The 136,773-nt window shown below is 44.2% G+C and overlaps 1 protein-coding gene across 1 annotated transcript; it reads left to right on the top strand.

Annotated features, from left to right (window-relative positions):
• Positions 1-15,237: 15,237 nt before the first annotated feature.
• Positions 15,238-81,092, top strand: EPDR1 (ependymin related 1). The gene is made up of 3 exons (XM_056520468.1): positions 15,238-15,528; positions 71,741-71,949; positions 80,351-81,092. Exons 1-3 carry the CDS (start codon positions 15,263-15,265, stop codon positions 80,548-80,550), a joined length of 675 nt encoding a protein of 224 aa, XP_056376443.1. The 5' UTR covers positions 15,238-15,262; the 3' UTR covers positions 80,551-81,092.
• The last annotated feature ends 55,681 nt before the right edge of the window (positions 81,093-136,773 follow it).

Raw genomic sequence — 136,773 nt, 5'->3', positions numbered from 1 at the left:
GACAATAATATATGCATATATGAAACCATATACAGACTATTTTCCTTTTGTATGTCAAGACATATTTAAACAACATTGACTTCCACTTAACCCCGGGCTTTTTCCGTTTTTTTATTTTAAATTTTTCCTCCATAACTTTAAAAAATCATAACTCTTAGAAATTTTCACCTAAAATTATATATAATGGCTTAATTTTTGCGTCACTAATTCTAATTTGTAATGACATTAGTCATTTTACCCAAAAATCTACGGTGAAACGGGAAAAAAAATCAATGTGCGACAAAATTGATGAAAAAACACTATTTTGTAAGTTTTGGGGGCTTCTGTTTTTACGCAGTACATTTTTTGTCATAAATGATACCTTATCTTTATTCTGTAGGTCCATACGGTTAAAATGATACCCTACTTGTATAGGTTTGAATTTGTATCACTTCCGAAAAAAATCATGAATACATGCAGGAAAATTTATATGCTTAAAATGTTCATCTTTTGACCCCTATAACTTTTTATTTTTCCGTGTTCAGGGTGCTTTGAGGACTCATTTTTTGCGCCGTCATCTGAAGTTTTTAGCGGTACCCTTTTTGTTCTGATCAGACTTTTTGATCACTTTTTATTCACTTTTTTGTGGTATAAAAAGTGATCAAAAATGCGCTATTTTGGACTTTGGAATTTTTTTGCGCATACGCCATTGAACGAGCGGTTTAAAAAGTGGTATATTTTTATAATTCGGACATTTCCACACGCGACAATACCACATATGTTTATTTTTATTATTATTTACATAATATTTTTTTTTATTTTTGGAAATGCCGGGTGATTCAAACTTTTATTAGGGGAAGGGATAATTGAAAGGGTTAATGATTTTTTTACACTTTTCTTATGCAATATTATAGCTCCTATAGGGGGCTATAACATTGCATGTACTGATCTTTTACACTGACTGATCCATCTCCATAGAAATGGATCAATCAGTGTTTTTGGCGATTGAATGCTCAAGCCTGGATCTCAGGCTTGAAGCATTCATTCGGCGATCGGACAGCACAGGAGAAGGTAAGAAGACCTCCTCCTGTGCTACAGCTGTTCGGGATGCCGCGATCCCGAACAGCTCCCTGAGCTAACCGGCACATTTTACTTTCGTTTTTAGCCACGCGGCTCAGCTTTGAGCGCGCGGCTAAAGGGTTAATAGCGCGCGGCACAGCGATCAGTACCGCGCGCTATTAGAGGCGGGTCCCGGCTTCACTATGACGCCGGGCCCGCCGCGTTATGATGCGGGGTCACCGTGTGACCCCGCGTTATATCGCAGGACCGGGACCCAGGACGTATCCGTACGTCCTGGGTCCTTAAGAGGTTAAGGTGCTATTTTAACTTACCAGGTGCTCTCTCTGGCCACAAGAGAACCATGTGCACAGTGGACAGGAAAAACTATTAGTATAGACAATACACATGTCAGTATTGATATGGACTGGAGCATAAATATACTGACTATGAGATAATAGTCCTGACCTAAAACATTTTCAATACTGTACACAATTTGTAATACATACATTTCTGACCATTATACATTTTTACTTACCGTATTTATCAGCGTATAACGCGCACTTTTAAAACTTAAATTCATGGCAAAAACCGCGGCTGCTTGTTAAAGATCAGCGCCGGCTGCTTGTTAAAGATCAGCAGCCCGGCCGCGGCCACTTTAAAACAGTGACCAGTGGCGGATCCTGCGGGAAAACACTTATCCCCTGCTCTGCACTTGATATTTTTTATTTTCCATTACCTGGCCACGCTCCGGCAGGCTCAGGTCAGGCGGCGGGTCTTGAGGGCTGTGCGGCCAGTAAAGAATGACGAGTGATGTCCCCTGCCGGCTCCTCTACACGGTGTCAGGGACGTCACTCCTCGTTCCCTGCAGCCGCTGTGGGTCACTGTTCTAAAGTGGCAACGGCTGGGCTGCTGAACTTTAATAAACAGCCGGCGCTGCGGCCACACTGACCAGCGGCGGCTGCAGGAATGATGAGTGACGTTCCTGACACCGTGCAGAGGAGCCTGACCTGAGCCTGCCGGACAGTGGCCATGTAATGGAGTAGAAAAAACATAAAAAGCAGGGGGGGGGGGATAATGAGCAGGGTGGGACAATAAGCAGGGTGGGACAATACGCAGGGTGGGATAATGAGCAGGGGGGGATAATGAGCAGGGTGGTATAATGAGCAGGGGGGATTATGAGCAGGGGGGAAATGATGAGTAGAGGGAGGGATAACAAGCAGGGAGGATAACGAGCAGGGGGAAATTATGTGCAGGGGGAGTGATGAGGCAGGGGGAATCACAGGGGAAAGGAAGCACAGAGGGGATCAGGGGGGGTAAATGTGGCATGAGGCTCATAAAAGGGGAGGAATAATATGGCACTGGGGGGGGGCAAAACTGAGGAGCAGGGGGAATCAAAGTTGGGGGTATGATGAGGCATAAAATTCAGAGCTTCCAAGTCATTTATTTTACATTTATTTTTTTTCTCAATTTTCCCTGTGAAAATGAAGGTGCGTGTCATTTGCCAGTACGTATTATACACCGATAAATACAGTATTTTACTTTTCTGACTGTACATGGAATGGTTTAGTATATGTACCTTTCCTACATTTGGTTGATGTGCAAATTCTAGCTACAAGTTGTTGCTATTCTTTATCAGGATACCTTCTGCACGTCTCATCCTGCTGAAAGAAAGGCATAAGGCACAGGATAGATAAGCATAAACAATTTTATATATACATTTTGTACAATAATAGCCCCTTGGTACCTCTTCCATCATCATCACCATCACATACATTTTTTTTCATTAGGCCCATATTAACAGTTTTTCATTATCATCTTTACTTTGCCCTGTGATTTAATGTAGCACTCTATAAAAGTTCTGGTTACTGTAGTCTTTAGAAGTTCACGGCCTAAATGGGTATATGCTTACGAATATGGTTGTGGTTAGAGTTCTTGGCATGGTTGTCAGGCACATTTTCTTGAACGTTGCAAAAACTGAGAAAACAAAAACAGCACAGATCTCCACACAAATTAGGTCTTGCATAACGGCATTAAAGCATGAACAAGATTTGAGACAGTTAGTTGCTTTTCGCCATAAAAGGTTTTCTTAGATGGGAAACTTTCCATCCCAGGTCGCCGGTCTTCTTGGGTTGGACATGAAGCAGGGCCCTCTGGACTGAACCCCCTCCTTTGGGTTAATTGTAGTGTTCCACGTCACCCGTGACAGACTGCAGTGTGAGATGGTTGGGCTCACAGTAACCACCATCTGTACTGCATTGGCTTGCCCCACTATTGGACAGATTGTCGGAGCCTGATGGGCCGGCCAAACCTCCTCCTCAGCAGGAGTAGTCCGAGGCACATTAGTTGTTGCCCGTTGAAGCTGTCAAACCTCCTTAACGCCAAGAGTAGGTCGGGGCACATCTGTAGACGATTTCTTCTTCTTGGTACTTGATGCATACTTGGGTGCCAGGACAGGAATCTCGGGTAAGAATTCCTCTTCCTCTTGTTCAGCTCTCGGGCGCTGGGCGCCATCTTAGGACTCACAGGACTCATGGACTCTCGTGTCTCCGCCATGTTGCTCCACTCATTAACTTCTTGCGGTCTGAAGAGGTCTGGCGGCGCTCCACTCTTTCTACTTGTCTCCGGCAAGAGGTCCGCCAGCCGGAAACACGTCAGACTTTTGCAGGCATTCTTTGCGGGCTTTTCTCAGCCATAATTAACCCTTGCAGGTACCGGACACAGAAGTGGCACAATTAACACAGAAGTGGCACAATTTTTGGATGTGTGATTTTTCTGCAACTTGGGCACAGTTTAGACAGGGGGTTCTTGCATAAGGCAAAAACTCCCATGTCTTGTTCATAGGAAACCAAAAGTTGTGGTGTCAGATGAAGGTAATGTGTAATTGTTATGCCGAGCGCTCTGGGTCCCCGCTCCTCCCCGGAGCGCTCACAGCGTTCTCCTATTGGCAGCGCCCCGGTCAGACCTGCCGACCGGGTGCGCTGTGATAATGTTCCCAGCCGGAATGCGATTCGCGATGCGGGACGCGCCCCCTCGCGATGCGCATCCCGACTCGCTTACCAGACCCGTTCCCCGTCTGTGCTGTCCCGGCACGCGCGGCCCCGCTCCTTAGGGCGCGCGGGCGCCGGGTCTTTGCGATTTAAAGGGCCGGTGCGCCACTGATTGGCGCATGAGGTTTTAATCAGTACCTTCACCTGTGCACTTCCCTACTTATACCTCACTTCCCCTGCACTCCCTTGCCGGATCTTGTTGCCATTGTGCCAATGAAAGCGTTTCCTTGTGTGTTCCTAGCCTGTGTTCCAGACCTCCTGCCGTTGCCACTGACTACGATCCTTGCTGCCTGCCCTGACCTTCTGCTACGTCCGACCTTGCTCTTGTCTACTCCCTTGTACCGCGCTTATCTCAGCAGTCAGAGAGGTTGAGCCGTTGCCGGTGGATACGACCTGGTTGCTACCGCCGCTGCAAGACCTTCCCGCTTTGCGGCGGGCTCTGGTGAATACCAGTAGCAACTTAGAACCGGTCCACCGACACTGTCCACGCCAATCCCTCTCTGGCACAGAGGATCCACCTCCAGCCAGCCGAATCGTGACAGTAGATCCGGCCATGGATCCCGCTGAGGTCCCGCTGCCAGTTGTCGCTGACCTCACCACGGTGGTCGCCCAGCAGTCGCAACAGATAGCGCAACAAGGCCACCAGCTGTCTCAACTGACCGTGATGCTACAGCAGCTACTACCACAGTTTCAACAATCATCTCCTCCGCCAGCTCCTGCACCTCCTCCGCAGCGAGTGGCCGCATCCAGCCTCCGTTTATCTTTGCCAGACAAATTTGATGGGGACTCTAAATTTTGCTGTGGTTTTCTTTCACAATGTTCCCTGCATTTGGAGATGATGTCGGGCCAGTTTCCAACTGAAAGGTCAAAGGTGGCTTTCGTAGTCAGCCTTCTGTCTGGGAAAGCCCTGTCATGGGCCACACCGCTCTGGGACCGCAATGATCCTGTCACTGCCTCTGTACACTCTTTCTTCACGGAGATTCGAAGTGTCTTTGAGGAACCTGCCCGAGCCTCTTCTGCCGAGACTGCCCTGCTGAACCTGGTCCAGGGTAATTCTTCTGTTGGCGAGTACGCCATCCAATTCCATACTCTCGCCTCCGAATTGTTCTGGAATAACGAGGCCCTCTGCGCAACCTTTAAAAAAGGCCCATCCAGTAACATCAAAGATATGCTGGCCGCACGAGAAATCCCTGCTAACCTGCATGAACTTATTCATCTTGCCACCCGCATTGACATGCGTTTTTGCGAAAGGCGTCAGGAGCTCCGCCAGGATATGGACTTTGTTCACACGAGGCGGTTTCTCTCCCCGGCTCCTCTCTCCTCTGGTCCACTGCAATCCGTTCCTGTGCCTTCCGTCGTGGAGGCTATGCAAGTTGACCGCTCTCGCTTGACATCTCAAGAGAGGACACGACGCCGCATGGAGAACCTTTGCCTGTACTGTGCCAGTACCGAACATTTCTTAAAGGATTGTCCTATCCGACCTCCACGTCAGGAAAGACGCACGCTGACACCGCACAAAGGTGAGACAGCTCTTGATGTGAACTCTGCTTCTCCACGTCTTACTGTGCCTGTGCGGATTTCTTCTTCTACCTTCTCCTTCTCAGCTATGGCCTTCTTGGATTCCGGATCTGCAGTAAATTTTATTTTGGCCTCTTTCATCAACAGGTTCAACATCCCGGTGACCAGTCTCGCCAGACCCCTCTACATCGCCTCTGTTTATAATGAAAGATTGGACTGTACTGTGCGTTACCCCTCTTAATGTGCATCGGACCCCATCACGAAAAAATTTAATTTCTGGTCCTCTCTAACTGCACTTCGGAAATTCTTCTTGGATTACCGTGGCTTCAACGCCATTCCCCAACCCTCGATTGGACCACCGGGGAAATCAAGAACTGGGGTACTTCTTGCCACAAGGACTGTCTTAAGCCTGCTCCCTGTACTGTCAGTCAAGACCATGTGGTTCCTCCGATATCTGGTCTCCCCAAGGCCTATCTGGATTATGCTGATGTTTTTTGCAAAAAACAAGCAGAGACTTTGCCTCCTCACAGGCCTTATGACTGTCCTATTGACCTCCTCCCTGGTACTACTCCACCCTGGGGCAGAATCTATCCTCTGTCTGCTCCGGAAACACAAGCCATGTAGGAGTACATCCAAGAGGATTTAAAAAAGGGGTTTATCCGCAAGTCTTCCTCCCCTGCTGGAGCTGGATTTTTTTTCGTTTCCAAAAAAGACGGCTCCTTACGCCCTTGCATTGATTACCGCGGACTTAATAAAATCACTGTAAAAAAAATGCTATCCCCCTACCTCTTATCTCGGAACTCTTTGATCGCCTACGAGGCGCCCACATCTTTACCAAGCTGGACTTAAGAGGTGCATATAATCTCATCCGCATCAGGGAGGGGGACGAGTGGAAGACCGCATTTAACACCAGAGATGGACACTTTGAATATTTGGTTATGCCCTTTGGGCTTTGCAACGCCCCTCCCGTCTTCCAAGACTTTGTAAATGAAATTTTTCGTGATCTTCTATATACCTGTGTTGTGGTTTACCTAGACGATATTCTGATTTTTTCTGCTAACCTAGAAGAACACCGCCAGCATGTCCGCATGGTTCTTCAGAGGCTTCAGGACAATCAATTATATGCCAAAATGGAAAAAGGTCTCTTTGAATGTCAATCTCTTCCCTTCCTAGGATACTTAGTCTCTGGCCAGGGACTACAAATGGACCCAGATAAACTATCAGCCGTATTGGATTGGCCACGCCCCTCCGGACTCCGTGCTATCCAACCTTTTTTGGGGTTTGCCAATTATTACAGACAATTTATTCCCCACTTTTCCACTATTGTGGCTCCTATCGTGGCCCTAACCAAGAAAAACGCCAACCCTAAGTCCTGGCCTCCTCAAGCGGAAGACGCATTCAATCATCTCAAGACTGCCTTTTCTTCTGCTCCCGTACTCTCCAGACTTGATCCATCTAAGCCCTTCTCGCTGGAGGTAGACGCCTCCTCGGTGGGAGCTGGAGCAGTACTCCTACCAAAAAATTCTTCCGGGCATGCTGTTACTTGTGGTTTCTTTTCTAGGACCTTCTCTCCGGCAGATAAAAACTACTCCATTGGTGATCGAGAACTACTGGCCATAAAATTGTCGCTTGAGGAATGGAGGCACCTGCTGGAGGGATCCAAATATCCAGTTATTATATACACTGATCACAAGAATCTCTCTTATCTTCAGTCTGCCCAACGGCTGAACCCTCGCCAGGCTAGGTGGTCGTTGTTCTTTGCCCGTTTTAACTTTGAAATTCATTTTCTCCCTGCTGACAAGAACATTAGGGCTGATGCCCTCTCTCGTTCATCGGATGCCTCTGAAGTGGAAGCTTCCCCGCAACACATTATTCCTCCGGACTGTCTGATCTCCACTTCTCCAGCTTCCATCAGACAAACTCCTCCAGGGAAGACCTTCGTCTCTCCACGCCAGCGCCTCAGGATTCTCAAGTGGGGACACTCCTCACACCTCGCAGGCCATGCTGGCATCAAAAAATCCATCTAGCTCATCTCTCGATTTTATTGGTGGCCTACCCTGGAAGCTGATGTTGTTGATTTCGTGCGGGCTTGTACAGTCTGTGCCCGGGACAAGACCCCTCGCCAGAAGCCTGCTGGTCTCCTCCATCCTCTGCCTGTTCCTGAACGACCATGGTCTCAGATTGGTATGGACTTTATTACTGACTTACCTTTATCCCATGGCAACACAGTTATTTGGGTGGTCGTTGATCGATTCTCCAAGATGGCACATTTTATCCCTCTTCCAGGTCTTCCTTCTGCGCCTCAGTTGGCAAAACAATTTTTTATACATATTTTTCGCCTTCACGGGCTGCCCACGCATATCGTCTCGGATAGAGGCGTTCAATTTGTGTGTAAATTCTGGAGGGCCCTCTGTAATCAGCTCAAAATCAAATTAAACTTCTCGTCTTCTTATCATCCCCAATCCAATGGGCAAGTAGAAAGAATTAATCAGGTTCTGGGTGACTATTTGTGACATTTTGTTTCCTCCCGCCAGGATGACTGGGCAGATCTTCTACCATGGGCCGAATTCTCGTACAATTTCAGAGTCTCTGAATCTTCCGCTAAATCCCCATTCTTCAGGGTGTACGGCCGTCACCCTCTTCCCCCCCTTCCCACTCCCATGCCCTCTGGTTTGCCCGCTGTTGATGAGGTGACTCGGGACTTCTCCACCATATGGAAAGAGACACAAAATCCTCTCTTACAGGCTTCATCCGGGATGAAAAAACATGCCGATAGGAAAAGAAGAATTCCCCCCATTTTTTCTCCCGGAGACAAAGTATGGCTCTCCGCCAAGTATGTCCGCTTTCGTGTCCCCAGTTATAAACTGGGACCACATTATCTTGGTCTTTTCAAAATCAAGTGCCAAATCAACCCTGTCTCTTACAAACTCCTTCTTCCTCCTTCTCTCCGCATTCCCAATGCTTTCCATGTCTCTCTCCTTAAACCACTCATCCTTAACCGCTTCTCTCCCAAAGTTGTTTTTCCCACTCCAGTTTCCGGGTCCTCTGACGTTTTTTCGGTGAAAGAAATTCTGGCATCCAAGACGGTCAGAGGTAAAAAAAAATTTTGGCTTGATTGGGAGAATTGCGGTCCAGAGGAGAGATCATGGGAACCTGAGGACAACATCCTGGACAAGAATCTTATCCTCAAATTCTCAGGTTCCAAAAAGAGGGGGAGACCCAAGGGGGGGGGGTACTGTTACGCCGAGCGCTCCGGGTCCCCGCTCCTCCCCGGAGCGCTCACAGCGTTCTCCTATTCACAGCGCCCCGGTCAGACCTGCCGACCGGGTGTGCTGCGATAATGTTCTCAGCCGGAATGCGATTCGCAATGCGGGACGCAGGTGCCCGCTCGCGATGCGCATCCCGACTCGCTTACCAGACCGGTTCCCCGTCTGTGCTGTCCCGGCGCGCGCGGCCCCGCTCCTTAGGGCGCGTGCGCGCCGGGTCTTTGCGATTTAAAGGGCCAGTGCACGACTGATTGGCGCATGAGGTTTTAATCTGTACCTTCACCTGTGCACTTCCCTACTTATACCTCACTTCCCCTGCACTCCCTTGCCGGATCTTGTTGCCATTGTGCCAGTGAAAGCGTTTCCTTGTGTGTTCCTAGCCTGTGTTCCAGACCTCCTGCCTTTGCCCCTGACTACGATCCTTGCTGCCTGCCCTGACCTTCTGCTACGTCTGACCTTGCTCTTGTCTACTCCCTTGTACCGCGCTTATCTCAGCAGTCAGAGAGGTTGAGCCATTGCCGGTGGATACGACCTGGTTGCTACCGCCGCTGCAAGACCATCCCGCTTTGCGGCGGGCTCTGGTGAATACCAGTAGCAACTTAGAACCGGTCCACCGACACGGTCCACGCCAATCCCTCTCTGGCACAGAGGATCCACCTCCAGCCAGACGAATCGTGACAGTAATTAACCTTTTTGTGACGCAATGGCATGGTTAACCTATACACCACCCGAGGAAGACCAACTTCTCCTGTGTCATACACTGGGCAAATAATCACTCTGACACAAGGTCATGGATAACTGGCTTGCTTTACTGAGGTTGTAAAGGTGGTACAATCAGTTACAGCTCAGATTAGCATCAAGGAGATGCAGGGTGATCTTTGGGAAGCTCATCGGCTTGCTGGAACTTATAGTTAATTGTGTGCTGCATATGACTGACTTGACTCGTATGACAACCCACGCTAGACTTTAGTTACTTGGACTTGACTAACTTGACTTGAATTGATTACCGGACTGTAGTGCTTACCGCAAGGCTTTGACTTTCCCCTGGGTAGTGGGGTTAACTGGTTGCAGGTGCGTGGTTGCTGGACTAGAACTCAGGCCTCCTTCAGAATCACCTCACAGACAGACTTCACACTTCACCAAACTGTACCACAGCAAGAGAGAAAGAGAGACTGAACTGAACTCAGACCTCACTATTAGAGATGTCGCGAATTGTTCGCCGACGAATTTAGCATGTTCGCATTCGCATCGCCGGGCAAACATATGTGAAGTTCGATCCGCCCCCTATTCTTTAACATTGCCGTAAACTTTGACCCTGTGAGTCAGAGTCAGCAGACACATTACAGCCAATCAGCAGCAGTCCCTCCCTTCCAGACCCTCCTACCTCTTGCACGGACGCCCTTTTACCCTCATTCAGCATGCTGCAGGCTTAGGAAGTGGAGGGTCAGAGAAGCTGCTCCTGCTGTATAGGGAAAGCGATAGCTAGGTTGCTGCTAGGTGGTGTATTCAGGGTCCAGTTTACTTCTAAAGCACTAGTGTAACATCTGCTTTTAGGACAGCACCCAAAAAAGCCCTTTTTAGGGCTGAAAGATATCAGTCCGTGTCTTGCAACAGCTGGAGGCACCCTGGTTGGGAGGGAACTGCTGGTTAAAAGGGGTACTCCAGAATCAAACTTAAGTTCCTTTAAGCAACTAACTACTACAGTATTCAAAGGGCTGAAAGATATCAGTCTGTGTGTCTTGCAACAGCTGGAGGCACCCTGGTTGCGAGGGAACTGCTGGTTAAAAGGGGTACTCCAGTATAAAACTTAAGTTCCTTCAAGCAACTAACTACTACAGTATTCAAAGGGCTGAAAGATATCAGTCTGTGTGTCTTGCAACAGCTGGAGGCACCCTGGTTGGGAGGGAACTGCTGGTTAAAAGGGGTACTCCAGTATAAAACTTAAGTTCCTTCAAGCAACTAACTACTACAGTATTGAAAGGGCTGAAAGATATCAGTCCGTGTGTTTTGCAACAGCTGGAGGCACCCTGGTTGGGGATCACTGCTTAAAAGGGGAACTCCGCTGGCAAGCTTTTTTTCTTTAAAGCAACTAACTACTACAGTATTCAAAGTGCTGAAATATATCAGTCCGTGTGTTTTGCAACAGCTGGAGGCACCCTGGTTGGGGACTACTGCATAAAAGGGGAACTTTGCTGACAAGCTTTTTTGCTCATTGTCACACTAGTGCAAATCACATTTGGTGTGACAGTTGTGCAAATAAAAAAAATAAAAAAACCTTTTTTGGCTGTTAAATAAAACCAGTTGTCACTGTCAGTTCATGTCACAGTTGCCAGTTTTTTTGCCTGCAGGGCAAATTGTGTCACCCTAGTGCAAATCACATTAGGTGAGACACTTGTGCAAATTTAACCAAAAATGACAGAGGAAGGCTACCCCGCAGGGGCCGTCGTGGTGCTGGGATTCCCTTTGGCCCTAGAATGGCCAGTGTTCAGAGGCCACCTACCCTGAACCCCCAAAGTTCTGAGGACTTCGTTGACTGGCTATCACAATCTACTACAGCTACCGCTCGGAACCTTGACGCACCATCCTTCTCCTCCTCTAGCTTAGCTTCGGGCACCTCTCATGCTACCACTTGCCTGCCTGCCGCCACCACCAACACTAGCACCACAGCAGCTTTACTTGATCCGTCAGAGGAGTTATTTACACATCATTTTGAAGACATGAGTGATGCGCAACCATTATTGCCAGAGGATGTAGTTAACAGGGATACATCTCAGTCAGGCAGCATTACACAGATGGACGTACGGTGTGATGATAATGTTGTACCCGCTGCTGTTTCCTTTCTCTAGGTGTCAGATAGCGGTGAAGGTGTTGATGATGACGATGTGTCTGTGGATGCCACGTGGGTGCCCGCTAGAAGAGGGGGAAAGTTCAGATGGTGAGACAGAGAGGAGGAGGAGACGAGTTGGAAGCAGGGGGAGGTCGTCGCAAGGAGCTAGTGGCACAGTCAGACAGCATGCATCGGCACCCTGGGTCAGCCAGACAGGACGCCGATCAGCGCATGCTGTTGCCACCACCAGAATGCTGTCATCGCAGAGCTCAGCAGTGTGGCATTTTTTTTTGTGTGTCTGCCTCTGACAACAACGAGGCCATTTGCAACCTGTGCCAGAAGAATCTGAGTCGTGGGAAGTCCAACACCCACCTAGGCACAACTGCTTTGCGAAGGCACATGATGTCACATTACAAACGCCTATGGGATCAACACGTCAGTACAAGCAGCACAGAAAGTCAAAGCCGCCATCCTCCTCCTGGTCCAGCATTTTCAGCCAGGTCAACCACTGCTGCCCTTCTTGCCCCTCTCAACCATCCGCCTCTCCGTCTCTCGCCTTGAGCAGTTCCTGCTCATCTGCCCACAGTCAGGTTTCTGTCAAGGAGATGTTTGAGCACAAGAAGCCAATATCTCAAAGTCACCCCATAGCCGGGCATCTGACAGCTGGCTTGTCGGAACTGCTAGCCTGCCAGCTTTTACCATACAAGCCAGTGGAGTCTGAGGCCTTTAAAAAATTTGTAGCCATTGGGACACCACAGTGGAAGGTACCCGGCCGAAAATTTTTTGCACAAAATGCAATCCCCAACCTTTACTCAATAGAGCAAAAGGAAATTATGGCATGTCTGGCACACAGTGTAGGGGCAAGGGTCCATCTGACCACTGATACCTGGTCTGCAAAGCATGGTCAGGGCAGGTATATCACCTACACTGCACATTGGGGAAACCTGGAGACGACTGCCAAGCATGGAATGCGTGGCTCTGCAGAGGAGTTGGTGACACCGCCACGACTTGCAGGCAGGCCTGCTGCCACCTCCTCTACTCCTCCTACTCCATTGTCTTGCATAACCTCCTCGGCCGAGTCCTCTTCCACTGCTGCGTCTTGCTTCACATCAACGGCACCCCCCCCCCCCCCCAGCAGCTCCCCAGGTTCTATTCCACATCCCGGATACGGCAGTGTCACGCCATCTTGGGGTTGACTTGCCTCAAAGTGGAGAGTCACACCACACCAGCGCTCCTGTCGGCCCTGAACGCACAGGTGGACCAGTGGCTGACTCAGCTGGAGATCAGCAAGGTGGTTTGTGACAACGGAGCAAATTTGTTGACAGCATTGAGGTTGGGCAAGTTGACACATGTGCCGTGCATGGCACATGTGTGTAATCTGATTGTACAACGCTTTGTGCTCAAGTACCCAGGCTTACAGGATGTCCTGAAGCAGTCCAGGAAGGTGTGTGGCGTTCCTACACGGCCATGGCGCACTTTTGAAAAGGATTTCTTTGTGTTTTTCACCGTTGTGCATTATAGAGTCTTCTGGACTTTATGATAATTTAAACTTGAATTTTCAAGAGTACTAACCATTACACAAAGGAACGCTTGTTGCGTGTGATTTTTTTAACTTAAAGTTTCAAAAGTAAAATACAGAGAGGGAAAAACTCTGTTTCTTTATTTGATGAAAATTTTTATATCAAAAAGGATTTCTCTGTGATTTTCACCGTCCTGCATCATAGAGGCCTCTGGACTTTTGGATATGCGATGGTTCTTATATTTCAGCCATGTGTACATGCCTAATTTTTCCGGCCTCTGGTGCTGCACTTTTTTTCTGGCCGCTGCTTTCATCTTGATTTGATGAAACATTTTATTTTGAAAAGGATTTCTCTGTGATTTTCACCGTCCTGCATCATAGAGTCTTCTGGACTTTCTGATAATTTAAACTTGAATTTTCCAGAGTACTAACCATTACACCAAGGAACGCTTGTTGCGTGTGATTTTTAAACTTAAATTTTCAAAAATAAAATACAGAGAGGGATAAACTCTGTTTCTTTATTTGATGAAAAATTTTATTTAGAAAATAATGTCTTTGTCTGTTTCTCCGTCCTGCATTATAGAGTCTTCTGGACTCTTGGATATGCACTTGTTCTTATTTTTGAGCCATGTGTACATGCCTAATTTTTCTTGTACTCTCTGCTGACATCTCTGTCCATTTTAGCAACTGTGCACATTAGATGTATGGTAAGGGTAGCATGGTGGCTCAGAGGTTAGCACTGCTGACTTGCAGCACTTGGGCCTTGGGTTCTAATCCCACTATGTGCTCACTATATATATGGGAACAAGTTAGAGATATCCCATTGTCCCAAAAAGTCACCTGGTTAACCTCTGAATACTAACAACAGGTTTCTTAAAGTAACAAGTGCATAGAAAATACTCATATATTAACAATTATAGAACATTGCATTAGACTATGAAATGAAGAGAGTGGGCCCAAGACAGACATTAAATCAGCATCTGCCACACAGGGATGGGCAGGAGTACAGAAGAACACATGATTCTGTACTGGTTCACCACAGTCGTGCCCCTCAAAATAACTCAATAGCCATTAATATCTAAACCTTGGCAACAAATGAGTACACCCCTAAGTGAAAGGGGTACTCCGGTGAAAACCTTTTTCTTTTAAATCAACTGGTGCCAGAAAGTTAAACATATTTGTAAATTACTTCTATTAAAAAATCTTAATCCTTCCAGTACTTATTAGCTGCTGAATGCTAGAGAGGAAATTCCTTTCTTTTTGGAACACTGATGACATCACGAGCACAGTGCTCTCTGCTGACATCTCTGTCCATTTTAGCAACCGTGCATAGCAGATATATGCTAAGGGAAGCATGGTGGCTCAGTGGTTAGCACTGCTGCCTTGCGGTGCTGGGGACTTGGGTTCAAATCCCACTAAGGACCACAATAAATAAAGAGTTATTATTATTATAATGACGTCAGCAAAGAGCACTGTGCTCGTGATGTCATCAGAGAGAATTCCAAAAAGAAAAGAATTTCCTCTGTAGTATTCAGCAGCTAATAAGTACAGGAAGGATAAAGATTTTTTAATAGAAGTAATTTACAAATCTGTTTAACTTTATGGCACCAGTTGATTTAAAAGAAAAAAGGTTTTCACCGAGTACCCCTTTAAACACTGTTACACAGACTGTGCACTCACTACTTTACATTGTAGCAGAGTGTCATTTCTTTAGTGTTGTCACATGAAAACATAGAATAAAATATTTATAAAAATGTGAGAGGTGGACTCATTTATGTGAGATACTGTATATTCTAGAATTGAATTACTCTTTAATATGTAGTGTATTATATTATACCGCATACAAGGTCTGCACATTCTTTAGAATGTTTTCACATAAATGTACTGTTATTACTGATATATTAATTGATACATCTACTATTCTGTTCTCTTCTAGCCTGTGATCAGGGCGTATTACATCACTGCATTCACTGAGTGCCCCTCCTCTTACAGATAGAAAAACCAGAGAAGGGAGGAGGAGGGGAAAAGCAGCTGACTGAAAGAGGAGATGATGGAGAAAGGACAAGTGCAAGGCTTATGCAGCTTCATCATGCAGGCCCTTCTGCTGCTCCTAGCTATCAACCAAGCAAATGCTAAAGGCTACTTTGCATCAGTACCTACTACTCCATGCCAGGCACCTTTGCAGTGGGAGGGCAGGACAGTAGTGTACGATCATAACACTGGTAAAAACACCAGGGCCACTGTCACTTATGATGCCCAAATGCAACGAATCCGGATCTTGGAAGAAAGAAAGAGCTTGGTGCCCTGCAAAAGGTATGTTTCGTAAGACTACAACAAACCGTGGTGTCAGCAAGGTGCATTGCAGGGTAGATGTTATAACCCAAGGGGCAGATGTAATTAACCCCTTCTTGTCATAACTCCAGGGTGTTGTTTAGCCTTAACCACCCAAAGGTAGTACTACTGGTCCTGGGCTAGGCACGGGGGCAATGAAGACAGCAACACCAAGATATGGACAAATGGTAGCTTTATTGAGGTTAGACAGATGACTATGCAGTACAGCCAGAATCCCAAGGAGGTGACCAGTGACACAGGGGGACCCCGCAGGCTTGCTGGGACTTGCAGTAGTTAGAGGCACTTTAGTGCAGGCCACAGTGACTACTAGACTATTGACTTGACTGATGACTGACTTGTGACTGACAAGATGATAACTTTAGCTTACTTGAGCTAACTTGTGGCTGCAGACTTTAGGCTGGAGGCCTCCTGTGCTCTGGACACACACTGAGACGACTGCACTGGGCCTCAGCAGTAATAGCAATGAGCTTAGAGAGAGATTGCAGCCCCTCCCCTGGTTTTATAGGGGGGGCTGTGCAAGGAGCCCATAGGTCACTTGGGGGGTCACCTGGTCACCAGTGCCTCCTGGATAACAATCACATGGTCATAGCAATTAAAGAAACATTACACTTTTAATGTATAGTAAAACATATGTACACTGTGGGTAACACTGGAGGGGGGCCCTGGGGACATGAAGGGACACTGCCTGACAGGGCAGAAGAGGTACAGGGAAACACCATCCCGTACTGAACCACCACAAACTCCCCCTCTTTAATGGAGTTGTACTCGATGCCCAGTCCTGGAGGGCAGAGGACCGGAATGACCACAAGGGCCACAGACAGTTCCTGGGGCATTACAAACAACATCCATATTCCAGGTCTTCAATTAGTGAGTGGATTAAGACAAAGAGTCCATGTAGTAGAAAATGTCCATACACGCTAATAAACATGTGGAGGCTTAGTAACCTTGTAACTGCTGTAGTAACATGATAAAAGGATAATGCTGGAGGCTTTTTACCCAATGCCTTGGCTACTGGGGTTTTGTGAGTTTTTTTTTTCTCCGCTATGATTTTGCTTATGTGCAACCTATTTATCAAAAAGTTGCACGTGAGCTATTTTTTGAAATTGTACTTCATAGTGGAAAATCTGTGAGGAAAGCATTTCAATCTCTCGCCAGAGCTCAGTAAGAAGATGACACTTGATGTGCGTTCTCCCTATGACTGAATTTTATGAAATTAATGTTCTTTTTCTAAAGAATTTATAACAACATTTAGTATTTATTTTGGGGTTTCTTCAGCATTGATATTATTGTAGTTCATTCCTCTTTGACTATAGTGTGCTCTGCAGCAATCGCTGTCTGTGTATGGAATGGTCCTGATTAGAATCACATTTCCTTTGTAAAGTTCTCCTGTTTTGAATATTTCATGACCCAGACAGATGTCTCAGGAGGAGGAGGACATCTTAAAGGACATCTGCAGCGTTATTACACATCCCCCTCGATATCCTTAATGGGGCCCCCGCATTAGCGCTCAGTGAGAGCACTAATGCGCATAGCATAGACCTAGAGAGGTTGACCGTATGCCCCACCTCCTTGCCCCCTCCCCATACAGTTCTATGCCTCCACGCCTCTTCCATAGAACTACATGGATGAGGTTTATAGGCCCCAACATCATGGTGGGGGTCCCAGTGCTCGTACCCCCCCCCCCCCCCCATATCAAAAACTTATCCCCTATCCTGTGGATAGGGGATAAGTTGTCTTCGGCCGCAGATGGCCTTTAACTATAGTACAAAATGTTATTTTTGCTTGAAGGCTTACGCTTTTTAAGTATAAGTCCATCAGCAGTCCTTAGGGGATTAATCAGTCAAGTAAGACATGTTTGCAAACTTTGTAACACAAATTGAGTATTTATAGGGTTCTTCCATAGAGGGGTTAAAATGTGCACGGAATGGGTTATAAGGAGTCAACACTTACTTTGCATTGTTTCAAATTTTTACACAGTCTAAATACAAATTAACAAGTACTTACAGGAAAGTTCTTTAAAAAAAAATGTAATTTTTTTAACATTAGATATATGCAAAATAAAATATTAGAAATCAAAAAGGGTGGTCAAGCAAACGTATATATAAAAATCATACATTAAAGGGGTATTCTGGGCAAAAACATTTTATCCCCTATCCTAAGGATAGGGGATAAGATTTCTGATCATGGGGGGCCCTCCACTGGGACCCCCGTGATTTACCTGCAGCACCTGCATTCTATGCGGGAGCTGCGTCTCCAGTTTCGGAAACCTCCGGATTTCCAGGACTGGGGATGTGACGTCATGCCCCCTCCATTTATGTCTATGGGAGGGGACGTGACGGCCATCACGCCCCCTCCCATAGACATGAATAGAGGGGGCATGACGTCACGTCCCCAGTCCCGGAAACCCGGAGGTTTCCGAAACTGGAAATGCATTTCCCGCATAGAATGCAGGTGCTGCAGGGAGATCATGGGGGGTCCCAGGGGTGGGCCCCCCCGGGCCCCCCCACGATCAGACACCCCCCCACGATCAGACATCTTATAGGGGATAAAATGTTTTTGCCCAGAATACTCCTCTAAAGGACATGTTTCATGTCCAGAATTTCCAGAAAACCTATCCCCTATCCGCAGGATCCCCCACCTGAAGCAGGGCCGCCATGCCCCCCCCCCCCCCATTAAGCTCTATGGGAGAGCCGAAGATTGTCAAACGGCTCTACCATAGAGATCAATGGAGAAAATCATACAGAAAATAGTGGGGGGGCCACAGCGCTCGGACCCCCCGCAATATAAAATGTATCCCCTAACCTGCGGATAGGGGATACATTTTTTTTAAATATATGGACATGAGACATGTCCTTTAACCCCTTTACGACAATGGACGTGAATGTGCGTCATGACACGGTGGTACTTCCCGCACCTTGACGTACGTTTACGCTCCATATGTTTTGGATCACTGGACGCGGTCATCGATGATAACTGTTGTCACCCAAGGGGGATTTAACCTCCTCCTGTTACGGCAATTGTTGTGATTGGACGGAACTTCGTACCGTTCAATTGCAGCGATCCTGCTTCATTTCGGCCCCCCCAGTGACCTGGTAATGCATGGTGATTATCACTGTCTGAGACAGCGCCAATCACCATTCAGTAAAGGAGGGAGGTGGCAAGGTTACCACTCCTCCGATTGCTGCCATTGGTCGGTCAGGACCAACCAACCAATGGCAGCACAGTCTAACAACTTTGAAAACTCCTTCCCCCGCTTTACCCGCTCACTCGAGTCTGGGCAGTGAGCAGAGGAATGAGTTCTGCGGTGGCTGCAGCGGGTCTAGTGTGCAGCATTGTGGCGGGTGCAGCGTGTGCAGTGTCTATAGACCTGTGGGAGGTGCGTGACGGCTGAGGCGGCTGCTTCCAGTGACCAATCGTTGGTGAGTGAGGGTGAACTGTAGTACAGGCAGGGAAAGTTAGTGGGTTCTACAACAGCACTGCTCTGTGGATCTAGGTGACCCATCAGTGCATTTTGCTGCTGCAGCCTGCCCCTATATTTATTTTTTATTTTTTATGCAGGTTTTATTTTTTTACCTGTAGTTATTTCTCCGATTTTTTTATTGCCAGTTTTTTTCCCCAGTTTTTTTTTTTCAGAGGGGGTGTTTGCGGTCCGTGCCATCAGTCGCTGTTCTGCACTGTGTGGTCGGATCAATGCCCTTGCATTTTTTTGGGAAGCGAAAAAAACGTAAGCTTCCTCTTCCTCATCATCCACTGATAATGAGCCCCCTAGAAGGCAGTAGCGCGTGCGCTGCAGGGCAATGCCGGTAGAGGCCCCCCAAACTAGTAGCCCTGTCCCCCAAACTAGTAGCCCTGTCCCCCAGACTAGTAGCTCTGTCTCCCAGACTAGTAGCCCTGTCCCTCGTACAGTGTTCCCTATCCACCGTGCAAGTTTCCCTGTCCCTGGTGACCTTGTCTGGACCCCAGTTCCGAACGATTATGCGCCACTGATTCCTGAGTTTGCTGGCCACCCAGGAATCCAAATTAACACCACAGGCCTCACTGAAATTGACTTTTTTATGTTTTTTTTTTAGTAAGGACTTTGTCTATTTGATGGTGACCCAAAAAAACTGTTTCTGACCCAGCATCCCAATTCTTTTTTGGCTAGGCCCTATAGATGGGCTCCCATCAATGCAGCCAAGATAAGGACATTTTGGGGGGTCATGCAGCATATAGACTTAGTCAAAAAGCCGACCACTAGGCAATACTGGAGTGGGAATGTTCTGTATAACACCCCACTCTACCGTATGGCCATGCCACGGGCACACTTTGAGGCCGTCCTAAAATGTTTGCATTATGTTGATAATGCAATGTGCCCGTCCCAAAATGATCCCACATACGGCCACATATTCAAAATCAGGCTGGTCATAGATAATTTCACTAAAAAATATGCAGAGGCCTACATCCCCCAAAAGGAGGTTGCCATTGACGAGTCCCTTATTAGTTTCAAAGGTAGACTCCATTTCCATCAGTACATTCCCAGTAAAAGGGCATGAAAGTATACAAGCTCTGTGAGAGCACCTCAGGGTACACTTACAGATTTAGGGTGTACAAAGGGAAGGATTCCCGCATTCCCCCATCCTGGGAGTTAGCGTGAAAATTGTGTGGGAACTCATGTTCCCACTGCTGGATAGAGGTTACCATTTGTACGTGGATAACTTTTATACCAGCTTCTCTCTTTTCAAGACCCTTTCCGTCAGAGCCACTGCAGCTTGTGACACTGTGCGGAAAAACCAGAGAGGCCTCCCCACATATCCCCTACCGATCCCTAGGGGTGATTATAGGTCCGTTACTAGTGAAAATCTGCTATTGGTCAGATATAAGGACAAGAGGGAGGTCCTTATGCTGACCACCATTCACGGTAACGGCAACACCCCTGTCAATGTGCGAGGTACTGCTACAATGGAAGAAGGCATCCAGCACCGGAGAACAGATAAAATTCTTTGCTTTATTGAGGCATCTGCATAACGTACATACACTGGAACGTAGTCACCTACGCGTTTCGGGCTCTGGGGCCCTTAATCATGGCATGATTAAGGGCCCCAGAGCTCGAAACGCGTAGGCGACTACTCTCCAGTGTATGTACCTTATGCAGATGCCTCAATAAAGCAAAGAATTTTATCTGTTCTCCGGTGCGGGATACCTTCTTCTATTGCTATTTCCAGTGTGGAGGGGAATGCCACCCCCCAGTCCAAACACGGCAGTAGATACAGAGATTGGAGCAGAGCTATCAAGCATAGTGAGTACCGCTACAATGGTCCTAAAGCCCGATTGTATCCTGGATTACAATCAGTATATGGGGATATTGATCCCTCTGATCAAGTCCTCAGACCATATAGCGTCATGTGCAAAATCAGAAGATGGTACAAAAAATATTGCATTGTACTTGGTCCAGACAGCATTGTACAATGCTTTTGTACTATTCCGGAGGGCAGGCAACACGGGGATATTCCTGCAGTTCCAGGAGGTAGTGATCAAGGTTCTGATCTTTGGAGACCGGGACGGAGTCGGACCAAGTACCTCTGGAATGGAAGGCTTCTGTATTGTACCAGGGCAACATTTTCAGGAGAGGTCCCTCACACTGGAAAAAAGGGACAGTCCCAGAAAAGATGCAAAGTCTGTCTTAAAAAAGGGATAAGAAAGAACACCATTTTCCAGTGTGACACCTGTCCTGAAAAACCAGGCCTCTGCATCAAAGAATGCTTCAAGGTATATCATATGTCTATGGAATATTACATTCATGATTTATCCCATTTTTATCCTTCCCCAAATTAATTGCGCTTTGTACACGAGCCATGCAGCGCTGTACAATGCTTTTGTTCTTTTCCAATGTGTTGGTAATGCTGTACTGTACATGAGCTTGGGACCACGGCTAAGTACAGCGCTTTTCTGATGCATTGGCAATACAGGGACTTTTCAGTCTCTGGTTTTAATAATCCCTAAAATGTCCCAAGAACATTGATCCAGGGATTTATTCTGATTGCCATGTTTGGAATTGGGAAGGAATTTTTTCCCCTGGTATGGGTCAAATTGCCATCCACCTCAAGGTTTTTTTTGCCTTCCTCTGGATCAACACAGTAGGGCAGTGTTTCCCAACAGGCTGCCTCAAGCTGTTGCAAAACTTTAACTCCCAGCATGCTGGGAGTCACAGTTTTGCAACAGCTGGAGGCACCCAGGTTGGAAAACACTGCAATAGGGGGAGATTTACTAACTGCAGTGTTTTGGTACACCGCATGTAAGTAAAGCTCTGCAACTATCAGCCGCCCCTGTGCAAATCATTAATTTAGGCATCAAGTGTGCATGGTGCTCTCTCACTTCTGAGCCCTGTCGCATTTGACTGGCAACAGTTTAGGGCCACATATGGGGTATTTCTGTACTTGGGAGAAATTGCTTTACAATTTAGGGAGGGACTTTTTTTTTTGTACACTTACATGCTATTGTAGCCCCATCTTTTTCATTTTCCCAAGAGGTAAAAGGGGAAAAAGCCCCCCAAAATTTGTCACGTAACTTTTTCAGAGTATGGAAATACCTCATATGTGGACGTAAAGTGCTTTGCGGGTGCATGGCAGGGATCAGGAGTGAGGGAGCACCATGCACATTAGAAGCCTAAATTGGTGAATTGTCCCCCAATGGCTGTTAGTTGCAGAGGTTCAGACATAAAAACTAAAATAAAATAACTGACAAGTTACCCCATTTTGAAAACTGCACCCCTCAAGGAATGTAAAAAGGGGTGCAGTGAGCATTCGGACCCTACAGGTGTCTGACAGATTTTTGGAACAATGAGCCGTGAAAATAAAAAAAATAATTTTTTACATTAACCTGTTGGTGTAGCTCTACACTTTTTATTTTCACAACTGATAAATGGGAAAAAATGCCCCCAAAATTAGTAGCACCACTTTTTTCTAGTATGGGAATACCCCATATGCGGACGTAAAGTGATGCGCGGGCACACTGCAGCGCTAATAAGGGAGTGAGCTTCATCAGCCTTTTTAGAGAGTGGATTTGGCTGGAATGGAGGCCTGGAGCATGGTGTGTTTCCGAAGCCCCCATTGTGCTAGAACAGTGGAAACCCCCCCCCCCCCCCCCTATGTAACCACATTTTGGAAACTACACCCCTCAATAAATGCAAAAAGGGGTACAGTGAACATTTAGACCCCAAAGGTGATTCCAATATTTTTGGAAAAGTAGGCTCTGAAAATAAAAAAAATATTTTTCAGCGCACTGTTTAAAAAATCTTGGAATTACTGTTTGGGGAGAAATGATCACTGTACCCCTTGTTAAATTCCTTGAGGGGTGTAGTTTTCAAAATAGTATGCCATGTGGGGTGTTTTTTGCTGTCCTGGCACCATGGGAGCTTCCTAAATGCGACACTGCCCCCTAAAATTTGCTTTCCAAAAGCCAAAGGTGTCTCCTTCTATTCTGAGCATTGTAGTGCACTCGCAGATCTCTTAACCCCTTAAGGACTGAGCATTTTTCCACTTTAGTTTTTTCCTCCTTACCTTTAAAAAATCATAACCCTTTCAATTTTGCATCTAAAATTTTTTTCCCACCAATTCTACTTTGTAATGACATCAGTCATTTTACCCAAAAATCTACGGTGAAACTGGAAAAAAAATAATTGTACGACAAAATTGAAGAAAAAAACGCCATTTTGTAAATTTTGGGGGCTTCCGTTTCTACGCAGTAAATTTTTCGGTAAAAATGACACTTTATCTTTATTCTGTAGGTCCATACAATTAAAATGATAACCTACTTATATAGGTTTGATTTTGTCATACTTCTGGAAAAAATCATAACTACATGCAGGAAAATGTATATGTTTAAAATTGTCATCTTCTGTCCCCTATAACTTTTTATATTTTTCCGCATATGGGGCAGTATGATGGCACATTTTTTTTGTGCCGTGATCTGAAGTTTTTAGCGGTACCATTTTTGTATTGATTGGACTTTTTGATCGCTTTTTATTCAGTTTTTTCATTATATAAAAAGTGACCATATGATATTTAGGACTTTGGAATTTTTTTGGCGCGTATGCCATTGACCGTGTGGTTTAATTAACAATATATTTTTATCATTCGGACATTTACGCATGCGACAATACCACATATGTTTATTTTTATTTTTATTTACACAGTTTTTTTTTTTAAATGGGAAAAGGGGGTGATTCAAACTTTTATTAGGGAAGGAGTTAAATGATCTTTATTCACTTTTTTTTATTCAGTGTTATAGCTCCCATAGGGCTGCACACACTGATCTTTTACATTGATCAATGGTTTCTCATAGGAAACCATTGATCAATGATTCTGCCACTTGACTGCTCTTGCTTGGATCTCAGTCACTGAGCAGTCATTCGGCGATCGCACAGCTAGGAGAAAGGTAGGGGACTCTCCTGCTGTCCTTCAGCTGTTCGGGATGCCGCAATTTCGCTGCAGCGATCCCGAACAGCCTCCTGAGCTAACCGGCAATGTTTTAGTTTCACTTCAGACGTGGTGGTCAACTTTGAACGCAGTGGCTCAAGGGTTTATAGTGTGCGGCACTACCCGTTGTTAGAGGCCTGGCCCGACCCGCTGTGGCCCGACGATATAGAATGGGAGCAGACTCAGGGCGTACAGGTATGTCCTAAGTCCTTAATGAGTTAACATCCACTTATGGGGTATGTCCATACTCAGAAGAAATAGGGATACAAATTATGGGGGCATTTTCTCCAATTACCCCTTGTAAAAATGAAAAATTGGGGGAAAAACCAGCATTTTAGTGGAATTTTTTTTTTATTTACAGGTCCTACTTTAATGAAAAGTCGTCAAACACCTGTGGGGTGTTAAGGCTCACTATACCCCTTGTTACATCCCTTGAGGGATGTAGTTTCCAAAATAGCTTTTTTTTGCTGTCCCTGCACCATAGGGGCTTCCTAAATGCGACATGCCCCCCAAAAACCATTTCAGCAAAATTTGCTTTCCATTAGCCAAAGGTGGCTCCTTCTCTTCTGAGCATTGTAGTGCACTCGCAGAGCACTTAACATCCGCATATGGGGTATTTCCATACTCAAATTTTAGGAGGGGCATTTTCTCCTATTACCCCTTGTAAAAATGAAAAAATTTGGGGAAAAACCAGCATTTTAGTGAATTATTATTTTTTTTCATTTACACATCCCACTTTAATGAAAAGCCATCAAACACCTGTGGGATGTTAAAGCTCACTGTACCCCTTGTTATGTTCCTTGAGGGGTGTAGTTTCCAAAATAGTGTGCCATGTGTGTTTTTTTTTTTTTGCTGTTCCTGCACCATGCCCCCCAAAAACCATTTCAGCAAAATTCACTCTTCAAAATCACATTGCGGCTCCTTCCATTCTGAGCCTTCTAGTGCAACCACAGAGCACTTTACACTCACATATGAGGTATTTCCTTTTTCGAGAGAAATTGGGTTACACATTTTGGGATTTACCTCCTTTTACCCCTTGTAAAAATTCAAAAACTGGGTCTACAAGAACATGTCAGTGTAAAAAATGGAGATTTTAAATTTTCTCCTTCATTTTGCTGCTACTCCTGTGAAGCACCTAAAGGGTTAACAAAGTTTCTGAATTACATTTTGTATACTTTGAGGGGTGCAGTTTTTATAATGGGGTCATTTATGGGGTATTTCTAATATAAATGCCCTTCAAATCCACTTCAAAACTGAACTGGTCCCTGAAAAATTCTGATTTTGACAATTTTGTGAAAAATTGGAAAATTGATGCTGAACTTTGAAGCCCTCTGATGTCTTCCATAAGAAAAAACATGTCAACTTTATGATGCAAACATAAACTAGACATATTGTATATGTTAATCAGTATATAATTTATTTGGTTATGCCTATTTTCCTTACAAGCAGAGAGCTTCAAAGATAAATTTTTCATGAAGTTTTGGAATTTTTCACCAAGAAATGATGCAAGTATCGATTAAAATTTACCACTATGTTTAAGTAGAATATGTCATAAAACACAATCTCGGAATCAAATTCTTAAGTAAAAGCAACCCAGAGTTATTAATGCTTAAGTTGACAGTGGTCAGATGTGCGAAAAATGCTCTGGTCCTTAAGGTGAAAATTGGCTTGGTCCTTAAGGGGTTAATCTTAAGGCATTTGACATTGAGTGGACCGTTGGGACCTACACAGCACCACTTCTTGAGAATCAGGAATGCCTACTTCTTCTTTGAGAGCTCTCGATACAACTTGAGTTGGAGCAGGTTCTCTTTCGTTGAATTCTAGAGTAGGTAGCTGTTCTGGATTGGCAGGACTTGGACTTGTTGGTACATACATTGGTGAGACAGGTGGTCTGGAGATTGGAGTATAGACCAGCACCAACAGTGACAGGACAGGGGCTGGTGTGGCGACTAAGATTGGTTGCACCAGTCCCAGGGTTGGCGCGATACAAAAAATTGCAGGTTGGCTGGGAGAGAACATCGCAAGATCCATGGATGGATGTATCCCCTCTCCTGGCACGTACTCCTGTGTAGGTCTGACTGCTGGTGGAGAAGGTACGGGGAGCACAGGCAGGTCTTCTTTGTGACACAGCTTAATTCTTTTACGATGGACAACTTCAGGCTAGTACCCGAGTTTTTGAACTTCGTGCATGTCAGAGTTCAATCTGACGGTTATAATCTTGCTGTTGTCCTCATTGAGCCTCGCCCATCTTTTTGCCAACAATCTCTTTTGCTTCTTGGATGGTCAGAGACCCACTCCATGGAGGCTAACGGGGAGTTATTGAATGGGGCCTGAAGCCCAAATGTCCGGCCTTTTGGCAGCTGCCCATGCCGCCCAATCATCAGGTAGAAAGGGGTATACCCATTAGAACAATGGACTGTGTTGCTATAAATCTCCAAAAATTCGGGCAACAATCGGGCCACTCTTCATGCTTGGATACAGAAGCTGTTCGCAACATGTGGATTAAGACTGAATTGATGATAGAGCCCGTTCTCTTGAGGGTGGTAAGCAGTAGTCTGGAGTTTCTTACCTTGAAGGCTGTTCCACGGTCCATTAGGACAGACTCCGGACACCCAAGGGTTTGCACCTAATTGGAGTAGAACATCTGGGCCGCTTTCTTGGCTGTGAGGTCTTTAACGGGTACCACGACAACCCTTTGGAGTAGTGATCCACCATGGTAAGAGCATAAGTGTACTCGGACCAGGTAGGAGACAACTTGACATAGTCTAGCGTGACCAACTGATTAGGCCTTTCACTCTGGATGGAATGGAGGGGTGCTCTTGCGTCCTTGCACACATTCTTGGTGACGTTGCAGACTGCACACTCACTGCATCATTTCTCAATGACGCTCCGCATGCCAATCCAGTAGAATCTTCGTCAGACAGTAGACACTCGGTCTTGTGGACTCCAAAGTGTCCCGACTGATCATGATATGCGTTGAGAACCATCGCCGAAGTCTCTTCGGGGAACCAGAATCTGATTAGTCGATCACCAGAATTTTGGTACAACAGTCCCTTGTGCATGAACAGTTGCTTCCTCTATCGCCACAGGGCTTTCAATTCGTAGTCACACTGGGCCCAGCGCAGACAGGTTGGTACCTTTTTCGTCAGAAGGTAGTCCAACAGATCCCCCATGACTCGACTTACGTCTTGTAGAGTCTTCCAGGTGAATAGGTCTTCTTGGACCTACTCGGGGCGGTCACAACATTCTGATTCACAAACTTCTGGTAAAATGGGGCATCACCATGTCTTCCCCCTCGTCTTAGACAGGGTTTTTTTGGAATATAGGGGGTTGGACTTGGAATACACAATGACATCGTCCAGGTACAATAGGACTCTTTGAAAATTCAGATGGCCCAGGCACCGCTCCATCAAATGATGGAATGTAGGAGGGGCATTACATAGCCCAAATGGCATACTCTTAAACTTGAACAGTCCCATGGGTGTCACAAAGGTGGTCTTATCTCGGTCTTCCATGGCCATAGGCACACTTGCCTTGTGAGTGACTAACCGGACTGGGACTCTCCCATTGATAACTGTGACAAGGCTTCTTGCTGCTCGGACAAGGGGATAATCTTCCAATTGCATAGGCTCCAGCAGGGTTTCATAGTCCTTTTTTTATTATTCCAGGACTTGCACGGCACCAGATGATGGTCTTTGTGTTGGGTTGCAAGGTCACCGACCTGATGTCTTGTACTCGTACTCTGCAGATTTCACCTTGCTTTTTGGCAAACTTCCGCTCCACCTGTAGAACTTTCAAGTGGTGCTGCGCAGCCCGCTGGCCTGAAAGAGGCATATGGGGAAGAGAGACATGCAAGGCATCTACTATTTCAGCAAAACAGTTTTTCATATTGTTCATCCCCATTATAAACTCAGCAGACCCCTTATCTGACACATTAGTTACAATCACTCCTTGCCCTCTAAGTACATGCTCTCCAAACTGAATGGTTGGCTCCCAATATCCCATTACCCACCACTACTCTAAAGTCAACATCATCAAGCTCACACAATAAACTAGCATCCCAGTGCTCATAAAAAACATTTTTAGGTATAGTAGATACTTGTGACCCTGTATTTATTAATGCCTCTAAAGGTACACCTTCTACAATAACTGTTACATAGGGGCAGGAGGTGACATAAAGTGAGAGTCCTGACTTAGGTCGTTCTGAAGTTGGGACTGCTGGCTGTTTTCCTGGGGGCCGGTCCTTGACCCCAGAGGGAATCCCGTTTAAACCCCAGCAGTGCATTGTCCAGTGGCTGGACTTGTTACAGTGAGTTCAGAAGGGTCTTTTACTCTCAGTATACCTAGCAGGTGAAGGAGCAAAGTAACTGGGATCACATGGGGCAGGAGTAGAAGGGGATTTTCTAGGCAAGGATTGTTCACGGGAGAGTGGAGCAGGCCGGGTGGCGAGCTCCCTTATAACCTTAGTCAATTGTTCAATGTCCTGTCTAATACTCTGTAGGTTTGAATCCGTAGTGACTGACAGGTTTGCTTGGACTGCAGTTGGGACAGTTGAACGGGGCGGTATAGGTCTGACCATTGCCCCTGAGGGTTCCTGAACAGGTGCAAGTGGAGTACAAACATCTTTAAACTCAGTCCCGGACTCAATTACTTGAAAAGCACTAGGGGGTTAACGTGGCAAATTACGGGCACCAGGGACTGGATACTGATGCCCGCAGGTATTTGCACAGTCTGCTCTGCAGCGGGTGCCAGGTAGTAGATGGCAGAGCCGGATTCAGCCGCCGGAACCTCCAATATGGCTGCACCCAGGGAACTTCCTGTTTTGGTCCAGCTGGTAAAGTCGTCCTCTGTGAAACACAGGGCAGATCTTTGGTTCCTCCTTGCAACACTGAAGAGGTGTCACCGCTGGGGACTGACAGGGCGGAGCTGCAACCGCTCGCGCACATGAGAAACACCGGACCGTTTTAACCCTTTCAGATACTGACTCTTTACACTCCCCAGCAGCAAACAACAGTCTTTCCTTCACCTCCCCCTCTTTTTCACAAGCGCCACTAGTAAAACACTTTTCAATGACAAAGTTCCACACACTCTCTGGCGCAAACTTCTGTCACATCGGCATGCAATTTTTGCTAACAGTATTGGACACAGTTCAGACTAGGGGGAGAACTTGTGGCTTATGGCATATGGCACACACCCGTATCCTGTTCGTGATGCCAAAAGTTGTGGTGTCAGCGGGGTGCGATGCAGGGTAGATGTTATAACCCAAGGGGCAGATGTTATTAACCCCTTCTTGTCGTGACGCCAGGGCATGGTTTAGCCTTAACCACCTGAAGGTAATACCACTGGTCCTGGGCTAGGAACAGGGGCAATAAAGACACCGACGCCAAATTACGGACAAACAGAAGCTTCACTGAGGTTAGACAAATGATATAGTCTATGCAGTACAGCCAGAATCTCAAGTAGGTGACCAGTGACACAGGGGGACCTCGCAGGCTTGCTGGGACTTGCAGTAGGTAGAGACACTTTAGTGCAGGCCACGGTGACAAGACAATTAACTTGACTGATAACTGACTTGTGACTGACAAGATGATGACTTTAGCTTACTTGAGCTGACTTGTGGCTGCAGACATTAGGCTGGAGGCCTCCAATGCTCCAGGCACACACCCTGAGATGACTGCAATGGACCTCATCAGGAATAGCAATGAGCTAAGAGAGAGATTGCAGCCCCTCCCCTGGTTTTATAGGGGGGCTATGCAAAGAGCCCATAGGTCACTTGGGGGGGGGGTCACCTGGTCACCAGTGCCTCCTGGGCAACAATCACATGGTCACAGAAACATTACACTTTTAATGTACAACATATGTACACTGTGGGTAACAGTGGAAGGGGGCCCTGGGGACATGAAGGGACACTGCCTGACAGGGCAGGAGAGGTACGGGGAAACACCAGCCCGTACTGGGCCACCACAAAACCACAGAAGCAATATTGCACTGCAGCTAATGTTATAGCTATCGATGTGACCTGTTATAGTCAGCAGTTTATCAAGTTTTCTGCCTTTATTGCATTGGTTAGCACCCTAAGCAGAACTCATATGTAAAATTGCCACATAATGTGATAAAGCACTTATTATATCGTTTTAATCTCTGTACTTTACTATTGTTGACATTTTTTATATACTAGGCCTGTGCTGTCTGGAACTGCTTAGTTAGCAGAACTGGTATCAAATGCTCAACTGGACATGAACTCATTTAAGACTTCCCTCTAGTATAGTGAAAACAATTACGTGTGGTATGGTATGGTAGGGCAGATGTTGTTACCCTAGGGTCAGATGGTATTAACCCCTTGCATTTGTGATGCCAGGGCGTGGTTTAGCCTAATACCACCCGAAGCTATACTGCTGGATCCTGGGTTGGGCACAGGGGCAATGAAGACTCCAATGCCAAATTACGGACAACGGTAGCTTTACTGAGGGTAGACAGTTGGTAAAGTCTAAACAGTGCAGCTAGGGCCCAAGGAGGTAACTAGTGACTCAGAGACCTTGCATGCTCGCTGGTACTTGTAGTAGGACTGGGTATTTTAGTGCAGGTCACATTGACTAGACAGACTACTTGACTTTACTGGTGACTGACAATTATTACAGGTTTACCATATATACTCGAGTATAAGCCGACCCGAATATAAGCCGAGGCCCCTAATTTCACCCCAAAATCCCAGGAAAAGTTAATGACTCGAGTATAAGCCTAGGGTGGGAAATACATCATCCCCCCTGTCATCATCCAGACCGTCATCATCCCCCCTTCATCATCACCGCCTGTCATCATCCCACACCCCCCCTTCATCATCCCCTTGTCATCATCCCCTTGTAATCATCCCACACCCCCCTTCATCATCCCCTTGTCATCATCCCCTTGTCATCATCCCAAACCCCCCCTTCATCATCCCCTTGTCATCATCCCCTTGTCATCATCCCCACCCCCCTTCATCATCCCCTTGTCATCATCCTCTTGTCATCATTTTCTTGTCATCATCCTCTTGTGAACTCTCCGCCCTCAGTGGCCTTCAACATCATCCAGCCCCCTCTCACCCCCTTTAGTTCTGTACTCACCTCCGCTCGGCGTTGGTCCGGTGCTGCAGGACTGTCCAGTGGGGAGGTCGTCCGGTGGGATACTGGTTCCAGGCTACTATCTTCACCGGGGGTGCCTCTTCTCTGCACTTTGGGCCCGGAATAGAGGCGTAGCCTTGACGACCACGCAGAGGGACGTTGGTAATAAACGTACCTCTGCATCGTCGTCAAGGCAACTTGACTATTCCGGGGCCAGGCCCGAAGCGCGGAGAAGAGGTGCCCCCGGTGAAGATGGCAGCCCGAAACCACTATCCCACCGGACGACCTCCTCACCGGACAGTCCTGCAGCACCGGACCAGCGCCGAGCGGAGGTGAGTACAGAACTAAAGGGGGTGAGAGGGGGCTGGATGATGCCGAAGGCCGCAGTGGTCTTCAACCTGCGGACCTCCAGAGGTTTCAAAACTACAACTCCCAGCAAGCCTGGACAGCCGATGGCTGCCCGGGCTTGCTGGGAGTTGTAGTTTTGAAACCTCTGGAGGTCCGCAGGTTGAAGACCACTGAGGGCGGAGAGTTCACTCGAGTATAAGCCGAGGGGGGTGTTTTCAGCACGAAAAATCGTGCTGAAAAACTCGGCTTATACTCAAGTATATACGGTAGCTTACTTGCACTTGACTGTGGCTGCAGACTGGGCTTGAGGCCTCCTGCGCTCTGGAAGCACACGCTGAGACAGCTTGACTGCACTGGACCTCAGCAACAAGAGAGGGAAGCTAGTTCCACCCAGGGCTTATATGAAGGAGACTAGCAGGGAGCCCATAGGTCACCCTTGTGGTCAGCTGGTCACTGATACCTCCTAGGTAACAATCACATGGTACATTTTATTAAAGGTATAACACATTTTATAATTCAAAACATGTGTACAAATGGGGAAGCAACTACAGGGGGCCCTGGGTACACTGAGGGACACTGCCGGACAGGGCAGGAAAGGTACGGGGCAACACCATCCTGTACTGGGCCACCACATATGTAATATAGAAAGGCTTTTCATGACAACTAAGTGTCTTGCAATCGACACATTTCGGATATAGAGAATGCCATCATACTGTATTATGGTCTATGTCATACAGACATATGTGTAAGGCCATCTTATAAAAGACCGTCTTAAGACAGTTGAAATAGTTGATCTTCTTTTCTTATATCTGCTTATTATTCTGACTATGCCCCACACCTCCATTGATACCATGTGCTAAATTCACATGCATTCAGTGTGAAACAAAACAAAACAAAATTTTTTTTTTAGATATGACAAAGCAAAAAAAAATGTGAAGGAATTTTTGATAGTGTAAGCTACATAACTGTTTAAGATGATACTTAAGATCATGGTTCCTTTTAACAAAATAACTCAATCATAATAAAGAACGTATATACCAAACTCACCCAACCATGACTTTTTGGATCTTGCCCTGACACACAGTCATCCTAAAACAGAAAAAGTCTGAACCCAAATTGTTACAACAAAGTTGGAAGCATTTAAGATTTTCCTTTACTGGAATTACGAGACCTAGACCAACCCCTGAACCCTATAGCATTAGCCTTCTTTCAGCCAACTTTACAGTTGATACAATGCAGTGGGGTAGGTAACATTTTCCACACATTTGCCAAAACCTCACCACAGAACACACTTCCATAGAGTCCAGTGGTGGCATTCTTTAGACTAACCCCCTTGATACTTGGCATTATGCCAATTGGTGATACACCATGGAAACCCATACCATGAAGCTCCCGGTGCAGTTTTCTGGCTTATTGTATTGCCAAATGAGGTTTGAAACACTGCAGTTTTTAAATCAGAGCAGCATTGGCGACTTTTAGTTATTATGCACCTCAGCATTCAGTTACTCTGCCCTAAAACTGTATGTGGTCCGCACCCTGGCTGAATTGCTGTGGTCTCAAAACGCTTCCACTTTCCAATGAAACAACAATTGATCATGGATATTAAACAAAAAAAGACTCATTGCAACAGTTGCATCCAATTACAGTACCACGCTGTAATCCAGTGACCTCATTGGAATGACCCATTCTTTAACAAAGGTTTGTAGAGATTGCACTGATAGGTGGAACTAAGAGGTTTGTCTGGTGATGAGTAAATTGATTTTAACCAAAACTCATTTGTTCTGAAATTTACAAAAATCCGATTTGTTCAATCCAAAGATTAGATGATTTACTTCAGGCGAATCTATAACGGGAGCAGGGACCACTGTATGCCCAGCTGCTCAGCCCTTAAGTCGTGTTTGTTAATAAAGTACCCATCCTCCTCCCCTGTGTGTGACTAGGTCTGGTTTAGCATTTGTTTCTGCAGCACTTAGTGGTCACTATAACTTTGCAGAGGAAACCCCAAACTTGGCCTGGCTACAGAAAGAAGATCACCTAGAAGATCAGGGACTCCTGTCATTTTGCTCCTCAACAGTAAGCAGTGATGTGCTATATATTGTTGCTTACTGCTTTTACAGGGAGTGGGTGGCATTGATATTCATCACCCCCTAGATATCTCATCTAGAAAAATATGAACCCATTATGCTCGGGCACCCATAATATAAAATAACAGAGGGGACTCACCTGCCACCACTCCCTCAGTGTCCGGGTATCTCCGGTCTCCTATCCATTTTAGGAACTGTCCAGAGTAGGAGAAAATCCCCATAGCAAACCTATCCTGCTCTGGACAGCTCCTAAAATGGACAGAGGTGTCAGCAGAGAGTACTGTGGTCAGACAGAAAGGAAATTCAAAAAGAAAAGAACTTCCTGTGGAGTAAATAGCAGCTAATAAAAGATTTTTTAATAGAAGTAATTTACAAATATAAATATATACTGGCACAATAAAAAGAGTATGATAAAAGATGTAAAAAAATATATGGTGTTTATTAAGATAGTAAAAATGAAACAAAACTTGAATTAAAAGTTGGAGGCAGGATTATTGCACAGGACACAGGACCCGGTGTTGTGTTCACCCTTGGTAGTAAGTGGACAGACCTTTCACATAGCAGGGTTCCTGTATGTGCAAATATATATATATATATATATATATATATATATATATGAGACATTATGCAGGTACTATGCACCAGCAGAATTATTGCCAGTGGCAGCCGTTGTGTGATTTTTATGTATTACTGCCGTCTTTATATATTTATAGATAAATATACGCACCTATTAATATGTGGCTGGAGATATGGTATGCTTGTACAGTAGATCCACAGGTTTAGGTAGTCTATATTGGGGAAAGTGCATCTAAATGCAAGAAAAGAGAAATTATTGTAGCGTTACTAGTAGTAACTGCTGGGAGGGTGTACTTGTTATTGTGTGTAATACAATACAGGAATATGGGTGCACTACTGTGGTAGATGTATACAATGACATTGGCTATCCCTCAACACTGATGTTAAAATTGAGACATTCGCCAGTATATCCTTGTATGAAGGACATACCAGAGCCCGCACACCAACGGGGGTGTATATGGGGGATATTTCACCCTGATAGTGCGTGATATATTCCTCTTAAGTGCGGGATGTGTAGCAGACAGTTCCGTTATATATCAGAAGTATGCGCTATGAGGAAAAAGAAAAGGGGGTAGCCAATTGCTATTGATGCACTTCCTATTGATGCTCCATACAGTGATTCCCTAAGTTTTTAGTGATATATATGGTACCTGTGCGGTGTGTTGTCCTGGTGGTTCCAGTCTGGATATCATGCTGGTTCGTTCGGGGATGTTTGCCGTGTCGCTTCTAGTGCTAGGATTAAGCGGGAGACTGCCCCGGCCGGTGGTGTCTCTACCGCTCCCGGTCACAATTTGCTTCACGTCCGGTGTACAGTTAGCCGTAAGTGACGTCACTACGGGTTGGCGGATAGTCCAACAAGTTTTCAGATGCGTTTTGGGGGCTGCTCGGCCTCCTTTCTCTGGGAAGATTACAAGGTGAATGTTCCGCTGCTCTTTTATCTTCTGCTAACTGTGATTGACATCCCTCCCCGTTCCGCTGGTTAGTGCATTTTTTGTACAGTTTCTGGTTGATTTTCTTTCTTTGCATTTGCATTTAATTCATTATTGCGAATAATCTGATGTACTGTGAATAGTGTATTTTCGAGTGCATTCCGTGTTTTTGCTGCATCCCTATTCTTCTAAAAATCCAAAGATTTCGAAGTCTGAATTGAGACCGTGTGGAATTCCCGTTTGAAACTCGAAAATCCACTTGGCCTCCGCTCTAGACATGAGTGCAATGTAATTGCCCCCTCGCCATTGTGGAGCGATTTTTTTCTATTCCACAAAAGGAAGATCCTTTCATGCTGGAGTTATGCTTGTCTCTGTAGTGTTTGGATAATGGGTGTCCCTCGTAGCTTCTATTGACATTATACAGATGTTCCGATATTGTTTGTGTCAGTAATCTTTTTATTCTCCCGATATACCATTTGTTGCATGGACATTTGATTCTGTTAATCACTCCTTTCAATTTACAGTGAATGTGGCTTTCTATTTTTCTTGTAATGTCCCCATTTTCTATATGGAAGATGGGAGTAACATGCTCTGCACTTGCGGCATGGAAAAAATACTTTCAATTGTTTGGTGGGGGACAGAATATTCCCAAAATGATTTTGTTTCTGGTTATTGTTTTTTTTTACTGTGGGTGCTATTATGTTACCCACATTTCTAGCTTTTTTTGAAAATGAAGGTAGGTGCATTTGATATTTTTTCCCCAATGATTCTATCATTTTTTTTTAAATATTCCAGTATTTTTTAATGATCTTTTTAAATAAATGACTTTGCTTGGAGTATGTGGTAATGATTGGGATTTTTATATTGTTATATTGTTAAGAATTTATTGTCTTTGGTGCTGTTAAAATAACATGTTTATCTTCTTTGTATTTTTTATACTGATATCAATCTCTTTTTAATGCTCATGCAATGATGTTATTTGTCCTGAATGGGTTAACTTTTTAAATGATGTATCTTGACCTGATAGGGTTAATACTATTTTGTATATAAACCCCCTCCTCATCCTGTTTGTCATGCCTGATGAAGCCGCCTAAGTGCAGTGAAACGCGTTGCATTTGAATAAAAAAATCTTTTACTCACCGGACGTGTCCGATCTTGGCCAACACCAGTCACCCTAAAGGACCAGCAATAGCATTTTACCACTTTTAAATTCTTCGATCAACTTTGTATATTTAACTCTTAGAGGACACTTGACGTACATGTACGTCACTGTGCCCTGGTTCTTATTGCACAGTGATGTAAATGTACATCACAGGGTTTCCGCAATTACTTTGTCTCCCAATACAGTGATCGGAACTGGAGGCTTCTGTTATTCGCAGCTGGGAGCTCATGGATTATAGCAGATATCACCGGTCCCGCTGATGTCCAGCATTAACCCTTCACATGCCATGATCAATACTGATCACAACATCTGAAGTATCTGCACGTCACGGGGGCAATTGAGGGGTCCAATATGTAAAGATGGACACCGGAACTCTGCTTACCAGCTCCTGGCCAGCTCTTGCAGTCTTCTCCTCCGGTCTGCCTTTCTGGTCTGAGTTTCTCACTATTACAATTGCCATTTCCATGAAGCACAGAAAGCATTAATTAAAGGGGTACTCCGGTGAAAAAAAATTTTTTTTTAAATCAACTGGTGCCAGAAAGTTAAACAAATTTGTAAATTACTTCTATAAAAAAAAATCTTAATTCTTCCTGTACTTATTTGCTGCTGAATACTACAGTAGAAATTATTTTCCGTTTGAAACACAGAGCTGTCTGCTGACATCATGAGCACAGTGCTCTCTGCTGACATCTCTGTCCATTTTAGGAACTGTCCAGAGTAAAAGGAAATCCTCATAGCAAACATATGCTGATCTGGACAGTTCCTAAAATGGACAGAGATGTCAGCAGAGAGCACTGTGCTCATGATGTCAGCAAACAGCTCTGTGTTTCAAAAAGAAAAGAATTTCCGCTGAAGTATTCGGCAGCTAATAAGTACAGGAAGGATTAAGATTTTTTAATAGAAGTAATTTACAAATCTGTTTAACTTTCATGCACCAGTTGATTTAAAAAAAAAAATTTCACCGGAGTTAAGGACTCAGGGTTTTTCAGTTTTTGCACTTTCGTTTTTTCCTCCTTACCTTGTAAAAATCATAACTCTTTCAATTTTCCACCTAAAAATCCATATTATGGCTTATTTTTTGCGTCACCAATTCTACTTTGCAGTGACATTAGTCATTTTACCCAAAAATTCATGGCGAAATGGAAAAAAAATCATTGTGCGACAAAAACGAAGAAAAGACGCCATTTTGTAACTTTTGGGGGCTTCTGTTTCTACGCAGTGCATATTTCGGAAAAAATGACACCTTATCATTATTCTGTAGGTCCATACGGTTAAAATTATACCCTACTTATATAGGTTTGATTTTGTTGTACTTCTGGAAAAAATCATAACTACATGCAGGAAAATTTATACGTTTAAAAATGTCATCTTCTGACTCCTATAACTTTTTTCCACATACAGGGCGGTATGAGGACTAATTTTTTGCGCCGTGATCTGACATTTTTATTGGTATTTTTGATCACTTTTTATTCATTTTTTAATGGTATAAAAAGTGACTTTGGAATTTTTTTGCACGTACGCCTTTGACCGTGTGGTTTAATTAATTATATATTTTTTTATAGTTCGGACATTTACGCACGCGGCAATACCACATATGTTTATTTTTATTTTTTTTACACTGTTTTATTTTTTTATGGGAAAAGGGGGGTGATTCAAACTTTTATTAGGGAAGGGGTTAAATGACCTTTATTAACACTTTTTTTTAACTTTTTTTTTTGCAGTGTTATAGCTCCCATAGGGACCTATAACACTGCACACACTGATCTCTCATGCTGATCACTGGCGTGTATTAACATGCCTGTGATCAGTGTTATCGGCGCCCCACTGCTCCTGCCTGGATCTCAGGCACGGAGCAGTTATTCGTCGATCGGACACCGAGGAGGCATGTAAGGGACCTCCTGGTGTCCTGTAAGCTGTTCGGGACACCGCGATTTCATCGCGGCGGTCCCGAAAAGCCCGACTGACTAGCCGGGATAGTTTCACTTTCACTTTAGAAGCGGCGGTCAGCTTTGACCGCCGCTTTTAAAGGGTTAATACTGCACATTGCCGCGATCGGCGATGTGTGGTATTAGCCACGGGTCCCGGCCGTTGATGAGCGCTAGGACCGACGCGATGTGATGCTAGGTCACAGCGCGACCCCGCTTCATATGGCGGGAGCCGACGCAGGACGTAAATATACGTTCTGCGTCGTTAAGGGGTTAACTATAGCGTATGCAGAGATTGTAGAAGCGAGAGATTGTAGAACCCAGAAGATAGAGCTTCCTAGTATGAGGACACCCCCTCTATAAATGACGAGGTATAGTTGTGGGTAATACTGTAAGACATTTTGCATTGGGGTCAAAGAGCTTCAGGTTACGCATCTGACAGAAAATAGATTGACCACTGCATGACCTCATTTTGCCACATTACTCAAATGACTATTGCACAATATCTGTCCCTGGCTTCAATCATTTCTTTTTTTCTGATGAAAAGCAAAACAGCAGATGAAGTGTGTCATTTGGAAATATGTGAGACGAACAGGAAAATAGTCTTCAAAGAAACAACAATATTTATTTTGGACCAAACAACTAGGATGGGTGCTTAAAAGTAAATTTTAAAATCAATGTCGATATGAAGTTCCCAGGAATATGATGATATATTAAAGTTTCCTCAGTCAAGTAGCCAGATTTCTAGGGTAGGTATTGATAGAACTTGACCTTGAAATATTTAAATACTCAAGTCTCTAATAATGGTTTACCAGACTTCAATAAGTACAAGGGACATGATTGTTTTACACTCTAAATATTTAGGCAGAGGGTATATTGAACAGATCTCAACTAAACTTGAGAGTGTTTTGAGAGTTGCTAGGTTTTATGTAGAACTATTTCTGCTTAATATCCTGCAATAGTAAAAAAAAAAAAAAATGACTTGAGAGTTGTTTTAACCCCTTAAGGACCGGGATTTTTTCCGTTTTTGCATTTTTGTTTTTTGCTCCTTGCCTTTAAAAAATCATAACTCTTTCAATTTTGCACCTAAAAATCCATATGATGGCTTATTTTTTGCGCCACCAATTCTACTTTGTAATGACATCAGTCATTTTGCCCAAAAATCTACGGTGAAACAGAAAAAAAAATCATTGTGAGACAAAATTGAAAAAAAAATACGCCGTTTTGTAACTTTTGGGGGCTTCCGTTTCTACGTAGTACATTTTTCGGTAAAAAAGACAACTTATCTTGAGGTCCATACGAATAAAATGCTACCCTACTTATATAGGTTTGATTTTGTCGTACTTCTGGAAAAAATCATAACTACATGCAGGAAAATGTATACGTTTAAAATTGTCATCTTCTGACCCCTATAACTTTTTTTTTTTTCCGTGTATGGGGCGGTATGAGGGCTCATTTTTTGCGCCGTGATCTGAAGTTTTTAACGGTACCATTTTTGCGTTGATAGGACTTATTGATCTAAAATGATAATTGATCTTAAATGATATAAAAAGTGACCAAAAATGCACTATTTTGGACTTTGGAATTTTTTTGCGCGCACGCCATTGACCGAGCGGTTTAATTAATGATATATTTTTATAATTCGGACATTTCCGCACATGGTGATACCATATATGTTTATTTTTATTTACACTATGTTTTTTTTTTATTGGAAAAGGGGGTGATTCAAACTTTTAATAGGGGAGGGGTTAAATGATCTTTATTCACTTTTTTTTTCACTTTTTTTTGCAGTGTTATAGGTCCCATAGGGACCTATAACACTGCACACACTGATCTTCATCATTGATCACTGGTTTCTCATAAGAAACCAGTGATCAACGATTCTGCCGCATGACTGCTCATGCCTGGATCTCAGGCACTGAGCAGTCATTCGGCGATCGGACAGCGAGGAGGCAGGTAGGGGCCCTCCCGCTGTCCTGTCAGCTGTTCGGGATGCCGCGATTAGCCGCGGCTATCCCGAACAGCCCGACTGAGCTAGCCGGCCACTTTCGGTTTCACTTTTAGCCGCGCGGCTCAGCTCTGAGCGCGCGGCTAAAGGGTTAATAGGGTGCGGCGCCGCGATCGGCGCTGCGCGCTATTAGAGGCGGGTCCCGGCATCACTATGACGCCGGGCCCGCCGTGATATGACGCGGGGTTACTGTGTAACCCCGCGTTATATCAGGAGAGCAGGACCAAGGGCGTACCTGTACGCCCTTGGTCCTTAAGGGGTTAAAGAAGAAATGCAGCGGAAAACTTTTTACCTTCCCCTGTGCCTGGGCTGCAAAAAAAAAAAAAAACTATACATCTCCTTCCTATTTTCCCATGAAAATATGATCCAGTAGAAGGAGAAACCATTAAATCCGGCATACGGGCCCCCACCCTGTTTAATATGTTGGTTCCCAGCATGATAGACGGGCCTCCCTCTCAATGGCTACGTACTAAATGGTTTTATAAGTGCCGCAATGCTAGATGCGTTCTGTGTCCCCATACATCTAAATGTAATGCGATAGAAAATACTGTAGATGCAAAAAGCATGGGATACATGATTTCATTAATTGCGACAGTACTTTTGTAATTTATAAAATAGAATGTACTGAATGCCATGTTACTTATGTTGGGAGCACAAAGAGAGCGCTGAAAAAACACCTACAAGAACACATCTGTCAAGCAGCAGGTCCCATGTCCACCAACATTTCTAATGTGTCTAAACATTTTCTAACTTGCCACAACTCAGATCTTTCATGTCTCAATTTCTCTGGAATTGAAATAGTATGGAAAAGAGGAGATGATCAACTGCGATCTCTTCGCAATCGTGAAAGCCTATGGATTTATTTATTGGACTGTATTTGACCTTGTGGACTAAATAGCAAAATTGACTTAATTTTGCACTATTAATAAGGTTTTCTACCTTGCCCTAGTGTTTTATTATTTTTCTTGCACTATTTGTTTTGTTTTGCAAATGGCACAGGTGTGTTGTAAACCCCTCCTCTTCCTGTGAAAGCAGGGTGTTACCTTTGGGTATATAAAGATCTTGCATATGATGTTTGGTATGCTATGAGTAATGGTCGTTGGACTTAAAACACGTCAGCTTACAGAGTCTGGGGTAATTCTCCGTGTGCTATTTTTCTATTTTTGTATGTCCTGTGCTGCCCTGCCGTTCCTATATTTTTATGGATATTTTTCATTAACGTTTTTCATGTTTTTATCCACAAGTGCTGGCTTTGTCTATACATGATTCAATATTCCTGTCAGAGGTTGCCGTGTACTCCCCAGGTGAGCTGAGTATTTTTTCTATTTTTTCTATAACTTCATATTTATTTATAGTAAACACAAGGCAAAAAACTGGACTAAATAGTATTTTTTATCTTTATAAAACGGTGTCACAGTCACATAGAATAGCTGTCATAATACAATATAAGAGATCAAAAATATCAAATCCACATAAACTCTCTATTTCCACTTTCAGAAATGTTTAAAATGTACTCTGACCATCGACATAAATACGTTATAGTTAGAGACCCTATGTTAGAACTACTGGGCTCAGCATGTGTTAACACTATAATGTTGGTGTTGGTAATATAGTTTTACAGGCAATAGCAAGCGCCTAATAGAATGAGCCAGATTACTATTTGGATTGGAGACTCCTGCTTAGCAAAGCCTGTCAAGTCTAAGGAACATGTTAGAATGTCACTTGCTCACGTGTGGAATTAGTGCCTGCCTGTTAACCCCTGTTAGTCCAGATTGGCGATAATGACAAAAAGAAATAGTATGATACTAACAATACCATACTATGTCTATATTGTGAAACAAAAATTGATCTGCGGGGGTGCCAATTTGAATTCACAAACATTTTTTTATGGACACACAGGAAAACCATTATATACCATGAACATGTGTTTAGGATTCCAATATTCACATAAACTCATCAACAGTCTTCATAAAATTGTGATAATAATGATAAAGTGAACAACATCCTTCACCTTAGAAAAATTCATAGGCACATCAAATTTATTTATTTTTTTGGGAGGGGGGGGAATGAATATCATATACCCTTTATAATGGATTGCTCGGACAAATAGCAGCCATCTCCAATACTCTTTATGGACACAAACCATTAAACACCATGAAGATTTATGTTTATAGCTTAAAATACTGACATGACCACATTAGCAGCCTTCACTGTGAGCTGTAAATGTATAATAATAACAGTTATTTGTACATGATCCTCCAGCTAAGAAAAATGTATGTATAAAATTTTTAGGGATACAAAAAGGTTGAAAATCTTTTCTTTTTATGCAGTGTAAAGGAATTTAAAGATAAATAACAATTTATGGAGTTGATGCTAACCATGGCAATGAGTCAGCATTTTACAGATTCAACTATGTGACAAAAGTAAGGTACACCGCTTGCCATGGATAGCAAAAAATACTCTTTACATATTAAAAAGTCTATTCACTACAGGTAACTAGTGTACTATGAGTGTAATCCACTGTTAGGATATTATATGTCACTTACATCTTTTCATTCTTTTTTATATAAAGCTATTTTTGCTAGCAATGGCAACGCATCATCATTTTACTACATCTCCTAGAGGTATTTACAGTATGGTATGAAAAGGTTCTATGGTTGGCAAAAGTGATTCCTTGATAGCTATCTTTAGAGACTTAGCTATAGTGGTAACAGAGGTAGCACTTGTGCCTGGGCTCTAGAATCAGAAAGTGTGCAAAGACCAACCTTCCACAAACAAAGACATTAGTATTATAAATTGCACATTGTAGATCTCCATCTTTGTTAAAGATTTTACATTATTGGGTAGGCTGAATGCAGTGTTAGCCTGGGAATGGGCAACTCTAGAGAATATGCTAGTGGTTTGGATTAAAAGTCAACCAGTATGGGTGACCTGTAAAGGGTGACCTGTTAAAAAAAAATTTCAAATCCACTGGAGCCAGAAAATCATACAGATTTGTAAATGACTTCTTTTTAAAAATCTTAATCCTTCCAGTACTTATCAGCTGCTGTATGTTAGGTAGCTTGGGGGTGTAGGGTAGATAGGGTGTAGCTGTGCAGTGATGAAAGGGTGTGGGATTAACCCTTAACTGTCGTGACACCAGGGTGCGGGTTCCTCTCTGCATATATATCCTACCGCCACCCATCCCAAGAACGAGATATAAAGGATTGTCCACAGACGGAATTTTAGTAAACTGAAGATAACTTTACTGCAGACTTTATGCAGGTTAAACGTAGTAACAGTCTTTACAGAGGACCGGACTTTAGGCTCACAGGTTTGGTTGGGACCTTGTAGGGAATAAGCTTGAAGTATCTGTTTTACGCTGTTCCACTGGATTTAGGGGCATTGTTAGGTCCAGCAGTCACGTAGGATTAGGATTGAGTTAGGTTGAACTCACGGTTTTGTATTCGGCTGAAGTTAGCAGGCTTCAGGCCTAGATTTGTCTTGAAGGTATACACGGAGCTTATCTCTCTCTCTTTTAGTCTGGAACCCAAGAGAGCGATGAGTGGAAACAGCGCCCTTATATGGCAAGGGGGCAGGCTTCAAGCTTATTGGTCCCCCAGACCTGTCAGTCCTAATACAAAGCATTCTGGTACATCATGTGACATGAGCACATGACCTGGAAGGTTCTTAACTTTAGCAGAACAGTATAATTATTAATCAAGTGACCAAATGTCCTGGAAGCAACATTTACACTATACAATATATAAAATATATACATAAAATTAAAGAAGGAAGAGGCAACTAGGGGTTATCCCACTAAGAGCATCCTATCAGTACGGAGGAACTCTGACTTTGGGGACTTATTACACAAGGTACAGTACACGTACAGTACCGGGACACCACATATGCTCCAGAGGAAGTCGAGTTGTTCTTTCCAGCCTGTCCACAGTGCTCTCTGCTGAATCCTCTGTCCATGTCAGGAACTGTGCAGAGGAGGAGAGGTTTACTATGAGGATTTACTCATGCTTTGGATAGTTCCTGACACTGGCTCTGGAGAATGCAGCAGCTCACAAGCACTGGAAGGCTTGAGATTTTTAAATAGATACATTTACATTAATTTACAAATCTGTAAAATATTCTGGCACAAGTTGATATGACATTTTTTCCTTCCAGAGTACCACTTTAAGCCTTAAGTGTGGCCAAGATAGTGGGGCCTCGATTGTGGCCTGAGAGAAGTGGACTGAGCCTGGTGGATAGAAGTAGGGTTAATAAAGTGTAATCTGGATCCAGGCTTTAGTAAGGCCAGTAGATGTTAGTAGTTCACTGGACAGTATTTTGGTGGGAACCTGTGTTGAAGTCAGCCTATAAAAGCAGGAAGTCGCCAGACAAATAGTAGAAAGAGACAGATTTGGACCTGTGTGATGTAACAAAGACTAGAATGAAGCTCCTGTGGAGAGAACAGGGACCTTGTTACGCCGAGCGCTCCGGGTCCCCGCTCCTCCCCGGAGCGCTCGCAGCGTTCTCTCATTCGCAGCGCCCCGGTCAGACCTGCTGACTGGGTGCGCTGCGATATTACTCCCAGCCGGGATGCGATTCGCGATGCGGGACGCGCCCGCTCGCGATGCGCATCTCGGCTCCCGTACCTGACCCGTTCCCCGTCTGTGTTGTCCCGGCGCGCGCGGCCCCGCTCCTTAGGGCGCGCGCGCCGGGTCTCTGCCATTTATAGGGCCGCTGCGCCACTGATTGGCGCAGCAGGCCTAATCAGTATTCTCACCTGTGCACTCCCTACTTATACCTCACTTCCCCTGCACTCCCTCGCCGGATCTTGTTGCCATTGTGCCAGTGAAAGCGTTCCCTTGTGTGTTCCTAGCCTGTGTTCCAGACCTCCTGCCGTTCCCCCTGACTACGATCCTTGCTGCCTGCCCTGACCTTCTGCTACGTCCGACCTTGCTCTTGTCTACTCCCTTGTACCGCGCCTATCTACAGCAGTCAGAGAGGTTGAGCCGTTGCTGGTGGATACGACCTGGTTGCTACCGCCGCTGCAAGACCATCCCGCTTTGCGGCGGGCTCTGGTGAATACCAGTAGCAACTTAGAACCGGTCCACCAACACGGTCCACGCCAATCCCTCTCTGGCACAGAGGATCCACCTCCAGCCAGCCGAATCGTGACAGACCTGGTACTGATTTCATACTGCAGAATTTTGCCATACTTCTGAGAGAACCAACGTTGCATGTGTGGTACACTAGCACAACTGGACTAAAAGTTACATTATTACTTTTCTACTCCTTTAAAGTATTTAGCTATTTCGTTCTTTCTCGCAAAAGTAGCATGAAAATGTACAATGCAAACAATGTAATTCTGACGTAAGGAATATCAATGCCCCATTATATAACATTATATTATTTCACTATCCAGAGAGACTTACATAGAACAAAAAATAATGCCCACACACATAGGCTAAGTATGAAACAAAAAAATTGCTGTGAAAGTCTAGACAGAGATTGCGTTACCATTTATCTTTAGACTCAAGGAAAGAAAACGGGTTCATTTGAAAACCTTTTGCAGATATACAGTATAGACCATATGGACATTTTCAGTGCATTAAGACATTTTCCAGACTAAAGATAACGTGTCCTTCATAACCTTGTTCTATACATTGTGTATCCACAAGCATTTGCCAATAGATTTCAATGTGTGCGTACATGGAATGCACAAAGATTCTTATATTCACTGAACATATAAAAGCTATTTATTCTGGAACAAGCTTACAGTTGTGTTCTGTCTCAATTATGTGGCTGCAAACTAGAAGTCCATTTTTAATTTCAATTGGCTTATTGTTCCTGGGGACTACTCTGATAGTAAACCTTACAGAGGAAGTTTAAATTGTTTTTTATATAAGCCAATCTAGGTATGTCAAGAAACATGTTCTTTTACTGAAATATAATTTTGAATTACTGCTATAAGTATTAATAATACTGTAATAATGTGCAACTCTCTGGCGGCAAGATATCTGTTTAAATCTATAGGCAACTTTATAACCCGCAACTACAGTGATTAGGATATGGATTTATCTGAAGTCTCATGCAAGTCCTTTTCGGAGTCCCCATGGCACTTTCTGCAAATTGCTGTAGTGTCAGGTGAGTCTCGGGCTGCGAAGTTGTCGGGAAATTTAAACAAATTGTAAGGATCCGGACTGGTATGCGGAGAGGATACTGGTGGTAGATCCTCTGTGTCAGTGAGGTGATGGCGTGGGCCGTACCAGGGGTACGGAGTCTAAGGGGTTACTGGTTTTCACCAGAGCCCGCCGCAAAGTGGGATGGACTTGCAGCGGCAGGTAACCCCCAGGTCGTTCCACCCGATAGCGACTCAAGCCCAACTGATAGCTGAGACAGGCGCGGTACACAGAGACAAGGCGATAGCAAGGTCGGACGTAGCAGAAGGTCAGGGCAGGCAGCAAGAGTCGTAGTCAGGGGCAACAGCAGAAGGTCTGGGTACACAGGCTTGGGAACACACTAAACGCTTTCACAGGGCACTAAGGCAACAAGATCCGGCAAGGACAGGAAGGGGAAGTGGGTTTTTATTCACATAGAGCAGGTGGGAGCTAATTAGGAAGATCGGACCAGGCACCAATTAGCGGTGCGCTGGCCCTTTAAATCTGAGAGCCCCGGCGCGTGCGCGCCCTAGAGAGCGGGGCCGTGCGCACCGGGACCCAGCAGGAGAACGGGACAGGTGAGAGGGACGGGGTGCGATCCGCGAGCAGGCACGTCCCGCTAGGCGGATCGCATCCCCGCCGGGCACAGCTGAGCAGCGTCTCCGGTCAGCACTGCCGACCGGAGCGCTGCAGGGCAGGAGACGCCGTGAGCGCTCCAGAGGAGGAGGGGAATCCAGAGCGCTCGGCGTAACAGTACCCCCCCTTTGGTCTCCCCCTCTTTTTGGAGCCCAGGAACCTATGGATGAGCTCCTTGTCGAGGATATTGTCCTCGGGCTCCCAAGAACTCTCTTCGGGGCCACAATTCTCCCAGTGAAGGAGAATTTTTTTTTTTTTTACCTCTGACCACCTTGGAGGCGAGGATTTCTTTTACCGTGAAGACATCAGAGGAGCCAGAGACAGGAGCAGGAGCGGTGACCTTGGGGGAAAAGCGGTTAAGAACGAGAGGTTTGAGAAGGGAAACATGAAAGGAGTTAGGAATACGAAGAGAAGGAGGAAGATGAAGCTTGTAGGAGACAGAATTGATTTGACTTTTGACTTTAAATGGTCCAAGGTAATGTGGACCCAGCTTGTAGCTAGGAACACGAAACCGGATATATTTGGCAGAGAGCCACACTTTGTCCCCAGGAGCGAAGACAGGAGGAATTCTTCTCTTCTTATCTGCATGTCTCTTCATACGAGACAAGGCCAGTAGAAGCGACTTTTGAGTCTCCTTCCAGATAACAGAGAAGTCCCGGGTTACTTCATCTACAGCAGGAACTCCAGAAGAAGTGGAAATGGGGAGGGTGGGCAGAGGGTGACGGCCGTACACCACAAAGAATGGGAATTTGGCAGAGGATTCCGAATTTTTTAAATTGTACGAGAATTCAGCCCAGGGCAGAAGGTCGACCCAATCGTCTTGGCGGGAGGAGACAAAATGTCGCAAGTAGTCACCAAGAATCTGGTTTACTCTTTCTACTTGTCCATTGGATTGGGGGTGATAGGAGGACGAGAAATTTAATTTGATTTTTAATTGGTTACAGAGAGCTCTCCAAAATTTCGACACAAATTGAACGCCTCTATCCGAGAAGATATGCCCGTGAAGGCGAAAAATGTGCAGAAAAAATTGCTTCGCCAACTGTGGCGCAGAAGGAAGACCTGGAAGCGGAATGAAGTGAGCCATTTTGGAAAAACGATCAACGACCACCCAGATGACGCCATTGCCATGGGATACGGGAAGATCAGTAATGAAATCCATGGCAATTTGGGACCATGGTTGCTCAGGGAAGGGCAAAGGAAGGAGGAGTCCAGCAGGCTTCTGGCGAGGGGTTTTATCCCGGGCACAAATAGTACAGGCCCGAACTAAATCAAAAACGTCACCCTCTAGTGTAGGCCACCAATACAGATGGGAAATGAGCTGGATGGACTTTTTAATGCCAGCATGACCAGCTAGGTGAAAGGAATGCCCCCATTTGAGGATCTTGAGGTGAAGGCGTGGAGGAACAAAAGTCTTTCCAGGGGGGGTTTGTCCAGTGAAGCTGGAGCAGAGGAGACCAGGCACTCAGGCGGTACGATATGCTGCAGAGGGGTTTCAGATTCAGAGGCATCAGAGGAATGAGAAAGGGCGTCAGCTCTGAGATTTTTGTCAGTGGGACGGAAGTGTATCTCGAAGTTAAAGCGGGCAAAAAACAACGACCATCTAGCCTGGCGAGGATTCAAACGCTGAGTGGACTGGAGGTACGAGAGATTCTTGTGGTCAGTGTAGATGACAATGGAGTGTTTGGAACCCTCCAATAGATGCCTCCACTCCTCGAGTGCTAACTTGATGGCCAGAAGTTCATGATCTCCAATGGAGTAATTCTTTTCTGTCGGAGAGAAAGTTTTTGAGAAAAAAACACAAGTAATGTTACGTCCGGTAGCGTTTTTTTGAAGAAGTATGGCTCCGGCTCCGACTGAGGAAGCGTCAACTTCCAGGAAGAATGGCTTCAATGGATCAGGTCTGGACAGCACTGGTGCAGAAACGAAGGCAGTTTTGAGACGATTGAAGGCCTCATCTGCTTGAGGAGGCCAAGACTTAGGATTAGCATTCTTCCTGGTCAGGGCCACAATAGGGGCCACAATGGTGGAGAAGTGGGGAATAAACTGTAGGTAATAGTTGGCAAATCCCAGGAAGCGTTGGATAGCGCGGAGTCCAGAAGGGCGTGGCCAATCCAAAACCTCTGACAGTTTATCTGGATCCATTTGAAGCCCTCGGCCAGAGACTAGGTAACCTAAAAAAGGAAGACTGTTGCATTCAACGAGACATTTTTCAAATTTAGCATACAGGTGGTTTTCACGAAGTCTTTGGAGCATTAGACGGACATGACGACGGTGTTCCTCTAAGTTAGAGGAAAAAATCAAGATGTCGTCCAATTAAACCACAACACAGGTATACAATAAGTCCCGAAAGATCTCATTAACAAAGTCCTGGAAGACTGCAGGGGTGTTGCAGAGCCCAAAGGGCATGATTAGATATTCAAAATGTCCATCTCTGGTATTGAACGAGGTCTTCCACTTATCACCTTTCCTGATGCGAATAAGATTATACGCGCCCCTTAAGTCCAATTTAGTGAATATATTAGCTCCGCGAAGATGGTCAAAGAGTTCAGAGATCAAAGGCAGGGGATAGCGTTTTTTGATGGTAATTTTATTTAAACCTCGGTAGTCAATACATGGTCGTAAGGATCAATCCTTTTTTTAAACAAAGAAGAACCCCGCTCCAGCAGGGAATGAGGACTTCCGAAAAAAAACCTCTCTTTAGGTTCTCTTGGATATACTCAGACATGGCTTGAGTCTCTGGGGCAGACAGAGGGTAGATCCTGCCACGGGGCGGAGTGGTACCAGGAAGGAGGTCAATGGGACAATCATAAGGCCTATGAGGTGGTAAGATCTCTGCTTGCTTTTTGCAGAAGACATCTGAAAAGTCCTGGTAGGCCTTGGGAAGGCCAGGTATAGGTGGAGCCTCAGGGATTTGACTAGTGGGAGCAGATGTGAGGCATCGTTTGTGACAAGAAGGACCCCAACTTTTGATCTCCCCGGTGGTCCAGTCGAGGGTAGGAGCATGATGTTGGAGCCACGGCAGGCCGAGAAGAACTTCAGAGGTGCAGTTGGGCAGAACAAAAAATTCTATTTTTTCACTGTGCAGTCCAATGCTCATAGGCAGGGGTTCTGTGCGGTAGCGCACAGTGCAGTCCAATTTTTCTCCGTAAACAGAAGAGATATAGAGCGGTTTGACGAGATGGGTTACTGGGATGCTGAACCTATTAACAAAAGAGGCCAAAATAAAGTTTCCTGCAGAACCTGAGTCCAAGAAGGCCACTGCTGAGAAGGAGGAATTGGCGGAAGGAGAAATCCCCACAGGCACAGTCAGATGTGGAGAGGCAGAATTTACACCAAGAGTCGTCTCACCCTTGTGAAGTAATTCGGAAGTGTTCGGTACTAGCACAGTACAGTACAGGCACAGATTCTCATTACGGCGGCGCGTCCTCTCTTGTAGGGTCAGGTAGGACCGATCCACTTGCATAGCCTCCTCTGTGGAAGGCACAAGAACAGATTGCAAAGGACTTTGGAAGAGAGGAGCCGGGGAGAGAAATCGCCTGATGCGAACAAGATCCTTTTCCTGTCGAAGTTACTGGCGTCTTTCTGAGAAACGTATGTCGATGCGGGTGGCCAAATGGATAAGTTAAGACAGATTTGCAGGACTTTCTCGTGCGGCCAGGACATCTTTGATGTTACTGGATAAGCCTTTCTTGAAGGTCGCGCAGAGGGCCTCATTGTTCCAGGATAGCTCAGAGGCGAGGGTACGGAACTGGATGGCGTATTCGCCTACAGAAGAACTCCCTTGGACAAGGTTCAGCAAAGCAGTCTCGGCTGAGGAGGCCCGGGCTGGCTCCTCAAAGACACTACAAACTTCTGAGAAGAAGGACTGGATAGTAGCGGTGACGGGATCGTTGCGGTCTCAGAGCGGTGTGGCCCATGACAAGACAAGGCCTTTCCAGACAGGAGACTGACCACGAAAGCCACCTTAGACCGTTCAGTGGGGAATTGGTCCGACATCATCTCCAGGTGTAGGGAACACTGGGACAGGAATCCATGGCACTGTTTAGAGTCCCCATCAAACTTGTCCGGTAGAGACAGGCGGAAGCTGGGAGCAGCCACTCGCTCCGGAGGAGATGCAGGAGCTGGTGGAGGACATGATTGCTGAAGTTGCGGCAGAAGCTGTTGCAGCATGACAGTCAGTTGAGTCAGCTGCTGTCCTTGTTGCGCGATCTGTTGTGATTGCTGGGCGACCACCGTGGTTAGGTCAGCGACACTAGGCAGCGGGACCTCAGCGGGATCCATGGCCGGATCTACTGTCAGGATCTGGACTGGTATGCGGAGAGGATACTGGTGGTGGATCCTCTGTGTCAGTGAGGTGATGGCGTGGGCCTTGCCAGGGGAACGGAGTCTAAGGGGGTACTGGTTTTCACCAGAGCCCGCCGCAAAGCGGGATGGACGTGCAGTGGCAGGTAACCCCCAGGTAACGACCTGTTCCACACGATAGCGACTCAACCCCAACTGACAGCTGAGACAGGCGCGGTACACAGGGACAAGGCGAGAGCAAGGTGGGACGTAGCAGAAGGTCAGGGCAGGCAGCAAGAGTCGTAGTCAGGGGCAACAGCAGAAGGTCTGGGTACACAGGCTTGGGAACAGACTAAACGCTTTCACAGGGCACTAAGGCAACAAGATCCGGCAAGGACAGGAAGGGGAAGTGGGTTTTTATTCACATAGAGCAGGTGGGAGCTAATTAGGAAGATTGGATCAGGCACCAATTAGCGGTGCGCTGGCCCTTTAAACTGAGAGCCCCGGCGCACGCGTCCTAGAGAGCGGGGCCACGCGCACCGGGACCCAACAGGAGAATGGGTGAGAGGGACGGGGTGAAATCCGTGAGCGGGCACGTCCCGCTAGGCGGATCGCATCCCCGCCGGGCACAGCTGAGCAGCTTCTCCGGTCAGCACTGCCGACCGGAGCGCTGCAGGGCAGAAGACGCTGCGAGCGCTCCGGAGGAGGAGGGGGAGCCGGAGCGCTCAGCGTAACACAAATATTCTGTGCCAGTGCATGATCGCTGTTGTGCCTTAACCCCTTAAGGTTTTTCAGTTTTTGCACTTTAGTTTTTTCCTCCTCCACCTTTTAAAAATCATATCCCTTTAAATTTTGCACCTACAGACCCATATGATGGCTTGTTGTTTGAGCCACCAATTGTACTTTGTAATGACATCAGTCATTTTACCAAAAAATCGACGACGAAACCAAAAAAATATATATTTGTGGGAATAGCATAGCATTGATCAGTGTTATTGGTTCTCCATTGCTCCAGCCTGGATCTCAGGCATGGAGCAATCAAACGATGATCAGACACCAAGGAGGCAAGTAGGGACCCTCGGTGATCCCGATCAGCCCTACTGAGCTGCCAGTAAGTATTTTTTTTTTCACAATTTAGACACGGCGATCAACTTTGCATTGCGTTTAAGGGGTTAATACCTGACATCAACGCAATCAGTGATCTCCGGCATTAGCCACGGGTCCCGGCCATTGCTGGGTGACTTGACCGATCCTCTATGATGCGGGGTCAGCATGTGACCCCACGTTATATCGAGGGAATGCGCGCAGGGCATACAGGTACACCCTGCGTCCCCAAGAGGTTAAAACTGTAGCAGCAGATAACTTTTAAATAAAGTAAATATCAGAACAGTACAGAGCACAGGGTCAATATACCATAACTATAAAGGGGACAAGCATAAATTTAAAAAAAAAATGCCTCTGCAATTTAGAGTTCTGCACACAGAGTCAGGTTCCAGAGGGTCAAGATGTTTTCTTGATCCCTGTTTTGTCAAAAAATAATGAATATGTCCAGGCAAGGGTTCAGAAAGAACTTGACACACGTTAACGTTTATAACCACTTCCACAAACATGACCGCACCAAAGGCAGAGAAGCTGTACAAACTTACTGCTGCATGATCAAATATTATATTCTCCTATACCCCTATTTTTTATGTACAGATAGCATTCTCCGGGGTGATATGTGCACTGTAAGCCAGGAGAAGCAGGACTTGAGTGTGGTTTCACACATGGATTCTTGTCAGAAAAATGCAGGAAAAAGTTCCATAAAAAATGCATAGAATTTTTTAGTGAAAAAAAAAATCTAGTGGTCAGATGTTATGGCACTTTTCTAACATAGACCTCCAAAGGTTTCTTCCCTGCTTAATCCTTTTAGTCGCTGCAGCTGGTTGGTTCAGTGTACCAATTGGCACCTCTGAGGCCTCTGCCAAGCTTTGGTGACTGTCGTGACTGCTGTATTGATACAGTCTACATATGGAAGGCTGTATCAGCAGAGTGCCGTTAATGTAGATCAATGCAACATATATTTTTTAAATATATATATATGTCCTGGTATCGCATCCTATACGGTACCTGTATATAGGTCCCCATAGCCAGAGTCCCTAGGACGTCGGGGTCCTTCTTATTTAGTCCACCCCTTGTCACCTCTCATCTAGATATTAGTTATCTTACAGTTTACTCAGGATTTATATAAATATAATTGTACAAATGTATATAAGTGGTTAATTACCTGTATGGAGCGTAACAGGACCTGCGGGTCACATGATCAGGTAAACTCTATGGTTTTTTGCTTAAGGACCTTTGGAGGTCCCTGTGACATATAGCGCCCACAATTCCTTGTAACAGTGAGTGGCAGATATTCGGACCAATTAAAACGGCCCCGCCCCTGCCCATATAAGGGAGTGGCGGCCATAGCTCGCTCTCTTGTTCCCGGGCTTTCATGAGAGAAGGATCTGCGCTGCTTTCATCAGTGAGTTTAGGCCTGAGCCTTGCGGCAACGGCTGATCATTACAAAACCGTGAGTGTATCAATCCCTAAGCACTCTGTAAGATCATCGGACCGTATCAATCCCCTAAATCCAGACGGATCTTCGCAATTTACCCTAAATCTAGAGACTTATAAAACAAGTCAAGGTCCGCAACAACTGCCAGTCACTGAAGTGTATAGAGACTGTATTAATGAGACTGTTACTGTTCATTGGATGTATCGCCAGCCTTTAAGTAAAGTTTATCCAAGTTCAAGTTCAACTATCTTGTGGACCTTCAGTCATTATTCATATGCACCTGTCGTTACTGGGAAGGGCGGCGATAGGCCAGAGAATTACTTCAGCATACTAGCCCTCAGCCTGGCGTCACAAACTATAGGGTTAACCTTAACCCCTGATATACTGAAGCAAAACCCTAACTGTACTACCCCTACCCCAGAGGCCTACCACATACATATATATATATATATATATATATATATATATATATATATATATATATAAATAATCCCCTCCCTGCCCATTTTCCCAAAAAATGCAAACATTGCCACATGTGAAATTGTCCAAACTATTAAAGAGTACCTCTCATGATCTTGTTAATTTTATAATCCTCCCAGTTCACTGCCCCCGTCATGATAAACCTCCCCTGTCTTTATTTTAATTTTATTTTTAGTTTTCTAATTTGATATTGCTCTGTCTTTTCTGCTCAGTCTCAGTTAGATTCACAGACTGGGAAGGGGTATTCCCCAGCAGGCATGACATCATCTGAAGCCATACAGGAGAGAACTTCCTCCCTCACTCTGCTACACACAGCCCATAGCAGTCCAGTGTGAGATGAGCTATAATTGGATAAAGCTGGACACATCCCCTCAGCACTCCAGACTGCATTTCCGGTATACTTCTGGCAGGCCAGCAGGACTCCAAACTCTGTGCAAGAGATGGGCAAAATGTCCTCTGGGCAAGTAGGGAGAAACCTAGTAGAAGTTTTTTTTTAAACACAAATAAAACATAGAAAACTGCATTAGAAATATTTTTTATTTACCATAAGGAGTACAAGAGCAAAAATTTGTTTTAATGAGAGTGCCCATTTAAGTGATAACATTCCAGCATAGTCATAACTGTGTAAATGCAAAAAAAACTCCAAAATTGCTGATTTTTTGTCAAATCACATCCCAGAATAAAATGCGATAAAAAAATGCATTAAAAAAAAAACACACAAAAAAAAACCTATACTCATTCCTTCCGTCCAGGGCTGCTACAGCTTCAAAGTTCCTAATTACACCACTGCATATTCTGTACTGGGTGGTGTGGCTAATCACTGAACACACTGGTCACGTACACTTTGTTTCGTATGGGACCATTGATCCAAGTCATTTGATCCAAACTCCAAAGTGGAAGAGTTGCCCGTAGCATCTATTCAGATTGATTCTTTAATTTTAAAAGAAGCAATCTGAGTGGTTGGATGGGCAATTGCTCCTCTGAACCAGGTTTTGATAAATATCCCCAACTATTTATATAGGAGATTCCCTAAGTGTAGTAACAAACTATAGGTAAGTATAATATATAGTCTAGGATAAAAACCCTTTAGTTTTTTGTGTTTAAAGGGGTACTCCCGTTGAAAACTTTTTTTTTAATCAACTGGTGCCAGAAAGTTAAACAGATTTGTAAATTACTTCTATTAAAAAAATCATAATTTTCAGTACTTTTTAGGGGCTATATACTCCAGAGAAAAAGCTTATCTTTTTAGATTTCTCTGATGTCATGACCACAGTGCTCTCTGCGGACCTCTGCTGCCCATTTTAAGAACTGTCCAGAGCAGGAGAAAATCCTCATAGCAAACATATGCTGCTCTGGACAGATCCTAAAATGGACAGCAGAGGTCAGCAGAGAGCACTGTTGTCATGACATCAGAGAAATTTAAAAAGATAAGCATTTCCTCTGTAGTATATAGCCCCTAAAAAGTACTGGAAGGATTAAGATTGTTTAATAGAAGTAATTTACAAATCTGTTTAACTTTCTGGCACCAGTTGACTTAAACAAAAAAGTTTTCCATGGGAGTACCCCTTTAAGTAGTACAATCCAGTGGTCCCCCAAGTTATAATATTAATTGGTTCCAGGACGACCATTGATGTTGAAACGATTGTATGCTGAGACTAGAGATGAGTGAATTTTTGAAAAAATCGATTTGGACGATTCACTGAATTTTCCGGAAAAATTTGGTTCAGTCCAAATTTATTTGCAGTGAATCACTATTAAAACGTCTATTTCTGGGCTAAAGTCGTAACACACACAGGGAGTGTGCTGTGTTAGTGAAATAATACTGTTATTCAATATGACATGCAGATTACAGGCATCACTATTAGATTCACTGCCATAGAGTGTCTGGATGTGGCAGCAGGGTCGGGAGACCATATGGCGTCACAGTTGAAGAGATTAAAGAGATTGTTAAATAACATTTGTTTTTAAGTTAATTTGAATTTATTAAAAAATTAAATCCTTTTTTGAGAACCCATTCTGGTGAGCATCGAGCTGGCAGTCCGCCATGAGGCGAGCTACACCAGTTCCAGCCCCTGCCTCTCACCCCCCCCCCCCCCCCAACTGTCTTACTCTGTGTGGAACTGCGAATGTTTTATTTAATCAGTTATGGTTCATTGTTATCGCTCCAACCTGTTTAATTGGATTCTTGTAATTCCACAGGTAATATATGATGACCACCATAGGGCTTCACAATTGAAAAGATTGAAGAGATTTTTTAACATTTAAATTTAATATTTTGATCAGATTTACAAGTTTTTTGTTTTGGGTGCCCGAAGCGTTTACTTTCAACTAATACTGTATGGCCAGAAAACCCAATATAACATGGAGTCACATGGCGGCACAATAACAGAGCCTAGAGGTGTCAGCAGCCCAACAAAATCATAGGGCCACACAATTGAAAAGATTAACGATATTTTGTAAAATTTAAATTGAAGACTTTATATAAATTTAAAATTTTAAAGTTTCATTTAATGTGCCAACAGCATGAGAAGACCATATGGTGGCACAATGACACAGTCAGGAGGTGGCAGCAGCATGAGGGGACAATAATGTGGCAGAATGACACAGCCTGGAATTGGCGGCAGCAAGAGGAGAACATATAGTGGCAGCATGACCCAGCCTGGAGGTGGCAACAGCCTGACGAGACCATAGGGCCTCACAATTGAAAAGATTAAAGGGGTACTCCGGCCCTAATACATTTTATCCCCTATCCAAAGGATAGGGGATAAGATGTCTGATCATGGGGGTCTTGCCAATGGCCCCGTGGTTGTGACACTGTACACTCGGAGCCTCCAGCGCTGCGGAGAGCTCACAAAGGTGGGTGCTGAGTGACAGATTGCGGGGGTCCCCATCGGCGGCACCCCCCGCGATCAGACATCTTATCCCCTATCCTTTGGATAGGGGATAAGATGTATTAGGGCCAGAATGCCCCATGAAAGATATTTAGTAGAATTTAAATTGAAGATTTTATATAGATTAACATTTTAAAAGTTTAATTTATTGTGCCAACAGCATGAGGAGACCATCTGGTGGCACAATGACACAGCCTGAAGCTGGCAGCATCAGCATGATAAGACCATATGGCAGCACAATGAGAGAGCCTGGAGGTGGTAGCATCAGCATAAGGAGACCATATGGCGGCACAATGAGAGAGCCTGGAGATGGCAACATCAGCATGAGGAGACCATATGGCAGCACAATGAGAGAGCCTGGTGGTGGCAACATCAGCATGAGGAGACCATATGGTGGCACAATGAAAGAGCCTGGAGGTGGCAGCAGCAGCATGAGGGGCATGCCAAATGAGGGTTGAGTCTGAGGAACCCACCAACTGTTGACTGGGGGTGTCGAATGTCACTTGGGATGAAGTGGATGACCGAGTGAACCAATCAATCACAGCTGCTGGGTTGCTGGTTGAGACACGACTGCTAGCTGACACCAGGAGCTTAGACCTTTCGCTGCGACTCCTGCTGCCACATATCTCTACTCTGCTGCGTCCTCTGCCTGCACCTGATGAATTTAGGCCTCTGCCACTCCTCTTTGCACATCCTGGCACTTCTCTGCCTGACATACTTATACACCAGATGAGTGCGTATATGTTACACTTATAAGAGGAGGACAATGCGATCCACTAAGCTTAAAGCTGTATTAGACTACAGAAACAAGGGTGTAGCTTTGGCTGGCCTTTCACAGTAACTAGGTCCAAAGTAGTTTTCCAGGAAAAAAAAACCTACACCACGTAGGTGTACCTAAAGTATACACTTATGAGAGCTGGACAAGACGCTCAGCTTAAAACTGTATAAGGCTACAGAAAGAAGGGTGTAGCTTTGGCTGGCCTTTCACAGTAACTAGGCCCAAAAAAAAATTCAGGAAGAAAAAAAAACCTACACTACGTAGGTGTACATACAGTTATAACTATGAGAGCTGGACAATACGCTCTGCCTAAAACTGTATAAAGCTACAGAAACAAAGGTGTAGCTTTGGCTGGCCTTTCACAGTAACTAGGCCAAAATTAGTTTTTCCGGAAAAAACCTACACCACGTAGGTGTACGTACAGTTTAAACTTATAATAGGAGAACTATGTGCTCCGCTACAAACTGTATAAGGCTACAGAAACAAGTGTGTAGCTTTGGCTGGCCTTTCACGGTAACTAAGCCAAAATTAGTTTTGCAGTAAGAAAAAAAAAACTACACCACGTAGGTGTACATACAGTTTATAACTATGAGAGCTGGACAATACGCTCAGCTTAAAACTGTATAAGGCTACAGAAACAAAGGTACAGCTTTGGCTGGCCTTTCACAGTAACTAGGCCCAAAAAATTTTTTCAGGAAATAAAAAAACTTACACCACCTATGTATGCACAGATTAACCTTATGAGAGGACAATAAGCTCCGCTACGCAACCTGTATTAGGCACTGTAATCAGGTGACTATGGCTTTTCGTTCTCACCCTAACTGGCCCCTGTTAGCTTTAAAGTTGTTGTACAACCAACTGCAGCAGTATGGAATTGCTGTCTAGTAGAGCCCAGTATAGTATTATTTGGCACGCTGATAGCAGGTGACAATGGCTTTCAGTGCTCTGCTTAATTGGCCCCTTTAATCTTTAGAGTTGCTGTACATCCCACTGCAGCAGTGGAGACGCTGTGTATTACACCCAAAAGTGTACTTTCTCTCTCTGTCAGTGCTTTTATGCAGTGAATTTGGTTTGTGCTGAATTGCTGATGTGAAGCTGTTTTTCTGTGCAATGCACACAATGCTCTTTCTCTCCCTGTAATGAAATACTCTCTCTGCAATAAAAGGCTGTAGTGACTGGCAGTAAGATGGCTGCCGATTATATAGGGCTGTGACATCACAGGGGTGGCTGGCTGCTGATAGGCTGCATGTTGCATGTGATTCAGGGTCATCCCGCCTACCCGCCTTGCCGCCTTCCCAGAGTTCCTTGCCCCATGTCCTCACATGTGTATCTGCCATTTTAGATGCACTGGAGCCTGGACCGCACTAAATGGAGTTTAATGAAGCGATTCCTGCGATCGAATCGCTGCGATATTCAGATTCGTTGCAAAGTGAATTTTTTCTGAAATTCGTAATGAATTCGGATTCATCAGATTCGATTTACTCATCCCTAGTTGAGAACAAAACTTTATGGAAACCTGGTAATTGGTTCTGAAGAAGAATAATAGATAACTAATATAGATAAAGCAGTCTTTACATATAAAAGTAAGAAAGAGCTGCTGGTGTTTTCCGGTTGTATCTGAGACATCTCATTTTGTATTGCTTTATACATACACACCTGGTATTTTATCCTTATTGAAATTAGTCACAAATGTGTGACGCTTTTTAACATTTTGGATATAACAATAAAATTTTGCATATTTATCAGTAGCAATTGCTCTTTGTTTGAGTTTTTTCTCTTCTTTTGCATAAAATAGTCTATGGAGCTATACTGATTTACGACTCATAGACCCCTAGCACCTAGTACATATCATGAAAAACAGAATACAATATATACCTATTTGGTGCAGTTTATTCTTTTTGTGTTAAATCACTGTCTATGTAGAGAACAGGAGCTTCTTCATGGTCCTGTTCAATACACACAGTGTTCCAAAAAAGTTAAATGGAGCCGCCCTCACCTGGTGTCCAAAAGAGCAGCTTGTCTTGGAACAGGTACTGTACTGTGGGGAGGTGCTACCAAACAGCCAGTCAGTGTATGCACTTCAGTAACACAAGTGTTTTACTAGTAAAATACCCATTCTGATCTGGTCAGTTCTTCCAGCCATTGACACGTTTACCGTATCTTGACTGTCCATATCATTTTATGTTGAGTATTGTTTTAAGTTACAACGGTCCAAAAGCCATTGTATGCGGAAAATATTGTAACCTGTGGCCATTGTAAGTTTTTTCATAAAGTTTTTATTATTTTCCAATACAAAAACATACAATTATACAAAAAATACAAACAACTCATCCCCTTCCCCCTCCCCTCCAACCCTTCTCCCTCCCATACCCACATCAGCATGGTAATACTTTCACACAGACCAGTATGCCCAATTGCTTTATATTTTACTCAGTTGTTTAGTATTTCTATAGTATATCCTCTCATACTAGATGACCCTATTAAGTTCCACCCACTCCTCTTTTCTTGGGGATTCCGGGGAAATCCATTTTCTCAGGATGATTGTTTTAGCTATGGCCATTGTAAGTTGAGGTGCCACTGTATGTTTCCCAATTTATTGATAGGCAGCATAGATTATCCCTATGTTGAAAACGCTTTCTATGCCTTGTAGACAACTAGTATCATTTTGATGGAATTCTCTAAATTGTCTACTTAATGTGGAAATGCCTACTGCAGAGTTCTTAATATTGTACAAATCTTGAGTAAACCTAACTTTCAAAGTGGTGCTTGAATATCCGACATACTGTAGGGAACTTTTTGTGTATGTGGCAGGGTAAATCCAAATTTTAATGTTACAACTGATATACCTTTTCATTTTGTAACTGAGGGAATTAACACTAGATGTGAACTGATTGAGATCTTTTAAGAGTGATGCTGTAAAGCAAAGTAATAAAAATAAATAAAACTAAGGAAGTTAGTAGCCCGTGCCTTTAGCATTAGCCTCTAAAGCTTTATATTCATAGGGATGCACATTTTGGGGAAATTATTTTTTTTTTTCATCATTAAACTGGCACCAGTACTCAAAGGTATTAGTGTTGAGCGGCATAGGCCATATTCGAATTCGCGATATTTCGTGAATATATGGATGAATATTTGTCATATATTCACTAAATTCGCATATTTGTAATATTCGTGTTTTATTTTCGCATATGTGAAAATTAGCATATGTAAAAATTAGCATATGCTTAAATTTGCATAAGTGAAAATTCGCATATACGAAAATTCGCATATGCGAAAATTTGCATATACTAAAAATTGCTTATGCAAAAATTAGAGCCTTCTTTACATCACACAAGCTGGAAGCAGAGAGGGATGATCACTGTGATGTGTACTATGAAAAAAAAATAATATTCGTAATTTCGAATATATAGTGATATATTCGCAAAAATTTCCGAACAACAATAAAAGGTATATGAAATTTGATCATTAGGGGGAAAATAGCATGTTTATTGAAGATAAATATGTGACTTCCCTGGTGTCTGCTATAATATTAGTATGCAGTCCAAGCAATGTGTATTCCTCGGGCAATGTAACATATAGATATATTTCAAAGCACTGTGTGAAGAGGAAAGATGTCAGGCAGAGGAGAAGGAGAGGCTAGACTGTCTGAATTCCAAGACGTTTCTTAGCAAAATGAAGAGAGACAGCAGGAAATATGAAATAAATAAGACAAGGAGAAATGTGCAAGAAAATAACTAAATTGCTTAGTTCAATTGAAGGACACTATCCTTAAACCGATATATCCGAGTCAACTTGAAGATTGTTTCGTGCTACTTTAGCACTAAGAAGAGCTATTATGTTCACAAACCACAGCAATGTGTGGCTATATCCTTTCATGGCAGAGTATTGACATTTTCCACTTGTAGATTTTAGAATATGCATTCATAACTATGGCTATGGAGTGTTTTGGGAATTGATGCTGATGGATCTGCTACGATAATTGAAAGAGTATGTTGAGTTGCACTGCAATTGTTTTTCTTATATCTTTAGACAATATGTAAAACTATGATAAAAGAATGAAAGTTAAGGACCAAGCCCATTTTGACCTCAAGGACCAGGCCAATTTTATTTTTGAATTTTCGTTTTTTCCTCCTCGTCTTCTCAAAATCATAACTCTTTTATATGTTCATCCACAGACCCACATGAGGGCTTGTTTTCTGCGTGACCAATTTTACTTTGAAAATTAAAATTTTAATGAAAACCTCAATTTAGCTAATTTTTGAAGGTTTTGTTTTCACGCTGTACACTTTACGGTAACATTACATTTTTCTTTATTCTGTGGGTCAATACTATTAGAATGATACCCATGTTATATGCTTTTCTATAATTGTACCTGTTACTCTGAGCGCTCCGGGTCCCTGCTCCTCCCCGGAGCGCTCACGGCGTCTCTCTCTCTGCAGCGCCCCGGTCAGACCCGCTGACCGGGAGCGCTGCACTGACATTGCCGGCGGGGATGCGATTCGCATAGCGGGACGCGCCCGCTCGCGAATCGCATCCCAAGTCACTTACCCGTCCCGGTCCCCGGCTGTCATGTGCTGGCACGCGCGGCTCCGCTCTCTAGGGCGCGTGCGCGCCAGCTCTCTAAGATTTAAAGGGCCAGTGCACCAATGATTGGTGCCTCGCCCAATCAGCCTAATTAGCTTCTACCTGCTGCCTGGCTATAATACCTCACTTCCCCTGCACTCCCTTGCCGGATCTTGTTGCCTTGTGCCAGTGAAAGCGTTTAGTGTTGTCCAAAGCCTGTGTTCCAGATCTTCTGCTATCCACATTGACTACGAATCTTGCCGCCTGCCCCGACCTTCTGCTACGTCTGACCTTGCCTCTGCCTAGTCCTTCTGTCCCACGCCTTCTCAGCAGTCAGCAAGGTTGAGCCGTTGCCGGTGGATACGACCTGGTTGCTACCGCCGCAGCAAGACCATCCCACTTTGCAGCGGGCTCTAGTGAATACCAGTAACATCTTAGAACCGGTCCACCGACACGGTCCACGCCAATCCCTCGCTGACACAGAGGATCCACATCCAGCTAGCCGAATCGTGACAGTACCACTTTAAAAAAAATCTTAAACTATTTTAACAAAATTAGTATGTTTGAAATTGCCCTGTTGTGCCTACCTATAACTTTACTAACTACCTATAATTTTTCTGTATAGGGGGCGGTATGAGTACTCATTTCTTGCACCATGATCTTTAGTTTTATCGGTGCCACTTTTGTTTATATATGACTTTTAAATCACTTTTTATAAAAAAGAAATTTTGAATAAAATATGACAAAAAAGCAGCATTTTTTGACTTTTTTTTTGTTTTTATGTTTACACCGTTCACCGTATAAGATAGTTGACATAATATTTTAATAGTTCGGACATTTACACACGCAGTGGTACCAAATATGTTTATTGAATTTTTTTTTACGTTTTTTGGGGGTAAAATGGGAAAAGGGGACAATTAACATTTTTAATGGGGAAGGGGATAACTTTTTTTTTTACACTTTTTATCTCCCCATAAGGGACTATTTATAGCAATCAGTTGATTGCTAATACTGTTCAGTGCTATGCATAGGGCATAGCACTGATCAGTGTTATATGCAATCTTCTGCTCTGGTCTGCTCGATCTCAGACCAGAGAGGAAGACCCCAGGAGAAGGATGGAGGCAGGTGAGGGGACCTCTGTCCGCCATTATGGATGATCGGATCCCTGCGGCAGTGCCATGGGCGATCCGATCATTCATTTTACTCAATGCACTGCCGCAGATGCTGTGATCTGTATTGATCAAAGCATCTGAGGGGTTAATGGCAGGCATCAGAGCCACCACTGATGTCCGCCGTTACCAGCGGGTTCCTGGCTGCGATAGCAGCCAGGACCTGCTGTGCATGATGGGAGCACCGGTCCTGTGCTCGCAGTTATGTTCATGACTTAAATGTACGTCATGGTGCAGGAAGTCCCACCGCCTCACAATGTACATTTACATCAGATTCCGTTAAGGGGTTAAAAGGCAATTTTTTTCATTAACTGGCTCCAGATTAACAGATTTGTAAATTACTTCTATTAAAAAATCTTAATCCTTCCAGTACTTATCAGCTGCTAAAATTGAGTTGTTCTTTTTTGTCTGACAACAGTGCTCTCTGCTGTCACCCCTTTCTGTCTCTGGAACTGTCCAGAGAAGGAGCAAGTCCCCATAGCAAACCTCTCCTCTGGACTGTTCCTGAGACAGACAGAAGTGCCAGCAGAGAGCACTGTTGTCAGACAGAAAAGAACAACTAAACTTCAGCAGCTGATTTAACTGTTTACCTTTCTGGACCCAGTTGATATGAAAAGTTTTTACTGGAATACCATTTTAAGTGTCAGAGATTTGAACTGATTTTAAACCTCTGTTACTTAAAGGGGGACGCCGGTGCAGAACATCTTATCCCCTATCCACAGGATAGATCTGTGGCAGGTAGTCTGTCCGCTGGGACCCCCTCGATCTCCTGCTCAGCACCCTGGCTCTCTCCATGCATTGAGCAACCTCAACTATGTGCTCGGATTACTGTCGACCACTGCACAAACCGGTGCCACAATGTCCCTCTACATATCTCTATGGTAGAGACAGAGAAACAACAGAGGTCACTTTGTGCATGGATAGAGCCAGGGGGCTGGGCGGGAGATCGCAGGGATAGGATAGAGGATAAGATATTTTGCACTGGAATCTCCCTTTATCATTCTACTCATGATATTCTAGATGCACATTAGGTAAAGCAATCCATTTAAAGGACATCTGTACTGCATGAATTTTACATATTCCTGTGCCTGGGCTGCAAAAATAAAGTAAACTTTAACTCACCTTCCTACTTTCCCCCGTTGCTCCGGTATCGGCCTCATGATCCTCTGCTGGGATCCTCTTGCTGCTTCCTTGGGACACGAACGTCACAGAGCCATCAGCATATCACCAGCGCAGTGATGTCCCGCCTCGGCTGGTTATAGGCTGAGCACACTGTCATGTAAGGAGTTCTGGCCGGCCCCTTACATGACAGTGTGCTCAGCCTATCACCGGCCGAGGTGGGACATCACTGTGGCCGGTGATACGCTGACGGCTCTGTGATGTTCCCGTCCCCAGGAAGCAGCAAGAGGATCGCAGTGGAGGACCGTGAGGCTGATACCGGAGCAATGGGAGAATGTAGGAAGGTGACTTAAAGTTTAGTTTATATATTTTGCATCCCAGGCACAGGAATATGTAAAAGTCATGCAGTACAGATGTCCTTTAAGGTATAATGCAATGCCACTTTAAGTGGACATTTCAGCCCCTTGAAAAGCATCCAAAATTGCGCAAACCCGACAGCATCTTCATTTGTTGGAAAATTATTAATTCATGTGTGGTATCCCGGTACAGGACATGGTCCTGTCCCTGTCTAAAGTCCCCTCAGTTAGAGTCCCTTCTCTTGCAGGGCTTGCCCCTTGGTCACCTCATATAAATGTATTTCTGTATAGTGTACAAATGTATAGGACCTACCTAGGTCACGTGATATATTAAAATGGTTGTACAGATATTTAGGACCTTCCGGGGTCATGTGATGTACCCAGAGTTCTCTGGGTTCAGGACTTACAGGCTTTGCAGCCAATGGGATTAGTCCAGCCCCCTTGGTATGTAAGGGGCTGTAGTATCCAAATTCTCTCTCTTAGTTCCGGACTATCAAGCAAGTACAATCAGCATATCTCAATTCATCTCAACTTGGCCAAAGCCTAAAGACCCAGAAGCCACTAAAACCGTGAGTTATAAAGCTCTATCTACAAATTCTTTGTGACTACTATTCAACTCAAATCCTATAATAATAGCACAGTGGCCTGCTTAAAGCTTAAGACTATTAGTCCCAGCAAAGCCTGTGAGGAACCTGCATCCCGGTTGCCTCAAGAGAAACCGTTTAATTGTAAAGACTGTTGGCATAAGAAGTTCAGTTAAGGTTCCAGTTATCTCATAAAATCTGCTGTGGACATTCCATTTATTATCCTGCCGTTTGTGGACTGGTTGTAGGCAGAGCCTTCTATACAAAACAACCATTCCAAAAATGTTGATATTTTTGCCCTTACAAACACCATTTAATGTATACCTGTAAACAAGATTTTGCAAACTTTTGGTATTTATGCTCGCATGCTGACTTGACTTTTATGTTTGGTTCACACACATTATTTTGATCAGTATTTTTAACAAAAACCATAAGTGTAACTGACACAGAGAAAACCTTAAATAAAAAGTTTTGTACCTCTTCTGTGTTTTGGACCCATTCCTGATTTTGGCTAAAGGTACTGACCAAAAATACTGTATGAACCAAACTTTTTTCAGCACACAAAGCAGACACTTTGAGAAGCATAATGATTTTGTCACTTCATTACTTTATTACATACTTAAACATATTTTTTCAGTTTGGGGGTACCTTTTACCAACAGGTAAAAGCAAGATCCTAAAAAGGGCTATGAAAGAACAAATCACCATCTGGTGTGTAGCTAACTCAAACAAATCCCCATAAACACACCAGGACAATTATATGCAAATCATTTTAGTCTTTATTAAACATACATCATTAAAAAACATTAAAAAGGATAGCAAAAAAAAAAACTGACAAAAGATGGCTGCTACATAGGTAGGTATGTGATAATGTGCAAAAAAGTTAAGTTAGTTAATACTAACAATATATTAAAGTGACTTATGCAATCTATAAAGCTGTCAATCTGCAGCATACAATAGATATGGGCAATGTAAACACTTCAATATGTAAACAATTAAATATTATGGCCAAAGCCACATATATTGCACAGAATGTAAAGTGACACAGTGATAAGAAACAGGATAATCAAGAAAACCTGAAAAGGTGCCTGATCTGTTAGTGGACTAAGCAAAAAGGGACATCTGTGGATGTGGGAATAGCCTTAAAACATTATGCACAGAGTCAGCAATTAAGCCAAACAATAAATTGCAGAAGTTCAACAACAGATTAGGGCCGTAATGGCCTAGCACATACCACTATGCAGCACGCCAAACCCAAACGCCGTTTTGCCGTGAAGGCTTCCTCAGGGAATGATCTAAGGCATTAATTTGGTACTTTATATACACTTCATTAACCAATAAGAAAGAAAGAAACAAAGTAATACAGGTGGTTTCAGAGTTTACCTTGATCGCGATGGCGGCCGCCATCTTTGATAACCCTTGCGCGTGCGCAACTAACGTTACGCGTCCGCCAACGTCATGGCGCAATAGCGCGATTTGTGCGCATGCGCAGTAGGGATCGTAATAAAGTTATTTAGTCTGAACGTAATGCGCATGCGTACATGCATAGTCAGCGCATCACATATCTCCGTGATTCTGAACGCCATGCCCCCTCATGATGTCATGCCACGCCCCCTCCATGCATGTGTATGGGAGGTATGATGGCCGCCATGCTCCTCCCATAGACATAAATGGAGGGTGGGGTGGCGTGATGACACAACCCCAGCCCTGAACCCAGCATTTAGAATGAAAAGTTTAGAATGCCAGGGTGGCATGCAGGAGATCGTGGAGGTTCCCAGTGGCAGGACCTTTGGATAGGAGTTAAGATGTCTAGGGGTGGAGGACCCCTTTAAAGCCCCAATGCAAAATTTGATCTCTATATTACGTAGTCAAGCAAGAATATAAAGTTGCAGGTACATTATCTGCTTAGCTTTGGACTAGGTATTGGAGACTGCCTGTGGAGTATAGTGATCTGTACTAATAGTAATTGAGCTGCTAGAAAACTAACTGCAAAGGGTGACTTGTACTTGTACAATTGGTAGTAAAATCCACTGCTGAAAATCTGCAACAAAATACACAGCATAATATGCAAGTGTAAATGTACCATATCAGCAAAAGGAATCAACTGTTAGAATTTTAAAGATGACAGAGAATTTGCAATGTAAATGTGATTAGTATCTTTTTCTCTATCTATCTATTATAAAAACAAAACCACTTCGCAATTCACTTTTAAATATTGTGCCATTTCAGATTAAAAAAAAAATGAACTAAATAACTAAAGGCAAAGGTCTGTGCAGTTTGTCGCTACACTTTTCTTTCCTAAAATAGGAAGGAGCGGAAGAGCCCTGTGTGTGACATGTAAATGGATTGTTTCAAATGAAAATGCTGAACATTCACTCTAGTCACATAGATATTCAGTAAAAGCCATAAATGCAAGGCACCACTGGGGACAGAACATGGAAAGAAGCACATTTACTGCAATGCAATGTATCCACGGGATTTTGTTCCATGAGCTTATTATAGGTGTGTGACATGTCATTTGTGTGCAAAAGAATAGTTATAAAACCCCTTTAGAGTAGGGTGCGTATTTTGTTGCTGTGTATTTTTCTTCCTATTGAAGTCAATGAGTGGCAAAATCAGCTGCATAAGGGTACATTCACACATGCTTATTTTTTGCTGCAGATCTACTGCAGATTTGCTGTAGCAGATATTTGCATTACAACTTCCCTTCAAAGTTCATTTGCCCGGAAGTCATTGTATATAGAGCAGGCCAGAGCCCCTATCAGAACATGAATGACGGGCCTGCAGTCAGGGGCCTGTACAAAACCAAAGATTAGGGGGGCCCGGCTGCCTGCTGCACTACTTAATGCTTTTTTTTTAATGTTCCTTAAAGGGGTACTCCACTGGAAAAAAAATTTTTTAAATCAACTGGTGCCAGAAAGTTAAACAGATTTGTAAAGCCAGTACTTATCAGCTGCTGTATGCTCCACAGGAAGATTTTTTCTTTTTGAATTTCCTTTCTGTCTGACCACAGTGCTCTCTGCTGACACCTCTGTCCATTTTAGGAACTGTCCTGAGCAGGATAGGTTTGCTATAGGGATTTGCTCCTACTCTGGACAGTTCCTAAAATGGACAGAGGTGTCAGCAGAGATCCCTGTGGTCAGACAGAAGGGACATTTTTCCAGTGGAGTACCCCTTTAAACTCAGAAAAAATAAACATATTTGGTATCGTCACATATAGAAATGATAACATTGGTTTAATTGCAAAAACTAAATCTATGAAATTTGTTGAATTCCAGGGTTTTTGTTCAGCCCATAATATTACTTTTTTTGTTTCGCTGTCCACTTCATGGTAAAATGAAGGATGTTAAAAAGTAAAATTGGTCCCACAAAGAATAAGCCCTCATGTAGCCCACAAAGAAAAAGTCCTTATGTAGCTCTCTATGTGGAAAAAAATGTAAGAGTTATGGCTCTTAGAAGATATGCAGTTAAAAAACATGTTAAAAATCACTGACGGGGAAAGGGGTTAAAATATTTATACACAATAGTCAAGACCATCATTTGTCATGCAGCATGGTGCCCAACTACACCTCTTAGGCTTCTATAGTATAAAGCTTAAAGAAACCATGGCATACACCGGCATTTTATTTACCTGAGGCAGACTGTACAAGAAGATTTTCCTATCTTCATGTACAGCAGACATGGGGGCCTTCAGCAGATCCTTAGCAACTAAGAGGCAATTTATCAAAAGTGGTGTAGGTGAAAGTCTTTTAACCTCATAAATTTGTTTGGTGAAAACTATGTACGTGCACGTAATTTATTAAATGCTGCATCACCTGTGATGAATATGGTTCTGGTCCCCTTTTTCTACTTCAATACTCCACTTTGTATGGTGCTTCCTGTGTGACTTTTTAACCTATATGCCAAAATGTGGAAATTTTAAATAATGCTGTCCACAGCCAGTTTGGGAATCTAGGTTGGGGCTGGTGTAGATTTACGACTCAGTTTGCTGGGTTGTGAAAAACTAAAAAGTTGCAATAAGTTGGGATAGATCCCTTACGCCTACTAAAAAGTAACCAAAATCAGGACTATCACAATGTGATTGTAGAGAGCTCCTAAATGAAAAGTTGCACAACTTAGTTGCAAAAACACACTGTGCCAAACAAAAGTGTGCAACCAATGGCAAAAAAACAAACAAAAAAACAACAACAACATAAAGGTAAGGATAAATCCCCCCCCCCCCCCCCCCAATATCCTCAACCTTTTGATTAAGTAGATATGCAACATGTGTATTTACTGACTTTAGAAATATTCCAGTAATGTCTGTTTATTTGTTTTTGTATTTTTCTGGTTACGTGTGTATTCACACACTAGTTTGTTCTGAACAGTTTGCTATTCTCCCTGGATTAGGAATACTTAATGCTCAGAACCAATGCAATCTGGGGTGTGTCTATTTTTACCAGAGTTCTCCTGCATTCTGCTGCTGATTTTTTGTGCAATAATGCAACTATGATGTCTGTTTGTGCAAAACTCTGACTATGTCTGCTTGAGCATTTACCTTGTATTTATCTTGTTATTTTATCTGAGTTTTAGCCATGGTTAAATAGTCTTGTTTATTGTAGATTTTTGTCTGTTACATTTGTCTGTTTTTAGGATGTATGTCTGTTCTGCTTGGTCTGTGTTCACACTGCTAGAATCCTGTCCTGTTCCTTCACATAGTGGAGTTTGGTTAAGAATTCATCCTTGTATCTTAAAATATATCCTGTTTTGAATCTTGAGAAATATCCTGTCCAGTGTTCCTCTGCGTTGTAGAGTTTGGTTTTCTTGTATCCGTTTTTATTAAGTTCATGTTTGTTATGTGTCCAGTGTGAACAGTGTCCTATGTCACCTGAACTGTGTAGTGTTTCAGCTTTCAGTTCTTCTGCTCATCCCCTTCCTCTCCTGGATTCTGCTGGTACTCATACCATGCTTAGTCCTGTTATCATGTCTGCCGTTTATCTGATATCCAGTTCTTGAACTGTTTGTTAATACACTATATTCTGCCCTGTTAGTATTTGTATCCTGTCTGGTTTATCTGTTCTGGTTTTCTGGTAGATTTGCATTTATGTTTCTGACTTGTGACTGACTATGTATATTTGTTTATACGCCACTGCACTGTAGCGCAAGGGAGGGACTGGCTCCAAGTTGTCGATTCCCCGCTTGGGGTGCATGGGCAAGTAGGCAGGGAGAGTGTATATAGGGAAAGCTTAGGACTCACTCTCCCTGTACCCCCAGTCGGTCATGACAATTCCATGTGGTATAATATGGTAACAGTAAGTCAATATGTAAACACTTGTCCAATGTTAGGGTGGTTGGGTGGGAAGAAGCGACCATGGACCATCCAGATGATTGTGGTTTGGGCAGCATGAAAGTGATGTAAGATTCCCTTTAAAAATACTGTATATATTTACATAGCTCTGATTCTGTTAAGGGTTTGAAAGATTCACTATGACTTGTCCTGGACACTCCAGGATTATCATTACTCAAGATGTAAACTATTCAGCCAAACCATACAGTCAAGCAGGCACATTTATAAATAATCCAATACCTTTACCATCTCTTTTACAGCTGTGGACAATTTAGTTGAAATCTAATATAGAACATCTCACATATCTAAGATTAGTGACTTTGATCCCTTAATAAAACATAACAACTTACATTTTTGATCCCTGATAATACAGCTACTGCCTAAAGTTTAGCTGGAAATGAATAATGATCTTCATAGAGAGAATGCCAGCCAGCAGTAGAGACTCAGCAGACAAAAAACAAAGGGCTATCACACACTGGGTGGGTCATGCAGTATAAAATAGAACTCTTATTTAGCAGATTAAAAATACAGAAAGTTTTATCATACATCTGGGGTGATGGATATCACAGCAGGATTATTTACACTGCACCAGAAATGGGTAAGATTTTTTGTGTTTTTATTTTTTTATTTTTATTTACATTTTAAACAAATTGTCAGATTTATGTGATCCTAGACTTCATTGTAACCATAACTATAATTCAATATTAAACCAACATACTTTTTTTCAACACAGGTTCTTTGAATACATCTATCTATACAAAGATGCTGTGATGTTCCAGATTGAGCAAGTTACAAAAATCTGTGTTAAAACATCTCTAACTGCAGCATGGGATCCATTTGATATACCAGACAATTCAACTTATGAAGATCAGTACTATATTGGAGGACCTGGTGATCAGATAATGGTCCAGGAGTGGTCTGACAGAAAGCCTGCCAGAAAATGTAAGTATTGTTGGGCTTGTATTACTAATTCATTAAATGGGTACTTTGGTGAAAAATAAACCTCTTTTAATTAACTGGTGCTAAAAATGTAAACAGATTTGTAAATTACTTCTATTAAAAAATCTTAAGCCTTCCAGTACATATGAGCTGCTGTATTCTCCAGAGGAAGTTGTGTAGTTCTTTTCAGTCTGACCACAGTGCTCTCTGTTGACACCTCTGTCCATGTCAGGAACCGTCTAGAGTAGAAGCAAATCCCCATAGAAAACCTCTCCTTAGCAGACAGCAATGTGGTCAGAATGGAAAGAACTACACAACTTCCTCTGTAGCATACCATACAACAGCTAATAAGTACTGTAATGATTAATATTTTTTAATAGAAGTAATTTACAAATCTGTATAACTTTCTGACACCATTTTTCCTACCGCAGTACCCCTTTAATGTGGAAAACACTGGAATACCTATTCAATCTATAATAATTTGATTGACTAGTTCAACAGATCCAATTTCAACACAACTTGACATAAGCAGATCATAATTGAAATATGTTACAGAAAATACCAAAACAGGATGAATATAATCCAAAGATTGTGATAAAACAATGTCCCTGCAGGATTCCCCAATAAGGTTAATTAGGGGAGTATATTGTAAGAAATAAAGAGAAAAAAAAAAAAGATAATGCAGAAGACCAAAAAAGGACTTCAAAAAAGGAATCAATGAAACCGTGAACAATGCAACAAAATAGAACTAAAATTTTTTATGGACGTGGACCATTCAATATAGGAGTTTAACACGCCCCCCCCTCCCAGACACAAGAAATAATAATAATATATGTGTATATATATATATATATATATATATATATATATATATACACAATTAAAGGCACATTTTAAAGTTTTATGTGCATTGTATATTCTAATAATCCTTGTGTAGAACTGTAAAACAATGGAAAAAAAAAAAAGTTAATAGTTTAAGCCCTCCCCACCATGTTAAACTGTGCCTTTGCCAAAATCACTCTCTTTTGGTAGTTTTTACACCTCCTCTTGGCTGTCGGTTATTCTTTGAGCCAAACTCATGCTTTTTCAGGAGTGATTTTGGAAGTACTCCGAGTAATTTCTGCTTTTTGTCGGGAACACGCCCAATTTTTGCTTAACCACGCCCATTTTCTTGTAATAAAAAAACACTCCGAGTGTTTTTAAAAGTGTAGGTTGTGCGGCGTAAAGTAGGTTGGACTTTAGTAAATCAGGGCCAATGTGTGTATGTATGTGTGTGTATGTATGTGTGTATGTTCCAGCATCACTTCCAAACCGCTAAAGATATTAACATGAAACCTGGCACACATGTTATTAATATGTCAACAACAAACATAGGATAGTTAATTTAACCCTTACCCACCCCAATTTGCCAGGGTCAGGGTTTTTTATTTAAAGTCCCTTACAAGTCTATGGGACATTTATGTTACTGCATAATTTCCAAACAGCTGGAGATATTTCGATAAATAAATAAAAATATATAATATTTAAATTAACCGCTAACCTGCCCTCATATGTGAAGGATGGGGTTTTTGTTTCAAGTCCCATACAAGTATATAGGACTTCTGGTGCCTTACTCCACCATCTCCTCTCTGCATCTCCTGGTGAATGTGTCAGTCCGGCTGGTAAGCCACACCACATCTCACAAAGACATGCCCACCTTTTAAGCCACACCCCTTTTATTTCCAGCTTACAATATCTTTACCACAAAGCAGCCCCACCTGAGGATGGGATATGAGGATTAGAAAGGAGGATTAGCTATGGGGACGGGATATGAGGATGGGATATGAGGACAGCATATGAGGTCGAGATATGAGGTCGAGATATGAGGTCGGGATATGAGGACGGGATATGAGGACGAGATATGAGGTTGGAATATGGGGATGGGATATGCGGGCGGGATATGGGGTCAGGATATGGGGACGGGATATGGGGACGGGATATGAGAACAAAATATGAGGACAGGATATGTGGTCGGAATATGAGGAGGGTATTTCTGGTTGGGATATGAGGACAAGAGCTTCCTCCTTTGTTGCTTTTCCCCCACAAGGACAAGGTAGGAAAAACCGGGCAGCGCCGGGTACTCAGTTAGTTTAGTATAAAAGATGGATGGACCTTTCAACAAAACAAGAACTTTTACATGTTTATAAACAAATCTTTCTTTAGAAGATTAAAGATTTAGATTATAAGCTCTTTCAAACAGAACCCTTACTCCCGTTGCTTAAAGAAGAACTCTAGCCAAAACAAAATTATACCCTATCCACAGGATAGAGGATGAGTAGCTGATCGCAGGTGATCCGACTGCTGGGACCTCCTACAATCTCTGAAACAGGACCTGGATCTCAATGAGGACCGTGTGCTGTAGACGGCACAAGCTCCATTCATTTCTATTGGAGTGCCTAAGAGACCAGCACTTGAACATCTCCGGCGCTTCCATAGAAATTAATGGATAGCATGCCATCTTCCAGTAGACAACACACGCTCCTCACTGACAGCCAGGGTCCTGTTCCGGAGATTGTGGGGGTAAGTTATTTTTGCTATACTTTTAGCTATAAATTCATGTCTAAATGTCTTTTGTTTATGTACCTTCTACAATGTAAAGTGCTGTAGAATAATCTTTATAGAAATAAAGATTATTATTATTAGATCTGTAATACCCCCATAAGTATGTTTTTTAAAAATAAAAGTTACATGTACAGTACAGACCAAAAGTTTGGACACACCTTCTCATTCAGAGTTTTCTTTATTTTCATGACTATGAAAATTGTAGATTCACACTGAAGGAATCAAAACTATGAATTAACACATGTGGAATTATATACATAACAAAAAAGTGTGAAACAACTGAAAATATGTCATATTCTAGGTTCTTCAAAGTAGCCACCTTTTGCTTTGATTACTGCTTTGAACACTCTTGGCATTCTCTTGTTGAGATTCAAGAGGTAGTCACCTGAAATGATTTTCACTTCACAGGTGTGCTGGTGTGGAGGAGGAGGTGTGATGTTGTGTGGGTGCTTTGCTGGTGACACTGTTGGGGATTTTTTCAAAATTTAAGGCATACTAAACCAGCATGGCTACCACAGCATCTTGCAGCGGCATGCTATTCCATTTGGTTTGCGTTTAGTTGGACCATCATTTATTTTTCAACAGGACAATGACCCCAAACACACCTCCAGGCGGTGTAAGGGCTATTTGATCAAGAAGGAGAGTGATGGGGTGCTGCGCCAGATGACCTGGCCTCCACAGTCACCGCACCTGAACCCAATCGAGATGGTTTGGGGTAAGCTGGACCGCAGAGTGAAGGCAAAAGGGCCAAAAAGTGCTAAGCATCTCTGGGAACTCCTTCAAGACTGTTGGAAGACCATTTCAGGTGACTACCTCTTGAAGCTCATCAAGAGAATGCCAAGAGTGTGCAAAGCAGTAATCAAAGCAAAAGGTGGCTACGTTGAAGAACCTAGAATATGACATATTTTCAGTTGTTTCACACTTTTTTGTTATGTATATAATTCCACATGTGTTAATTCACAGTTTTGATGCCTTCAGTGTGAATCTACAATTTTCATAGTCATGAAAATAAAGAAAACTCTGAATGAGAAGGTGTTTCCAAACTTTTGGTCTGTACTGTACTGTACGTGCACCATGTGTTCCTAGGAACTGGAGATGTAATGCCACATTTGAAACTGGGTTTGTTTTACTTCAAAAAGTTACTATGTTAAAAATACCCAAAACATAAAATTGGCCATATATCCATTAATCCAATGATAGACTGGTAGCTGCCATTCAGCAACTATATTTGTTTTATCTTTTTTATTTTATTTTTTTATTTATTTTTTTAACCAAAGAGAAGAAAGTGCAGTCAGATTTGTCTAATTTAAATTGGCTTTTTAAATTGATGACTGTCCTGAATTTAAAAATTTTAATATAAAACAAAGTAGCATTTTACCATCACATAACGAAAAAATAAGTAATAATAATAATAATAAGTGATTATATTGCATTAATACACATGCCATTTTGGAAGCATAGTGTTCTTGTTGGGCAGATACAAAAATGAAGGAAAATAGAGTACATTATTTAAACTACAGGAACACATGTGGCTTCAACATCCTGAAAAATATATTAAATCTTAAAGGGTCTTAAATGAAAGTATATCTGTAATAATTTCATCCTTGAGAAAGAAAGCTTCCTTAGTTATTCCAAGTGATTTGCCCGTTGCTAAGATCAACACTGCCTGTTCATTTACTTCCAAAGCCAGGGGTCCCAAGGGCATACCTAAATACTAGTGCTGGATGTAGTGGAAACTTCTTCAGTATATTGAAAGGTAGACAGTATGGTTCCCATGGGCAATCTCCAAACCTGTGCTATGAATAGGTTCACATACTACTCTGAGATAGTAATCGTATTCATATTGTGCACAGTCTTTTTATTTTCAGGTTTTGTTTTAATGTCTACACAGAGAGCCTTTCCCTCTGTGTATACAGGGAAACTGAGAAAAACAGCTGTGAGGTGTCTGATCTATTGGCCATGTTGAATGTATGGGAACATATGACTTTACCCATAAACAAAATGGGTCATGAAAAGAATAAATATCATCGAAGACAGACACCTGTTTTCATCCACATCACCTCTCTTGCTCTATTTTAATCCATATGTTAACTTCAGTATTTGTCATTTCATTTTAAAATGAATAATATAATACATTTATAAATAAATAACTCATCAACATGATTGTGAATGACTAAATCCACAGCTTATTCTCCAATTTCACTTAATTTATATTTGTATTTTTTTTTTAGTTTTTTTTTTCCTTTTTGATATATTCCCTTAAAATGAAATGACCATTAAATATAATTTGGGGGAGATTTATCAAAACCTGTGCAGAGGAAAAGTTGACCAGTTGCCCATAGCAAACAATCAGATTGCTTCTATCATTTGGAAAAGGGCCATTTCAAAAATGAGAGAATAAATCTGTTTGGTTGCTATGGGAAACAGGTTAACTTTTCCCCTGCTCGAGTTTTGCTAAATCTCCCCCTTTGTCTTAAGGATATGCAGGATGTTTCATTAGTGTCTTTAGTTAAAGAGAAACTGCCTGGAACCCAACTTTCTTTGTCTAATATTCTGTACTTTAGCTGTCCTCTTGATTTCTGAATCTTGGCCTGTTCCTGATTAAACTCTTGTTTGCTGATTTGGTACCTTTTTGTCTGACATTTGTTGACTAGAACTGACTAACTACCCTTGACACCTTTGCACCTCTGTCCAGTGTAGAGACCATAGACCAGTTGAGGGCCACTGTTTAGGGTGGATCCTTCAAGTAGGTAGGGATATTGATTTGAGCTAGATCACGACTGCTCTACTCCCTAGCCTTTGTTGAAGTCTATAGAAAAACAGCTGTGAGTTTACACATTGGCCCTGACTTATCAATTTGTATGAGAGGAAAACTAGAGAGATTTCCCCACAGCAGCCAATCACAGCTCATTAGATTAGGTATAAAAGCTGAGCTGTGATTGGTTGCTGTGGGCAAAATCTCTCCAGTTATTCTCTCACACTTTTTGATAAACCTGGGCAATTTTTTTTTTATTTGTGGTAATTCTAATATTGGAATTGCTGCTGTTTTTTATACTGTGTGTGCTGATGGATGCTTTTACAATGTGTGACAAGGGATATTGTTGTCACACATAATAAAAACTCCTGTGGTGTCCCGATACCGTATTTCATACTGTACCTTTGTAGAGGTCCCCATAGTCAGAGTCCCTAGGAACGTCGGGGTCCCTCTTCTATAGTTATCCCCTTGTCACCCCTTAGGTAGTTTATATTTGTATAGAAATTCATATAATTATAAGTATAAATATGTATATATTCAAATGCCTACCTTTTCAGCGTAGCAGGACCTGCAGGTCATGTGATTAGATTTAGAACTCTATGGTTTTGCTAAAGGACCTTTGTAGGTTCTCATGACATGTTCACCCACAATGCAATGTAACGGTGAGTGACAGTTGTTATGGACCAATCCAAAACGGCCAGCCCCTGCCCATATAAGGGAGCTGCACCATCTTGATCGCTCTCTTGGGTTACTGATTCTGGATGAGGTAGGACCTCCGCAGCTTACAAGACAATTTACTAGGCCAAAGCCTTGCGGCCTCGGCCTATATCTAAGCGGTTATACTAAGCAATTCCCCGCTGACCTCCGCAAGATCACTGGATCTAAACGCACCCTTAAATCCAGCGGCTCTATGCTACAAAATCTCTGAGAAGCTAAATTGAGCTTATCTGATCCCAACCAACTGTCAATCGCTGCTCAGCTATATCTGTAGAGACTCTGTTATCTGGACTGTTACTATTACTGCATGTACAGAAATTCTTCAGTAAAAGTTCCTGCAAGTTTTCAGTTAATAGTGGTTGTGGACAATCCTTTATTCTACATTCACCTATTGCTCTTGGGAAGGGTGGCAATAGGCCTATCAAGTTTACCGTATTTAACCCTCACCCTGGCGTCATGAGTGACAAGGGTTAACAGCGCCCTGAACAACACCCTAACTACCCTACACCCCACAAGGCTTTATCCCCCAAGGTTACCACACTCCAGCATTCCATTAGTACCCCCCCCCCCCATACTATCAGCATGTTTGTAATTAAAATGGATGCTGTTATTTCAAATGTCTACGTGTTTCTTTACTCCATATGCTCTCCCCAGGCCCCTTTCTCCTCAGGCCCCCTGACTTACAAGTGACATGCTCCCTAATCTAAGTCATTCACTTTTCCTTTTCTTTATTATCTGGCCTAGACAATCATTAAGATATTTCTTCACCAAGACTTGTCTTCACAGAACCTGCCAGACCAACCTTTAGACTTCTTTCTCCAGCACAATGACAAACTTTTACAAATTCCCTATGTGTATTGCACCACACAGTAATTGTGGCCACTTTTTTCGCCAATATAGTAGTTAAGCCCCCTCTGTGTCCCCATATAGTTGTAGGCCTCCATACTTCCTCCATATTGTAGTAGGAAGCCCCCATACAGTAGTACAACCTCTTTGTACCCCATATAGTTGTAGGTCCCCATACAGCCCACATATATAGTTGTAGTCTCCTATACTGCTCCCATATATAGTTTTAGGCCCTCATACTACCCCATATAGTAGTAGAAAACCCCCATACTGCTACCATACTGTAATAGGCTCCCTCTGTGCCCCAGAATGGTTGCAGGTCCCCATGCTGCCCCATGTACAGTTCTAGGCCCTCATACTGCCTCATATACAGAGTTGTAGGCCCTCATACTGGTCCGCTTTGGTGCTCCACTGCTCCTCCAGTCCAGGGACCTTCTGTTATAGCCCAAAGCAGTAAGGGTCTTGTCCAGAGGAGCAGTGGAGCACCAAAGCTGACGGTAGTTACCATCCACAGTAGCTCGGTACCTATGCTACTCCTCTACTGTCCGACTGGTCCATTCCTCAGAGAAGCGACATCAGGGTATGAAGAGTCTCAGCACTGATACCCCAACTGATTAAATCTTTTGCCTATCTTTGTGACATGTAAAGAATTTTTTTTTTTTTAAATGATTGGACAATTTAATACTGGTCTGTGAAACACAGGTCTTAGTAAAGTCCCCCCTGTCTGAGAATTATGCAGATCAAGTTGTTCTTTGAGGGGTAGTGGTTAGAACACCAAAATGTATTCTGATATTTCAATTCCTTGCTCCATTCACTTGTCCTGTAGCTGTTCAGCTTGAAAATGTTTCCTTTTGCGCTCTATAGCTAATTTTAATTTAATATGGAAATGTCTTTGTTCAATAATATGTTTGTGTTTTTTTGTTTCATGCTGTATTGTTTGTGTACAGTGATCCTTCAACTTACAGTGGCCATAACACACAATATTTTCAACATACAATGGTCTTTTCTGGCCTCTTGTAACTTGAAACCAGACTCAACATACTGTACAAAGCTACAGACGTCCAGATGTAAATGGCTGTAACAACTGACCAATCAGAATGGGCATTTCACTGGTAAATAACCTGTATTACTGAAGTGCATACACTGACTGCCTGTCTGGTAGCACCTCCCTACAGTACAGGAAGGTACTACATGTTCTCTACTATTCTTTACCTGTGCCATGGTTAGCTGCTCCTTTAGACACCAGGTGAGGGGGCTCCTTTTTATTTTTTTTGGGACACTGCATGTTCTGTTCAGGACCCTGAAGAATAGTTATAGTCTCAACATACAATGGTTTCAACAAACAATGGTCTTCCTGAAACCATCTAATTTTGTAACATGAGGGATCACTGTAGAGTATATTAGAATGATACATTTGCATACATAATAAATTGCATTTAAATATTTCATTAATCCCATTCTTTTATTTTATTCTCTTATTAACAGCTGAAACCTGGGTTGGAGTATACACTGACAAGGATTGCTATCCTGTACAAGAAACCTACACTAGGAATGACAGCATGACTACTTCAACACGTTTCTTTGACTTACAGCTAGGCATAAAAGATCCATCTGTATTTAACCCTCCAGGAAGTTGCCTGACAGCACAGCAAGAGTTAATGGCAGATGGCTGCGGATATTTCTAGATTTCACATGTCTCCTTTTTACTGATATAGCATGCTTTAGAAAACAATGTTGAAATCTAGAAGGCATTGATTAAAACAATACGAGCAAAAGTTGACATCATAACTATTATTGATAAAGAAGCAGAAACCTCATATCTGCGGCAAGTGTAATGGATTTCCCTTGTGCAAAATTGCTGGATGCTGATTTTCCATGTAATAATTAACTACATCATAGTCTTAGAACTGCATAACTGTAGAACTTAGAGCTGTATTTAACATGCGTGATACAGGAAGTAATATAACATGTTTGCACACTTATAACAGCCTTAATCCACACAGTTGAACTGTATAAAATATTGCACTAATAACATTTATATTCAGGGTTTGCACAGAAGACAGTGGCACAACATAATGACAGTATGCATTCTTAAGGTTGCACACTTTCTTGCACTAGTGTGAAAATAGCCTTTCTTGCAAGCTAAGGTATATGCCGGGGGACTTCCGGCATACATCATACATAGGGGTTCATTAAAAATAAAATAAAATAAATAAGGTGCATGGTATACATTTTCTAATAGATCCTGTTCTTAAGAATAGCTTCAAAATGTGCACTATTCTACAAGGCAAATAAACATAAACACCAATGGTAATCCCTCAAACATCAGCCAAAATGACACTCTTTTATCCTCTGTCAGACGATGGGACTCTTTACCTTATAGATTTCCATGTGTGCTACAAACATGGTGTGAAAAAAGCCTAACAAGCATATGTAGAGAATTAGATATTATCAAAAAAGAAAGTATTTCATGAATGTACAGGGTTTATCGAGCATCAATATCTGTTACAATGTAATTAATATTATAATATGCAATAAAATATAGAAGAAAACTATAACCTGAATATATATATATATATATATATATATATATAGATATATATATATATATATATATATATATATGATAACTCTTGGCCAGTCAACCTCAGTTGACTAAACAAGGTGTTTCAATAGAGTGGATCATATGTTATTAATCCTGTTTATTTCCATGGGGAACAGTACATACAATAAATATTGTGACCACAGACCCTCTAGACCCCAATATGCACAGACTATCTGCAGTGTATGCATATTTGGTACTATACTAAACGCTTTGGTACTATACCAGATGCTTTATGACAAACTATTGAGCAGGTTTGGAACTATGTAGGAACTCCTTACGTGGACAAAATATGGTACTTTGGGCAATATAGTTTCCATGAATGGACTCTGAATCTAGGCATTGCATGTTACTATGCATGTTTGCAGTAAATGAATGCTGTATGAGATTGACTTTGCACTGCACTTCTTCCCAGGGGCAATGGACACCCTATACAGTATACCTGGGTCATAACTTTAAAATTGTATGTGAGCTTTATACAGTGATACTCTGTTTAAGCCCATCAAAACAAATCTACTTAACATATTTAAATATGTAATGTAAAAATAAGAAATATTAAAAAAAATGGTTGGGCAATTTAAAATATGTCTACTACACCCCACAAGAGTTTAGTAGTGCTCCACAAGACCTATTCACACAATTTAATATTCAACTCCTAATGTGTTTAGAATTTTTTTTGCCTTAAGTAATTATTTTCACTGTTTTGTTTACTACAACTTTTATGTTCATAAAAATGTTATCTTGTAATCGGAGCTCTAGTGAGTCTGACTTCATGGAAATTCCCCCAAGCTTTATGTTGCGTTTTTAAACCATTTTTGAACCAAAGCTAAAAGTGGATCTAGCAGGAAAAAGAAGTACAGTGGGGCACGAAAGTATTTAGTCAGCCACCAATTGTGCAAGTTCACCCATTTAAAAAGATGAGAGGCCTGTAATTTTCATCGTAGGTATACCTCAACTATGAGAGACAGAATGAGAAAAAATATCTATGAAGTCACATTGTCTGATTTTTAAAGAATTTATTAGCAAATTATGGTGGAAAATAAGTAGTCAATAACAAAAGTTCATCTCAATACTTTGTTATATACCCTTTGTTGGCAACGACAGAGGTCAAACGTTTTCTGTAAGTCTGCACAAGGTTGTCACACACTGTTACTGGTATTTTGGCCCATTCCTCCATGCAGATCTTCTCTAGAGCAGTGATGTTTTGGGGCTGTCGCTGGGCAACACGGACTTTCAACTCCCTCCAAAGGTTTTCTATGGGGTTGAGATCTGGAGACTGGCTAGGCCACTCCAGGACCTTAAAATGCTTCTTATGAAGGCACTCCTTTGTTGCCCGGGCAGTGTGTTTGGCAGACAGTGTGTAGCATTTGTTCACTTACTGCAAAATCTCTTGAATTATTAGGTGTGCCAGTCTTTTTGTTTGTGGTAAACAAGAACTTTCTATCACTTTTGTAAACACATTGGCCATCATTTACTAAAGGCTTCCCGACTGTTTTTATCGGTTTGTGCGCCTTAATTTCTGTAGTAGCGAGCGTGCAACTAAATGTACGCCCATAATTTACAGACACTCAGAGTATTTTTTTAAACTGAGAAAATGGGCGTGTTTTTTGTTAAAAGGGGCATGGTTCCAACAAAATGCTAAAAACACTCAGAGTTAGTTGTAAAACACTGTAAATTGTGTGAAATGTGTTTGCTGAAAAACTGACAGTCAAGAGGATGTGTTAAATCTATCAAAAGCGAGTGATTTAGGAAAAGGCACAGCTTAGCATGGTGGGGAGGGCTTAAACTATTTTCTTAACTTTTTTTTTATTTTATTGTTTTACTGTTCTACACAAGGATTTTTAGAATATGCAATGCATTTTAAACTTTAGAGTATTCTTTTAATTGTATACCGTATTTATCGGGGTATACCACGCACCGGCCTATAACACGCACCCTCATTTTACCAAGGATATTTGGGTAAAAAAAGTTTTTTACCCAAGTATCCATGGTAAAATGAGGGTGCGTGTGTGCGCGTGTATACCCCGATACACCCCCAGGAAAGGCAGGGGGAGAGAGGCCGTTGCTGCCCGCTTCTCTCCCCCTGCCTTTCCTGGGGTCTAGAGCCCTGCTGCCGGCCCTTCTCTCCCCCTGGCTATCGGCGCCGCTGCCCGTTCTGTCCCCCTGACTATCGGTGCCGGCGCCCCATTGTCGGCGCCGATAGCCAGGGGGAGAGAAGCGGCGCCGACATCCAGGAGGAGAGAAGGGGCAGCGGCACCCATTGCCGGCGCTGCTGCCCCGTTGCCTCCTCCCATCCCTGGTGGCATAATTACCTGTTGCCGAGGTCGGGTCCACCCTGCTGCAGGCCTCCGGCCTGCGTCGTTGCTATGCATTGCACGGCGCGGCGCATGACGTCAGTGCGCTGCGCCATGCATAGCAACGACACAGGGGACACACGCCGGAGGCCTGCAGCAGCGCGGACCCGACCCCGGCAACAGGTAATTATGCCACCGGGGATGGGGGGAGGCAACGGGGCAGCGGCACCGGCAATGGGTGCCACTGCCCCTTCTCTCCCCCTGGCTGTCGGCGCTGGCAATGGGGCGCCGGCACCGATAGTCAGAGGGACAGAACGGGCAGCGGCGCCGATAGCCAGGGGGAGAGAAGGGCCGGCAGCAGGGCTCTAGACCCCAGGAAAGGGGAGAGAAGGGACGGCAGCAGGGCTCTAGACCCCAGGAAAGGCAGGGGGAGAGAAGCGGGCAGCGACGGCCTCTCTCCCCTGCCTTTCATGGGAGTGTATCGGCGTATAACACGCACATAGACTTTAGGCTAAAAATTTTTGCCTAAAAAGTGCGTGTTATACGCCGATAAATACGGTATTTTTTTTTTTAGTGTGGGGGAGGGGGTGTTTTTAAACTCCTATGTTAGATGGTCTAAGTCCATTAAATTCTCGTTAAATCTTGCTTGCTTGGTTTGGCACATGCTATTGATGAGTATGTGCGACACGTTTTCACATGCGATACAAAAAAACCTGTGCGACAGAAAATGAACCAACACATATGACATATTAGTAAATCAGCTCCCAGAAAAAGAGGAGTGAAATCTAAAGAACATTCAGATTTTAGTAAATCAGGGCCATTGTTTTATCACATATTCAAGTGTTCCAGTTTTTCGTAGTGACACACGAATACATAGGGGAAATTTTCAAAAAATATTGTTTTGAATGACTTGAAAGGACATCTGTAGTGCAATTTAACTTATCCCCTATCCAAAGGATAGGGTATATGTTATAGTTTGTGGGGGGGGGGGGGTCCGAGCGCTGGGGGCCCCCCTGTGATCTTCTGCTCGGGGCCGGGGCACTATGCTGGAAAGGGGGCGCTCCGTTCCCACATGACACAGCGGCCGTCACGCCCCCTCCATGTATCCCATAGAGATACATGGAGGGGGCATGTCTGCCGCGGCTTTCTGCTGGGGACGACTCTGCACTTCCTGAAGACTGCCACAGCCCGGTCCAGGAGATCGCGGGGGTCCTGAGCGCTCGGACCCCCTGCAATCTATAACCTATCCCCTTATCGGATAGGGGATAAGTTATATTGCACTACAGATGTCCTTTAATGAACACATTGTTAAATTGCATATTAAAGCAGGCCAGTTTGTAGTAGTGGCACACGGATAGGTGGTAAAGAGTTGTGAAAAAAGGGTGTTGTAATTTTTTTTTTACAATTGTAGTTAAAAATGTTTGGTGCACAAAAGTCAGGCTATTTCCTCTGCCAGTTAACATATTGGTGGCAGTACTAGCACTGTTGAGACTAGCTATGTGCCCAGGCCCAGGACAGCAGCAGTCATGTGCACAGTACAAGTAATGACAGCAAGGTGGACAGTATCATTAGAAGCAGCAGCACTGTGCAATGTAATTCATGAAATATGGTATACTGGTTGGCTCATTCTCAGTCATGTGACCCTGATGCTATGTCGTTGAGCCAGGTGTCAGTGGTTTCCCCCTCCTTTACAGTTACTTGACACAGTAAAAGAAACATTTCTGACCTTTTTATTCCATCATCTCTCTTCACTGCCCCCTTTCAGTAGTTTGCCATTTATTCTCTGAGAGGACAGCACCTCAAGTCCTAAGGACAAGGGTAGTGATGAGAGGAGTTGTGTGAGGACAGGTAGCTTTTCGAGTGTGTGAGTGGAAGTTGTGACCAAGCATAGCAGTAGTAGTGGGACTGATAGTCGGTGCAGGGATAGTGTCATGGATAGTCATAGATGTAGGGTGGGAGAGGAGTGGTTGTGATGATTAAGAAGGCTATAACAATGTCGGGTTGAACAGGACGTGGAGCCAAATTATGAGGAAGTGATGTCATCAGAATATGAGGGTAGTGGTGGCACTGGCAGTAAAAACAGCCTTGCCAAAGTGGGTCCAGAAAATCTGTAAAATGTCCCATGTATAGATCTACTGGTATGGTCAGTTTAGGTGCAGTTGAGGGTAATGCTGAGGCTGCATTAGTAGGCTCCAGAAAAAAGCTTCCTAGAGCAGGGGCACCGTTGGATGGTGGTGCACATACTAGCTCTTCATGGTACTATGCCGTGTGAAACAAAAATAGAGAAACAGTAACAAAGCTGCACATCCACCATATGTATTTTGATCTACTTGCTTCTCAGCATAATTAAAAAAACGAACAGGTTGTTAGTATACATTTTGATCAAAAAGTACAAGCCCACTCGCCACTTCAAGGCCACCTAGTCAGAGTGGGTCCCTAATCCAACACTGGCGTAGCGCCAGACAGTGACTACTGCCTCCGTGACAACAAGCCCACAGGGGAAATGCTACCCGACCAAGACCCTGGCTCTGGGCCATACTACCCCACAGACAAAGCATCACAGAAACAATGGCCACCACAGAACACCACACCAGTGTGAAACCCTAGCCTGGGGCTTGGTCGGGCAGCAGTGGGGCAGCCTGGCCATTGGGTCATTCCCCCTGTGGGCATGGTGTTGCGGTGGCAGTTGTCGCCACCCGGTGCTACGCCAGTGTTAGGTTAGGGACCCACTCTGAATAGGTTGCCTTGACGTGGCGAGTGGGCTTGTACTTTTTGATCAAAATATATACAACCTGTTAGTTTTTGAATTTATGCTCAGAAGCAAGTATATCAAAATACAATTTGTGGATGTGCGGCTGTGTTTCGGTTTTTCTATTTTTGTTTCTCTATTTTGTTGTACCTTTCCAGAAGAAGAGAATCAGGCACAGTTCAGGGTCTACAAGCAAAAAGTAAGGTGCAGCCAGTGCACAAGTTTAGGAACAATTGCTCTACGCAATCAAATGGAGCAACATCACAAGGTGGCGTGTACCACAATGTGAAGAAAACTTTGCTGCTGTTGTAGTTCCCAATTCTTTATTTTGCAAGAAATAGAAACCAGCACTACCCAAGTATGAATGGGGCTCAAAACTGTTTATGTGAGTTAACCTGTCCCATTGCGGTGGTACTAGACCCTCTCCAAGTATCATATACAACTTTTAAACAAGGAGCATATTTAGAAAAGGAGGGTAACGACTCACCAGTACCTGGTATTTCTTTATTCTTTGTTCCAAAGTACAAAAATCACAGTTAAAAGCAGATCTGTAGAAGCGTGAAACAGCTGTAATTTGATTGCAGTGGGAGAAAGCACTGAGCTAGCCAGCCCCTGGCATCCGCACTAAATCATTCTGCGGTTTGGATTGGTTTTAACCGTGATTTTTGTACTTTAGAACAAAGAATAAAGAAATACCAAGTACCGGTGAGTCGCTACCCTCCTTTTCTACATATGCTGTCTTGTTTAAAAGCTCTCAATTCCTTGTCAGTTTTGGAGTATCCAGGCCTAGTCTAGTGCAGCCACTACCGTACCATCTAGTTAAATTCATCATCTTTAGACAACTGATGAGATGCTCCCAGCCTAGGTGGAGCATACCCAGTTGCCATTATTTCTCAAAAAAAATCATCCACCGCCTTGCTCAATCATATGGAAGAGAGGGTGGGCCATTCATGCAGTTTTCAGTGTGCAGCATAGTGCCTATAACGGTATATAATTGAAGTAGTAGCAGTGAAAAGGCCAATACATGTGTTTTATGGCCCACTAGGTTAACATCTTGCAGTACTATGCTCCACTGCAATAAGGTCAGCCATTGGTGACACCTCTACAGTTGTGCAGATCCAGTTCAACTTGAGACATCTGCTGCTTATCCCTATCCGGATCCTCCTCAACAGGCATCTTGAAGTCCCCCACAGGGTAAAGCATAGCTTACCATCCTCCTCCCTTCTCTTTGTGTCCTCTTTAGCCATTTCTTTGCCCTCCTACATGCCCTACTACACTTACAGCTCCAAAATAGTTTTCCTGAACACTGGTTATTCTGTAACACTCCAACACCCTGGAGCTCAACTTTACACATGGGTGGACCACCTGCACCAGCAGCATAAAGTGGTGACTGATTTTCTCATGTAGCAGACAGGCAGCTATTGGAGCCACTGTGATTTTCAGCCCAGGCACTGGTATCTAATCAACTGATCATGTACCATGTGCTCAGGCCTTTTGAAGAGACAACAAGATTTGACAGCAGGGATATGCATTATATTATGTTGTTGATATTCTTTCTTGAGCAAATGCTCACAGTGATGAATGAGCAAGGAATGGGATGAATGGGGAATATTTCCCCCTAGGGGACTTTTTATAGGAATCATTAGATTGCTTATACTGTTAAGGGCTATGCATAGGCATAACACTGATCAGTAAAATTGATTATCTACTTCTCTAGTTTGCTAGAAGGCAAACCAGAGAAAAAGACCCGATGAGAGGTAGGTGAGGGGACCTCCGGCCACATCTTGCAACATAATAGCTGTCCAATAAATAGCTTTTGTTTAAAGGGCAAAAAAATATGTCTTTTTTTAGGGTCATGCATTGTCAAAAAATTCGCCCTTTTTAGGTTACATCAGGTTTTGTGGCTGGTACGTGAAAAAAAATGTAATGGCTTTTAACAAGTATTCAAAAAATTCTCCCTTTTGGGAGTTGCAACAGGATTGGTGTCCCACAATGGTGAAGAAAAAATATCTTTTGTATGAAAAGTTAAAAAAAAATGTTTTCCCTTTTTTTGAGATCATGTGTTCTGTATGTGTAGGCCTTGCTGTAGTAGCAGCAAGGGTGGTAGACTGTTGGTAGTTTTAAAAGCCAGCAAACAGCAGGCATTGATGGACTGGTGGTAGCTGCAGTATCCAGAAGATAGCAGGTACTGGTGGACCAGTAGTGGGTGTAGTAGCCAGTGGACAGTAGAAAGTTGTGGACTAGTGGAAGGTATAGTACCCAGTGGACAGCAGGGGTGGTGGACTAGTGGTAGTTGTAGCCAGCAGACCGTGGTAGACTGGTGGTAGTTGTAGTATCCAGCACAAATTGATCCACCATGATGCCTTACAATCTCACGACCATACCTTCAACCTCCACTCTTACTAGTGCTATGCTCTGCAACTGCTTTCACCTTCATTACCTCTGCAGCAGACTTCAAAGGCTGACTGTCCTTACACAACTCCTCCTCATGGCTAATGCTATCCATCTGCTTAGCATCAGGGGGGAGCAAAGACAGAGAAGATGGAACAGACCGCATAGAAAAGACATTTTCCCTTACGTCCTAACCAGCAGCACAAGTGGGGTGTTCTGCCCCTGTGAAGCTGGTAGGACGGTGGAATTTTTAATTCCGCCCAAGCAATTTAAATTAATTAGCCCCCCCATAAAAGGCCTCCTCCCCTAGGCCATCTCACTTTTTTTCTGTCCTGTGGAAGGACAGCAGGTCGGTGCAGGCTCCTTTGGAGCCTGCCTGGATGTCTCCCCTGTATTTGGGGAGATATTTTTGGGGCGCAGTACCTTTTCCAACTGCCCCCTGTTTTTTTCTCTTTATATTATCTGGGCCTCCGGCCTGGTTTATCTTAAAACAATTTGTTTGACTATTTTATGTTGCTAGAGGGATCCGGTGATCCCTCATAGCATTAGGGATGCCGCCGCTGGTTTTTTCTTACCCGCCTGGCGTCCCACGTGTCCCGGCGCGCGCTGTTTTTCCTCCGCGCCTCCATTACACTGTGCGAGCCGTGGACCGGAAGTACGTCATCTGACGACTTCCGGTCCCGGCCTCACTTTCTTCAGCGCTTTGCGCTGCCTTTTAAGTTTTATATTTAGGTGAAAATTCAGGCGTGAGCCCTTTCCTAGTTAGGGAAGGGCTCAGTGGATAATTTTTATTAAAACTCCCTTCCGGGTGTTTCAGCCTATTGCAGGCTGGTCTTTCTCTGAAGGGGGCGGGGCTTCCGGGCCCCTTCCCATATAAAGACAGCTGAGACCTTCATTCAGTCTCTGCTGCCATCATAGCTAGTCCTATTTACAAGCCTAGCATTAGTGGTTAGAGCTCCTATCTGCATTATAGGTATCTCTCCCTCTCTATTTGGCGTTAGGGCGATAATAATTTTATTTATTATCCCTAACTTATTTTCTTTTCTTTCCAGAGTCATGTCTACTCCTTCCTCTAGTGACCCACACTCTGGTGGTCGTAAGGCTAGCGCCAAAAAACGCCATCTAACTTGCGCCAATTGCGGCACTCCGCTTCCGGACGCTTACGAATATAACAGGTGTCCCGGTTGCCTTCCACCCTCTAATCCAGCTGAACCTACTGTCCAGGACATGTTCATCTGGATGAAGGAGTTTATGGGAAATTCCATATCTGAAATTAAGAGTGCTCTTGTTCCCAAAAGAGCTAGAACTGAATCCACTCCTCCTTCTGTGGCGGAAGAATCCGTTATCTCGGTCGATGTATTGGACCAGAGGTCATCTGTACAGTCTGAACAGCCTGTTGAGGTGAAGATGTTTACGCCTCTTTTCCCTGCGGAAAAGACGCAGAGATTACTTAGGTCCATCCGGTCAAGGGACCAGGATGTTGACCAAGGGAAAGCCTCTGCATCCACCTCTAGAGAACCTTGGGTTTTCAAGGTGAATGATGCACGCAAAAAGATGATGAAGGCTGAGTGGAAGCACCCAGATAAACCTGCGCTTGTCACTCGTACCTTCAAGTTGATGTACCCTCTCGGATGCGGAATCTGATTCCTGGATCCCACCTCCTAAGGTTGATATGGCAGTAAATAAACTGTCCAAGAGAGTCTTCGTTCCCGCGGATGATGGAAGCAACCTCCAGGACCCGCTTGATAGGAAGGTGGATTCCCTTCTCAGACGCACATATTCAGCAGCATCAGCGTCTGCCTCTGTGGCTATTGCCTCGGAAGAAGTGTCTGACTTCGTGAAGGAGCGCGTGGAGCGCATACAAACCGAGATTGACAGCAATGTCCCCAGGGAAGACATCTTGGACAGCTTCAAGACACTCCTCCTTGGTATAGACTTCCTCTGCGAGGCCTCCCAGCAACACCTTAAGCTAGCTGCCAAGTCCATGGCACTCGCTTCTGCTAGCAGACGTCCCTTGTGGTTACGACTTTGGGTAGCGGACAACACCTCCAAGTTTAACTTGTGTGGGATGCCTTTCGAGCCTACTTGGCTATTTGGTTCTGAACTGGATCGCATAATGGAAGGTTATGCTGACAAAAAAGGCAGGTGCCTTCCTGTTCAGGCCTTTCGGGGTAAAGGTAGAGGAAGAGGGGGGAAGTCCCAGGGCCCTCCTAGATCCCAGAGACGTCAGTCCTTTCAAAAACGTGGTGGAGGTCGCGGCCGCGGTAAAGACCGGAAGGCCGAGCTATGACTCTCCACTGACATCCACCAACGTTTTCCCTCTCCCTTCCCCTCAAGTGTTTGTTGCAGAGAATCTATCTGCCCATCCTCCTCCAGTAGGAGGACGTTTAAGTTTATTCCTTACAACCTGGATGCAAGAAATCCAGGATCCCTGGGTTCTGAAGGTTATTCAGTCAGGGTACAGGATAGAATTTACCTCCCCTCCCCCAAGGAAGTTTGTCTTAACAAAGTTACTTCCTCAGCCAAAACAGGCTGTCATAGAAACCTCAGTTCTCCAATACTTGGAAAAGCAAGCTTTGGAAGAAGTTCCCCCAGATCAAAGAGGATCTGGCGTCTACTCCCCGATATTTTTGGTTCCCAAACCAAATGGCGACTGGCGCATGATAATAGACCTGCGCTACCTAAACCGATTTATAAGGAAAAGGTAGTTCAGAATGGAAACCATTCGTTCGGTGGTCAGTATCCTGAACCCACAAGATCTCATGGTCACTATAGACTTGAAGGATGCATACCTTCATGTCCCTATATTTCCTGCCCACAGGAAGTTCTTAAGAATCGCCGTCACCATAAAAGGTATGGTAAGGCATTTCCAATTTGCTGTTCTACCGTTCGGCATTACCTCCGCTCCCCACACCTTCACAAAGGTGGTGGCTCCAGTTGTCTCTGCTCAAAGACTAAAAGGCCTAGAGATTGTTCCTTATCTAGACGACTGGCTTTTAAAAGCCGCGACTCTAGACATTCTTCAAGCTCATCTTCAACTGACCCTGGATTTTCTTCAACACCTAGGGTGGCTCATAAATTGGGAAAAATCCGAGATCATTCCATCTACCTCAAGAAGGTTCCTGGGGTTTGTCCGAGACTCCTCTCGGATGACGCTGTCTCTCACTCCAGAAAGGAGAGAGCGCGTCATAAGAGCCGCAGAGTTTTTGTCGGTACCTCGCAGAGTGCCCATCAGAACTCTAATGAAGATGTTGGGCCACATGTCAGCGTCTGCAGAAGCAGTCCCCTGGGCCCTGTGGCACCTCCGACCTCTCCAAGATCAGGTCTTGACTGCCTGGAATCGCAACCCCAGTGGGTTGGACAAAAAATGCACCCTGTCGTCCGAAGTCCGTGCCTCTCTCAGGTGGTGGACGAACCTGACAGATGGGAAGTCCTTGATTCAACCTCTGTGGATCACTCTGACCACGGGCGCCTCCCTTCTAGGGTGGGGAGCCCATCTGGACGACCATCCGGTTCAGAGTACCTGGACCCCTCAGGAAAGGTTACTCTCATCCAACATGAGAGAACTAAGAGCAGTTCGTCTTGCGCTCCTCCACTTTGCTCCCCATATCTTAGGGAAAGCAATAAGAGTCCGGTCAGACAACACCACCGTAGTGGCTTATATCAACAGACAGGGTGGCACAAAGTCCCAAGTGCTCCTCAAGGAGACCGGACTTATTCTATCGTGGGCAGAGCTCAACCTATCCCACCTTGTTGCAGTCCACATCAAGGGGGATCTCAACGTAGTGGCAGATCGTCTAAGTCGCGGGCTTGCAGTCCAGGGAGAATGGTCTCTCAACGAGAAGATCTTCAGGAGGTTAACCCTGAAGTGGGGTACACCAGAAATAGACCTCATGGCAACCCGGCTGAATGCCAAAGTTAGCAAGTTTTGTTCCCTTTACAAGGAGGACAACCCGGTGGCGATAGACGCTCTGTCCATCCCATGGAGGTTCAGGCTGGCCTACATATTCCCTCCACTTTCCATGATACCCAGGGTATTGATGAAAGTCAGGCAAGACCAGACCTCAGTGATTGCCATCATCCCATTCTGGCCGAAGAGGTCTTGGTTCACCCAACTCATGAGGATGAGTCAGGGGTGTTATTGGAGGCTTCCCCACGTGCAGAACCTTGTGTCTCACAACACAGGCTCCTGCCTAGATCTGAGGAGACTCAATCTGACAGCCTGGAGATTGACAGGACCCTACTAAGGAGTGGGCTTCCTGCGGAGGTCTTGAGAACTATTGCACACTCTAGAGCAGACTCTACAAACAAGGTTTACTCCAGGATAAAGAAGATTTTCCTTCAATGGTGTGCAACGAAAGAGGTAGTTACCTCAGATCCTCCTCTTTCTGCAATACTGTGTTTTCTCCAGGATGGCCTTGACAAGGGTCTTAGCCCATCCATCTTAAAGGTTCAGGTCGCAGCACTCTCTGCCTTTCTAGGCAGGTCTCTATCACAAGAATCCCTGGTTAGAAGATTCCTCAAAGGGGCTGAAAGACTTAAACCTACAGTTCTCAGACCTATTCCCAGTTGGAATTTAACCACTGTTCTCAGGGGGTTATGCGTTCCCCCCTTTGAACCTCTGGAAGAAGTAGACTTTAGGTATTTGTCCCTTAAAGTCACTTTTTTATTGGCCATAACCTCAGCCAAGAGAGTGGGTGAGCTTCAGGCCCTTTCGGCTTTCGAGCCTTATACTGTTTTTCTACAGGACAGAGTCCTGTTGAGGTTTTTACCTACCCTCCTTCCTAAGGTTCCGACTTTCTCCAATACCAACCAGGTTATTTCCCTTCCAGTTCTACTCCCTAATCCATCCTCTCCTGAAGAAGAGGTTGACCACACTCTGGACATCTCTAGAGCTCTCAGAGTCTATATCTCAAGAACTGGAGAATTCAGGAAGTCGGAACACCTCCTTGTTTTTTTTTTTTTCTGGAAAGAACAAGGGCTTGAAAGCCTCTAAACCTACCCTGAGTAGGTGGATTAAGGAGGCAATCCGAGAGACCTTCATAGTCCAGGAGCTTACTCCTCCTGCTTTTGTCACTGCCCATTCCACTAGGGCAGTCTCTACTTCCTTTGCTGAGAAAAGGTCTGTTCCTCTGGAACAGATTTGTGCTGCTGCTTCTTGGAGCACCCACAATACTTTTTTGAGTCATTACAGGGTTAATGCCAAACGATCGGAAGAGTTGACCTTTGGGCAGTCAATCCTAAGTGCCACTCTGCCGTAGTTGTGTTGTTACTCGCTAAGTCCCCACTTGTGCTGCTGGTTAGGACTTAAGGGAAGCGTTAATTTTTAACGTAAATTTGTTTTCCCTTAGTCCTAACAGCAGCACACAAATTTCCCGCCCTAAACTTTTTTGTTACTTGTTATTAAGCGAGATGGCCTAGGGGAGGAGGCCTTTTATGGGGGGGCTAATTAATTTAAATTGCTTGGGCGGAATTAAAAATTCCACCGTGCTGCCAGCTTCACAGGGGCAGAACACCCCACTTGTGCTGCTGTTAGGACTAAGGGAAAACAAATTTACGTTAAAAATTAACGCTTACTGCACCATGTACAGAAAAAAAAAGTATTTAGTCAGCCACCAATTGTAATAGTTCTCCCACTTAAAAAGATGAGAGGCCTGTAATTTTCATCAAAGGTATACCTCAACTATGAGAGACAGAATGATAAAAAATCACATTGTCTGATTTTTAAAGAATTTATTAGCAAATGATGGTGGAAAATAAGTATTTGGTCAATAACAAAAGTTAATCTCAATACTTTGTTATATACCCATTGTTGGCAATGACAGAGGTCAAACGCTTTCTGTAAGGCTGGGTTCCCATTACGTTTTCCCCCATACAGGAGCGCATACGGCAGGGGAGAGCTAAAAACTTGCATTCCCGTATGCTTTTCTATGCGCTCCTGTATGTAATTCATTTTAATGAGACGACCGCAGTGAAACGTTTGGTCCGGTCAGCTCATTTTTGCCCCGTATGCGCTTTTACAACCGGACCTAAAACCGTGGTCGACCATGTTTTTAGGTGCAGGGAAAAAGCGCATACGGGGCAAAAATTAGCCGAACGTTTCACTGCAGTCAGCTCATTGAAATAAATTACATACAGGAGCGCATAGAAAGGCATACAGGAGCGCAAGGTTTTAGCTCTCCCCTGCCGTATGCGCTCCCGTATTGGGGAAAACGTAATGGGAACCCAGCCTAAGTCTGCACAAGGTTTTCACACACTGTTGCTGGTATTTTGGCCCATTCCTCCATGCAGATCTCCTCTAGAGCAATGATGTTTTGGGGCTGTCAATGGGCAACACAGACTTTCAACTCCCTCCAAAGGTTTTCTATGGTGTTGAGATCTGGTGACTGGCTAGGCCACTCCAGGACCTTGAAATGCTTCTTACAAAGCCACTCCTTCGTTGCCCGGGCAGTGTGTTTGGGATCATTGTCATGCTGAATAGTGTTGCTCGCGAATATTCGCAATGCGAATTTTATACGTGAATATCGCATATTCGCTAATTCGCGAATATTCGCGAATATAGCACTATATATTCGTAATTACGAATATTTGTATTTTTTTTTTTTTTCACAGTACACATCACAGTGATCACCCCTCTCTGCTTCTAACTTGTGTGGTGTAAAGAAGGCTCTAATACTACTGTGTGAGACTGGCGTGCAAATTTTCGCATATGCGAAAATTAGCATATGCTAATTTTTGCATATGCAAATTTTCGCATATGCTAATTTTTGCATACACGAATTTAAAACGTGACTATTACGGATATGCGGATTTAGCGAATATATGACGAATATTCGTCCATATATTCGTGAGATATCGCAAATTCGAATATGGCCTATGCCGCTCAACACTAATGCTGAAAGACCCAGCCATGTTTCATCTTCAATGCCCTTGCTGATGCTGGGAGGTTTTCACTAAAAATCTCACAATACATGGCCCCATTCCAACTTTCCTTTACATGTATCAGTCGTCCTGGTCCCTTTGCTGGAAAACAGACCCAAAGCATGCTTCACAGTAGATATGGTGTTCTTTGGATACAAATCTGCACTCTTTCTCCTCCAAACATGATGAGTTGAGTTTTTACTAAAAAGTTCTACTTTGGTTTTATCTAACCATATGACATTCTCCCAATTGTCTTCTGGATCATCCAAATGCTCTTTAGCAAACTTCAGACCCGGACATGTACTGGCTTAAGCAGGGGGACACGTCGAGCACTGCATGATTTAAGTCCCTGATGGCGTAGTGTGTTACTGGTGGTAGCCTTTCTTACTTTCGTCCCAGCTATAAAAAAATGGCTATTTCTGGACTACAGAGAGCCTCAATAGGGGTGTAGAACACTTTGCCTTGCTGTAACACGCATAGGGTGTGTGCTGGGTTAGTGTAATAATATTGTTATTAAGTATGACATAAAGATTAGAGGCGTCACTATTAGAATTACTGTCGTAGAGCGGCATGAAGACAGAGCCTGGAGGTGACATGAGTATGAGGAGACTATATAGTGGCTGAATGACACAGCGTGGGAGGTTGCGGCAGCATGAGGAGACCATATAGTGGCTGAATGACCCAGCCTGGAGGTGGCAACTGCCTGTCAAGACCATAGGGCCTTAAAATTGAAAAGCTGAATGATATTTTTTAACATTTAAATTGAAGATTTCAAATAGATGAACCTAAAAAGTTTTATTTAATGTGCCATCAGCATGAGGAGACCCCATGGCGGCACAGTGACACAGCCTGGAGGTGGTGGAAGCATGAGGAGACCATATAGTGGCTGAATGACACAACCTGTAGTTGGCAGCAGCATGAGGAGACCATAGAGTGGCTGAATGACACAGCCTGGAGTTGGCCGCAGCATGAGGAGACCATATAGTGGCTAATAGTGTTGGGCGCGAATATTCGCGTTTCAAAATTTTATTGCGAATATCGCAAATTCACAAATTTGCGAATATTGCGAATATATTCGCTATGTATTCGAAATTTCGAATATTCACTTTTTTCCTGCATATGCGCATATTTGCATATGTGAATATTCGCATATGCGCATATCCGCATATGTGAATATTCGCATGTGCGAATATTCGCATATGTGAACATTCGCATATTCCTTCGTTTCACTTGTGGGCCAATTAGAGTGATGCAAATACACTTGTCAGAGGTTATCAACAACATCCCTAGCAACCAATAGTAAAGTTGCCCCCCCCCTCACTGTTTTCTTCCTCGAATATGCGAATATTCACATATGCGAATATAACGAATATGCAAAATTCGCGAATATAGGACGAATATTCGTCTATATATTCGCGAAATATCGCAAATTCAAATATGGGCAATGCCGCTCATCACTAGTGGCTAAATGACAAAGCCTGGAGTTGGCGGCAGCGTGAGGAGACCATATAGTGGCTGAATGACACAGCCTGGAGTTGGCTGTGGCATGAGGAGACTATATAGTGGCTTAATGACACAGCCTGGAGGTGGCGGAAGCATGAGGAGACCATATAGTTGCAGAATGAGACAGCCTGGAGGTGGCAACAGCATGAGGAGAAAATATGGTGGGAGAATGAGACATCCTGGAGCTGGCATCAGCATAAAGAGAACATATGGTGACAGTATGAGACAGCCTGGAGGTAGCATCAGCAGCATCAGGAGTCCTGAAAGTGACCCGATGACATAGTGGGGCGGTGGGTGGCAATACCAGTACCCGGTGACGAAGGTGGGTGAAAAAAGGAGAACTTGCCATCACATATGTGGCAGCAGCAGGAAGGTGTCAGGATCAGAATAGTAGCTGAGGCAGGTAGGCAGAAGAAAACAGTCTCTTTCGTAAAAGTGTTGGTGTGCACAAGTAAGTATTGAGGATATGCATTACGTAAAACTTAAAGGGGTTATCCAGGAAAAAACTTCTTTTTATATATCAACTGGCTCCAGAAAGTTAAACAGATTTGTAAATTACTTCTATTAAAAAATATGAATCCTTTCAGTACTTATGAGCTTCTGAAGTTAAGGTTGTTCTTTTCTGTCTAAGTGCTCTCTGATGACACGTGTCTCGGGAAATGCCCAGTTTAGAAGCAAACCCCCATAGCAAACATCTACTAAACTGGGCGTTTCCCGAGGCACATGTCATCAGAGAGCACTTAGACAGAAAAGAACAACCTTAACTTCAGAAGCTTATAAGTACTGAAAGGATTAAGATTTTTTAATAGAAGTAATTTACAAATCTGTTTAACTTTCTGGAGCCAGTTGATATATAAAGAAAATTTTTTTCCTGTAATACCCCTTTAACTTTTAACCTGTTAAGGACCAAGGGCGTGCCTGTACACCTGTGGGAATTCCGGTCCCCGCCGCGCGCCGGTCGGGAACCGGACCGGGGTGACAGCTGATATCGATCAGCAGGCACCCCGCGCAAATGCCCAGGGGGGTCATCAGACCCCCCTATGTCGGCGATCGGCGCAAATCGCAAGTGAATTCACACTTGCGATTTGCGCGATTCCGGGTCATTACGGGTCTATGGTTACCCGGTGACCCGGAAAATAAGGGGAATCGCGGTTGTCCAAGACACCCACGATCCCCCTGAAGGTATAGCAGTGAGGTGGCAGGGGTGCCAACCCTCCTATCCCTGCTATTGGTGGTCTAGATGCGACCACCAATAGCAGATCGGGGGCGGGGGGGTTAACTTTCGTTTTCCCTGTTCTGCCCACCCACAATAGGTGGGGCAGGACAGGGAAATGAAGGGGACCGGCACCGAAGTCCACTTACCCTGCAGGCGAGGTTGCGGGCGATGATCGGTGTCAGAGATCGGCGCGGGCGGCATGTCGTGCGGCAGAAGAGGACGGCTCCCTGGATCCGATGGAAGCCGATAAGTTGCTTAGCAACATCTAAGGGACTACAGTTTGAGACCACTATACAGTGGTCTCTACACTGTTGCCCTCCAGATGTTGCAAAAGTAGAACTCCCAGCATGCCCAGACAGCTGTCATGCTGAGATTTGTAGTTTTTCAACAGCTGGAGGGTCACAGTTTGGAGATCACTGTGCTGTGAACTGTGGCCCTCTAGATCTTGCAAAACTACAACTCCCAGCATTTGAGGCCTAAATTGGTGATTTGAACAAGGGTGGCTGATTTTACAGCGGTTCTGACATAAACACAAAAAAATAAATATCCACATGTGACCCCATTTTGGAAACTACACCCCTCACGGAATGTAACAAGGGGTATAGTGAGCCTTACAACCCCACAGGTGTTTGACGAATTTTCATGAAAGTTGTATGGGAAAAAAAAAATTTCACTAAAATGCTGGTGTTACCCAAAATTTTTCATTTTCACAAGGGAAAATAGGAAAAAAGCCCCGCCCACAATTTGTAACCCCATTTCTTCTGAGTATATAAATACCCCATATGTGGATGTAAAGTGCTCTGAGGGCGAACTACAATGCTCAGAAGAGAAGGAGCGCCATTGGGATTTTGAAGAGAAAATTTGTCCAGAATTGAAGTCCACTTGTGTTTACAAAGCCCCCATAGTGCCAGAACAATGGACCCACATGTGTCCCCATTTTGGAAACTACACCCCTCACGTAATGTAATAAGGGGTACAGTGAGCATTTACGCCCCACAGGTGTCTGACAGTTTTCTTGAACAGTGGTCCGTGAAAATGAAAAATATAATTTTGCATTTGCTCAGCCCACTGTTCCAAACATCTGTCAAACGCCAATGGGGTGTAAATACTCACTGCATCCCTTATTAAATTCTGTGAGGGGTGTAGTTTCCAAAATGGGGGTCACATGTGGGGGGGGTCCACTGTTCTGGCACCACCGGGGGCTTTGTAAACACACATGGCCCCTGGCTTCCATTTCAAACAAATTCCCTTTCCAAAAGCTCAATGGCGCTCCTCCTCTTCTTAGCATTGTAGTACACCAGCAGAGCACTTGACGTCCACACATGGGGTATTTCCATTCTCAGAAGAAATTGGGTTACACATTTTGGGGGTAATTTTCTCCTATTACCCCTTGTAAAAATGTAAAATTTGGGGGAAAAACTGCATTTTAGTGAAAAAAATATTTTTTTCATTTACACATCCAACTTTAACAAAAAGTCGTGAAATACCTGTGAAGTGTTAAGGCTCACTATACCCCTTGTTATGTTCCTTGAGGGGTGTAGTTTCCAAAATAGTATGCCATGTGTTATTTTTTTTTTGCTGTTCTGGCACCATAGGGGCTTCCTAAATGCAACATAACCCCAGAAACCATTTCAGCAAAATTTGCTTTTGAAAAGCCAAATGTGACTCCTTCTCTTCTGAGCATTGTAGTTTGCCCGCAGAGCATTTTTCGTCCTAACATGGGGTGTTTCCATACCCAGAAGAGATGGGGTTACAAATTTTCTCCCATTATCCTTTATAAAAATAGTAAATTTGTGGGGGAAAACTGCACTTCAGTGAAAATTTTTTTTTTTCATTTACACATCCGACTTTAACGAAAAGTCATCAAACACCTGTGGGGTATTAAGGCTCACTTATTACATGCCTTGAGGGGTGTAGTCTCCAAAATGGTATGCCATGTAGGGGTTTTTCTGCTGTTCTGGCACGATAAGGGCTTCCTAAATGTGACATGCCCCCCAAAAACCATTTCAGAAAAACTCACTCTCCAAAATCCCATTGTCGCTCCTTCCCTTCTGAGCCCTCTACAGCGCCTGCGGAACACTTGACATACACATATGAGGTATTTCCTTACTCGAGAGAAATTGGGTTACACATTTTGAGAGGATTTGTCTCCTTTTACCTCTGGGTCTACAAGAACATGCGAGTGTATAAAATGAAGATTTTGAATTTTCTCCTTTATTTTGCTGTTGTTCCTGTGAAACACCTAAAGGGTTAACACACTGAATGTCATTTTAAGGGGTTCAGTTTTTATAATGGGGTCATTTGTGGGGTATAATGGGACCCTTCAAATCCACTTCAAACCTGAACTGGTCCATGAAAAATTCCGATTTTAAAAATGTTGTGAAAAATTGGAATATTGCTGCTATACTTTGAAGCCCTCTGATGTCTTCCAAAAGTAAAAACATGTCAACTTTATGATGCAAACATAAAGTAGACATATTGTATTTGTGAATCAAAATATAATTTATTTACAATGTCTATTTTCCTTACAAGCAGAGAGCTTCAAAGTTAGAAAAATTCAAAATTTTCTATTTTTTCATAAAATTTGGGAATTTTTCACCAAGAAATGATGCAAGTATCGACAAAATTTTACCACTAACATAAAGTAGAATATGTCACAAAAAACAATCTCAGAATTAGAATGAAAGGTAAAAGCATCCCAGAGTTATTAATGCTTAAATTGAAAGTGCTCAGATGTGCAAAAAATCTGGTCCTATAGTGAAAATTGGCCTGGTCCTTAAGGGGTTAATAATATGCTAAGGATAAAATATATCTACCCAACATTTTTGGGAAATCAAACAAAAGGAATGGTGTGCAAAAGACACGATGTGCCACCTACACCGCCAAGTATTTATGTTAAGCAAAGACCTCTTAAAGGGGGAAGGGAACAACGTATGGTTCATTGTAACCAGTGGGCCCTGTAAGGCCCTAATCTCTCATTATTCTCTTTCTTGACAAGTGTTACTCGCCCTAAAAAGGGTGGCCCCTCACAGTAAACTCTCCTTATTTCTACCTAATGGCAATGAAATGGCAGTGTTTGCAGGTGGAAATAGGGAGAGGTTCCTGTGTGGGGCCGCCCTTTTTAGGGCGAGTAACACTTGCCAAGAAGAGAATTATTAATGCGAGAGTATGGCCTTACAGGGGAAGTTTTTACACCACCTGTTACAATGGACCAAACGTAACTCCTTTCCACCTTTTAGAGGTCTTTGCATCACACCACTTGGTGGTGTAGGTGGTACATGGTGTTTTTTGAAAACCTTTCCTTTTGTTTGATTTAAAAAAAAAAAATGGGGTGCTTATACTCCTAAGAAAAGTTATGTTTTAGCTAATGCATATCCTCAATGCTTACTTGTGGTCTGATGTGGAGGGATGTCTGTAACTGGGGAGCAGCACCTTAAATATGTTTTGCACTATCCATATTTGTGAAGTTTTGGTGTGGCACCATGGTCAATCTACTCTGATGCATCATGCATTGGTGGATGGAAATCCTGGCTCATCCATGCCTGATTCATCTTCACAAAGGTCATTTTCATGGACTGACGAGTTCTCCTTGGGGTAACTTTGGTCCCCGCCGCACTAAACGTCCGCTCTAATGGCACATTACTGGCTGGGCAGGACAGCCTTTCCAGGGCAAACTCTGCTAGTTGCGGCCACAAATCAAGTTAGTCTTCCCAGAAGTCCAGCGGATCTTCAAGGAGTGTTGGCATGGTCATGTCAAGGTATGCCACCACCTGCTGGTTCAGGTCCTGCTCCAGGTTTACCTGCTCCTGATGAGTTGCTTCACTATGCGGGTGAAGAAAGCTACTCATCAGCGACTGTAAACTTAGGCTGCTGCTGATGGAGCTGGTACTGCTCCTACCACCACACCCCTCCCCAGCAGCCATGGCAGTGGAAGGTGAGCGCAGAGGGCCCCCCCCGAGTCAGACCTGCAAGAGGATGCATGATGGCGCAGATAGGCATTGGCCAACTTACTACGTAGGATGTCTCTGTAGTAGGTCAGTTTGTCCTCCCTCTCAGTGGGTGTAAAAAAGGCCCCCATTTTGTGGCGGTAGCGAGGGTCCAATAAGGTGGAGATACAGAAGTCATCCTGCTGCGGAATGGTGACAATTCAGCAGTCACTACGCCAGGGACGTGCACAGACATTTTGGGGGGCAGGGACTGGACTGAAAAAAGGACACATCTTATAATTGTTATATAAATGCCCATATAATGATGCCAGACAGCTCAGCATTGCCCAGGGTACTTTTATGAGAAACATCAAAAGGGCAGGGGCTCAAGCCCCCTTTCTAGTCAACCTGTGCACATCCCTGCACTACGCAAGCAAGTGAGCATGCATCGTGCCATTTGTGCAAGTGACTCGGAGGGATTCCCGGCCTCCATCTCCACTGCCACGGTGTTTCTGGGTCCTCTGTCTCACCTTCCTTATAACCCTCTAGCTGCTTCTGCTCTTCCTCTCCTGTCAGATGACTAGAAAAACTGCCCATCTCGCGAAACCTAAACTGTGCTCCACTGTGCCCCTCCTCCTCCTCCTCCTCCAGTTCAGCCTTCACAGGGCTCATGTAGCCATGAGATGTAGGCACCACGTCTCCAGTGCCCCGACCAGCCATCGTTTCCCACATGTTGTAGTAAATGAAGGAGTGGAATGATGTTGCTCATCCTGTAATCCTGGTTACTGACTAATAAAGTGGCTTCCTCAAAGGGCCTGAGCAAACGGCAGGTGTCACGTATTAGCTGCCACTGGTTGACATTGATGTTACACAGGAAGTCCCCCTATCCACTTGGATCATCAAGAAATCGGTGATGGCTTTTCTCTGTTCGTATCTGACGCAGGACTGACTCAAGGAGGATGTGATTTGCGGTGTACGAGTGGCTGAAGTGCATGCAAAGTTTCCATTCCATTGTTAGGATGTCTTGGAGATGGGGGGAACACTTCCAGAACCGCTTGACAACCAGATTGAACACGTGTGCCATGCACACAGTCAGACAAAATGTCACAGTACAGACAAAATGTTCTTCCCGTTGTCAGTCACAATGGTTCCCAATGCCAGTTTTCGAAGAGTAAGCCATGATTCGATTTCTTGATGAATGACTTTTAGCAGTTCCTCCCCAGTGTGACTCTGTTCGCCAAGGCAAACCATGTGAAGAACAGCGTGACACTGCCGTGCCCTGCACACTTGGTATGTTGGAGGGGCACTGAGACTTGTCCCTGCAGTAGAGACTGAGGACACGGTGGAGGATGAGGAGGAGGAGTCACACACTGTCACAGGACCAACGGCCTGAGAGCGTGAAGGTGGAAACGGCATGATCTGTCCAAGTTGCTGTTGTGGCTGTGCAGGAACCACTTTCATCCAGTGGGCCATAAAGGATATGTATTGTCCCTGACCGTAGTTACAGCTCCACACGTCGGTGCTGCTGTGCACTTTGGTACACACCGACAGACTCAAGGACTGGCCCACCTTCTGTTCCACAAAATTGTGCAGGGCTGGTACTGCCTTCTTCGCAAAGAAATAACGGCTTAGGACTCTCAACCTCGGCTCGGCACAAGTCATCAGTTCTCTGAAAGGTGCAGAGTCCACCACTTGAAAAGGGAGGGATTGCAGCACTAGCAACTTGGACAGGAGCACATTCAGCTTCTGTGCCGTTGGATGAGTGGACACATACTGTTATCTCTTGGACATGGCTTCGCCGATGGATTGCTGGTGAAATGACTCGAAGTAGGAGGAGCAGGAGCATCTGGAGCGAAAGAAGATGGGTATGACACACAGCTCCCTTTGGCTGAGGTGGTGGAGCCTTGGCTGTCTGAAACAGGGAGCGGTGTGCCACTGGATGATGCAGCAGGCTGAACTACCACATCAGAGCAATGGTTCTCCACATTGGGACCTTGACCACGCATCTCCTTCTGCCAACACATCTTGCATGTGGCAAGGTTAACATCCTCTGGATGCTTGATCAAAAACTGCCACACCGCCGAGTAGTTGATTTTCCAACCAACAGTCCGCACTTATTGACTGCTACTGCCGCCGACTTCAGGAACCACTGTTCCATTACTTCCCAGGAAGGTAGGCTGCTGCGAAGCAGGTGGTCTACCCCGGGCACATTTGGCTCCAGACTTTCCACTTCTGCCACCATACTGACTGCCAACCATGCTACCACCTTGCTGGCTCAGCTGCTGCCTCACGGGCAACCTGCAACCCTCTTCTCCTGATGATGATGAAGCCCCTTCTGCACCCAGCTCCCAAGTGCAATCGGCTTCATCATCATCGAGGTCTGTAGGTCACTGATGTCCTACTCAGGTTCCTCAACAGTGTCTGCGTCAGGAGCCTGAACGCTCGCAACACCACTCGCAACTCCCAGGCTACTCTCCTCATCACTACTTGTCCGCCTAGCAGAGGAAGCAGCGGATGTCTCCTCCACTTCTTAGTGGGCAGTAGCTGCTGACTGTCCTCTAGTAGATCATCCTCACTAAATAGTGGAGCTGAACCCACAGCATAAGATACTTCTGTGGGGGAGGGAACAGCATAGGACAGATGCAATGGGAGGACAGGCACTGCTCCCGAGCCAAGCCAACTGAGGGTTGTGTCTGAGGAACCCACCGACTGTTGACTGGTAGTGTCAGTTATCACTTGTAATGAAGTGGATGACCGTGTTAACCAATCAATGACGGCAGATGGGTTTCTGGTTGAGACACGACTGCTAGCTGATACCGGGAGCTCAGGCCTCTCGCTGCGACCCCTGCTGCCACTCGCCCCTAGTCTGCTTCGACCTCTACCTGATGAATTTAGGCCTCTGTCACTCCTCTGTTGCCATCCTGGCACTTCTCTGCCTGACATAATTAGTTGGCTACTATTAGCTTTTCAGTTGTTGTACACACCAATGCTGCAGCACACAGTCGCTGTGTACCACACAAAAAATTGCACTTTCTCTCTCAATATCCCTTCCTTCCCTATGAGTGCTTTTAGGCTGAATTTGGGCTTGAGGTGAATCGCTGCTGTAAAAAAGCTTTTCTGTGCAACACACTGCTCTCTGTCCCTCTCTCTGCATTAGAATGCTGATGTGACTGGGAGGTGAATCGCTGCTGTAAAAATACTTTTCTGTGAAACACACACTGCTGTCTGTCTCTCTCTCTGTAATAGAACGCTGATGTGACCGGCCACAAGATGGCTGCCAATTATATAGGGCTGTGACATCACAGGTGTGGCTGGCTGCTAATAGGCTGCATGCTGCATGTGATTCAGGGTTATCCTGCCTACTTGCCTTGCCTTCCCTCCTTCCCAGGATTCTTTGCCCCATATCCTCACATGTGGATTCTCCATTTTGGATGCCCGGACCCTGGAGCCTGGACAGCACTAAACAAAGTTTAATGAAGCAATTTGCGCGATTCAATTGAGGCGATATTCACATTCGGAATTAGAGATAAGCAAATTTTTGAAAAATTTGATTCGGTCAATTCGGTCATTTTATGAATTAATAACTCTGGGATGCTTTTACCTTTCATTCTAATTCTTAGATTGTTTTTTCGTGACATATTCTACTTTATGTAGAAATTATAAATAAAAAATATTTATGTGAACCAGTCCTCAAAAGCACAGGGGAGAGAAAAAGGAAAAGACTAGTGGAGATGGGATCCAAGAAATGGTCTTTATTATATAAAAAGGATATATATGGCCAATCGCCTAGCAGGGCCCTTGCTAAAGGCGAATGGAATATACTGGGTAAAAAATAGATATAATAAAAAATACAGAATATAGTAGGATTAAAATGAGATAAATATGATGGGTAAGTAGCACCAAAGAAAATTCATTAATTAAATATCTGCTGCATATATCAGGAGAAAACGTTCTCAGTCCATGTAATTCATAGGGATATTTCAATGAAAAATCCACAAGAAATGTCCAGAATGAAAAGTCACAATTAGTTTGGGTGTGTCCGGAGTAACGATATATGGTAGTGAGTGTAGCCACAATAGCTACAATAGGAAATTCATGGACAGGTAATGCAGACAATGTGGCAAACACTGTCAGCGATGAAGATGCCAAGTCTCGGTGCACAGCACCACTCACCCTCCTTTGGAGTCCTCAGGTCCGGGCTGGCACGGCTGAGTCCGGCACTCTGGATATCAATGCCCGCCTGGGTGGTATGCTGGGTGAATGGCTGAATCTCCGGGGGTCCGAGTGTCCTGGGCTGGCACGGGAGGCGTCCGGCCTTGGGGAGGATGATGTCCAGGAGTAACTCTGCCGACCGGGGCTGTGAGAGGATGCAGGTAACAGGTGGTGCGGATTGCACGTATGAATAAGGTGCTAACAGCGCGCGTGCAGCAGTGGTCCCGGAATCGTGGGCATCCAGCTGTTGCAATTGGAATATGGCAGATACAGTCTATTTTAAGTGATATACACTTATGGATAAGGTGCAGATAATGGGCTAGACGCGTTTCAAGGCCGCGGGCCTTTTCTTCAGTAGCTACTGAAGAAAAGGCCCGCGGCCTTGAAACGCGTCTAGCCCATTATCTGCACCTTATCCATAAGTGTATATCACTTAAAATAGACTGTATCTGCCATATTCCAATTGCAACAGCTGGATGCCCACGATTCCGGGACCACTGCTGCACGCGCGCTGTTAGCACCTTATTCATACGTGCAATCCGCACCACCTGTTACCTGCATCCTCTCACAGCCCCGGTCGGCAGAGTTACTCCTGGACATCATCCTCCCCAAGGCCGGACGCCTCCCGTGCCAGCCCAGGACACTCGGACCCCCGGAGATTCAGCCATTCACCCAGCATACCACCCAGGCGGGCATTGATATCCAGAGTGCCGGACTCAGCCGTGCCAGCCCGGACCTGAGGACTCCAAAGGAGGGTGAGTGGTGCTGTGCACCGAGACTTGGCATCTTCATCGCTGACAGTGTTTGCCACATTGTCTGCATTACCTGTCCATGAATTTCCTATTGTAGCTATTGTGGCTACACTCACTACCATATATCGTTACTCCGGACACACCCAAACTAATTGTGACTTTTCATTCTGGACATTTCTTGTGGATTTTTCATTGAAATATCCCTATGAATTACATGGACTGAGAACGTTTTCTCCTGATATATGCAGCAGATATTTAATTAATGAATTTTCTTTGGTGCTACTTACCCATCATATTTATCTCATTTTAATCCTACTATATTCTGTATTTTTTATTATATCTATTTTTTACCCAGTATATTCCATTCGCCTTTAGCAAGGGCCCTGCTAGGCGATTGGCCATATATATCCTTTTTATATAATAAAGACCATTTCTTGGATCCCATCTCCACTAGTCTTTTCCTTTTTCTCTCCCCTGTGCTTTTGAGGACTGGTTCACATAAATATTTTTTATTTATAATTTCTACATATTACATTAGGCCTTTTGGGTGAAGGCAACACCTTTAACCTCAAGCACATTATTTCTTTTATCCTAAGTGAGCTACACATATTTTACATTTCATATTCTACTTTATGTTAGTGGTAAAATATTGTCAATACTTGCATCATTTCTTGGTGAAAAATTCCAAAATTTTATGAAAAAATTGAAAATTTAGAATTTTTTTAAATTTGAAGTTCTCTGCTAATAAGGAAAATGAATATCCCAAATAAATTATATATTGATTCACATACACAATATGTCTACTTTATGTTTGCATCATAAAGTTGACATGTTTTACTTTTGGAAGACATCAGAGGGTTTCAAAGTTCAGCAGCAATTTTCCAATTTTTCGCAACATTTTCAAAATCGAAATTTTTCAGGGACCAGTTCAGTTTTGAAGTGGATTTGAAGGTCTTTCATATTAGAAATACCCCATAAATGATCCCATTATAAAAACGTCACCCTCAAAGTATTAAAAATGACATTCAAAAGATTTGTTAACCCTTTAGGTGTTTTACAGGAATAGAACCAAATTGAAGGAGAAAATTCAAAATCTTCAGTTTTTTACACTGGTATGTCCTTGTAGACCCAGTTATTGAATTTTTACAAGGGGTAAAAGGAGAGAAATCTTCCTAAAATGTGTAACCCAATTTCTCTCGAGTAAGAAAATACCTCAAATGTGTATGTCAAGTGTTTGGTGGGTGAAGTAGAGGGCTCAGCACGGAAGGAGTGACAGTGGGATTTTGGAGAGTGAGTTTTTCTGAAATGGTTTTAGGAAGCCCCTATGGGGCCAAAACAGCAAAAAAAGTTTTTGTAAACTACACCCCTCAAGGCACGTAACAAGGGGTCCAGTGAGCCTTAACACCCCACAGGTGTTTGATGACTTTTTGTTAAAGTTGGATGAGTACATTTTTTTTTCCACTAAAATGCTAGTTTTCCCTCAAATTTTAATTTTTTCGTAGGGATAATAGGACAAAATGCCCCCCAAAATTTGTAACCCCATCTCTTCGGAGAATGGAAACACCACATATGTGGACGTCAAGTGCACTGCGGGCGCACAACAACGCTCAGAAGAGAAGGAGTCACATTTGGCTTTTGCAAAGCAAATGTTTCTGAAATGGTTTTTGGGGGGCATGTCCCATTTAGGAAGGCCCTATGGTGCCAGGGCAGCAAAAATAAAAACCCACATGGCATACTATTTTGGAAACTACACCCCTCAAGGAACGTAACAAGGTGTCCAGTGAGCCTTAACACCCCACAGGTGTTTGATGACTTTTTGTTAAAGTTGGATGTGTAAATGATTTTTTTTTTCACTAAAATGCTGGTTTTCCCCAAATTTTACATTTTTACAAGGGGTAATAGGAGAAAATGAGCCCCAAATTATGTAACCCCATCTCTTCTGAGTATGGAAATACCTCATGTGTGGACGTCAAGCCCATGCTTTAGGAAGCCCCTATGGTGCCAGGACAGCAAAAAAAAAAAAACAAAAAAAAAACAAACAAATGGAATACTATTTTGGAAACTACACCCCTCAAGGAACATAATAAGGGGTACAGTGAGCCTTAATACCCCACAGGTGTTTGACGACTTTGGATGTGTAAATTATTTTTAAATTATTTTTTTCACTAAAATGATGTTTTTTCCCGAAATTTTACATTTTTATAAGGGGTAAAAGGAGAAATGCCCCCCAAAATGTGTAATCCCATCTCTTCTGAGTATGGAAAAACCCCATGTGTGGACATCAAGTGCACTGCGGGCGCACTACAATGCTCAGAAGAGAAGGAGTCACATTTGCAAATTTTGCTGAAATGAGGGGGGGGGGACATATCACATTTAGGAAGCCCCTATGGTGCCAGGACAGCAAAAAAAAACAACCATTTGGCATACTATTTTGGAAACTACACCCCTCAAAGAATGTAACAAGGGGTACAGTGAGCCTTAACACACCACAGGTGTTTGATAAATGTTCATTAACCGGGATGTGAAAAGGAGAAATTAGATTTTTTTACACTAAAATCTGGATGGTGGGCGATGAATTGCTGGGCGTACAGATTCGTCTGCTCCTCCATCAGATTGACAAAACTGTCACTGAAAAAATAACTGAAATAGTCAATTTCAGTGAATCCAGAATTGTCAATCCGGATTCCGGAGTTGCCAACAAACTCCGGAACCCATGGCTGATAACCCTGTGGGGGTCTCCAGACAGGTTCACTGGAAGGGGGATCTGGTACACTTGTCTGGGGGGTCAGACTCCTAGTACGAGCTGTATTGTCGCACTAGTGCCGGCCACTGGGCCACTATCATGGGGGGGGGGTGCAGGGCCTCGCCTGGCGGCATCTCTGCCGCCGTACAGGGGACTCATCATCAGTACTAGATGAAGAGGAAGACAAAGAAGAACACAGGAATGTAGGATCTTCACCATCCTCACTGACAGATTTGGAGTCGGAGGCAAGAAAAGCATATGCCTTTCGCTGCCGAAAATTGCCTTTTTTTCTACAGTGACGGGGGGGGGGGGGGGAGTATGTACTGTGTGTTTGGTGTAACTTTATCTATAACATTATCTAGGAGGCTGAAATAAAAAAAAGCACAAACGGATGCGCTCCGTAGTGTAACACCAAAGGTGAGTTGGTAACGCTAAGTGTGAATTGCGCTTACCACATGAAGTTGTACTCCAACCAAGTACAACAATGGAACAGGGTGTATCATCAAAGGGTCTCTGCAGCTTCGTCCCGCTGAAATAGAATCACGATAAAAACAAGCAATCTCCAGGTAGCAGAGCGGGATCAATGGAAGCGCTGAGACCAGATAAGAAGTTAAAAGGATTTATTTCCCATAATGCAACGCGTTTCACGGTCACCCGCTTTCTCAGGCATGTGACATGCCTGAGGAAGCGGGTGACCGTGAAACGCGTTGCATTATGGGAAATAAATCCTTTTAACTGATTATCTAGGAGGAGAAAAAAAGCACTGTGGCAAAAAAAAAAAAAAAAAAGGGGGCAAATCGCAGCGCCCTGAACCCCTATTAGGGCCCGGGTAACACTGAAAAAACTGCAGAGGACCCATGGGGGTCGAGGGGGGGGGAAACATTTTTTTTTTGCTTTTTCGTTTTTTTTACTCCTACCTGTCCCTGTGATGTAATCTGTCCCTGTGATGTAATCTGTCCCTGCTCTACAGGGGCTTCCTGTCTTCTGAGGGAGCTCCAACCTTGGCTCTGAGGGGGGGTCCACGGCTCCTTCCTGCAGCTCTGACCACTGACTGAACTCAGACAGCCGGCAGAGCTGCGGGAAGATGCTGTTAACCCCTCCCCTGCTGACTGTCCGGCCAATAGCAGCGATCCCTGGGGGGTGATGAAATCGACACCTCTCCATAGATAGAGGAGGTCATTGGGGGTGCATCCTACACCCCCAATCACCATGTATCACACGTGACCCGCATCACCCAAATTGCAGGTGAATTCACACCCGCGATTTGCCGCGATTGCCAATATTGGGGGGTCTGATCACCCCCCTGGGCATTTGCGCGGGGTGCCTGCTGATTGATATCAGCAGTCACCCTGATCTGATCCCTGCCCGCTGCGCGGCAGGGACTGAAATTCCCACGGCCGTACATGTACGTCATGGGTCCTTAAGTACCAGGGTCCCATGACGTACCGGTACGACATGGGTCCTGAACAGGTTAAAAAAAATTGGTTCGATCCAAATTTATTTGCGGTGAATCTAGATTAAAAACGACTATTTCTGGCCTACAGAGAGCCTCAATAGGGGTATAGAACACTTTGCTTTGTTCTAACACGCATATAGAGTGTGCTGGGGTAGTGACATAATACTGTTATTCAGTATGACATGCAGATTACAGGCCTCACTTTTAGAATCACTGCTGCAGAGCGGCACAATGATAGAGCCTGGAGGCTGCATCAGTATGAGAAGACCATATAGTGGCTGAATGACACAGCGTGGAGGTTTTGGATGCATGAGGTGACCATATAGTGGCTGAATGACACAGCTTGGGTGTTGGCAGCATGAGGAGACCATATAGTGGCTAAATGACACATCTTGGGTGTGGCTGAAACATGAGGAGACCATATAGTGGCTGAATGACACAGCGTGGAGGTGTTGGCAGCATGAGGAGACCATATAGTGGCTAAATGACACAGCGTGGAAGTGTTGGCAGCATGAGAAGACCATATAGTGGCTAAATGACACAGCTTGGATGTGGCTGAAGCATGAGGAGACCACATAGTGGCTGAATGACACAGAGTGGAGGTGTTGGCAGCATGAGGAGACCATATAGTGGCTAAATGATGCAGTGTGGAGGTGTTGGCAGCATGAGGAGACCATATAGTGGCCAACTGACACAGATTAGATGTGGCTGAAGCATGAGGAGACCACATAGTGGCTGAATGACACAGAGTGGAGGTGTTGGCAGCATGAGGAGACCATATAGTGGCTAAATTACACAGTGTGGAGGTTTTGGATGCATGAGGTGACCATATAGTGGCTGAATGACACAGCTTGGGTGTTGGCAGCATGAGGAGACCATATAGTGGCTAAATGACACATCTTGGGTGTGGCTGAAACATGAGGAGACCATATAGTGGCTGAATGACACAGCGTGGAGGTGTTGGCAGCATGAGGAGACCATATAGTGGCTAAATGACACAGCGTGGAAGTGTTGGCAGCATGAGAAGACCATATAGTGGCTAAATGACACAGCTTGGATGTGGCTGAAGCATGAGGAGACCACATAGTGGCTGAATGACACAGAGTGGAGGTGTTGGCAGCATGAGGAGACCATATAGTGGCTAAATGATGCAGTGTGGAGGTGTTGGCAGCATGAGGAGACCATATAGTGGCCAACTGACACAGATTAGATGTGGCTGAAGCATGAGGAGACCACATAGTGGCTGAATGACACAGAGTGGAGGTGTTGGCAGCATGAGGAGACCATATACTGGCTAAATGACACAGCGTGGAGGAGTTGTCCGCATGAGAAGACCATATAGTGGCTGAATGACACAGCTTGGATGTGGCTGAAGCATGAGGAGACAATATAGCGGCTAAATGATGCAGTGTGGAGGTGTTGACAGCATGAGGAGACCATATAGTGGCTTACTGACACAGCTTGAATGTGGCTGAAGCATGAAGAGACTATATAGTGGCTGAATGACACAGCCTGGAGGTGTTGGCAGCATGAAGAGACCATATAGTGGCTAAATGACACAGCGTGGAGGTGTTGGCAGCATGAGGAGACCATACAGTGGCTGAATGACACAGCGTGGAGGTGTTGGCAGCATGAGGAGACCATATAGTGGCTAAATGACAAAGCGTGGAGGTGTTGGCAGCATGAGGAGATCATACAGTGGCTGAATGATACAGTTTAGATGTGGATGAAGCATGAGGAGACCATATAGCGGCTAAATGTACCAGCGTGGAGGTGTTGGCAGCATGAGGAGACCATGTAGTTGCTGAATGACACAGCCTGGAGCTGGCAGCAGCATGAGTATACACTAGGGCTTCACAATCCCTAAGATTAAAAGATGAATTTTGAAATTTAAATAGAAGATTTATGGTAGCTAGTGCTACCATAAATTTTTTTAGGCCCAGGCCCAGCAGCATCAGTAAACCATATAGTGGCTGAATGGCACAGCCTGGAGTTGGCTGAAGCATGAGGAGACCATATAGTGGCTGAATTACACAGCTTGGAGTTGGCAGAAGCATGAGGAGACCATTGAAATTTAAGGTTTTTAAATAGAAATGTAAGATTTTGAAATTGAAATTTTAACTCCCAAGTTTTAGTGTCCCGGGCCCCAGCATGTGGGTATAAAGGACCAAATATAACAAGGAGTCACATGTACCATGGCAGCACAATCATAGAGCCTGGAGTTGCCATCAGTATGAGGAGACCATATAGTGGCTGAATGACGGCCTGGAGTTTGTGGCAGCATGGGGAGACCATATATTGTCTGAATGGCGCAGCCTGGAGTTGGCTGAAGCATGACGAGACCATATAGTGTCTGAATGACACAGCCTGGAGGTGGCTGAAGCATGAGGAGACCATATAGTGTCTGAATGGCAAAGCCTGGAGGTGGCTGAAGCATGTGGAGACCATATAGTGGCTAAATGACACAGCGTGGAGGTGTTGGCAGCATGAGGAGACCATATAGTTGCTGAATGACACAGCCTGGAGCTGGCAGCAGCAGGAGTAGACTAATCAGATTGCTTCTTTTATTTTTCCAAAGCCTCTTTAAAAATGAAAGAAGCGATCTGATTGGTTGCTATGGGCAACTGCACCACTCTTCCTCTGCACAGGTTTTGATAAATCTCCCCCATAGCGTTTTTCCATTTTTGCACTTTGGTTTGTTCCTCCTTACCATTTAAAAATCATAACCCTTACAATTTTGAACCTAAAAATCCATATGATGGCTTATTTTTTGCACCACCAATTCTACTTTGTAATAACATGTCATTTTACCCAAAAATCTACAGTGAAACAGATAAAAAAAATCAGTGTGCGACAAGCTTGTCACCCGACCCTCGCCGCACAACTACAACTCCCAGCATGCCCTTACTGTAAAAGCATGCTGGGAGTTGTAGTCATGCATGCCAAGGAAGCGGACATTAATGAGCTCTGCTCCCTAGCCGGCAGTGATCAGAAAATCTCTGTGATTTCATATTTCCTACCGGGTCCCATGACACGGCGGGAAATTTGAAATTGCATTAAACTTTGCGGTGCCGTAGTAAAGGGAGCCCGGGCTAACATTGCAGCCGCCCGGGACTCCCGCAGCCGGGCCAGGAGATGTGCAGGACCTTACAGTGAGGGCATGCTGGGACTTGTAGTCTTGTGGCGGGTGGGAGATGTGCAGCGTGGGTGGGTGGGAGACTAGGAGGGGAGGGGATGTAAAGCACAGTCTTTGTCCCATCAGTAAGTTAAATAGAGTAGGGGGGATGGCATCAGATGGAGTCCCGGGCGGCTGCAGAGTCTTTCTAGCCCCAACTGTAAGATAAAATTTCCCGCCGAGTCCCGGGATTGGCTGCTCGGTCCTGGCCAATCAAGGTACCCAGTGGGAAATGTGATATTGTGGTGTAGCTGTGCAGTGATGAAAGGGTGCTGTTTAACCCTTAACTGTCGTGACGCCAGGGTGAGGGCTCCTCTGTATATGCTTGTCCTATCGCCACCTATCCCAAGAGCGATAGGGAGGAATAATAAATGATTGTCCACAATTGGAAGTTTCATAAAACTGTCGGAACTTTTCCTGCAGGTTTTATGCAGAATTAAACAGGAACAGTCTTTGTACAATAAGAGTCTATTAGGATCCTGACAGTTGGTTGGGACCTTGTGAGTTTTAAGCATAGGAGATTTATATACGCTGTTCCGCTGGATTTAGGGGATTGAGTTTAGGTCCAGCAGTCACGCAGACTTTAGCGGGGAGTTGTATTGTAACTCACGATTTGGTAAGTTGCGGTATTATCAGGCTTCGGCCTGGTCTTTATAAAAAAAGTTGCACGGATCTCTACTCACTGCTAGTGCGGAACCCAAGAGAGAGAGGATTGGCTGGCAGCTCCCTTTTATGGGCAGGGGCTGGCCTTGAGCTCATTGGTCCATACCAAGGTACGGTATACTATACAGTATCGGAACACCACATTAAAAGGAGCCCATGCTGGCACCACTCTGCACTCTGATTCTAACCCCGCTACCCTAACATAATGACGGGGACATTGCTTGGGCATGATGGGAGTTGTAGTCTTGCAACAGGTAGCAGACAGATGGGAGATGTGCAGCTTGGGCATGTGGGATACAGAGGGGGGATGTAAAGCAGTGTCCCCGTCATTAAGTTAGGAAAGCGGGGTTAGAATCAGACGGAGCCCGGGCGGCTGCAGAGTGATGCCAGCCCAGGCTCCTTTGTACAGTTGTTATATCTTATTTCCCAGCTGGAGCTGCTGGCGACATTTTTGTGCGACTTTCACACTTGATAAATCCCTGACCACTGCAAAGCGAAAAATAAAATTCACTTTCATAGGCTCTTTTGTAGCTTTTTGCTTACAGCCAAAAGTCACACAAAAATATGCTTTGGTGCTAATGCGACTTTTTGTACGACTTTTGTAAGCAGAGCTCTAAATGCTGTGATAAATATCTCCCTATGATGATAAATTGTAAGCTCTTATGGTCTCTCTGTGACCTCATTACTTGAGTACAATTTGCCCTACTTATTGGGGCATACTAGTTATTACTCATGACCATAAATAAGTATGGGATGTACTGGAAGGAACTAGTCATGTTTCTGTTTCACTTCTTCATCTGTACTTTTAAGGTCACTAGTGTTCCCTTGCTGTGTGGGTTACCTGGTGATCTTTGTTCGGTACAGAAGAACTGTGTTAGGTACAGAAGTTCTTATACAGATGGTACAATGTATTCATATTATGGTGGCGTGACACTTTCTTTCTGCACTGTCAGGAACTTACATTTTAATTGCCAGAGTATGAAGATGGTCATAAAATATAAAAGTAAAATAGTACAAATATGTTCTAACAGTTGAGAAATTAATATTAAGCCTATAAACCTTTCTGTGGTAACAAAGATTAATGCCATTATGAACTGTTAAGTCCACAGAGCTGCTACACTGAAGTAAAACTTTATTCCCATGGCTGTTTTAACAGAATGTTAACCTACATGAGCATCTATATTTCTTTGTGGTTGATGTAACTTTTTCCTGATTCCAAACCAGTAACTCAAATATTGTTCTGCGGCTTTGCCTGGAAATTTTTTATTTTGCTTCCAGAAGCAGGAACAACATGTCATTCTTTTGTTTTAACATGAGTAAATATACCTATAAAGGTGGCAATATACATTGGATGTAAGTCCAAAGATCTTGCTGACTTAGGAAGGACGAGACAACTTCTAACATGTATCGACTCTCCCATAGCAGACTCCCAGGTAACATCTAGACACATGGGGGGAATTTATCAACGGCTTTAGACAGGGTTTTTTGCTGTGAAAAGTCGCAAAAAAGTCGTACCCTCCTTCTGGCTTTTTGTGCGACTTTTGGTAAAGCTCCGCACACCAGCCACTCGCCCGCATCTACCACCTGCCCGCTAGCTGTTCCAACTACAACTCACAGCATTCCCTTACAGAGAGGACATGTTGGGTGCTGTAGTTGCAACAGCTAGCGGGCAGGTGGTAGATGCGTGTGGGTGGCCGAGAGGAGGCTTGCATATTGCTAAACTACAACTCCCATCACAGTTTTGGAACAGGGTGCCTCCAACTGTTGCTAAATTACTACTTCCATAATTCCCAGACAGCCAAAAGCTGTCTGGAAATGATGGAGGTTGTAGTTTAACCAAAGCTGGAGGCTCCCTGTTTGGAAGCGCTGCTTTATGGGCGTTTTCCCCAGGGGAGTGCGCCATAAATGTACAAACCAATTTTCCATGTTTTTCTCTTATCATTCCAGATCCATGTATGCAGAGGACTACTTTGGATTCGGTGAATGTCGATGACCAGCGTTTTTTGTTTTGTTTATTATTATTATTAAAATGGTTAACGAGTGCTTGTGGGGCAGTGTTTTTTGGGAAAAACTTTTTTTGAATGTGTTGTTTTTTTAATTTACTTTAGAGGCTTAGTAGTGGAAGCGGTCTTAAATACGGAGTCCATTACTAAGCCGGGCTTAGCGTTGGCCCCAAAAACAGCTCGTGCTAACCTCCAATTATTAACCTGGCACACATCGCAAAAGCTGGTACTAACAGGCCCACAGTGTCAAAAATGGCGCACATGTGACCCCATTTTGGAAACTACACCCCTCACGAAACGTAACAAGTGGTATAGTGAGCTTTAACACCCCACAGGTGTTTGACGAATTTCCGTTAAAGTTGGATGGGAAAATGAAAAAAAAAAACATTTTTTCACTAAAATGCTGGTGTTACCCAAAATTTTTCATATTCACAAGGGAAAAGAGGAAATAAGCCCCCCAAAATTTGTAACCCCATTTCTTCTGAGTAAGAGCATACCCCATATGTGGATGTAAGGTGCTCTGCGGGCGATCTACAATGTTCAGAAGAGAAGGAGCTACATTGTGCTTTTGAAGAGAAAATTTGTCCGGAATTGAAGGACACGGGTGTTTACAAAGCCCCCATAGTGCCAGAACAATGGACCCCTCTACACATGTGACCCCATATTGGAAACTACACCCCTCATGTAAAGTAGTTTCCAAAAGGGGGTCACATGGGGGGGGGGGTCCACTGTTCTGGCACCAAGGTGGGCTTTGTAAATGCATATGGCCCCTGACATGCATTCCAAACAAATTCACTCTCCAAAAGCTCAATGGCACTCCTTCTCTTCTGAGCATTGTAGTTTGCCAGCAGAGCACTTGACGTCCACACATGGGGTATGTCCATACTCAGAAGAAGGGGTTGCAAATTTTGGGGGTCATTTTCTCCTATTAACCCTTGTAAAAAATGTAAAATTTGGGGAAAAAACACCATTTTAGTGAAAATTATTTTTTTGTTTTCATTTACACATCCAACTTTAACAAAAAGTCGTAAAACACCTGTGAGGTGTTAAGGCTCACTGTACCTCTTGTTACGTTCCTTGAGGGGTGTAGTTTCCAAAATAGTAGGCCATGTGGGTTGGTTGTTTTTTTCTGTGCTGGCACCATAGGGGCTTCCTAACTGTGACATGCCCACCAAAATCCATTTCAGAAAAATTTGCTTTTCAAAAGCCTAATGTGACTTCTTCTCTTCTGAGTATTGTAGTTCGCCTGCAGAGCATTTTACATCCTTACATGGGGTATTTCCATACTCAGAAGAGATGGGGTTACAAATTTTGGGGGGGCAATTTCTCCCATTACCTTTTATAAAAATGGAAAAAAATGCACTGTATTGAAAACATTTTTTTTTCATTTACACATCCGAATTTAACGAAAAGTCGTCAAACACCTCTGGGGTGTAAAGGCTCACTGGACCCCTTGTTACATGCCTTGAGGGGTGTAGTTTTCAAAATGGTATGCAATGTGGGGTTTTTTCTGCTGTTTTGCCACCATAGGGGCTTCCTAAATGTGACATGCACCCAAAAAACATTTTTATTTTTTTTATTGGTTTATAGACAAACAGTACATATTTATGCATTGATAAACAAAATAAGAAAACAGAAAAGAAAAGAGAAATGGAAGAATATTAAGAAAAGGAAAAAAAAACCTGAGAATTCCCACTATCTTTTGGTGGTATTAATTATTTAATGCATAACTAAACTAAGGCAATAAAGCCTAAAATTTACTATAAGGGGTATTACGGATACATCAATGGTTTAGAGGCTTAAACTTGAGCCACTTCACCCAGTTAGAAGTGAAAGTTGATAATGAGAATGTTGGGGTTGCTATAGAATGCTCCAACGTATGATTCAAACTAACTGTGTTTATTAAATCAGACATTTTCGGAGTCTCCTGAGACATTCCCACCACAAGTGGAGCAGGGTTCCCACTTCTTTTCCACATCTCCAGCACAAATTCGAGTAACCCGGAAACTGACGCGCCATCTTATAGGGGGTAAGATACCATCGGTACAGCAGTTTCCGGTGAACCTCGAAATGTGAAGTGCAGTGGGTTACTTTCAAAACGCTTATATAAACATTTTCCCATTGCTCATTGGTAAAGTGTTTTCCTAATTCCTGCTCCCACCTATGGCGGGATATCAAAACAGACCGTTCTGAGAGTAGGGTTTTATATATTTTAGCTACTCCCTTCTTCATTGGTGTTTCAAAAAAACATTTCTAAGTGGAGGGGAGCCATCAGTAGAGCTGCGGGGAATAGACGATACTAAATGTTTGAGTTGCAAGTATTTAAAGAATTCGGTGTTAGGCACATAACATTTTTTGGCAATCTTTGCAAAGAGGAGCAATCCCCGAGAGTCTGTAATGTCTGAATAAGTGTTAATCCCTGCTTTTATCCACATCGAGAAGTTTGAGTCTTTGATTTGAGACTGCACGACCCTCAGCGATAACCCCCCCAGGGGTAAGGGAAACATAATCCGAACAACGTCGGTAGATGACCAGACCTTTAACCCCTTAAGGACCCGGGCTTTTTCCGTTTTTTCATTTTCAATTTTTCCTCCTTAACTTTAAAAAATCATAACTCTTAAAAATTTTCACCTAAAATTATATATAATGGCTTAATTTTTGCGTCACTAATTCTACTTTGTAATGACATTAGTCATTTTACCCAAAAATCTACGGTGAAACGGGAAAAAAAATCAATGTGCGACAAAATTGATGAAAAAACACAATTTTGTAAGTTTTGGGGGCTTCTATTTTTACGCAGTAAATTTTTTGTCAAAAATGATACCTTATCTTTATTCTTTAGGTCCATACGGTTAAAATAATACCCTACTTGTATAGGTTTGAATTTGTATCACTTCAGAAAAAAATCATGAATACATGCAGGAAAATTTATACGTTTAAAATGGTCATCTTTTGACCCCTATAACTTTTTTATTTTTCTGTGTTCAGGGCGCTTTGAGGACTCATTTTTTGCGCCGTCATCTGAAGTTTTTAGCGGTACCATTTTTGTTCTGATCAGACTTTTTGATCACTTTTTATTAACTTTTATGTGGTATAAAAAGTGATCAAAAATGCGCTATTTTGGACTTTGGAATTTTTTTGCGCGTACGCCATTGAACGAGCGGTTTAAAAAGTGGTATATTTTTATAATTCGGACATTTCCGCACGCGATACCACATATGTTTATTTTTATTATTATTTACATAATGTTTTTTTTATTTTTGGAAATGCCGGGTGATTTAAACTTTTATTATGGGAAGGGATAATTGAAAGGGTTAATGATTTTTTTACACTTTTCTTATGCAACATTATAGCTCCCATAAGGGGCTATAACATTGCATTTACTGATCTTTTACACTGATTGATCCATCTCCATAGGAATGGATCAATCAGTGTTTTCGGCGATTGAATGCTCAAGCCTGGATCTCAGGCTTGAAGCATTCATTCGGCGATCGGACAGCACAGGAGAAGGTAAGAAGACCTCCTCCTGTGCTACAGCTGTTCGGGATGCCGCGATTATACCGCGGCGATCCCGAACAGCTCCCTGAGCTAGCCGGGCACTTTTACTTTCGTTTTTAGCCGCGCGGCTCAGCTTTGAGCGCGCGGCTAAAGGGTTAATAGCGCGCGGCACAGCGATCAGTGCCGCGCGCTATTAGAGGCGGGTCCCGGCTTCACTATGACGCCGGGCCCGCCGCGATATGATGCGGGGTCACCGTGTGACCCCGCGTTATATCGCAGGACCGGGACCCATGACGTATGCATACGTCATGGGTCCTTAAGAGGTTAAGGCAGCCTCTACAGTTGGGAGAGAGGTCGAGAAAGAGAAATTCTTCCCTGCCAACCATGACATCCACAGAGTGTCCCTCATAGTGTACCCGGGATTGACTGTACTCTCTATTTCCACCCACTGCTTTAAACTGTCCCCTCTCCATAAATAATGAAGCTGCTCTATAATAGAGGCTAAATAGTAATATTGTAGATTACGGCAACCCATACCACTCTCCGCAACTGAGTAGCATAATACTTTCTTAGCAACTCTTGCTTTCTTCCCGCCCCAAATAAATTTTAACAAAAGGTTTTGTAATTGACAAATATCAGTGGTGCTAAATTGTACTGGTAAGTTATGAAAAAGGTACAGAATTTTTGGCAGTAATATCATTTTTGCTAATACAATACGGGCTGTCCAAGAAGTATTTAATTTAGAAATCCTCTGAATGTCCTGTTTCAAGGTATTGGTTAATGAAGAGGTATTGCATGCTACTAGATTTGATATGGGAAAGGTCACTTTGATACCCAAATATCGGATTTGGTCTTTTACACACATATAACAATACTTCTGTTGAAGTAACCCTCGTGTTTCATCCGAGATATTGTACAGCATAATTATAGATTTGGTGGTATTCACTTTATAATAGCTCATCTTGCTAAAGATTTCAAAAATATCTTCCAGCGCTTCCAAAGATTGTACTGGAGAGGTTAACGTGAGAACTAAATCGTCTGCATATAATCAAATCCGGTACTCTCTATGGCCTACCTACTGCTTACAACCAAAGAAAACACAGAAAACCCAGACAACCAAATCAAACTGAACTTTATCACTACCTACAACTCATCTCACAATGCAATCAGAACCATACTCCAAAAACATTGGCACATCCTTCAAAATGACCCCATCTTACAAAAATCCATACCGAGCAATCCAGGAGTAACTTTCAGGAGAGCACCAAACATCAAAAATCTAATCGCCCCCAGCAGACTCAAGCGACATACCAATTGCCACACCAACCACTCCAGTACAAAAACCAAAGGTGCTTCCAGATGTGGAACCAAAAGGTGCCTCTGCTGTGCCACAATTGACCACAAGCAAACCACCTTCTTAAATCTAAGAACCAACGAAAAACATAACATCAAATATCCACTCACCTGCAAATCCAGTTTCGTTATCTACTTAATCACCTGCACTTGCAACAAACAGTATGTCGGTCGGACCACCCAAGAACTCCACATCAGACTAAACCAACACAGGAATAACATCAAACGGAACTTCGCTCTGCACAGTCTCTCCAAACACTGCTCAGAAATGCATAGAGAAGAAAAAAAAACAATTAAAATCTGCCCCATAGACCATATCCCACCACACAAAAATGATAGATTTTCCACTCTAAAAAAACGAGAGATGTTCTGGATCTACCGCCTTGAAACTTTGCAGCCATATGGGCTTAATGATGCCACAGAACTGATCACATAAAAAGGAAACCTGAATCCATGCAAAAAAATCATTTTTCTCCTGCCATCCATTTCCAGCCCTTTTAGCACCGTCTAAAAGGGCTAACCTAGCCTCTGCAGCTCTTTGTTAATCAACAGCACTTACCACAATAGTTCAAACCAAAACTTTATTGACTACATCCCAGTCATGTCCATCATACTCATACATCTGTTATACACATCTGTTACACAATGTTATAATGTCAACCATATCCTTCCACTATCGATTACCATGTAACATTGTTTATGAATTACTTCCTCACTTGTCAATCATGCTCACCACAATGTTATAAATGTAACCATTACTACACAGGAGCCACATACCAATTAACCTTTAACCCTAAATGTAATTTTCAATTAAAGAATATACCTCTATTTAGGTAGCTCTCAGACATCTCCCATACAGCCTCAAACCATCACAAGTACTGCTTAGCTTGTTTCCCAGCCCACAGCATCTACCATAGACACACACTAGTCTATTGGTTCTAAGGGAGAGATTTCAGTTATGTTAAAGGGACCTCAGTTCTAGTCTCCAGACACTCCCCCCAGAAGCCTGGAGGGACGGACGTCACAGCCCAGCCCCCTGTGACCACACCCCTCACACTGTGTATATAAGCACACTTGTTACATTAAGCCAGCAGACCTGAAGAAGAAAGGGATACCCTTTTGAAACGCGTTGTCCAATCCTGTTTGCTTTATGCTTTATATTTTTTATTTTCTATTTTTTTACTTTTTGTGTTCTTTATTTCTGTAAACCCAACCGTCAATAAATCCCCCTTTCTTATCCAAGAAGTTTCCAGCAACCTTATTTTTTACAACGGAGAAGCGCTTTCACACGCCGAGGTTTTTTCTGGGATAAATCCCCGTGTGGGATCTCCCGCAACCTGCTCCTGTACTACCTTTACTCCCGATACACGGCCTGAGGAACGTATTAGTTCAGCTAATGGCTCTATACATAGGGCAAAAATTTGTGGGGACAGAGGGCAACCCTGTCTAGTGCCATTTAAAACACTAATTATCTCTGAGAGACCCCCACAAGTGTAAAATCTCATTGTTGGGGCACTATATAATGCTAAAATAGCTTTTTTTAAACTTCCCCCTAGACCAAAACTCTCCAACACTTCTTCTAAGTATCCCCAATGAACTCTGTCGAATGCCTTCTCCGCATCGATGGTTAGAGGCAGAGAAGGCGTCCGATGTTGCTCAATATGTCCATTATGTCTATTAAGCGCCGGGTCCCATCTTGGGTTTGTCGCCCCAGGACGAAACCTACCTGATCCTCATCTACTAAATCTGGGAGGACCTTTCCCAACCTGCTTGCCAATATTGCAGCATATATTTTTATGTCCGAGTTCAACAGAGCTATGGGTCTGAAGTTGGCTGGATTATCAGAAGGTTTACCTATTTTTGGGATTGTAATGAGTTGGGCTTCAAGTAGTTCTGAGGGGGCTTTACCCAAAGTCATTATATTATTGAATAAACGTGTTAGGAATGGCGTTAATAGCGGGGCATGTATTTTATAATAATCGTTAGGAAAGCCGTCTGGGCCAGGTGCTTTCTGAATCTTTAATTTTTGTATAGCAGTTATAACTTCCTTTTCAGTGATGGGTGATCTCAAATTTTCAAGTAGTTCAAGGGAAGGTTGGCGAAAATCTATTTTGCTTAAAAAAGTACGAATTTGTGTTTCTGATGGCTGATATGTAGTATAATTATCCTTTAAATTATAAATATGCTTATAATATTCAGCAAATAAACTGACTATTCCCTGCGGATCCGAGATTTTGTGCCCATGTGAACTTAATAGGTAAGGTATCCGATTTTTACCCTGTTGAGATCTGACCTGTTTAGCTAGGAAAGCACCTAGTTTACCACTATGCCAGTATTTTCTTAATTTAAGTTGGCGTAGGGCTAATTCAAATTTATATGCTTGGATCTGTTGTAACCAAAAACTAAAAAACCATTTCATCAAAATTCACTCACCAAAATCCCATTGTTGCTCCTTCCCTTCTGAGCCCTCTGCTGCGCCTGCCGAACACTTGATATACACATATGAGGTATTTCCTTACTCGAGAGAAATTGGGTTACAAATTTTGTTGGACTTTTTCTCCTAGTACCACTTGTAAAAATTCAAAAACTGGGTCTACAAGAATATGCCAGTGTAAAAAAATAAAGATTTTGAATTTTCTACTTCACTTTGCTGCTATTCCTGTGAAACACCTAAAGGGTTAACACACTTACTGAATGTCATTTTGAATACTTTGAGGAGTGCAGTTTTTATAATGGGGTAATTTGTGGGGTATTTCTAATATGAAAATCCTTCAAATCCACTTGAAAAACTGAACTGGTCCCTGAAAAATTCCGAAAGGGGTTAAATGAGAAGAAAAAAAAAACACACAAAATTTACTTAGCGGGAAAAAGTGGTTACAAAATTTAATAAACAAACATGTTTAAAAATGTTGGCGCAACGGGTAAAAAAATCGCACAAAAATATGCAGAGGAAGCACCATACAAAGTGATGTACAGAAGTAATAAATATGCACCACCCCATATATATCACATGCCCTGCACTAGGTCATACATTTGGTGCATGTACATATTTCCAACACAATAAATTAACGCATAAAAAAGTCTACCTGTATGGGACAAAACGAAAATTCCCAGCATGCCCTGACAGTGAGCACATGCTGGGAGTTTTGCACTTTACCCTACATTTTGCTTTTTTTTACACATGCTCTGAGCTGTGGGGTTTTCCTCAGCTCACATCCACCACATTTTCTGTGAAAACCGGACCCCTTTTCTGCGATTACGCTCCCTTTTCCCAATGGCCTCACCCCTTTTACAGGTCTTCTCAGTAAAATGGAGAGTTGGTTGGGAATTTTTCAATTTTTTTTTCATATACCGTATATACTCGAGTATAAGCCGACCCGAGTATAAGCCGAGACCCCTAATTTCAACCCAAAATCCCAGGAAAAGTTATTGACTCGAGTATAAGCCTAGGGTGGGAAATACCTCATCCCCCCTGTCATCATCCAGACCCGTCATTAACATCCTCATCATCATCCCCTTGTCATCATCCCACACATCCCCCCTTCATCATCCCCTTGTCATCATCCCACACATCCCCCCTTGTCATCATCCCACACATCCCCCCTTCATCATCCCCTTATCATCCCACACATCCCCCCTTCATCATCCCCTTATCATCCCGCACATCCCCCCTTCATCATCCCCTTATCATCCCACACATCCCCCCTTCATCATCCCCTTGTAATCATCCCACACCCCCCCCTTCATCATCCCCACCCCCCTTCATCATCCCCACACCCCCCCTTCATCATACTCTTCTCATCATTCGCCCTCAGTGGTCTTCAACCTGCGGACCTCCAGAGGTTTCAAAACTACAACTCCCAGCAAGCCCGGGCAGCCATCGGCTGTCCGGGCTTGCTGGGAGTTGTAGTTTTGAAACCTCCGGAGGTCCGCAGGTTGAAGACCACTGCGGCCTTCAACATCATCCAGCCCCCTCTCACCCCCCTTTAGTTCTGAGTACTCACCTCCGCTCGGCGCTGGTCCGGTCCTGCAGGGCTGTCCGGAGAGGAGGTGGTCCGGAGAGGAGGTGGTCCGGTGAGGAGGTGGTCCGGGCTGCTATCTTCACCGGGGCGCCTCTTCTCCGCGCTTCCGGCCCGGAATAGAGGCGTTGCCTTGACAATGACGCAGAAGTACGTTGGCAATGAACGCACCTCTGCGTCGTTGTCACGGCAACGTGACTATTCTGAGGCCGGGCCCGAAGCGCGGAGAAGAGGCGCCCCCGGTGAAGATAGCAGCCTGGAACCACTATCCCACCGGACCACCTCCTCACCGGACAGTTCTGCAGGACCGGACCAGCGCCGAGCGGAGGTGAGTACTCAGAACTAAAGGGGGTGAGAGGGGGCTGGATGATGTTGAAGGCCGCAGTGGTCTTCAACCTGCGGACCTCCGGAGGTTTCAAAACTACAACTCCCAGCAAGCCCGGACAGCCGATGGCTGCCCGGGCTTGCTGGGAGATGTAGTTTTGAAACCTCTGGAAGTCCGCAGGTTGAAGACCACTGCGGGTGGGGGAGTTCACTCGAGTATAAGCCGAGGGGGGTGTTTTCAGCACGAAAAATCGTGCTGAAAAACTCGGCTTATACTCGAGTATATACGGTAGTTGAAAAATGTTATGTAGGAAAGAACCATCAACTTCCTGCCCCACTGTTTTTCACACCTCTTAAAAATCCCAGGTCAGAAGAAAGGAGACACATCTCTCTTATTGTTCCATTGTTCCAGGAGATCTACAACATGTTCTGTACACCCCTATCCCTATCACTATTCTACCAGCATTAAGGAATCACAGATGACTCTTTAGAATGGACTTAACATGTCACATGATTTGTATGCATCACAAGGTATGCATTCTCTGTGATAGAACATACTCTGATGAAGTTCAGCTTATAGACAAAAGCTATAGCACGATGCCACCACATGTGTAGTAGTTAGCCCAAGTCTCTTCCTGGAACTTCTGCTTGTTTGTTCTGCTTGGTCATCCATAGTATAGATGTGGCAGAGGTGTTCCCCGCTTGGGCACTGTAATCGCCTAACTAGAATTGATGCAATTTGCTGATTTTCTGCTTGTTGCTTCTGTACATATTCTTTTGACTGCTTAGCCTGAATGTAACAGATGTTTCCTGTAATTATGGGTTATGAGTAACTTTGTATTGTCTGTCTATCTGTCCATCCATCCATTTATCTCAGTTCTGTAGATGTACTTGATTTTATATAATCAAGAGTGAAGTTTAAGGGTGCATTCACAGTTGCAGATATTAAAAGACAATTGTATCCATCAGAATGGCCTTGTAAAATCCTCAGTAGGGGATCAGCAGTTTCAGATGGTGTGCGTAAATGCACCCTAAGGCAGTTTCCTTGACAGATACTGGAAATGGTGATATGGGAATCTGACTTGCCATATTTTTCCCTGCAGTGACAGACTATGAAAACATTGGGTTTAGATAGAATGCTAATGGACCAAGGTTTGTTCTATATCAATTGATGTGGTTACTAACCACTTCTGAGAAATGTGTTCAACATTGAATAAATAGGAAATCAAGAATATAGTATAAGCCAAATTGGGTCCCTTTACCATGACTTAACCTTTCCAAGTTTTGAATAAAAAACATGCAAGGAAACAATGTGTGATGCATGTAACCACATGGAATACCAGAAGAATTAACATGAAACCCCTTTTGTGGGAAGGTCTACAATATGACACAGACATTTTGGCTCCAATTGCATATGATTGATATACAGTAATAAACTCCCACACGAAGGAAGACATAAAGACATTGAACCCACAAAGCAAAACACTTTATAATACTTACTTTCTGATAAATCTGTTTTACAGTATCATTCATGGTAAGCTGTCTTTTTTTAAACAGTGTTGCATGTGTTCAGGGGAAGTTTGTTGGCAAGGACCTTGCAGTTTGTTGGCGTGGACCTTTATGCATAAAACTATTGATGGCAGGGGTGAACACAGACAGCAGAGGGCCCCTGGGCAAAGAGTGTGCCTCCCCCCCCCCCTAAAAAACAAAACAAAAAAAAACGATGCCAAAAAATTGCACCGCAACTCAAATTAATCTGTAGCATTAGGTAGGCAGCAGTTCCCCAACCACATTAGGTAGCATAGTTTCCCCACATTAGGTAGCAGTTACCCCACATTAGGTAGCATAGTTTCCCCACATTAAGTAGAATAGATTCCCTACAGTAGGTAGCAGTTTCCCCAAATTAGGTAGCATAGATTCCCCACATTAGGTAGCAGTTTCCCCACATTAACTAACATAGATTCCTCCCATTAGGTAGCAGTTTCCCCACATGGCAGCATAGCCTCCCTCCCCCCCCCCCAGCACACAAACAGACACACACACAAAGACACACACAGACACACTTACCTGGCCTGTGCAGCACTTCTCCTCTCTGGCAGTCGCCTAACGAGTGACGTCACTGACATCCTCTTGCGCGGGTTTGCGGAGGTACATCACTTGCACGATGTCCCTCATCAGACCCGTGTCGGCCGGCTGCAGACTCACTGTCTAAAGTGCCGGCTGTGCTATTATGTGCTGCGGCCGCTTTAGAACAGTAAGCAGCGGCAGGGCTGGCCCTACCATGAACCTACTAGGCACAAAAAAAAGGGGGCAGAAAAGTGCCACCTGGGACCAATGGTCCCACCAGGTCCCATGGTAGGGCTGGCCCTGGAAAGGGCGGTGGGCCCCCTTACACGCTGGGCCCCTGTGCAGCTGAACCAGCTGCACAGGTGGTATATGTCTGCCCCTGATTGATGGCTTTCTGCCTATTCTGATTCATTATTCTGCCTATAACATGCCAACCTGATAGATCCTTGTTATTTATAAGGATCCATAAGTATGTTAGTGTTTATTTGAAGTAAATGCCTCCTGTAATTCTGAAAGCTTAAATTGCTGTCTGAACAGAGCCTTAGGCCTTGGTTCTTCCCCATCAGGTTTCTGTTGCTTGGAACAGTGCTTGGAACACTACTGCCAGCCATCCCCAGCCATAAATTGGCTTTTCCAATAGAATCAAAAGGAGAACAAATGACAATAAAGTAGAATTTAGAGTTAAAGGATTTATGTGGTGGAGGAAAAAACGTATATCCCCTATCCCCTATGCGCAGGACTAAGGGGGTCTCCTTGCACTAGGAGAGCAGGCGCCATGCAGGAGATCCTTTGGATAGGGAATAAGGTGTCCTGCACCACATACAGTGGGGCCAATTAGTCAGCAACAAATTGTGCAAATTCTCCCACTTAAAAATATGAGAGAGGCCTGTAATTTTCATCATAGGTATACCTCAACTATGAGAGACATAAAGAGAAAAAAAAATCCATAAAATCCCGTTTAGTCCAGGTCTGGGAGGAAATTCCTCAGGAGACCATCTGCCACCTCATCAGGAGCATGCCCAGCCATTGTAGGGAGGTCATACGGGCACGTGGAGGCCACACACACTACTGAGCCTCATTTTGACTTGTTTAACCCCGTAAGGAGAAAGCCCATTTTCAACTTAAGGACCAGAGCGTTTTTTGCACATCTGACCACTGTCACTTTAAGCATTAATAACTCTAGGATGCTTTTACTTATGAATTTGATTCCGAGATTGCTTTTTCATGACATATTCTACTTTGTCACTGTAAATTTGTAAATACATTTATTTGGAGTAAAGACATACCTCATATCTGGATGTAAACAGCTCTGTGGGTGCACACCAGTCTCGGAAGAGCAGGAGCGCAGTCTTGAGCATGTACATAGCTGCCTATGGAGCCAGAACAGCGGGACCCCCCCTCAAGGAGCATTACATGGGGTAAATTACTACAATGGGGTACAGTGGGATGTAAAATTATAAAAAAGGTTATGTTCCCAGAATGATGACCCAGAGCATAGCCAAAACTAAAAAATATGCCCGCCCCAAACCCTATGCTCTGAATCATCATTCTGGGAATGTGATGTGTGTGGCCATCCCTAACCTGTTGCCTTAAACGCGCACCCCGCTCACGTGGAGAGAGAGTGCTGCGCATTTGAGGCAACATAAAAAAGTCCCCGATGATAGTGACTTAGTGACCCATGACCCATGGGTCACTCGTTTGGGACCTTGTGCACCCATTGCTGGATGAGTTACCACCTTTACATTGACAACTTTTATACCAGCATCCCTCTGTTCACATACCTTGCCGCCAGATCCACGTCCGCTTGTGGGACCATGCGGAAGAACCAGAGAGGCCTCCCTCTAAATTTTGGAAAAAAATTTGGAAAAAAATTTGGAAAAAATTTTGGAAAAAATACCCCCAGAGGTCTTATCAGGTTTTTTTTTTTTTTTTATATAACAATAGTTTTTGGGGCATTTTAGTGGTTTTATGGGGTTAAAATTTGGAATGTACTCTGACTTGGTACATTGGGGTCAAATATGGGAACTAAAAATGAAAAGGGAACATTTAGTACTGCATGGAAGTGTGATACTCCCTGAAGCAGTTTTTAATGCACAGGCTCGGATTATAGGGGCAAGTGTCACATTGAGTGGAGGTGTCCTTCCATATCCCCCTCTTGTGACACACTCTGCATTTTTTCTGGGATCGTCCCTTCTTTCCAGTGTGGGGGACTTCACCTGGAAAGTGCTGGCCTGGGTCAATCCTGGCACCTATATTTCCAGTTCCTTGGGAACTCTGGCCTGCTCTTTCCCAGTCACCAAAGAGCAGGGCCTTTAGGACTTCTTCTTGGAACTGGAGGTATGTCCCTGTGCTGCCAGCGTACACCTGTACTAAGTAGACCGCAACTTTTTATACCATACCCGTGTTTTCCGCATAGCCATGTATGGCTTGAAGACTTGATCAGAGAGATCAACTTCCCTCATATACTGATTGTAGTACAGAATACAATCAGGCTTGAGGACCGTTGTTGTGGTACCTCGCACAGGGACAGGTGAGTTGCCGTTACCATGAATTGTGGTCAGCATAAGGACATCCCTCTTATCCTTACACCTAACCAGCAAAAGGTTTTCATGGGTAAGGGCACAGGACTCACCCTTGGGCATAGCTGTCTGAACAAAATTTAGAGGGAGGCCTCTCTGGTTCTTCCGCGTGGTCCCACAAGCGGACGTGGATCTGGCGGCAAGGGATGTGAACAGAGGGATGCTGGTATAAAAGTTGTCAACGTAAAGGTGGTAACTCATCCAGCAATGGGTGCACAAGGTCCCAAACGAGTTTCCCTCTAACACCCAGAGTGAGGGGACATTCTGGGGGTTCAATATGGGAATCTCATCCCTCATATACTCTAAACCTGCAAGTGTACCCGGAGGTACTCTCACAAAGTTTGTAGAGTTTCATGCCATACCTCGCCCGCTTCGAGGGAATATAATGGAGGAAGATGAGTCTCCACTTAAAACTGATAAGAGACTCATCTACCGAGAGCTCCCTGAAGGGTATGTAGGCCTAGCAAAATTTGGCCCAAAAGTGATCAATGACCGGCATCACTTTTTAAAGCCAGTCATAGGCGGGATTGTCACGATTCGGCTTACGGGTTGTGGATCCGCTGTGTCAGCGAGGGATTGGCGTGGACCGTGCTAGTGGACCGGTTCTAAGAGGCTACTGGTTTTCACCAGAGCCCGCCGCAAAGCGGGATGGTCTTGCTGCGGCAGTAGCAACCAGGTCGTATCCACTAGCAACGGCTCAACCTCACTGACTGCTGAGAAGGCGTGGGACAGAAGGACTAGGCAGAGGCAAGGTCAGACGTAGCAGAAGGTCGGGGGCAGGCGGCAAGGTTCGTAGTCAGGATGGGTAGCAGAAGTTCAGGTACACAGGCTTTGGACACACTAAACGCTTTCACTGGCACAAGGCAACAAGATCCGGCCAGGGAGTGCATGGGAGGAGATCAGATATAGCCAGGGAACAGGTGGAAGCCAATTAAGCTAATTGGGCCAGGCACCAATCATTGGTGCACTGGCCCTTTAAGTCTCAGAGAGCTGGCGCGCGCGCGCCCTAGAGAGCGGAGCCGCGCGCGCCAGCACATGACAGCAGGGGACCGGGACGGGTAAGTGACCTGGGATGCGATTCGCGAGCGGGCGCGTCCCGCTGTGCGAATCGCATCCCCGACGGCCATGACAGTGCAGCGCTCCCGGTCAGCGGGACTGACCGGGGAGCTGCAGGGAGAAAGACGCCGTGAGCGCTCCGGGGAGGAGCGGGGACCCGGAGCGCTAGGCGTAACAGTACCCCCCCCCTTAGGTCTCCCCTTTTTTTTGTCCGGTGACTGCCTCCCCTGGGATGAGGACACCGGGAAAGAATGGAGGGTTTCCTCAACGGCAGGCAGTACAGCAGGAGTTGAAATGGGGAGGGAGGGCAGAGGGTGAAGCTTGGCACGGGGCAGGGAGACACAAGGACGGGAGCCATGAGGAGGCACAGAGGCTTGCCTGACGGGACTGGGAGGGGGGGAGAGGCACTTCCTGTGGCAGGCAGAGTCCCAGTTCTTGATCTCCCCGGTGGTCCAATCAAGGGTGGGAGAATGAAGCCGGAGCCATGGCAGACCGAGGAGGACCTCAGAGGTACAGTTGGGGAGAACGAAGAGCTCAATCCTTTCGTGGTGGGGTCCAATAGACATCAGGAGGGGTTCTGTGCGGTAACGCACGGTGCAATCCAATCTGACTCCGTTGACCGCGGAAATGTAGAGCGGCTTGACGAGACGGGTCACCGGGATGCTGAATTTATTCACAAAGGACTCCAAAATAAAATTCCCAGAGGCACCAGAGTCCAAGCAGGCCACGGCTGAAAGGGAGGAGTTGGCTGCTGCTGTAGCAGAGGCAGAAGTTGCTGTAACATGGCGGTCAACTGTGACAGCTGCTGTCCTTGTTGGGCAATCTGCTGCGATTGCTGAGCGACCACCGTGGGAAGATCAGCGAGACTTGGCAGCGGCACCTCAGCGGGATCCATGGCCGGATCTACTGACACGATTCGGCTTACGGGTTGTGGATCCGCTGTGTCAGCGAGGGATTGGCGTGGACCGTGCTAGTGGACCGGTTCTAAGAGGCTACTGGTTTTCACCAGAGCCCGCCGCAAAGCGGGATGGTCTTGCTGCGGCAGTAGCAACCAGGTCGTATCCACTAGCAACGGCTCAACCTCACTGACTGCTGAGAAGGCGTGGGACAGAAGGACTAGGCAGAGGCAAGGTCAGACGTAGCAGAAGGTCGGGGGCAGGCGGCAAGGTTCGTAGTCAGGATGGGTAGCAGAAGTTCAGGTACACAGGCTTTGGACACACTAAACGCTTTCACTGGCACAAGGCAACAAGATCCGGCCAGGGAGTGCATGGGAGGAGATCAGATATAGCCAGGGAACAGGTGGAAGCCAATTAAGCTAATTGGGCCAGGCACCAATCATTGGTGCACTGGCCCTTTAAGTCTCAGAGAGCTGGCGCGCGCGCGCCCTAGAGAGCGGAGCCGCGCGCGCCAGCACATGACAGCAGGGGACCGGGATGGGTAAGTGACCTGGGATGCGATTCGCGAGCGGGCGCGTCCCGCTGTGCAAATCGCATCCCCGATGGCCATGACAGTGCAGCGCTCCCGGTCAGCGGGACTGACCGGGGAGCTGCAGGGAGAAAGACGCCGTGAGCGCTCCGGGGAGGAGCGGGGACCCGGAGCGCTAGGCGTAACAGGGATCACCACGGGGGGGGGGGGGGAACCTGTCGCATTATCAGCTGAATGCAGGCATTTCTGAATGGCCTCGAACCGTCCTCGTGCCATGGCTATACCGTAGAGTGGGGTCTGGTAGAGGATATCCCCACTCCAGTATTGCCTGACACTTGTTTTTTTGACCAGGCCCATATGCAGCACAAGGCCCCAAAATGTTGTCATTTTAGCTGCATCAATGGCGGACCATCCATTGGGCCTAGCCAAAAAAGAATCAGGGTGGTAGGCAATAAACTGTTGGGCGTACAAGTTTGTTTGTTCCACCATATGATATAAGTCATCACTGAAGTAATAACTAAAATAGTCTATTTCAGTGTATCTGGCCGTGTCAATCCGGATTCTTGAGTCGGCAACAAACTCAGGAATCCGTGGCTGATAACCCAATGGGGGTCTCCAGACAGGATCACCGGAAGGGGGCTCCTGTACGCTTGTCTGGGGGGTCAGACTCCTATTACAAGCGGCATGGACGCTGGTACTAGTGTCAGCCACTGAGTCACTATCATGGGGTGTGTGGCCTCGACTGGCGGCGTCTCCGCCACCGTACAAGGGGGCTCATCATCAGGAAGACGAGGAAGAACACAGAAAAGTAGGATCTTCCTCGTCCTCACTCGCAGATTCGGAGTTGGAGGCAAGTATAGCAGTGTACCCTTTGTTGGCAATGACAGAGGTCAAACTTTTTTGTAAGTCTTCACAAGGTTTTCACACACTGTTGCTGGTACTTTGGCCCATTCCTCCATACAGATCTCCTATAGAGCAGTGATGTTTTGGGGCTGTCGCTGGGCAACACAGACTTTCAACTCCCTCAAAAGGTTTTCTATGGGGTTGAGATCTGGAGACTGGCTAGGCCACTCCAGGACCTTGAAATGCTTCTTACGAAGCCACTCCTTCGTTGCTCAGGTGGTGTGTTTGGGATCATGGTCATGCTGAAAGACCCATCCACGTTTCATCTTCAATGCCCTTGCTAGTGGAAGAAGGTTTTAATTCAAAATCTCAGGATACATGGCCCCATTAATTTTTTCCTTTACACGGATCAGTCGTCCTGGTCCCTTAGCAGAAAAACAGACCCAAAACATGATGTTTCCACCCCCATGCTTCACAGTAGGTATGGTGTTCTTTGGATGCAACTCATCTAACCATACGACATTCTCCCAATCCTCTTCTGGATCATCAAATGCTCTCTAGCAAACTTCAGACGGGCCCGGACATGTACTGGCTTAAGCAGGGGGACACGTCTGGCACTGCATGATTTGAATCCCTGGCAGTGTAGAGTGTTATTGATGGTAGCCTTTGTTACTTAGGTCCCAGCTCTCTGCTGGTCATTCACTAGGTCCCTCCATGTGGTTCTGGAATTTTTGCTTTCCGTTCTTGTGATCATTTTGACACCATGAGGAGAGATCTTGTGTGGAGCCCCAGATCGAGGGAGATTATCAGTGGTCTTGTATGTCTTCCATTTTCTAATAATTGCTCAGACAGTTGATTTCTTCACACCAAGCTGCTTGCTTTTTGCAGATTCAGTCAGTCTTCCCAGCCTGGGGCAGGTCCACAATTTTGTTTCTGGTGTCGTCCGACAGCTCTTTGGTCTTGGCCATAGTAGAGTTCGGAGTGTGACTGTTTGAGCTTGTGGACAGGTCTCTTTTATACTGATGGACAGAGGAGACTCTTAAAGAAGAAGTTACAGGTCTGCGAGAGCCAGAAATCTTGCTTGTTTTGTTGGTGACCAAATTCTTATTTTTCATCATAATTAGCAAATAAATTCTTCAAAAATTAGACAATGTGATTATATGGATTTTTTTCTTATCATGTCTCTCATAGTTGAGGTATACGTATGATGAAAATTACAGGTCTCTCTCATCTTTTTAAGTGGGAGAACTTGCACAATTGGTGGCTGACAAAATTTTTTTTTGCCCCGGTGTAACTCCTTTAAGTGTAAGTAACTTATTCTAATATGATGCTTTATTTAACCTCTTAAGGACGTAGGGCGTATGCATACGTTCTGCATCCCGAGTCCTAAAGGACGTAGGGCGTATGCATACGCCCGTGGGAATTCCAGTCCCCGCCGCTAGCCAGTTGGGGACTGGGCCGGGATGCCTGCTGGAATCATTCAGCAGGCATCCCGGCACATCGCCGAGGGGACCCCCCCATGTCGGTGATCGCAGAAAATCGCATGTCAATTCAGACAGGTTATCTTTTAACCTTACATCTCAAACAGTGCCTTGATATTACATCCTGAAATACAGTCTTTTTTTTTATTTATTTTTTTACTAGGTACTACACATAGTTTGGCAAAGCAAACTCTAAATTTCACAAATGACTTCTAAATCTTTTAAAATACTATTAAAATCAATAGACTTAGGGTTTTATTGTTATATCTGAATCATTTTATTATGATGATGATGATGATGATGATGATGATGATGAAGCTGCATTTTAAATGTGATTCTCTTGGTATCTTGTAGATGTAACAGATTCCCTTTATATCTGGTATATCCAATTGAATTACCTTTAACAATCTTGTGTAATTTCTAGTATTTCAATGTATCCCTTTTCTTGTCAAGTGCATGAGTATATGCTTTTCATGAGCTTTGATCCTTCCAATGTGTCTGGCTGAGTTCCTAGAAAAACCCTGTCTGTATTTGCCCAATAGTTTAATTATATTATTTTATTGCTTACTTAAGTTTCATCATCAGGTGTAATCCCTAGTTCTTAATTTTTCTTCCTGAATTGTGAAGGTTGGAGACACAACTGTTGAATTTGCTATT

The sequence above is a fragment of the Hyla sarda genome, chromosome 5 (assembly GCF_029499605.1).
Source record: "Hyla sarda isolate aHylSar1 chromosome 5, aHylSar1.hap1, whole genome shotgun sequence".
NCBI classification, from domain to species: Eukaryota; Metazoa; Chordata; class Amphibia; order Anura; family Hylidae; genus Hyla; species Hyla sarda.
Note: the sequence above shows the minus strand (reverse complement) of the source record. Positions and strands in the feature narration are given on the sequence as shown.

Coding starts and splice junctions, on each gene's coding strand:
- EPDR1 (XM_056520468.1), top strand. CDS start 15,263: ATGATGGAGAAAGGACAAGTGCAAGGCTTATGCAGCTTCATCATGCAG. Junction 15,529..71,740: donor AGCTTGGTGCCCTGCAAAAG/GTATGTTTCGTA, acceptor TTTTCAACACAG/GTTCTTTGAATACATCTATC. Junction 71,950..80,350: donor CAGAAAGCCTGCCAGAAAAT/GTAAGTATTGTT, acceptor TCTTATTAACAG/CTGAAACCTGGGTTGGAGTA.